The 130,475-nt window shown below is 38.2% G+C and overlaps 2 protein-coding genes across 5 annotated transcripts; one reads left to right on the forward strand and one right to left on the reverse strand.

Annotated features, from left to right (window-relative positions):
- Positions 1-16,807: 16,807 nt before the first annotated feature.
- On the reverse strand, positions 16,808-49,181 carry LOC141522601 (lipase member K-like). The gene is made up of 11 exons (XM_074236157.1): positions 48,927-49,181; positions 38,904-39,019; positions 35,758-35,875; positions 34,660-34,858; positions 33,257-33,366; positions 29,860-29,996; positions 25,403-25,549; positions 23,370-23,441; positions 22,442-22,513; positions 20,509-20,883; positions 16,808-16,954 (listed from the first exon to the last, which is right to left on the reverse strand). Exons 1-11 carry the CDS (start codon positions 48,943-48,945, stop codon positions 16,808-16,810), a joined length of 1,512 nt encoding a protein of 503 aa, XP_074092258.1. The 5' UTR covers positions 48,946-49,181.
- Positions 49,182-65,536: 16,355 nt separating this feature from the next.
- Positions 65,537-116,877, forward strand: LOC141520601 (lipase member K-like). 4 transcript variants are annotated; one of them, XM_074232241.1, is made up of 10 exons: positions 65,537-65,698; positions 85,150-85,268; positions 86,116-86,230; positions 87,862-88,063; positions 91,161-91,270; positions 94,816-94,952; positions 102,794-102,940; positions 104,947-105,018; positions 110,816-110,887; positions 112,907-116,877. In XM_074232241.1, the coding sequence occupies exons 1-10, from the start codon at positions 65,668-65,670 to the stop codon at positions 113,144-113,146; spliced, it is 1,245 nt and encodes a 414-aa protein (XP_074088342.1). In that variant the 5' UTR covers positions 65,537-65,667; the 3' UTR covers positions 113,147-116,877. The 4 variants fall into 4 exon arrangements, with proteins under 4 accessions (XP_074088342.1, XP_074088346.1, XP_074088344.1 ...); XM_074232245.1 differs by having other exon boundaries at positions 85,154-85,268; XM_074232243.1 differs by lacking the exon at positions 65,537-65,698 and adding an exon at positions 75,286-77,871.
- Positions 116,878-130,475: the final 13,598 nt, after the last annotated feature.

Here is a 130,475-nt window from a genome sequence, read left to right on the forward strand (position 1 = left end):
ACCAGGAGAATAAAATATAGGAACTACAACAATGGGAATAAAAAATTTGAGAATAACATATTTTCAACAGATATTGCTCAACCAAATATTCAAAAAAATGTGAAATAAGGTTTTTTTTGGATGTAGAGGAGTCAAAAGATTTTTGAACAAGATAAGGTGTATGTCATCCTTATTCTGCATGCCTCTGCAGAGTTGTGGAGTATACTTTCAGTAAGCCTAGATAGAAACAACTTATACCTCAAGATTTTTGTTCAATAACAAAAAAAAGTGATTCTATCCATCTATATAAGAGTTACAGAAAATTGACTATAAAAGAATAATAGTAGAATAATGACTTATTCTGAGACCATTTCTATCTTTTTTTTCTGTCACCAAATTCATTCCAATCTCTCCTAGTCTCATAATGTGACTTCTCTTATAATATGTTCTGTCTCTTGCCATGAGAAGGCATGTCCAGTTTGCTATCAGGGATGGAGGATCTTCTTCATTCATTCCCACAGAGTGCTAAGCAGTTACCTGACATATGGTCTGAAAAACATCCAGATTGCAAAATCAACTTGCAGTTGCTAAACTGGCAAGCCCTCCCATAGGAGCCATGCTATCTGAAGTGATCATAGAAATGGATAATGTGTGTGTGTGTTTGTGTGTGTGTGTGTGTGTGTGTGTGTAACAATGACTTTAATGTCCATTTTGCTGTCCCTCAAGCTATGAGACATGTGGAAAATTCTCTCTCCAAGAGGTATAGTGTTTCAAAATACTCCTCCTCCCCCCTCTCTTATTTTAAAATTCAATATATATTATTTTTTTAAAAATTTAAATGTTTATTTCCCTCACCTAATAGTATTTTATTTTTTCCAGTTGGATAAAAAAGATAGTTTTCAACATTCACTTTTGTAAGATTTTGAGTTCCAAAGTTTTCTTCCTCCCTCTCTTCTCTCACACCTCCCAAAACAGCAAGCAATCTGATTTAGATTATATATGCACAATCATGTTAAACATATTTCCACATTAATCATGTTTTGAGAGAAGAATCAAAACAAAAGGGAAAAACCATAAGAAAAAAACATTTTAAAAAGTGAAAACAGCATGCTTTGTTCTGCATTCAGAATCCATAGTTCCTTCTCTGGATGTAAATGACATATTCCCACACAAATCATTTGGAATTATCTTGAATCACTGTATCGTTGAGAAAAGCTAAGCCCATGGTAACTGATCATCATACAACGTTACTATTAATGTGTAAAATGTTTTCCTATTTCTGCTCACTTCACTCAGCATTAGTTCATGTAAGTCTTTCCAGATTTTTCTGAAATTCATCTGCTCATCCTTGCTTATTAGCACCATAATATTCCATTACATTCAGATATTTGAATTTGTTGAGCCATTCTGACTTATTGGGTATCCCTCAAATTTCCAGTTCTTTGCTACTGTAGAAGGAATTTCTATAAATATTTTTGTGCCCATGGGTCCTTTCCCTCTTTTTATGATCTTTTTTGGATACTGGCCCAGTAGTGGTATTGCTATATCAAAGATTATGTATAATTTTATAGCCTCTTGGGCATAGTTCCAAAATGCTCTCCAAAATTGTTGAATCAATTCACACCTCTACCAGCAATGCATTAAAGAACATTCCCATTTGTTAAGAAAGATTTTATTTATTTTGAGTTTTACAATGTTTCCCCCATTCTTGCTTCCCTCTCCCCACCTCCCACAGAAGGCATTCTGTTAGTCTTTACATTGGTTCCAGGTTATACATTGATCTCAGTTGAATGTGATGACAGAGAAATCATATTCTTAAGGAAGAAAAATAAACTATGAGATAGTAAAATTACCTAATAATATAACATTTTCCCCCCTAATTTGACAGAATAGTCTTTGGTCTTTGTTCAAAGTCTATAATTCTTTCTCTGGATACAGATGGTATTCTCCATTGCAGACAGCGCAAAATTGTCCTTGGTTGTTGCACTGAAGGGATGGATGAGCAAGTCCATCAAGGTTGATCATCGCCCCCATGTTGCTGTTAGGGTGTGCAGTGTTTTTCTGGTTCCGCTTATCGTGGTCAGCATCAGTTCATTCAAATCCTTCCAGGCTTCCCTGAATTCCCGTCCCTCCTGGTTTCTAATAGAACAATAGTTTTCCATGACTTACATATCCCACAATTTATTAAGCCATTCCCCAATTGAAAGACATTCACTTAATTTGCTATAAATATTTTTGTGCAAGTGGTGTTTTTACCCCTTTTCAAAATCTCTTCAGCCATCAAAATGATTTTCCTAAAACAGAGCCTTAATCACATCACTCCACCACTCAGTAAACTTCAATGACATTCAAACATTCAAACAATCGCTCCAAGGAACCAGAAAAAAGCAATTCACATACCAAGGAGCCAGTTAGGATTATACAAGACTTAATGGCTTCAACAATGAAGGATCAGAGGGCCTAGAATATGATATTCAGACAGATAAAGAAGCTTGTGTTATTGTTTTTTAGGTTTTTTTCAAGGCAATGGGGTTAAGTGACTTGCCCAAGGCCACACTGCTAGGTAATTATTAAGTGTCTGAGGGCAGATTTGAACTCAGGTACTCCTGACTCCAGGGCCAGTGCTCTAACCACTGTACACCTAGCCGCCCCTCAGAGCTTGTATTATATACCAAGAATCAGCTACCCAGAAAAACTGAGTATAAACTTTCAGGGGGAAAAGATGAACATTCATTGAAATAGGGGACTTCAAACTTTCCTGATGAAAAGATCAGAGTTGTACATAACTTTTAATCTTCAAGTACAAAAAATCCAAGAGATGCATAAAAAAGGTAAACAGGAAGGAAAAAATGTTATTCAATAAGGTTAAACACTTTACATGGCTACCCAGGAAGATGATACTTTAACTCTTGAGAACTGTATTTCTATTAAGATAGTAGGAAGGAGTATACTTAGAAAGAAGATGTGGGTATAAGTTGATTTTGATATGATGATATAAATGATAAATGATATAAATAAGATGATATAAAAATGAATTGTGCTTGAAGAAGAAGAAAGGGGAGGCAGAATGGGGTAAATTACAACACATGAAGAGGCACAAAGGACCAACTCAATAGAGAGAAAGAAGGGAGAATGGGGACATTGCTTGAATATCACTCTCATCAGATCTTACACAAAGAGGGAACAAATGCAGTTGAGTTTAGAAATTTATCTTATCATATAGGAAATAGGAAAGGAAAAGAGGGAAATGGAAGGGGGAAATCTAACCGAAGGAAAAAGTAGAAGTAGGAGGAGAAAGGGAAAAAGGGAAAGTGGATTGATAGAAAGAGGGGGCATATTGAGAAAGGCAGTGAGAGAAGCAAACCATTGGTGAGGAGGGATAGAGTGAAAGAAGAAAAAAAGTATAAACAAGGGGACAATAGGATGGAGGGAAAACAAACTGTGAATGTGAATGGGAAGAACTCCCCCATAAAACAGATATGCAGAGCAGAGAGGATTAAAAAACAGAATTCTACAATGTAGGGCTAGCAAGAAACATGTCTGAAGCACAGAGATACACACAGAGCAAAAGTAAAAAAAAAAAACCTGGATTGGAATATATTTTTCTTTAACTGAGGTTTAGAATGATTGTGCATTTATGGCCTGTATCAAATTGTCTACTGTCTTGAGGAGAAAAGAGCAAAGGAATGAAGGGAGAAATATTAGGAACTCAAAATTTAAAAACATGAAAGTTGCAAACTATCTTTGCATGAAATTGTTAAAAAAAAAAACTAAGATAAAAAGAAAAAGAATGAAAGTTCCTTGAGAACAGTTATATTTTGTATCACACAGTACTAATACTATGCTTGGTATCTAATAAGTGCTTAATAAATGTAATTATTCACACACAAAGGAAGAAATGACATTTTCATTTCCATGTTACATCTCAAGGATTATTTCAGAAACACAAACTGAGAGCATTATATACCTGGGTTCCAGATTCAGAGCTGGTATACCAGGCAGACCCTCATTACTACTGGCTTCATCCTGGTAGGATGCAGATAGGAGATGGGGAAGGTAATACATCCAGACAAAAGTTCATTTTTACATCAGTCATTCATTGTTTGTCCTTCATTCATGAAGAAGACCATGACCTCAGGGTGATGATGCCATGACAAGCACATGAATTAGCTTTGAGTAAGAGGGTGCCATGCTAAGTCACCAGTCTCAAGTTCTCCTCAAGAGCTATCCAGTGACCAGCTATCAGAGTTAAGTGACTTTCTCAAGGTCACATAGCTCAAAATTGTCAAGGGTCTGAGGTTGGATTTGAACTCAGGTCTTCCTGACTTCAGGGTCAGTGCTTTATCCACTGTACTACTCAGCTGCCTTCTGGAAGCACGCAGAACTTCCTACCTCTCTATTGCCCTCCTAGGGTGTCCTCTCCAAATCCTGCCCTCATTCCTCACTCACCTTTCTCCCACCAATAGGTACACTTTGAACACCCATTCCCCACGGTCACTGCCTCTCCTTCCAAGTTCTGGCACTTATTGCGGCAGGACTGGCTACCTTTCACCCTTGACCACAGACAAGTTTTTGCCTCCTTCCTCAGAGCCCCTAAGTAACCAAAGAAATTACAATTAGAATCAATGTCCAGTTTTCCCATTGTCTTCACTAGAATGAGAGAAGGGATGGAAATATCACCTTCTATTCCTGCAATATTTCCTGCCACCTGACTTAGAGGAAAGAAAAGGATAAGGTCTTTACATTTATATAGTTCACTTTATTATGCTAATTATTTCGTAAAAAAAATTGCTGATGTGCATGGATTCCCAGGAAAAAGTCCAAATGATTGTAGTATGGGATCTTCTTGTAATAAATAGAGATTTTTCTTTTTTAGGGTTTTGCAAGGCAAACGGGGTTAAGTGGCTTGCCCAAGGCCACACAGCTAGGTAATTATTAAGTGTCTGAGACTGGATTTGAACCCAGGTACTCCTGACTCCAGGGCCGGTGCTTTATCCACTACGCCACCTAGCCGCCCCTTAAATAGAGATTTTTGAAGAACACAATATTCACTTCTTAGGGATGACCACATGTTCATATCCTCTACTCTGTACAACTGTTACGCTGTTTCCACATTGATTTTTTGTTTGTTTTTCAAGGCAAATGGGGTTAAGTGGCTTGCCCAAGGCCACATAGCTAGGTAATTATTAAGTGTCTGAGGCTGGATTTGAACTCAGGTGCTCCTGACTCCAGGGCCGGTGCTCTATCCATTGCGCCACCTAGCTGCCCCACTGTTTCCACATTGTACAAAGGAGAGGTGGGTTGAATCTAATTAAGGAAGGAAATTTTTCCAACATGAAACATGTTATAGAAGGTTTACTTCTATTGAAGTAAATCATGTCTACAAACACTCAAAGTATGCTATCTCTGGGAGAAGAACTGATTCATGAGAGTGGATGGTAGCACATCTTGGGTTACAACAGAGATTATAATGCTTATGAAGAGGTAGGCCATTAAATGGCTTTGGCATGAGTTGAGTGGAAGGCATTGGCCAGTGGGCATTACTCAAATGATACCAGGAAACTGGCTTTAGTTTATATTAACTTCAAAAATTTTAGTTATAAAATGACTTTGTTCTAAGGACCAGTGGAATCATTTGGAGATCAGGCTCCCATCAAGAATTCTGAAACCCAGGGCCCCCTCTCCTGGTTCCAGATAATATTGCAGCCTAAATACTGCATCAGAATTGCCAATAAAGGCTCCTTAAGTGACCAAAGACATAAAGGTTTCCAATTTCTTGAGGATCTCATGCTAGTATCCTAACTGGACAAGGAGATAATCTTTTTCCTAACTGGGCTGGCCTCAGAATTTCTTTCCTAATTGTAGCTAAGGATCACCAAATCACAGATTGGCAAAGAAGTGGAGATGGCATCTAGTTCAACCTGAAGCTGGACAACGTTTCCCTACAACTTACCTGGTATATGGTCATCTAGCTTCTACTTGAAGACGTCCAGTAAGGAAGATTCAGATACTTTCTCAGGCAGACTAAAGGGATGAAAGGTCTTTTTGATATCAAAGTCTAATCAGTTTTACCATAATGACTCCCCATTAATTCTTGTTTCTACCACTGAGGATAAGCAGAATAATTCTAATCTTTCTTCCTGAGCCAGTTCTTCAAATATCTTGGAAACAACTATCATGTTCTTCTATGATTCTGTTCCATTTCCAGTTAAGGCAACTGATTTTCATATACCATAAACTGGGAACTCTCTGCCATCCTCATTGTCAAATTTGGAGATATTCCATATTGTTGGTATCCATCCAAAATGGGATGTCTGGGAGTAAAAGCAATTCTTCAGAGAAATTTATTCTTCTCAGTAATAATAAGTAAAATTGACATTTATATAATTTCTTTTACTGACATCTCATCATCTTGTGACCTGACTTCCATCACCTTTATCCCTAGATGGAAGCTGTTTCCTTGTATATCATCAGACACACATGATACCTAATTCTCTCATATTTTCTCCATCCTGGTCCTTTAACTGTTCTACAGCATCTGACAGATGGTTATGGGCAAACCTGCCCCTTTAGAAACCTCCTCTTTAGGCTTCTGTGTATTTCTGCGGCTTATCCTCAATCTCTAACCTCTATTACCTTACCTCCTCTGTCTCCTCCATTAGCTCCTCTTCCTCCTTCAGCTCCCTTAATAGGAGAAAAGGGGAAGGTTCCTAAAGTTCCTTCCTGGGTTTATATCTCATCTCTATATTCTCTTCTTGGCCATTACTTCCACTGTAAGAATTGCATCCCTTTCTAGCACCAGATCCTTTATCTAGGATTCCAGAAATATAGGGAAAATATTTCACAGATTACAGATTGAGGGCTGGAAGGAAACTTAAAGACTGCCACATCTAACTCATCTTTCCAAAGAATAAACAGGATACAGAAGAGAAGTAAATGAACCACTTGGGTCACATGACCACTAAGTGTCCGAGGTAGGATTTGAACTCAGTCCAATTCTAACATTGTCCACTATGCTTCCAAACTACCTGAAATTTTGCTTTCCTTTATCTGCTAATGCCCCACCTGTCAGTTGATTAGGGTATAACATTACTTTGCTAGGGCAGAATCAAAATAGTGGAGAGAAATCAGGAACTTCCCTAAGTTGTCCCAGGCTTCACTCAGAAACAATATTAATGAATCCCTCTAAACAGATTCTGCCATGACAGAAGTCACAAAAGAACAGAGTGGAACATTTCTAGCTTATCATATCTAGGAAAGACTTCAGGAAAGGTCTGTCTTGCTAGGGTGGAGGAGGTGCTAGAGACCAGCACAGGTAGGCTTGAAGGAGACCAGTCAGAAACTCTCAGTCACAGCAGAGATCTGAGGTCCCTGAGTCCCAGCTCAGCAGGCCAGTGGTACATCAGGTCATCTGTAAGGTTTCCAACACAAGTATAGATGGAGGATTAGGAATCCCAGACCCCCTATGCAACTGTTGTGACTGGGCTGTGTGGCTTAAGCTCAATGAGCAAGCTTCTAACAAACCCAAAGCAGAAGGTCTGGGAGCAGGACCCACTCCAATCTCAAAATGTTTGGGATAGCACCCCTGTGGCCTAGGATCCAAGTTCAAAATGAATAAGAAAAAACAGAGAAAAGGTATGATAATAAAATGCTTTAATGGAGAGAAGGAAAATCACACCACCATCACCAAAAAGGATGGCAGGAAAAAGTACTACATGAGAAGTCCTGGAGAGGAAAATGAATTGATGTCTAGCTCAAAAAGACCTCTTAGAAAAGTTCAAAAAAGCTTTTTTAAATCAAGTAGAAAAACTCAGGGAAAATGCAAAAGAAATTCAATATTTTGCAAAAAGAAACATAAAAACTGACTAAGAAACCAAGTCCCTTAAAAATACAGTTGACCAAATAGAATAGGAGATGTAAAAGTTAACTGAAGAAAATAATCCTTGAAAATTGGAAGTGGAAGTTAATGACTATAGATATCAAGAATCAATTGAACAAAAGAAAAAATGAAAAAATACAAGAAAATATAAAATGCCTAATTGGGAAAACAACTGACCTGAAAAATAGATCCAGGAGAGATAATTTAAGGATAATTGAACTACCTGAAAGCCAAGATTAAAAAAAAAAAAAGAACTTGGCTGCATCTTTCAAGAAATCATCAAAGAAAACTGTTTTGATACCTAGAAATAAAGGGTAAAATGTCATTGAAAGAATCCACCCATCTCCTCCTGAAAGGGATCCTCAGATGAAAACATCAAGCAACCTTGTACACAAATTCTAGAATTATCAGGTCAAGAAGGAACTATTCAGGCAATAAAAAAGAAATAATTCAAATACCAATGAGTCAGAGTCAGGATTATGCAGGTCTTGGCAGCATCAACATTAAAGGATCAAAAGATCTAGAATGCAACATTTTGTGGGACAAAGGAACCAGATTAAAACCAAGAGTTAAATTAAATATACTCTTTCAGGGAAAAAGATGGACATTTAATGAAATAAGTTACTTTCCAATTTTCCATATGAAAAGACCAGAACTGAACAGAAAATTCAATCTTCAAACATAAGACTGAAGAAATATATAAGATTAAATTGGTTATATCTTTATATGGGAGGATGATACTTAAAACTCTTGAGAACTGTATCACTATTAGAGTATACTTAGAAAGCATGAACATAAATCGATTTTGACAGGATAATATAAAAATTAAGACATTAAAAAAAGGTTTTTACTGTGAAGGGAGGAAGGAGGAGCAGAATGGGGTAAAAGACATCATGGGGGGCACCTGGGTGGCACAATGGATAGAGCACTAGCCCTGGAGTCAGGAGGACCTGAGTTCAAATCCAGCCTCAAACACTTAATTTCTTACCTGTGTGATCTTGGACAAATTACTTAACTCCTTTGCCTTGCAAAAAATTTAGAATAAAAAAATTAATTGGAAACTAAATAATCTAATTTTAAAGAATGAGTGGATCAAACAACAAATCATAAAAATAATCAATAATTTCATTTAAGACAATGACAATTTTGACACAATATATCAAAACTTGTGAGATCCACCCAAGCAATTATTAGGGAGAATTTTATATCTCTAAATGCTTACATGAATAAAATAGAGAAAGAAGAAAACAATGAATTGGACATGCAACTAAAACAGCTAGAAAAAGTACAAATTAAAAATCCTCAACTGAATTCCAAATTAGAAATTCTGAAAATCAAAGAGAGATTAATAAAAAGATGGACTTGACCTGGGACCTACTGTTGATCAATCAATGGGAACCAGAGTGAATTGAATTTAAGGTGTGATCCTTAAGGGAAAAAAAATCTAGTTAAAACTTGAGATATCTTGTGAAGTTCCAGAGATAAAAATGTACATTTCTTTGTTTGTTTACAAGGCAGTGGGGTTAAGTGGCTTGCCCAGGGCCACACAGCTAGGTAATTATTAAGTGTCTGAGGTCAGATTTGAACTCAGGTCCTCCTGACTCCAGAGCTAGTGCTCTATCTATCCTCTGTGCCACCTAGCCACCCCATAAAAATGCACATTACTTTGAACAAAGCACCCACAAGAGAGGATATGATATCCTAAGTGAACAGAACAAAAAGTTAAGACAAGGGTGGGGAACAAGAGCCTTTTGGGTATTTGTAACATCATTCATGGTCCATATTTGGTCAAACATTTAATCAATTCACTCCCAAAAAGCTACTAAATTTATGGATTTTTTTTGGTTGCCATGGTAATTCCAGACCAATACAGCCTGTGGGTGGATTGGATTAAGGGATTGGAGGTCACTGTGTGGATGAAGAGTAGATTTATGTAAAGAAAGACAAAAGGAGAGGTGAAAAACCTTTGGTCAGATAAGGAGATTTCCAGATTCTTTAACTTGAAGATAGTATAACTGTGGGCAGTGGCAAGATCAAGGGTGTGATGTGTTTGTGAATGACAGAGTTGAGGAATGAGCCTATCAGGAAAAGTGAGTCATTGAATAACTGAAAGGTTAGGGTGTTTGAGAGTGTCAATAAATACTTCATATTCCCCTACCTAAGCAGAATAGGCCTTCTAGCAGGTCTACTCAACCTCTGTAGATAGATATAAGGATATTCCTAACAAGTAAAGCTATGAAAAAATGGTAGGGGTCACTTGAGAAATGGTGAAATTCCCATCTCTGATGTCATTCAGCAAGAACGAGATGGCCACCTCTCTGGAATGCTACCAAAGAAACTTACTCAAACAGAGATGGGATCCTTCTATCTCTGAGAATCTTTTATTGCTTGATACCAGGTCAGAAAGTTTCAGAGTCTGGGCTAGTGACAGATGACTGGTGGGTCAAACATTGACCCTGCTTTGAAGCAGAAACTTCATTGAGCTCCCAAGAAGTATTTTTTAGACACAACAACTCAATGAGACTTTCAGGAGAGACTGAAGGAAGTCTGCCCTATACTGATGCAAACATGTATTTTCAGATTTATTAAAACATGGAAAAGAAATCAATGTCCTGAACAGTATTTCCAGGAAATTCAAGTATGGCTTCAAGGTCACTTCTCCCACCACACAGCTGGACGATTTCAATAGATTCCTGATTGGCCTCCCTGCTTCCAATTTCTCCCTTCTCTAGTCTATGTTTCATTCATCTGCCAAAGTGACTTTTCCACAGTGAGGATCTGACCATGTCATCACTCTCTCCTCTTCAATAAACTTCAATGACTTCCTATTTTCTCCAGGATAAAATAAAAAAAAAATCATTGGTTGAGTGACTTGGCCCCTTCATACCTTTCCAGTCTTTTTACCCTTTACTTCCCTCCCTATAATTCTGCAACCCAATAGTAATGAACTTGCTGTTCATCACATGAGACTCCCCATCACTTAATTCTGGACTTTTTGTAATTATTGTTGACTGACCCTTGTATTTAGAATATGTTCCTTTCTCATCTGGATCTCTAAGGTACTTTGGATTCCTTACTTCTGTAGGTGGCCTCTCCTATTTGCAAGTCATTCCATTACTAGTCTTCCCTTTGAGATTAGCTCCCATCCTATGAAAATGGCAGGGAAGTGAGGGCAGAGAGCAGGGATATGTGTGTGTGTGTGTGTGTGTGTGTGTGTGTGTGTGTGTGTGTGTGCGCACGCACATGTCCTGGTCACTACTAGAGCAATGTTTTCAGTTCTCAAGACCTGATCACTTTGGGACAAGAAAGCAAACTAGAGAGTAGCCCAGAGCAGAACAGAATTAGGGAGCCCTAATGTCTTCAAAAACAAAACAAAAAGAAAACCCTGGTTCCGTTCACTGTTCATTCCCTCCTCATCCATGCTGAACATCATGCTGGGATATAAATCTTACTTTAATCAGGTCACAGAAATCCTGGAATTCCATTCAATACCTCACCTTTGCCAATTATGTCAAACCTGAATTTCTCTGCTTGACTTCCAAACCCCTCCAAGGGCTACCTAGCCTCCTTTTTCTATTACTCCCCATTAAATATAGATGTCATTTATGGCATACCCTGAGGCTTCTAAAATACTTGACAACTTATCTCATTCAACATTTACAGCTATTGTGTGGGGCAGGGATCATTCTCTCCATTTTACTGCTAGCTTGGTCGACTGGTTTATTTGGGTCATATCCTAGGTTAAAGATAACAATTACCCAAGAAGAAATGGGAGGTTCTCTCTTTAACTGCAGCTGTGTAGACAGTAAAATCAGATAGTCTACACCAAAAACTCTTACCTGGAGGCTCAAATCAATCAAACATTGATTGCTTTCTCATCATGATTAAATTAATAGAAGAGTTGTTTGCTTTCCTTTTCCTGGACACCAGTATACTGGGATGGCCTCACTTCTTTACCCTAAATTTGCCTTGAAAATTTCTTATTAACAATTCAGAAATTTCATTTCACACCTAGTAAATTGTTAAAGTTGCTCATATTGAAGGAGTTCATATTGGAGGAGGTGTGAAAACACAGGCAGGCTAATATGTTGTTGTTGGATCTGTGAATTCTTCCCTCTCATTAACAAATTCAGGGGTTTAAATTTTCACCTGTTGATCAAATATGTTGGTGATCATGATGGAGGAGTGGTGAAAACACAGGCATATTAGTACATTCTTGTTGGATCTGTGAATTTTTCCCACCACCCTGGAAAGCAATTTCTTAAGAGAATAACTAAAACATCCTTATTCTGGGAGCAGCTAGGTGATGCAGTGGACAGAGCACCGGTCGTGGAGTACCTGAGTTCAAAAATGACCTCAGACACTTAATAATTACCTAACCGTGTAGCCTTGAACAAGCCACTTAACACCATTGCCTTGCAAAAGCCTAAAAGAAAAAATCCTTATTCTTTGATCCAGAGATCCAATTTAAAACAGGTCTATATGCAATGAAATATTTATAGCAGCATTTTTATAGTAATAGACTGGAAACAATGTCGATTCTATTCATTGGAGAATGGTTAAACAAGCTGCAGCACATGAAGGTCAAGGAATATTACTATCCTATAAAACATGATAAATATGAGGAACATATTTATCATGGAAGAGAAGCATGGAAGGGCTTTTATGACCAGAAGAATGTTTGTGTAGGATGAAAAAAATTCTGAAGAACTAGAAGAGGGGAGGAGTTCTCATACCTCCCCCCCACCCCAAACCCCACCTTTAGAATGTGGCCATCACCAGACTCCTCCAGCCACTCCTCTTGTTTTCCATCAAGTGTGACCTAATTTCTAGAGCAATTTCTCTGTGCATGTGCTAGGAAAAATGGAGGAAGTGGCCACATTATCATCATCAAGTCAGCCCCCATCATATAGCCATTCTCTTATTTTAAAGTTATGTTTGTAGCCTAGGACGAAAACAGTATTTGATCAATGTGTTCCTTATTCTGCTCTAGGAAATTTATGATATATAACAATCTATAGAAGCCTCTACAATATAACTCAGAATTCACCAAGAAAATTTAAACAGAGTTTTATATTATTTGTACCATTCTTTTTTGTTGTTGTTTTGTTTTGTTGGGCACTTTTTTGGATTTTTTTCAAAGTAATAGGGTTAAGTGACTTGTCCAAGGTCACACACTAGGTAATTATTAAGTGTTGGAGTTCACATTGAACTGAAGTCCTCCTGACTGCAGGGCTGGTGCTCTATCCAATGCACGACTTAGCTGCCCTCATTTTTCTTTCTGCAAAACATTCTAGCTACTGTTCCTCCTTCTTTTGCTGCCCCTCAATAACAATAAAGAAGAATGCAAACCAGATCAGTTTTGGTAGATCAAACCTTTGTTTAAGTAAGTTAACTTTAAAATTCTAATTAAAACTGAAAGTACAAATGATTTCTAAGGAACAGGAAAATTTTGATATAACACAATGTAAGAAAATGAAAGATGGGGAAACAGATTATGGATCACTTCACTACCCCTTAATTGAATCTATTTTTTTCTTTTTTTAAGGGTTTTTTTTTTTTTTTGCAAGGCAATGGGGTTAAGTGGCTTGCCCAAGACCACACAGCTAGACTCCAGGGCCGGTACTCTATCCACTCCACCACTTAGCCTCCCCAAATCTATTTTTTCTTGGGAAAAATTCAGTAACAGATCTTTTGCCTTTTGCTCCACTTGAGGTTGTGCCATATGACCTCAATGGGCGGAGATGACTGGGGATTTCCTAGCAGTGAGTCAAGTCTGGTCTCTGCCTCTACAGATCATTCCCATTGCCCCTTGACTCTCTACCACCAGATGTAGGACCACACACCCATCCTGCACTCACACTCCAGATATTCTCCCTCCGGGATTAGGAAGAAAAGACAATGCTGTCTTCTTAGGATTGAGTTCCTCCAGGTCCCAGGGGCTCAGATGCAGAACCTCAAAGATTTTTCTTGACCATGCACAAAAAATGGTCTCCCTGCAACACTTTAGATAAGCTGATGCAAAATGTAGAAAGTAGATCCAAGGATAAAAAATAAAACCTTACCCTAAGGATGTAAACAGGAGGAAACAACAATAGCAAAACAGTGGATGTTAAATTCTCTGAAATTACAATGACTGAGCTTGGCCCCAAGCAGAGATCTAAAAATAAAAATCTTTCTCTTCTTTACTTAAATGGAAACCTTAGTCAGGATTGGTTGGGCTTTTGATGAAGGTTGATATGTTTATTTAGTTTTTTTAATTTCCTTTTTTGATATAAAATTGGCTCTTTGAGAGGCTAGGGGAAGTGTATATTGGGAAATGAAGGTGATGTAGAGACAATATAGCAACTAAAAAACACTCTGAAGAAAGCTTTTAACATAATACCTAGACACCTCCATACATATCACCACCCAACATGTCCATACAAGTCACCACAAGCTTTAACACTTGTTTCAAGCCCATTTTAATGTCCACTTAAAAAAGGGGCTGCCAGGAATTATGGATAACTTGAACTCTGAGTTGTAGGTGAGGAAACTGAAGCATTGAAAAGTTACAGTGATTTGTCATAGTCACATTTCCATGCTTATCAGTATCAGAGACCCCAAGGTTTAGACTCAGGTCTCTCTGACTCTTAAGCTGAGTATCCAGACTATGTCCAAAGGGCAACAAAAATGTGCATGCCCTTTGATCCAGCAATACCACTACTGGGTCTATACCCTGAAGAGATGAGGAAAAAGGGTAAAAACATCACTTGTACAAAAATATCCATAGCAGCCCTGTTTGTGGTGGCAAAGAATTGGAAATCAATAAATGTCCTTCAATTGGGGAATGGCTGAAAAAACTGTGGTATATGTATGTCATGGAACACTATTGTTCTATTAGAAACCAGGAGGGAGAGGAAGCCTGGAGAGATCTGCATGAACTGATGCTGAATGAGATGAGTAGAACCAGAAAAACACTGTCCACCCTAACAGCTACATGGGGGTGATGATCCAGTTTGATGGACTTACTCATTCCATCAGTGCAACAACCAGGGACAATTTGGGACTGTCTGCAATGGAGAATGCCATCTGTATCCAGATAAAGAGCCACGGAGTTTGAACAAAGTTCAAGGACAATTACCTTTAATTCAGAAAAAAAAACCAGAGATCTTATTGTCAGATCTTGTTATCTCTTGTACTTTTTGTTTCTTCCTTAAGGATGTGATTTCTCTCTCATCACACTCAATTTGGATCAAGGTACAACATGGAAACAGAATAAAGACTGACAGATTGCTTTCCATGGGTGGGGGGGGAAGTAAGATTGGGAGAAAAAATGTAAAACTCAAATAAAATCTTTAAAAATAAAAAAAAAATTTAAAAAGCTGAGTATCCAGGACACTACATAAAGTTGCATTGGGAGTCAATCATGTTTTTCTTTAATGATCTCTCTACTGATTCCCCACTTTCTAAACTCCACTTTCCCACTCCTGCTTTTTACCTGACTTTTTTTTCTCTTTTGTCCTCTAAAGACATTTTTCGCCCCCTTGTCAATCAGTGCAGTAGTGTTTGGGTTTTTTTTTTTTAAGTTTAATAGCTATTATGTTGTCAGGAAATCACAACTTAGAATCTCAAAAAATAGAAATATCCACAGACCTTGACCCCGATGCTTCAGGAAGAATTCCTAACTTTAAAAATGCATCCTAGGGAGCTAAGATGATGGAAAATAAGGCAGGAACACACCTGAACTTTCCTCCAAACTCTTCCAAATATCTTTTAATAATACTTCAAAACAAATTCTAGAGTGGCAGAACCCACAAAAGGAGGGGTGAAAGAATTCGGTAGTCCAAGATCATAAGGAAAGATCTTTCACCCCAGGGTAAGAGTATATAGCATGGAACACAAGCTAAGCTAGAGCAAACAAGGTCCCAGTAAACAAGGAGGATGGTTTTGGGGTGACTGAATCAGTGGTAGCAGAGGTGGTTTCCAAGTCTTTCAGCCCACCAGTGGTAAGGAGTAAGGCAAAGTCAGAAAGAGTTCCCTGGCACTGGGGGGGCAGTAACCCATTGCAATGCCCATATTTGCCTCTGGAACATGGTCCTGGGAGGAGTACTAGCCCACCAGACATTATAGCCTGGGGGTAGCAGGATACTGCTCACAGTTCCAGGTCAGAAAAGAGTACTTTGTGCTCACTCTCAGATCAGTGTAGAGGATGGGGAGGAGAAAACATGCCTCTCCTTAGATCATACCATCTTGGAAGGACTAAAAACTAATAGATCCCCAGAATGACCTCTGAAAAGAGCAACACAAAAAACAAGCTTGAGATGATGTTCCCTTCACTCCAGAAGCAGATTGCACTTTATTATTATTATTTTTTTCAGAATCCCACTTTAACATAGAGTTAAAAGTCAAGAAATAGCCTAGAAAATGAGCAAAGTAAAGAAAAGTGACAGGGAAGATTGAAACTCAAACTCAGAAACAACAAAGTCAAAATTCCTACATCCAAAGCTTCAAAAAAAATATGGCAGGGAAATATGTCACAGGGAATTGAAGAGCTCAAAAAAATCAAGTAAGAGGCGGCGGCTAGGTGGTGCAGTGGATAGAGCACCGGCCCTGGAGTCAGGAGGACCTGAGTTCAAATCCAGCCTCAGACACTTAATAATTACTTAGCTGTGTGGCCTTGGGCAAGCCACTTAACCCCATTGCCTTGCAAAAAATACCTAAAAAAAAAATGAGGTAGGAGAGGATTCTGGGAAGTTGGCAAAGGTCAGAAAATTCCAAGCTCTCCAGATTTCCTCTACAAATATGTCAAAAAAGCAACTCAGGGTGAACATAGAGTAGCAAAAATAAACAAGAGTTGCAACAGAACAGTGGTCATCTTGGGATAACAGCAGATCAGAAGAAAGATCCTAGACCAAGGTTTGGGAGTGAACACCTCAGATTGGCTTCCTGAAACAACAAAAAGCATCTCTAGAGGTAAGCATCCCTAGAGGTAACCAGTTCAGAGGTGACCTCCTCTTCACAGGAATTCTCACCTCCGGGACAGTGTGGGGAGTCAGGCTTCTGAGTAGAAGATAGGCTTCTCTGCTGATAAGGGATATAGGCCCAACTGCAGTCCTAGGCAAGAAGGAACCAACACATACCTGGTGAAGGAAGGGTGCAAGGATACTGCTTGCTGTGACACAAGAGAACTGAGTTGTCCACCCTGGTCCCAGGCCAGAGGAGAGAACTAAAGGGTTGGGGGAGTAAGATCACTTCTAGCATACTGTGCAGAGGGACCCCCAGCTATGGCTTGGAGGGGAAAAGGAATGCAGAGGTTGAGCCCAAGACAAAGATCCCGAGGCCAGTAGCACCGTCCCCCATAACACAGAACTATAGGTAAATTTATTTTAAGCCACTAAGTTTTCTTTTTTTATGAACAAAGGAGAAAGAACTCAACAATAGAAAGTTACTATGGGAATAGTGAAGACTAGGATTCATCTTCATAGAAAGATGCTGAAAAATCACCTCTCCTACCCCAAGAGCAATGTTAAATGATTACCTACTCAAAAAGAATTCATAGGGAAACCCAAAAAGAATTTAAACATCAAATAAGAGAAATTGAGGAAAAATTAAAAAAAGAAAATAAGAACAATCTTAGAATAAAATGAAAAGAAAACAAAACAACTAGAAAAAGAGCTGCAGAATTTTAAGGAAGAAAATGACTCTGAAAATTCAAATTGACTAAGGGGAAATCAAAGGGAAATTAGAGAACAAGAAATAATAAAACAAAATATAAAGAATGAAAAAATAGAAGAGAATGTGAAAGATCTCATAAGAAAAACAAATGATCTGGAGGACAGATCAAGAAGACAAATCATAAGAATAATTGAACTACTTGAAAACTACTATAAAAAAAAGAATCTTGATACAATAATACAAGAAATAATTAAAGAAAATTGTCCTGAAGTATTTGACCAAGAGAGGAAAGTATAAATAGAAAAAAAAAACTCACTGATTACCACATGAAAGGGTCTTGAAGAGGAATATCAGTTAAATTCCCAAACCCCCAGGTTAAGGCGAAACTATAAAGAGCAACAAGAATAAAACAATTCAAATATAATTCAATTCAAAATAATTCAAAAAATTATATAAGACCTAGCAGCGGCTACTTTAAAAGACTACAAGTCTTGGAACATTGCATAGAGAAGAGCAAAAGAATTGCAGTTGTAGCTGAAAATGTCATGCCCAGAAAAGTTAAGCATAATCCTGAATGAAAAAAACGACATGCAATCAATTGCCAGATTTTCAGGATTTTGCTGCAAAAAGACCAGATGTAATAGAAAATCTGACATGCAAGAACTAAGAGAAATAGAATCAAAGATTAATAAAAGCGACTCAATAAGGACAAATTGTTTACTATCTATAGTTGGAAATGTAAACAATATATCTAGGATTGTTATTAGTAATTGTGTAATTCAAAGGAAAGATTGGGGTAGATCTGAGTAGGATGGAATTCTTTGTTTTTTAGGTTTGTTTTTTTTTTTTGCAAGGCAAATGGGGTCAAGTGGCTTGCCCAAGGCCACACAGCTGGGTAATTATTAAGTGTCTGAGGCCGGATTTGAACCCAGGTACTCCTGACTCCAGGGCCGGTGCTTTATCCACTGCACCACCTAGCCGCCCTGGATGAAATTCTTAAAAGTAAAATGGTCTAGGAAAAGATTTCTTAAAAGTTGTCATCTTAACAAATGAAATGTGAGAGGAAGAAGTGATACAGAGACATTAGATGGGGAGAGAGACCTGGTAGTTCTGGAAGCCTCTCATCAGGAATGGGCTATAGAGAAAACAATACAACATACATGCACACATGCATACATGCATCTCTACATATCTATAAATGTATAAAAACCTATTAAATTCAGACAGGAATAAGAGGAGGGAATATAAAGGATACTGAGTTAGAAGGTAAAGAAATAGGTTAAGAGGGTCTATGGAAGGATGTGTACATCAAAGTAAGGGAGGGATTCCTGGAAGGCAGTGGGTTAAAACAGGGCAAGGTAGAAAGAAGTAAAAAAGGGGGCTTGTTGCTGTCAGAAAATGTTAGAAAAATAAAGAGACATGCAAACCAAATCTATAGATATTTATGAATATATGTGTTTATGTATTTCTATATCTTATGTGTGTGTGGATATGCATTTCTATGAATAAATATAAAAGGTCTCTATATATGTGTATATGTTGGTTCTTATGAATATATGAATATGTATAGAATTAAAGTATGTATATATATGTATATATATATATATATATATATATATACATCTGTATGTTTATATCCATGCTTAATTGTAGTCATTTGGGGGAGGGGTGTGGGGGGAGGGGGAAAAAGCAAAGAGTGCACAGCAGAGAACAGAATAAAAACCCACAAGAACAAGGACAAATTTTGAACATAATGTGTAGTCTTTATTATATAGGCTTTCTTGAAATGAAAATCTGTTATTTCAGATTATGGATCCTCTCTTATGTTTTACTGTGTACATGGCAATATTTTTTCTTACTTTGCATTTGTTTAAAATTTTTAAATTACATAAAAAGGGAGGCAGAGGAAAAATCAGGAAGAGAAATGAAAGTATTTCAAGAAAGTCATGAAAAGAGAGTCAACAATTTGGTAAAGGTGAAACAAGGAATACTGAAGGAAAAAGTCCCTTAAAAAACAGAATAGGTCAAATGGTAAAAGAGGCACAAAAATACAATTATTGATTAGAGAAATGCAAATTAAAACAACTCCAAGCTGCCACCTTACACCTATCAAATTGGCTAATGTGACAAAAAAAGGAAGATGGTCAACATTGGAGAGGATGTGGGGAAACTAGGACACTAAGGCACTGTTGGTGGAGTTCTGAACTGATCCAACCATTCTGGAGAACAATTTGGAACTATGCCCAAAGGGCAAACTGTGCATACTCTTTGACCCAGTAATATCACTACAAGCTTGTTTTGTATCCCAAAGACATCATAAAAATAGAAAAAGATCCATGGGTACAAAAATATTTATAGCAGCTCTTTTTGTTGTGGCAAAGAATTGGAAATGGAGGGAATGCCCATCCATTGGGGAATGGCTGAACAAACTATTTATATGAATGTGATGGAATACTGCTGTTCTGTAAGAAGTCATGAGTCATTGGACTTCAAAAATATCTGGAAAGACTTGTGTGAACTGATGCTGAGGGAAGTGAACAGAGCCAGAATATTGTACACAGGAACAGCCATCTTGTATGAAGCTCAACTATGAAAGATTTAACCCTTTCAGCAATTCAGTGATTAAAAAAAATTCTAAAGGACTTGTGATGGAAAATCCCATCCACACCCAGAATAAAAACCATATTTTGCAGAGCAAAACACACTCTTTGAAATTTGTTTTAATTTTTTTTCCTTTTTCTCATGATCTTCTCCCCTTTTGTTCTTATTCTTCTTCCACAACATAACTAATATGGAAATACATTGAACATGATTATATGTGTATAAATTATATCAGATTACTCACTATCATGGGGAGGGGGGGAAGGAAGAGAATATGGTAGAAAAATGTGGAACTCAAAAGCTTAGAATAAGATAAAAGTTGAAAACTATCTTTGCAAGTAAATGAAAAATTAAAATAAACTAACATTTAAAAAACCCAAATGCTTGTTCACCTTCCCATGGCCCCCTAAAAGAATAAGAGGTGAAATCAAAATATCCCTATTCAGGAGGAGATCCCATATCTCTCCCCTCTTCCAATCCTGAAGCCCCCCAGCTTCCCAACCAGATTCAAGAAAGTGACAAGGTCTGTAACGTTTCAGGTTTGGATTTATTAAGTAAAGTATTTCATAGAAGAATTCCTGAGGTGTATCCAGGCCCAGGAGAAAGTCAATGTGGTTGTAGTATGGTATCTTCTTGTGATATATTAGCTTGGGGAGTTTTGAGGTAAGATTTTCGATATCTCTGGGGGAAGCAAACCGGTCTTGTTCCCCGCTCCATATGGCTGTTATTACCTTCATGGTTTCCAAGTTGTACAAAGGAGGAGTCACCTGAATACAATTACAAGGAAAAAAAAAATTACCCCTTTGGAGAACCACTACTAAACAATGCAGTGTATGGCTCTTTAAAGGATACAAAGAACATTATTGAAGACAACCCTGAAAGGTAAATAGTGAAAACACTGTTATCCTCATGTTATAGATGAGGTGCTAGATGTAATTTGGTGGCACAGTGGATAGAGCTCTGGTATGGAATCAGAAAGACCTGAATTCAAATCTACCCTCAGACACTCACTAGCTTTGTGACCCATGACAAGTCACTAAACCTCTTCCTACCTCATTTTTTGTCAATGATAAAAATGAGGAAAAGAATAGAACCTAGAGGACAGGGTTGTGGTGAGGATCAAATGAGATAAGATTTGTAAAGTGCCTAGAAGATAGCCTGGTACATAGTGGACCTACCCTACCCAAGGCCCCCAAACTGAGAGATGTGATCTGTGCACTCTTCTACATGAGAACCCATCAGGTACTGGGCCTGGATGAACTTGGGCCATGAACTTGGAATCGTGAACTTGGGTCTTTTGACTTGAAGTCAAGTTTTCTTTCTATTCTCTGGAGGCCTTGCCTTTCCCTGTAATTTGACTATAACTTCTGTTAATTGGTTGGTGAATGTACATCAACACTAGAAGGCTGATGGTGTTGCTAAGGTCTTTTGACCAGCTGATATGCCCTGCTTGACCCACCAGGTGGCACAATGAGACAGAAAGACATGTTCAAATCATGCCTCAGGCTCTTACTCAACCTGCCTTAGTTTTCCTATCTGTAAATGAGGAATGATTTATAGCATCTATCTGGCAAGAGAGGCGTGAAGATCAAAGGAAATATAAAACGTTTAGCAAACCTCAAAGGACTCTATAAATGTAGGTTATAACTGTCATTATTATCAAAAGGTGCCATGTCATAAGGAAAATAATGGAGTCTAAAGTCCTGGGTTTAAAAATCAAGTCACCATTTACTACCCATGATGGACAAGTCATTTTTTCTCCCTAGGCCTCAGTTTCCTTATCTGTCAAATAGGGGGCTGAGATTTTCTGAGTTCCTAGGTCTCTTCCAATTCTAAATCTCTTATTTTATGACTGAATTCATTGCCTGTGTGACCTAGGAAGTCAGTTTCCTTGTATATCAAAATGAGTTTTAGATAAGATGATCTGTCACATATTTAGAGTATTAATTGCTATGATATAGTAAACAACTAAAGAGTATTGCAAATTACTAAATTCTGCTTCCTGGCATGGGGGCAATTGAGATTTGTTTGAAATGGGTCAGAGGAGGGGTATTAACTATCAAGTTTGACTGCAGGGTGTGCAGTGAGGGGGCACAGAAGATAGAGCACCAGCCTAGAGTCAGGAGGACCTGAGTTCAAGTCTAGCCTCAGACCTTTGATATTTACTGGCTGTGTGACCTTGAGCAAGTCATTTAACCCCATCACCTTGCAACCAGGCTCCCTCCTCAAAAGAAGAAAAAACAGGTTGCATTTGGTTTGGTTATCAATGACCTTCTCAGAGATTGGCTCTTTTGCAAATTGTAAACCACATTTAAATGAATGTACCTGGTTAAAATGTGCCATATTTGCTGCTGGATTCCCCCAGTCATAAGCTTGGAACTTTGCAGAATGAAGAATCTAGAATGAAAAGTAAAGGAATCAATTTATTCATGGATGTGGAAATTCTTTCAGTCAACACCATTAAGAAATACAGATCAGGGGTGGCTAGGTGCTGCAGTGGAGGGGCAGCTAGATGATGCAGTAGATAGAGCACTGGCCTTGGAATCAGGAGTACCTGAGTTCACATCTTGCCTCACTTAATCTTTACCTAGCTGTGTGGCCTTGGGCAAATGACTTAACCCCATTGTCTTACAAAAACTAAAAAAAAAGAAAAAGAAAAAAAAAAAGAAGTACCAATCGGGGGCAATTAGGTGGTGCAGCTGATAGAGCCAGCCTTGGAGTCAGAAGGACTTGAGTTCAAATCCTACCTCAGCCACTTAATAATTACCCATATGTATGGTCTTAGACAAGTCACTTAACCCCATTGCCTTGGAAACAAACAAACAAACAAGAAACCAAACAAGAAATATAGACCAACTATAAAATCCTGACTCTGGATCCTCAAAGACTATTTAGCCCAACCATCTCATTTTAGACATGAAGAAACTGAGACCCAGGGGAGTCCAAGTGATTTGTTGCCAGCTAATCCATCAGTAAGCACCAGATGAAATATGAATTCAAGTCCTCTGAATTTAAGTTAGGGCTCTTTCTACTCTACCTTTGCAATCTGGAGAATCTAATAGTCAGAAAAAAAATACTAAAGTGAGACATTAACCTTCTCCTCATCCATAGAGAGGGTACCAGACACTTCAGGCCGCTGTCAGTGATATGGACCTATCAAATATGCAGGTAATGAACCTTCCCTCAGTAATGCTGCCCTTGCTTTCATGGAATCTTTAAGTACCACTGCTAACAAAGAATTTTAGATTTTTACCTGATTCCAATGCAGTATGTTCTGAACAGAAGTTCCAAACAGGCTCTGAGATAGATAGATATCTAATCGACTCTGGCAAAGAAAGAAAATTGTGTCTCAGTTTTTTAATTTCAAAAGAGATGATTTGGAAGAAAGGAGAATTGGAAGGGACAAATTACTCTGGGGTAAATATTTCCACTCTGGTTGGAGAGTATTCTCTTTCTTCTCTTTTCTCTTGGTTCTAGGCTTAGCATTTAGAGCTTGGAGGAACTTTGACCACTTCGCAACACCCATTCCCTCATTTGACAGAAAAGGATCCTAAAGCGTAAGAGTGAAAAGGTCTCGCCCCAAATCATGAAACTTTAAAATCTTCCCCTCACTTTCTCTGATACTAGACTGAATAAAACAGAACAGTGAAATAGGAATAAAATTTCTGTAAACCCATTATGCAGAAGTGATTGTGATTCCTTCACATATGAAGCCGTTTCCAGTAGGTTTGGTTGGTTACTTGCCGGTCAATCAGCGCCTCTGAGATACTGATCTCTCCTCTGGGATGCACATTCAACCTTTCATCTCCTATCTCCAGGCTTTTATATAGGCAGTCCTTAAAACCTGAAATGTACTACTCTCTTTCCACCTTTGCCTCATATATGCATTGAATCCTGCCAGAGGTCCAAGAGAAGCCTATTGGAATAGCCCAAATTCAGGAATGGTCTTGGTACTGAGAGGAAGCAAGGAGGGAATTTAAAATTTGATTATTTCACAAAAGGAAGGAATGACTGAACAATCACAGGTTTAGAACTGGAAGGGCCCTTAAAACAAGGACAACCCCGACATTTTATAGCTGAAGACAAGGGGAAGAGACAATATCATATAGGTATTAAATACGACATCTGGGATTCAACTCAAGGCTTCTAATTCCAAAGCCAGCTTTCTTTCCACCCATATCATAATGTCAATGTCTCATTTTATAGATGGAGGTCCTAGAAACTACTTCACTTTGGAAATTGATTCTATCCCTGGACTTCTTGCCCTGGAAATACCCTCTGTCCCTGATTAGTTGGTTTATCTCAACTTCCATATTGAGGAGAATGCCCATGCTAGTCATGTCTTGGTTCCTATCCAGATTGCACTGCTCATTCCCAATTTTTTTTTCCTTTTCCTCCCCCCTTTTTCCATCTTCCTTTTCTATGTTGCTTTCCTTCATCAGGATGTAAGCTGCCTGAGGCCAGAGACTGTCCTTTTTTCTGTTTGTATTTATATTCTCAGAAGTCAAGACATTTCCTAACCCTGGGCTATTTTTAGTAATTTTTCCATTCTTTATCTTTTGACATCTCTGTTGATACAACTGATACAATTAGTCAACAAGCAAGCACCTTCTATATGCCAGGCTAGCGAAGATACAAAGGAAGGTGAAAACCATCTCTGCTCTCAAGGACGTCCTGGTCTTTGTCCTTCATTGTGAACTTGTGAACTTGAACTTGTCTAAGTTGACTCAGCTAGTCAAAGACAGAGTTAGATTTGTATCCATCTCTTCAAGTACTTCAGATATGGTGGCTTTTTTAATGGTATTCTAGCTGGTTCTGTGCCTCAGTCTCCTGGTTCCATAGAATAAGGGAATTACATAAACTGATCTCTAAGATCCCTGGTAACTCTCAAAGCCTATACTATGAATTTTGAAGTCTTGTAAATGGTTTTTCCTCTCTGTGTTACTTTGATCCCTTGGATATTTTTCCCTAAGTCTGAATAGTAACTCTGGAAAAGTTCTCTCATTATTTCAGGTATAGCACTTCCAGTGTGGGAACTTTCTCCCCAAATGTAGATGTACATTAAAAAGCTCTAAATGGTATCTGGAGGCCCCTAATGATTAAATGATTTTCTCATGGTCACATAACTTGCAAATGTCCGAAATGAGATTAGAACTCAGGATCTCCTGATTCTGAATCTAGTTCCCTGTTCATTATGCCACACCTTAGTAGAGTCCTATAAATAAAACAAAACAAAGCTAATAATTATATTAAGCAAGGTGAGATAGAGAGCAGGGGAGCTGTTACCATGTTAATGTTTTCCCGATCGTATCCATATACATGGAAGAGGAAGTCTGTACAGAGATGATCGAACCCTCTCCGGCTGCACACTTGGTTGCTAAGGAACTGACTGAAGGCAGTCTTTGGGAACAGCTCCCTTCCACCAAAGATAATCTGGGAAAGTGAAATGAGACACAACAAAACCACAAACAATGGGGCTAGGTATCCCTCAAGTGGAGCTGGCCCAAACTGCCCCCTGCTGAGTTGGGAAAGATGCAAAACGTTAAGTAAGACATGTTTAGGCCACCTCTCCCTCCAGCCTTTCATTTTGCCTTTTTTTCCTTGTTGGTAGCTATTTCCCAGGACCCTCTCTCCTCTGGTAGTTAGTTTGGCAAGTAATCACAGCAGCTCAGGACTAGAGATATTGAGTTGGAAGAGATTTGGGGACCAAACTCCATTTCTTACTCAAAAGGAAACTGAGGACCAGAGAAGACAAGAAACTTGTCCAACATTTCATAGTAATGGTAATGGACCTGGGAGAGTTTATAGAACGTGTAATCACAGTTCTAAAGTTGGAATGGACCTTAATGATCCTTTAGTCCAATCTCTTCAATTGGTTGAGGAGGAAATTGAGGCCCAGAAAGAATGTGCAGGTCATGTAGAGTACATAGCAATGTCTTTTGGAGCTTTGTGCCATGCCACACAGACTAATCCTAGTGTTTCTGGTACCTAGAGAACTGCAGGTGACCTTAAAGATAATACCTTAAGAATGAAGTCAAGACCCAGAATGAGGCTAAAAGCACAAGCTACATCAGAATGAAGAAACTGAATCCCAGAAAATTAAAAGGCCTTTCCTGATCTGGAAGTGCTCTAGAGACCATCCGGTACCACTCTATCTTTTTATATACATGGAAGCTGAGGTTGTTCATGTTACCATGCCAGCCATATCTGGTACTTTATTCACTGAAGGTCCTCAATGAACAACGATTATGGATATGAATGTACTGGGTTGAGGGGGAGAGAACTGGACCAGTGTCCTTCAGAAAGCCAAGCATTCCCAACAGACAGTGAGTGAGGAAGTCGCCTCATTCTACCCCACCTCACCCCACTCCATCCCCATTGCAGAGGAAGGACTACCTTTGACCCAGGGTTATTCCAGAATGTTAGGCAAAGATACAAGGCAGTTAGAATAATGAATAGATCAGGTTGAGCTAGGCAAGCTTAAATCCTATCATATACCAGGGCCCAGGGTAAGCAAATGAGAAGCCAAGAGAGCTGAACAAGAACCACAGACAAAAGATTCAAGAATCTCAGAGTTGGAAGGAAACTCAAAGGTTTTTCTCTCTGAGCAAGAATCATCCCTTTCTCCTCTCTTTATTCTCCCATCCTTCTTCTGTCCAATTCCAGTCTATCTAATCCACTTCTCTACCACCTTTGGGGAATATTTCTGAAGGGTTTGTATCCTGTATTGGGGAGCTAAGTTGACATTATAGCCATCAGTCCAGCTCTGTATTGGGTCAGAGCTCCCCAGATGTTTGACAGTAGGATTTGATTCCTTGAGTGACTGGGGCTTCCAGCCTGTTTGAGAGAGGGAGATCTAGTCTTAAAACAAACAAAAAACATGGAAGAGTAGAGAAAAAAGTTCAGACAGAAGCACCATCAGAACAGTTTTGAAAGATATTCTCTCTCTCTCCCTCTCTCTCTCTCTCTCTCTCTCTCTCTCTCTCTCTCTCTCTCTCTCTCTCTCTCTCTCTCTCTCTCTCCCATGATTCCTCCTTCCTTCCCTCCCTATCTACTTATTTTTAAAAGCAAAATGTATGTAATGAAGAATCATAGTTTTAGTTAGAATTCTCCATATTCTATATAGAAATGTTCCTTTTTTGTGTTTAAGTTCATATATACATATATATATATATATATATATGCAAAGAATCATCCCTAACACACCTAGTCTAGCCTTGGAAATTTTCACTGCAGGGGAATTCAGAACCTCCTCAAGCCAGTTCCATTTATCTTTTGGATAGCTCAATTTATGATAGTCAGAAAGCATCTAGAATGTTCTATTCAGTTTGATGTACCACCTTTTCAAAAGGAAATCAATAAGCTGGAGATGTCAGAGACTTTGCAGTTATTCTGAAGGTCAACAAAATTTGACCTTACATCAATCCTTAGTTGAAAGAACTGGTGATATTCAACCTGGAGAAGTCATAAATGGGACATGAAAAGTGCCTCCTAATGTCTGAAGAAGATTTATACCTGCTCCGCATGGTCTCAAAGGGGAAATGTATAGAAATCACAAAGAGGAAAAATATAAGAAAAATGAAAAACATCAAAAACATCACTGATCAAAGCTTTCCAAAGTTGGTTGTCTTTCCATTCATTCCAAAGATGTTTCCCTGCTGATGGTAACTCAAATAACATAGTCCTGTATGCCTTATGGCCTTTACAAGTTCCTGGGAAGAAGAAAAGATTTAACTAGATTTTAGAATCCAAAATTTTACTTCCTTCTAGGAGTAAATCTACTAAGTCTAACACCATGAGGCTAGAGACCCTTTATATGGGTTGGGGGGAGGACAGGGTGTGAATGTACAACTCTCCAGACTATCTCAGATTCTCTTTAGTATCAGAAAATTCAGTTTCCTTGCAAGGGAAGTACAAGACCATAAGAGGGAGTCAAAGGTCTAGGTGATTGCATTAGTTCCTGTTCAGAAGCGGTAGTCACTCAGGTGGAAGGTGGCTCCATATTGCTCTTTTCCTGCCTATTGTCAATCTACATGGTTTATTTTTTTCCATGCTATTTGGATATGGGAAAGAAAGAAGAAATAAAGGTTATGCTGTTCTCAATAAGCATTGATATCTTGGGTGTTGTCATAGGACCTAAGATACTGTTTATTTCACATCAGGGAAAGTCAAGATACAGTCCATAATCCTAACTTCATTGAGGAAGTTCTGAGTGTGTGCAACGTAAATCATGGGAAGAGATCAAGGGGAAACGATTCAGGAAAGTCACCTCCAAAACTGCCCTAAGTTTGTGAAAGCCCATTTAGCAGCTGAAAACAATGAGACCCACAGAAAGCTAATGAATTAGCAGTCAGATTTCTGAAGCCCAAGGGAATTGTGAAAGGTCATGAGTTTTGCCATCAGAGAAGCTCCTGGATTGGAATCAGATCAGTGACTCACTTATCAGTTGGGTCACCCTAGTCAAGTGGCTTTGCCTGTTTCAATCTTTGTGTCTTTATTCTTAACATGAGAATAAATGCACTTGTACCAGCTGCCTTCTAGGGTGGTGGTGATGAGGAAAGTGCTTTGCAAGCTGTAAGGATGTGATAGAAATGGAAACTGAGACTGGAGAGCTGAGGAAAAAAAAATCTGCTGCTTGTCTCTGTAGACATTTAACTTCAGACCTTCCCTGACTGGGGTAGGAATGGGTGTCTATCCTGAGTGTGTAGGGTGATAGGGAATGAAGGAAGGCAGGAAGACCTTGCTGCTTCTGTCAAGTATTTGGACAGGTGCTCTAAGTTGCCTCACTAACTCCTACGAGACTTGTGGCAGGAATCTTCCAGGATTCTTGGAAGCCACATAGCACATATTAGATAAGAGTAATTTTGTTTTTTAATTGGAGGAGATTATGACAACCAATAATTGAAAAAATTAATAATACAAAAAAGAAGCAGGGCATTGAAATGAAATCATTTCTAGAATTCTAATCTTGGGTAAATTACATCACATTTGTGGAAATGGGAAGAGTTCTAACTCTGCTTATTAGAGGTAAACCTGATGTCCTGGAAAGAACTAGAAGATCTGGGCTCCAATGCGAGCAGTGGTCCTTCCTAATTCTGGGATTCTAGGCTAATCTTTAGCCCTTAGTTTTTTCATTTGGAAAATGAGGTAAGACCAACATATTTAAAATAGCTAAACAAACTGGGGCATAAGAGTATAATAGAATATGTCTAGACCATAAGAAATGATAAATGTGGAGAATTAGGAGAAGCATGGGAAGATCAGCAAGGACTGATACAGAGTAAAGCAAGCAGAACCAAGAAAACAAAACAATATGTACAATGACTCTAATCATGTATGTGGAAAGAATGTCAAAATACTCAATGTTGTGTGACTATAATAACCAAGCTCAGACCTGGAGAAAAGATTAAAAAATATATGTGTGTTTATGAGAGAGACAGAGAGGGAGCCAAAAAGAGGGAAACAGGGAGAGAGGGAACAAGGAAAAGAGAGAGACAGAAATACAGAGAGAGAGAGAGAGAGAGAGAGAGAGAGAGAGAGAGAGAGAGAGAGAAATTGGTTGGACTAATTTAATTCCAAAATTCTAAATCCATTTTCAAATGAGTGTTCTTGTGGTGTTGTGTTCCTGTGGAATGTTCCTTTGGAACAAAGGACCCGTGGTACTTGTGAATGTGAAATCTGCCACTGATGGAAGGTGAGCTCCTATTGAGACCCTTCCCCTGGGTTCTGCAGGATTCACTCACCTTAAATAAGAATGGAGGAGTGGATATCAAAGTCTTTAGGGGGCCCTTACTGTGTCGGACTGAAACCACTGGAGCCAAGGCAAAAAACATCTTGATTTTCTGAGCCAGCTTTGGATTGGTGGAGAATGCTGCAAAAGCTGAATGAAAGCAAGTGATTCATTAATGGTAGCTCTTTTCCAGTCATCTCATAACTATGGAGGATGAGATCAAGGGTAGTAGGGATGAGAACCCCAGAGTAAGGGTTGTTGTTTGTTCCATCTGACTCTTTTTGACAAGGAGATTGGAGTGATTTACCATGTCCTTCTCCAGCTCATTGTACTGATGAGGAAACTTGAGACAAACAAGATTAAGTGACTTGCCTAAGGTCACACAGCAAGTGTCTAAGGCTAGATTACAACTGATGAAAAGAAGCCTTCCTGACTCCAAAGCACTCTATCCAATTGTACTACAAGATTGAAAATTGGAAGTGGCCTTGGAGCTCACATAAGGTAACCTAAAGAAAAATATCTAGTCTAGGGTCACCATTGCTAAATGGCAAAGTCAAAGCAATTGATGTCAATGAGTAGATACCAGGATCAACTATTTTACTCTCAGGTGATCTCCATGGGGAGAAGAAAAATGGAACAAGTATCTATCTAGTGACCTCTGGGCTTACCCAATTTTTTTACCACATATTAATAGTCTATAGTTAGAGCTCCTCCTGACAACAGAGTCACCAAGAATGGTACACTTTTGCCTGGTCTGATTTGACACAGTTATTGGACCTTGGTGAGTTGGACCAAGTGTTGATGGTGCAGGTCCATCTTGCTGTGTGAATATAAGGGTAAAATGTAGTTCTGAGAGGGATATTTAGGAGTCCCTTCTTTCTAGTTAAGGGTACTATTTTGTTTTGTAATTAGTCAAATCCATTAGAACCAAGAATCAAATAACATAGGAAAAATGAGCCAAATATGGTTATATTGAGGTATCCTCAGAGCCCCATAACCAGACAAAATTAGTAGGCACCTTTAATGAAAAGGAATGATTGGTTCAGCATAGCACAAAGGACAGGTTAGAAGGGACCTCAAAAACCCCCTCATCTGACCTGTATTTGAATAAGAATCTCATCTATAATATACTTGAAGAATAACGTAAGTCTACCATTAGCCAAGCCCTTTAAATATGCTTTATCTCATTTGTACATTTGTACAACTCTTTGTAGTAGATGCTAAGTGGGAGATTCCCTTTTCCAGATGAGGAAATTGAGGCCGAGGTAAAATGCCTCATCCATGGTCACACAGCTAGAAAATTTCTGAAGCAGGATTTGGACCCAGAGTGATCTTACTGCAGGTCTAGTATTCTATGTGCTTGGTCATCTTCCCTACCAAATGGTCATCCAACCTGGGGCGAGAGATTCCTTTCCCCATAAGATAGCTCTCATTGTTTAGAAATTTTTAATTATATCCATCTAAAGTATGTCTTCTTTCAGCTTCCCTACATTGTTCCTATTTCTACCGAATCATTGTTGTTCACTTTTTTCAGTTGTGCCTGACTCTTCATGATACCATTTGGGGTTTTCTTGGCAAAGATATTGGAATGGATTGCCGTTTTCTTCTCCAGCTCATTTTAAAAATGAGGAAACTGAGGTCAACAGGATTAAGTGAATTGATCAGGGTTACACAACTAGTAAGAATCTGAGGACAGATCTGAACTCAGTATAGTGAGTCAGGCTGATCCAAGGCCTGGAGCTCTAGCCACCGTGGTGGCAACTAGCTGTCCATGAGCCAAATAGAACAAGTCTAATCTCACCTTGCACATGATAGCTCTTCAAATACTTGAAAACAGTTATGATTCTTCCTCCCTTCCCCCTCCTGTCCCTTTTTCTCCAGGCTGAACCATTTCAGCTCCTTCTATTCATTTGGTCTGTTCTGGAAACCCTTCCCAAATCCCACTTCCTCCTCTGAACCTTCCCAGCTATTTGAAAGTCTTGCAATGTAGTTGGTTCCCAGAACAGAATTCTAGGTTTCACTCTTTTATTTTGATTGAGCAAATTCAGGTAATTGCAGAAACTAGTTCAACCAGAAATCCTCACATTTACTCTTTTTTTGGGGGGGGAGGTTGCAAGGCAATAGGTTAAGTGACTTGCCCAAGGTCATACAGCTAAGTAATTATTAAATGTCTGAGTTTAGATTTGAACTCAGGTCTTCCTTGACTTCAGGACTGGTGCTCTATCCACTGCATCACCTAGTTGCCCCCCCACATTTAATCTTTTTGTGAGACCAAGAATCTGGCCTAGGGTTCCTCAATCCTTCAAAAACAAACAACCTTCAGTAAACCTAAAGCTACCTTCCTCTTTGTCTCCTTCCCTTCTCAAGCTTCCAGAAAACCTCTTTGCCTCTTCCTCCCTTTGCAATCTGACTAATCACCTGCCAAATCAATCCAAATTGTACTCTCCAGAGGGCTAATGTCCTCTTATTGGTGAATATGAATCTTTTCTGCAATGTCATCTTTCTTTTTTCCCCTCATTTATTTATTTACTTATTTATTTCTTCTACCCCAATTACATGAAAAGATAGTTTTCAGCATTCCTCCTTCTGCAAGTTTTTGTGTTCCCCATTTTTCTGCCTCCCTCCTTTTCTTCCTCCCTCCCCATGGTGGCAAAAAATATGATATGGGTTGTACATATACAACCTGTTTAATATATTTCCATATGAGTCATGTTATAAAAGAAATATTAAAACTAAGGGGAAAAAACTCTTGAGAAAGAAAGAAAAGTATAAAAGAGATTTTTACAAATGAATGTTCTTCATTTAGAATCTCTGTTTTTTTCTCTGGATTTAGATGGAGCCTCATCCTTCCTGACCTCTGTTGCATTTCACCCTGCTGGCTACACTTTATTGCTGCTTCTCCTGCTACCTGTCTGACCAATTGTCCTCCATGTTTTTTCCAAGTCATCTTCTTAACTTAGGCTACAATTGTGGGTATCCCACAAGACTTCTTCCTGGACCCCTTTCTATTCTCTAAATCTTCTCTCTGTGGGGTTTCATCAGATTTAATTATCTCAAGCCAGATGATTCCTAAGTCTCTGCAACTTGCAACAAAACCCCAGTGACTCCACACTACGCTTAAGCCCCCCCATCCCCATCTTCGACTGCTTGTCTTTTTAATTGACTCTTCTGTCAACATGTCCAAAATAGATTCATTATCTTCCCACTTAAATCCTTTCCCAAACTTACCCATTTCTATCCAAGGTATTGCCATCTTTCTAGGCAGTCTCCTAGGTTTATAACTATGGCATCATTCAAGACTCCTCACTCTTTCACCCACATCTTTGGAATCTATTTCCCCAGCATAAAACACAGTTCCTGGCTTCATTTATACATCTTGACTTGGTTGATGCCCATCAATCTACACGTACCAATGGTGGCGCCCTGGTCATGTCCCACAAAATACAGATTCTCCTGACTGGTTTTGTTCAAAATGAAATTCAAAGTGGCGACCAGGTCGTATTTAGCCATTTCATCAAAACTGCAAACAAGAGAGAGAGAGAGAAAAGAAACAAGACATTGAGGGTAGCCTGTAGTTTTAAAGAAATTAGTACTTCTAGATAGACACACTTCCCTTCAATATCCCAAGGACTCCTAAGTCCAGCAGGTTGGAAATTTGCTGAACTGAGGCAGATCCTCTTCTATTCCCATCATGCCAGGCCTTAACTGAAGGATTTTCATGTCCAAAAAAATTTAAATATAAGACCATTGTCTCATGGCCATCTCCTGAGGATAAGCCTTGTTGAACTTGGCTGTGCTTATGCTCAGACAACAGATTTCTCTTTGAGTTCTTGAGGTTTGGAGGGGCCATAGAACTTTAGGGATATTTTCCCAGGGCTTCTAAGAGTCTAAGGTGACCTCCATTCCAGGATGAGTCATTAAAGACAGATATCAGTGAAGGAGTCACTTTAATTTTCTGAATGTCCATGTTCTTAAACCACTTCACAGACCTCAGGCATCCTGGACTCAAACTTCATGATGGTAGGATCTACTGTTTTATCTTGCTTACCTATCTAGTTCTCTCTAGTACCTAGACAAGGTCTATCCAAGCAGGAAAGTAATAAATGATGAGAATTGTCGGTAACATTAATAAAAGCAAGTAAGAGCTAGAGTTTCTGAGAAACAGTAATGTAGACCAAATCCAGACTTAATCACCAGGCTTTCAGATGTCACATCACCAACATGTCAGAGAAATGTTGGTCCTAATTTGGACTATTGTTTCACCAAGGATTACCAGTCAATAAAATCTCCCCCTTGGTATTCAAGACCTAGGCTACTGGTGGGGAATTTTTTTTCTTCCAAGGGCCATTTGGATATTGATATGCGTTTGGAAATTCAAGTCCCATCTGTGGTTGGCTTGGCAAAGTCAGACCAATACAGTCTATGGGTCAGAGTTTCCCTGCCCCTATCTCATGGGGAGAGGTAAAGAAGGAGGGGGTTGTCTACTAGACGCATATATCCTTTTGTTCACCTCCAGGCTACATGTATTAGTTCCTCTATATGTGGTTCATGGTCTGCCTATTGAGTAAACCAGACCAGGCTTGAGATGCTCCAGTATTGTTACTGTGCTATTTCCACCATCACCATTCTCCCTTTCTGTTCCTGCTGAATTCCTATCCATCTTTTAAGCTCTCCTCACAAAGGTCTCCCTTAAAGATCTGTACCCACTCATTATAATAATTTTCCCCCTTAGGGAAGGAAGAAAAATTATTGGATTTCCATATAGCTAGAAACACCAGTTGAACCATATTTTCAAACAGAATCCCTTTTCTACCTGAAAGCCCAGAATTCTAGTGAATCTGGAGAGTAGTGTATATGCTTCTGGGACCAAATGGTCCCTCGGCTGTTCCCCATCCACACATCATAACCTGAATCTGCCAAAGTGAAGGCGAGGCTGGTGTAGGGTGGATTTGCAACCCAGATACCAGCAGATGTAAACAATCCATGTTGTAAATAGAAAACGGGTCTCTGAGCTGTAAAATGAAGGAGAGACATGTCTCATAATTAAGTTCAAAAGCATTCTTCCTAAAAAAGTCTTAATGTTTAAATAGCCTCTTACTCATTTCCCAGATTTAGTTCTGGAGGGACTCTAATGGTCAAATGGTCTCATCCCACATTTTCTAGAAGGGGAGTCACATACACAGCTAGTTAGGTGTCTTAGGTAGGATCTGAACCTAGAACTTTATGACTCTAAATCCAATGCTTTATCTGTTGGGCCAGGCTGTTTCTGTCAAGGTCACTGTAATGATCAAAGTAACCTCCCCCAGCTCACCCAGTGAAGAAGCCCTACCTTGAGTTACCCTGTCAGAATAAAACCACAAATAAGGATCAAAAGTCCCTTTCTTGCCTATAGGTAGCTTGAATGATATCAGAGAGCTACGAATTCTCCAAGAGTCTTCTCCCACCACAACCCCAACTATTACCAGTCTTAAGGCCCAGATTCCTTACTCTTTCTCCCCAATACCCAGACCCTCTTAACCCAGATAAGAACCCGTTAAAAACCCAGAAGACTTTGCTGATTATGTGTACCTAATTCCACCCAGGGTCAAGTGAGTCTGCCTTATTGTTACCTTTCTTCCTGTTGCTCTCCATATATTTAATGTCTCCTCAATAAAACTGACTAGCTCTATGATCTTGAAAGTGTTATTTCCTTTTACTGAATTATTGATATTCTGAATCTTCCTAAAACCTATATGGAGATGGTTTCACAGTAGAAAATATCTGAGCTGGAATTTGAACATCTCTTCCTGTCCAAGCCCAGAACTCTTCCTACCCATCACATCCAAGCTACCTCCAAGGTGAATTCTAGTTATTCACTCACCTGAGTTTTAGGTCTTATTGTGATGAATTTTCATAACATGATGTCTCTTACCTGTTTTCTTGGGGTGTTCTCTCCCATAAGGAATCCTGTAAACCCCAAGAATGAAACCGTCTTCCGTTACAACATCATACACTTCACTAGGGTAGCCCCAGTAGGAAATAATCTGACTCTGTATGGAAGGAAGAAAAAAGTCTTCACCTCTCTGCCATTGACTTATTCTTTTTTTTCTTTCTTTTTAAAAATTTATTTAAGACAATGGGTAAAGAGACTTGCACAAGGTCATGTAGTCAGGCAATTATTAAGTGTCTGACATCAGATTTGAACTCAGGTCCTCCTGACTTCAGGGTGGGTGCTCTATCCACTGTACCACCCAGCTGCCCCGATTTTTCTTTTTCTTTTTTTATGATTTCTTTTTTTTGAATTATAAAGATTTTATTTATTTTGTTTTACAATTTTTCCCCTAATCTTACTTCCTTCCCCCCACCCCCCCAACAGAAGGCAATTTGCCAATGACTTATTCTTCTTAAAGCAAAGAACCCCAGATCTTTCTGGGGCATAAAAAAGGAAGAAGCAGAGATAAGAGAAGAAGAAGAAGACAAAAGCATTATTGAACAAGGTGTATGTGGAATCATGTAAGGACTGAGGGAGGAATGTAAGATATTAAGGACAACATTCTGGGAGACTTGACATGGCTTCCAAAGTACTTTCATCATAGTAATGCCATGAACAAGAAAAGAGAATATTACTTCCACTTTAACCATAAATGAGGTTCAGAAATGAGGCAACAAACCCCAGGTCTAGTGGCACTGAGTAGTAGAATAGGGGTGAACCCATATATCAAGAATAATTCACATCCCCAACTCTCTAGAGGTTTTGGTTGTCCACGATCATAATGGCATTGGATTCCTGACCAATTCATAGAAAACTGTAGAATAGGTTTGTGATTATCAGTTTGAACTTGGAAAAAAACTTCAGAGAGTCTGAAATTTTTGCAGAGGAAACTGAGACTTCAATGGGGTTAAATGTTTTACTCAGGAGCCTCAGAAAATCATCAACAGTCCAATGAAGTCAAATAAAATCAACACACATTCTGCTAAGTGTATGAGTCACCAAGAGAGGCAAAAAAAGCATCAAAAAGAGCCCATATTTTAATGAGGGAGGTAGAGAGGGAATTAGGTAACTGAAGAAGATGGTATATGGATTGGGATTTGAAGGACACTGGGGAGGCCTGGAGCAAGAGACAAGGGGAGACATGGGGCACAATCAATGAAATAGCCAGAGACAGGAGGTGCAGGTTCTTGTGGGAGGTGTCACTGAACCAGAGTTTTTGAATGGGGAGGCCAAGCTATGAACAGTTTCAGAAACTTAATAGAGGATTTTCTTTTGGCTCCTGAAGTTGACAGGGAGCCATGGGAGCTTACTGAGGTAAGGCTAGAAATTTGGGAAGATCAATTTGATGACAAAGTGGAGGGTGAACTGGAGGAGGGAGGGATTTAAAGCAGACAGACCCACTGGCAGTTCTTCTAATATGCCAGGCATGACAATGAGAGTCTGCACCAGAATGACGGTTGGGTTAGAAGAACAAGGGGGCATATTCAAGAGATGGTGCCAAGGTGAAATACAGTGGCTGTAGCATTTGGATGGCTACTGAGAGGAGGCTGGGGAAAAGGAATGAGAAATGGAGGATAACCATTAGAGCCTTAGTCACTGGGAGATGGGAGAGTTTAGGAGAAGTTTGTATATAATGAGTCCAGGATGTTTGAGAGACATCCAATTTGAGATGACCAATAGGCAATTGAAAATATGAGATTTCAGAATCATCTGCATAGAGATAATAATTGAATCCATGGGAGTTGATGAGATCATCATATAAAAGAGTAGAGAGAATGAAGACAATCAGGTCCAGAATAGGCCTGGGTTAACAGGCATTGCTCAGATGAAGATCCAGGAAAGGAAACAGAGAAAGAATGGTCAAACAGACAGGAGCTCATTAGAAAAGAGTAATTGCAAGTCCCTGGAGCTAAGAGAGTATTAAATAGTGTGACCAGCGATGTCATAAGTATCTGGGAGGTGGAGAATGGGGATTGAGGCTATTTACATTTGGCAATTAAGAAATCATTGAATGATAAGATCAGAACCAGGAAGAAAGGGAGAGAAAAGGAAGTAGAAGTAATCATTGTAGAAAGCCTTCTCAAAGAGTTTACCCACAAAAGAAAGGAAAGATATAGGCACTTTGGAGAGAGAAATTTCAGTTACAGGTAAAGTTGGAAACCAAACTAAAGAGGTTTTACAGCAGAGATGAGAAGGGAGTGGAGACACTGATTGTAATTGGATTTCTCAAGGTTAGAGGAGAATGGGATGAGAGATACTCTGTGAAGGAAAGGAAGAATCACATGTCAGAGAACCAGTCAGTAGACCAAGAGCAATTGAAGATTAGTAAGAGAGATGCAAAGTGAAGTGAGCAGAATCAAGATAATTTCTACAATAACAAAAATCTTTTGAAGATAATAGACTGAACTTAGGAACTTTAATCAACACAATGATTAACCACAACTCTAAAAGACCTATGATGAAATATGGGATCCCAGATGAATGATAAACTCAGATGGAAACTCAAAACATATCCCCCTCTTCTCCCCCTCTCCTCTCCATCTACCTCCTCTCCTCATTTCTCTAAAATATTAGAGGTCAGTAGACAACAGCTACCAGGACTTTGTTTGGGTGGAAAATATTGATGTGTGAACCTCAAAGGAGGCGAGATTGCTCATTAACACCGGTAGAGAGAGAACCTCAAGATGGCAGGGGGGAACAAGGAGTATTCTAACTCTTCCACCTTGACCTCTGAGTTGAAGGGAATGAGTGAAAATAAAACCAATGCTGGAAATGGTAACCAGAGGGGCTGTGTCATCAGGAAGGAACCAAGTGAGAAACTGAAAGCTAGCTAGTTATCTATGGAACAGGTATTCCAGAAGGCACAGTAGAAGCATTGGGGGAAATGCCAAATAGGATGTTGGGAGGATCTGATTGAGGCATATGAATGTAATAGAGTGGGCAGTTGGGGCTTGAATGAGGATAGCCAGTGTTTCAGAACCACCTTGTCCCATTCCTCTTTCACCACACCCCATCATGGATGTGGCTTTGAAGTACTCCACACCCCTCATGGTACATCCCTTCATATTTTCATTAGCGTGACTTACAACATTCATGTGAGCTTCTGGATTCTGCAGGGGGTTACTTTTAGGGCCATAATTAGCAGTTCCAAAAACAAACATCCAACAGGCAGCTACAAAAATGCACCAGATTTCACATCTACCTGAAATGGAAACAGAGGTTAGTTACTGATTAATAATACTAGGGGGGGAAGGGGAAGGAAGAGAATTCATGTTTATATAATGTCTACTCTATTCTAGGCACTATTTCAGGAGCTTTGGTCCTCACAAAGTCCCTGTTATAGGGACTATTTATGATATTAGATGCTGTCATTTTCATTTTGCATTTGAGGAGATCAAGTCATACAGAGGCTGAGTAACTTACTCTGAGTCATAAAGTGTCTATGGTTAGATTTGAACTCAGATCTTCCAGACTTCAGACAGCATTCTATTCATAACACCATCTAGGTGAATTAATTTGAAATATTTTTCCAACAGAAATAATAGTTAACATTTATAAAGTCTTTCATCTCCTGAGTTTTAGTCCTCAAATATCTGGAAAAAATGCATTATAAAAAATCCCCACAAATAAATAGGTACTTGCCATTTCTTGAATATTTATTTCCATAGCTACAGGAGAAGAACCAGACCACAGCAGCCCTAATATATGTAATAGGTTCATTCTCCTCAGGAGATTTTAATAACCTTTTACATTCATTTGAAAATATAGTGCGAGACATGAGGATGACTCGTGGTTGATTAAGCAGGCACAGCGACTGATATGATAGAAACAAATCTGGGAACAAATAGCAAAGTAACAGGATATGGTTACAAAAAAACCTATTGTTTTGTTCAGAGAAGGCAAAATTTCCAATGGGAAGGACAATTTCAGGATGTTAATGGCCCTTTGAAACAATATCATCCTTTTGTATTGCCTGTGTGAGTGCATAGTCATATTTTTTTGTGATCTCTCAAGAGAGTAGGGGTCCTGATCTCAGTTCCAAGGCAGAAAAGAGGACTAACTCCTACGCCCACAGGAGAGGATGGACCCTAGTCACAGTTCCAGGGACAAGGGGACCATTAGATCTTTTCCTGGTCCTTTCCTGGATAAAGACCAGGGAATAGACCAAGAGAGTAATGATCATACCGCTCCTTGCATATACCAACCTACAAGCACCAAAAGTTGAGACCTCAAAACAGCAGCATAGAAAACCTGCAGCTTAGAGTCAAGTCCCCTCCCTGGAAACAGTGCAAATTTAACAGTTTAAAAGGAAAAAAACTAGAAAAATAAGCAAACAACAAAAGTAGAACCTGATCATAAAAATCTACTGTGTTGATATGAAAGCTATCAATACACAAACTCAGAAGACATTGATGTCAAAAAAAAATACCAGCAAAGCCTCGGAAAAAAAGATAAATTAAATGCAATTCCAAATAGAATGCCTCAAAGGGCTGAAGAAAGATTTGAAAAATCAAATAAGAGAGATAGAAGCAAAACTAGGATTAAAAAAACCGAACCTCAACTGCATGGTAAAAGTAGCAAAATACTGAATAAAAAATCCTAAAAAAAAAAAAATTGGTCAAATGATTACAAAATGGCACAAAAATTCACTAAACAGAGTAATAACTCATTAAAATACTGAATTAGACAAATGGGAAAATTGATACAAAAGTTCAGAGGAAAAAATTACTTGAAAATTAGAAATGGATAAGTGGACACTAATCACTTTATGAGACTTTATGAGAAATCTAGAGACAATAAAACAAAGTCTGAAGAATGAAAAAATAGGAGAAAATGTCTTTAATCTCATAGGAAAAAACACTGACCTTCAAATTATCTTGAGGAGAAATAATTTAAGGATAATTGGATTACTCAAAAGTCATGATTTAAAAAAGAGCTTTCACAAAATTATCAAGGATAACTCCCCTGATATCCTAGAACCAGAGGGTAAAATACAAATGCAAATAATCCTCTGATCACTGCCTGAAAGAAACCCCAAAATGAAAGCTTGCAGGAATAATATAGTCAAATTCCAGAGCTCTGAGACAGGGAGAAAATATTGCAAACAGTCAGAAGAAAACCATTCAAATATCATGAAACTATAGTCAGGACAACACAAAACTTAGCAGCTTTCACACTGCAGTAGCAGAGGCTTGAAAAATGATGTTTTGAAAGGCCAAGAAGCTAGTATTACAAGAATAACTACAAAAGCAAAACTAGAGGCAGCTAGATGGCACAGTGGATAGAGCACCGGCCCTGGAGTCAGGAGGGCCTGAGTTCAAATCCGACCTCAGACACTTAATAATTACCTAGCTATGTGACCTTGGGCAACTCCATTGCCTTGCAAAAAAAAAACCTAAAAAAAAGCAAAACTAGTATAATCCTTCAGGGGGAAATGATTATTTAATGAATACACTTCACTGGATATAAAAATCTATCTTACCTAACAGGGAAGTAGGAGGGGGGGTACATAAGAGAAGAGGGGAGGCAGATAGAAGGCAGGCAGATTAAGAGAGGAAGTAGAGGCAAAAAAAGACTTTTGAAAAGATAAAAAGAGAGAAAGAGTAGAATAAATAGGAAAAAAGAGGATGGATGGAAATACACAGTAAGTAATCATAATTAAGAATGAAAATGAGATGAACTCACATAAAAAGGAAGTATATAGTCAAATGAATTAGAAACCAGGACTCAACGATATGTCATTTACACAAAACATACTTGAAACAAAGAAATTAACACAGTAAAAATAAAAGGTTGGAGCACAATCTTTTGTATTTCTGCTCAGGTAAATTATTAAAAAAAAAGCAGAATTAGCAATCATGATCTCAGACAAAGCAAAAGCAATCTAGATGCAATTTAAAGAGGTTAACCAGGACACTACATTTCACTAAAAGTTACCAGAGACAATGAAGCAATATCAATAATATACATATGTGTATCTTATGATAATGCATCCAAATTCTTAAAGAAAAAGTTAAATGAATTATGGGAGGAAATAGATAGTAAAACTATACTGGTGGAAAACCTCAATTCTCTCCTCTCAGAACTAGACAAATCTAACCATAAAATAAATGAGAAAGAAGATAAGGAATTGAATAGATTTTTTGAATATTTAAATATTATGAACCCCTAGAAAGAAAGGAATAGAAAAAAGTGTACCTTTTTTAAACTTTAAACTATATATATATATATATGGAGAGAGAGAGAGAGAGAGAGAGAGAGAGAGAGAGAGAGAGAGAGAGAGCACATTCACAAAAATTAACCATGCATTAGGGAGTAAATACCTTATCAAATACAGAAAATCAGAAATATTAAGTACATCTTTTTCAGATCGTGATAAATAAAAATTATATTCAATAAATAATTCAATCAATAATTAATTCAAAACTAAATAAACTAATCCTAAAAAATGAGTGAGTCAATGAACAAATAAATGAAGCAATAAATAATTCTATTAAAGAGAATGACAAGAATGAGACAACATACCAAAATTTATGGGATGAAGATAAAGCAGCTCTTAGGAAAAATTAATGCTTTCAACAGTAAAATAAAGAGTAGATGAATGAATTGGGCATGCAATTAAAAAATCTAATAAAAAAAGTAAAAGTTCAATTAAACACTCAGTTGACTATCTTGTTTTTGCTTTTGTTTTTTTAGGTTTTTGCAAGGCAAATGGCCTTAAGTGGCTTGCCCAAGGCCACACAGCTAGGTAATTATTAAGTGTCTGAGACTGGATCTGAACCCAGGTACTCCTGACTCCAGGGCTGGTGCTTTATACTGTGCCACCTAGCCGACCTGGGTGACTATCTTGAAAATCGAAGGAGATAGTAATAAAAATTGACATTAAAAATATGAACTAACAAATAAAACTAAGAGCTATTTCATAAAAATATCACTGATTAATTAAATTTTTATGAAAGAAGGAAGAAAAACAAATGACCAATATCAAAATGAAAAGAATGAATGAGGCACCAAAAAATTAAATTTAACCAATTATTAGAATATATTTTACACAACTACATATCAATAAATCTGATAATCAGAATTAAATAGGCAAGTATTTACAAAAAATATAAAAATTGTCTAAATTAACATAAGAAGAAACAGAATACTTAAATCACCCTAACAGGAAAAGAAATTGAATGAACCATTAATAAGGTCTCTAAGCAAAAAAAATTCTCAGTACCAGTGATTTCTACCAAACAATTTAAGAATAATGAATTCCAATACTTTTTAAATGATTTGAAAAATAGGCCAAGAAAATAAGGCACCTGCCAAATCCCTTTTATTGCATAAATATGGTGCTGATACATAAACCAGGAATAGCAAAAACAGGAAAAGAAAATTACAGACCAATTTTTCTAGTAAATATTGTAAAAAATTTTAAATAAATTGCTCTATATCTATTCTATTTATATATTGCGATATAGTATGTACATAGTACAGATCATGTACTATGATGAGTATTAGTATTATTTGTGCCACATATATGAGTTTAGTTCAACAGTTAAGAAAACTATCAGCATAGTTGATCATATCAATTTAAAAAAGCAACAAAAATAATTGATTATAACAATAGATGTAGAAAAAGTTTTCAATAATAAATAAAACTCATTCCTATTAAAAACAAGAGAAAGTATAGGGATAGAGTCTTTCTTAAAATGATAAGTAGTATCCAGACACAACCATCAGCAAGAATTATTTTTTTAATTTAATTGTTAATTTCTAGACTAAAACAAGCATTTTCATAACAACACAATAAAAATGTAATTATCTTATCCACAATTGTGATTACTTTCTAATATAAAACTAAATTTTCATGTATATTTTTGGTTGTCAATAGATACAAGTAGGTTTGTGTACACATTCATAACATCTATAGACATATTTAAAATTATTCTATACATACATTATTTATAATGGAGATAAACTAAAATTCTTTCCAGTGAGATCAAAGGTGCAACAAGGATGCCTATTACCACCACTGTTATTTTATTTATTATTGTTATTTTAAAATTTATTCATATTTATTTTATTAATTTTGTGTATTATCGTTATTGTTATTTTATTTATTTTATAAAATAAAATGATAGCTAGAGTAATAAAACAAGAAAAAGAAATTGAAGGAATTAGAATAGGTGACAAGGTAACAAAGCTACCATTCTTTGCAGATGATGTGATGGTATACTTAGAAATTCTAGCAAATCAACTAAATATTCAAAAAACTTAATAACTTCAGCAAAGAAGCAGGATAGAAAATAAATCCACAAAAATCATCAGAATTTCCAAATGTTACCAATAAAGTCTACCAGGAAGAGATAGAAAGAGAAATAACATTTAAAAGAACTGTAGCAAGCATAAACTACTTGGGAATTTTCCTGCCAAGACAAATCCAGGAGCTAAAAACCAACATTATATATTTCATACAAATAAAGACAGATCTACAAAATGGGAGAACTATCCATTGCTCATAGATGGACCAATATAATATGATAAAATAACAATTTTATCTAACTTAATTCCATTTAAATTAAGTGCCATCCATATCAATCAAGTTACCAAAAAATTTTTATGGGGCTAGAAAAAATAATAAAATTCATTGGGAGGAACAAGTCAAAAATATCAAGGGAATCAATGAAAAAATGTGAAGGATCATGGTCTTAAATTTTCAGATTCGATTGCACAGCAACAATCATGAAAATATTCTGTTATTGGTTAAGAAATAGAATGGTGGATCAATGCAACAGATTAGTTACACAATATCCAGTAGAAAATGACCATAGCAATCTATTGTTTGATAAATGTAAAGATCTAAGCTTTTGGAACAAGAACTCACTAGTGGACAAATCTTGCTGGGAAACCTGGAAGGAAGATTGGCAAAAAATAAATTAGACCATTTCCTCACATTATATTTCAAGAGAAGATCAAAATGGACAAATGCAGAAAGGAGTGATAACATAAACAACTTAGAGAGGAATGGATTGTATCTATGGATAGTAGAAGACTTTGGGATCAATTTTTGGTTACTTTAAATTGTTTTTAGATGAAGAAATCAAAGCTATCTATAATCATATGAAAACAATACTTGAAATCACTACTGATTAAAAGAAAAACAAATTAAAACAATTTTGAGGTAGCACCTCACACCTCTCTGGTTGTCAAATAAGACGAAAAAATTCATATAGGTAGGGAATGGTTTTTGCCAAAGTTGTTGCCTATGGTTGTGAGGGAATACTATTGTGCTACAAGAAATGATGAGTAGAATGATGATTTAAAAAAAGAATTTGGAAGTCTTATATGAAACAAAGTGGAGTGAGTAGAAGAAGGAGAATATTGTAGAAAGCAAGATCAATATTAATAATGATGATCAATTTTGAAAGACTTAACTGTTCTAATCAATATAATGATTTGAGATTTTTCTGAAAGACATTATGAAAATTGCTATCTAACTTCAGATGATGGAGTCCAAATGCAGATTGAATCATAATTTCCCCCCTTTATTTTTTATATTTTTACAACATGGCTAATATGAAAATATGTTTTGAAGGATTTCCCATGTTTAACTGATACCACAATTCTTACCTTTGCAATGGGTGGATATGGGTGGGAGGAAGGGAGAGAATTCAAAGATCAAAATTAAAAAAAAAAAATTTTTTAAATAAAACACACATTTATGCAGAGTGGATGGATGGCCAGCTCATAAGTGAGGTAGGGCAGAAAAGACTCAGATGGGCTTATACCAATTCAAATACCAGTGACCAGTGTCTTTATGGAGTTAAGACTTCATCCGATGAAGTAGGAACAGGCAACATTTTTACTTTCTGTCCAGGGTCACTGAAGTTTAGAAAAAAGGTCACATGCAAATAATATCATGAAATGACTCACTGCTTCCCCCACCCCCAAACTTCATTTCTTTGAACAAGCACATTTGGAACATTCTTGTAAACAGGCATATTTCTGTTGAAGCTATCACCATTCTTTTGGTCTTACAGCTTGGCAATCTTAATATCATCCTCAACTCTTCATTCACCCTCACCCCCATATCCATTCAGGTCTTATCATTCCTGACTTCATATCATCTTTTCAATATGTCTCCTCTACTCACACACAGCCAGGTCTTTTCCAATGACTCTTTCTTAATTGGTCTCCCTTCCTCAAGCCTCTTCTTTCTCCCACCTGTATTTTCTTGGGTGTTAATAGGATAAAATTAGCATTCCTAACAACTAACAAGAAAATACAGGCATTCCTTTACCCAGCAACATGTCATCCAATCAGTACACTAATTTTTTTTTTTGCAAGGCAATGGGGTTAAGTGGCTTGCCCAAGGCCACACAGCTAAGTAATTATTAAATGTCTGAGGCCAGCTTTGAACTCAGGTCCTCCTGACTCCAGGGCCAGTGCTCTAGCCACCCCTCATTTCATCCAATTGGGAACCATCAGTTATAGCAAATGGAGGACTCTTGAATGCTTTGGATTACTTCAGTTATCTTGGTAATATGCTTTCTGGGGATGCACACATTGTTAATGAATTTGATGCATGCATCGCCGGAGCTAACTAAAATCTGGGAGAGAAAAGGTATTAGACTAACTTCCAAGCTGAAAGTCCATAGAGCCTTTGTATTGACCTCATTGTTATATGCCTGTGAAACTTGGACAGTATAGCAGCAACATGACAGGAAACTGAATTGCTTTCATTTGAACTATCTTAGGAAGATTCTGAAGATCACCTGGCAGAATAAGATATCAGAAGTCTTTTCTTTAACTGTCAAACATCCAAACGCTCTGCAGAGAGTACCATTCTGATGTTGCCATGTTGCTCAAATGCCAAATGTACATTTGCAAAAAGACTATTTTATGGAGAACTTACATAGGGCAAAGACACTGTCAAAATGAACTTTGGATTTGATTGAGAGGCATAGGAGATACCATCCCAGGTCCACCCAATGTGGCATGCCCTCCTCAAAGAAGGTGCTGAGCTCTATGACTAAAGGAAAATTGAGATGTGCAAATTTAGAGAATTCACCCCAAATGTTCATATAGACTATTTGTGCCCGATCTGTGGCAGAGCTTGTCTTGGTCCCATCAGCTACCATCAGACACATTGTACCAGGACTCTAGACAAGGGTTGCTATTTTTGTCCTCTTTGAGAACAAAGGACAAACGCCAGTCAATTCTTCTCCAAACTATTTTTGGTAAAGCTACCCAGGGGATTCTCCCAAATCTCAGGGCTGACACGTCATGCCCCTTCTTCCCTCCCCGGGAAACTTTCGTTTCCTCTAGGATCAATAGGAACTTCTCTATTTTTGTATTTAAACCTTTTTACTATTGGATCCATTCTACTTTACCAGACCCACTAGTCTAAAAAAAAAAATGGCATTTTCAGATATTAGCAACTGTGGATACAACAGACATATTACCACCAACCAAGACTGATTGTCAGGGCTCTGGCTTTAGTTCTCTTTCATTCTATCTTGGGAAGGTTTAAATGACAAAATTTAGACTCCAGTGTTTGAGAAATTTTCCTCATGGCATCAATGTAAATCCCTATTCTTAAAACATTGGGTCTCAAGTGCATTTGCAAAAGCCTAATTGAATCTCTCAAAGTTACCTCATGTTGGCCACTGCTAAGGAATAACATCATTTGTGACAAAATCTCACCCTTCCTAAACCAGCAATCATTTACTTCCAAATATTTACATATAAATGAACATGCATCCATATATATATAAATACACACATACATAAAGGCATATACAATCATTATTATCCTTTACAATGTATAACAGGCTTAACAAGTCAAGAAAAATGGAGTCGTGTCTCTTGAGGTAATCTAAGAAAGGATGTCACAGGATCTAACACTGAAAAGGAAAGTCCAAAAAGAGATTCTTTTCACCTTCAACTCTGAAACACTAGTCCTAGACTTCCAGCGTGGAACCTAATGAATGAGAATGCAAAGTCTTCTCTACTCCTCAGATTCTAAGGTTCCATTTGTCTCCCAGATCACAAATAGATGGGGTGAGGTACACCTAGTATTGACAGGTGACTTAGATAGGATTGATAGAACTATTGTTTTACTGAAGGGAAGTATATCCCCTTCATGAATTTCAGAGATGACACATTCATTCCCTTATACAAAGAGCAAATCATTCACAATTCTATAACATATGATCTCAAACGATACACAGAAAGCACGAATCCCACTAGTAGTGGTCAACATCAGAAACTCCCATTTCTGAACTCAAAAATATCTTTAACCCAAGACTGAGACAATTAGATTGGGATGCAGCAAGTATTGTATCTTGAGTCAATAAGATCCAGGTTCAAATCCAACCCTAGACACAGCCTAACTGTGTGACCCTGAGTAAGTCATTTAATCTCTCTACTTCTGTTTTCTAATCTGTAAAAGGGAGCCCTTATTACAGAATTTCTGCAAGGCAAAATGGAATCATTTTTTTTAAACTGTTTAGTGCAATACCCAGTATATAATCGTTCAGTCATTTTGCAGTTGTATTTCACTCTTTATGAGCTCAACTGAGGTTTTCTTGGCAAAGATACTGTAGTGGTCTGTCATTTATTTCTCCAGTTCATTTTACAGATGAGAAACCAAGTCAAACAGGGTTAAGTGACTTGCCCAGGGTTACAGAACTAGAATCCAGTTTGAGGTTGGATTTGAACTCATGCAAATGTGTTTCCCTTTTTCTAAGTCCAGTACTCTATCCAATATACCAGAGAGTTGCTACTAGTACAAAATAATCACTTAATAAATGCTTATTCCATTCCATTCTTCCCAGTTAAAGAAAACTCAAATCCTTGGGGAAAAGTCTGCCCACTCCACTATATTAAAGCCAGGTTAATCTCAACATTCTCCTATAATGAAAATTTCTTGTTGGACTATGAGCATTTACCTTGATATTTGTTCAATCAAAATGAAAAATAACCCCTTCTCTTTTGTTTAAATATTTTACCCTGTAGATGTAGTACACACATAGAACATGGTTCTGGAAAAGATCTGAATGCAGTCTGGCAGATACAGACAAGTTTCAGTGATAATTCAAATAAAGTTCTCTTACCTTTGATAACTGGATCCATGAGGGTCAAAGGAGAAAAGGCTGTTGGGCCAATGCTAACTTCTACCAGAAACTTAAGGGAGTCTAAGATACCACAGTGTCAAAGCAAGGAAAGAGGTCCACTCAGAATTAAGTTGAGTGATCAGATCTATTGCTATTCAGGTTTTATTAGAAGATCAGTTTTTAAAATTCTAATTTCCATTAGAAGGATAGTCAGTTAACAGAAATCCTTCTCTTTCCACCAATGTGGTTGTTGGACACAAGACATCTGGGTCTTAAATACTCTTATGTAAACCCTCGTGGTAATTATCTCACACTCAGTGTTCTACATTATTACAACTTTGGAACAAAGAGATTATCAAGGCGAAAGGAAAAACAAATCAAAGCTACATTCGGCAATGTTTAATCAGAATAGTCCAGAGTCTATAGTTTCAAGGACTTTCATGGGGAAGAAAGAACATAGAAAGTTGCAAGATTCAAACAAGAATAGTTTAATCAGAAAGAATGAGCTAACTTCTATTTTTATCATGTATAGAGAATGCTAGCATAATCTGCTATCTTAGTGTGTATGCTCCAGTTTGCACGTAGGTCATTTGGTTTTAATTATCAACTGGTAGCTTGTAAATATTGAGACCCAGTACACTTTTGTTAGGCTTAGTACATTGCTTAACTTCAACTACCTAAAATTTTGTGACCCTGATATCATGCTTTCATATATTATCACTCTCCTTCACATGTCTAACCATGTTGACCTTCCTACTAATGAATCTTAGACTTCCATTTTGACCTTAAAAGGAAAGCATTGGCACCTGATTTTCCAACTCTAAGCTGAACCTTTGCTGACTGTTGTCCATTCCTCCTATGACTTCTCTCCTCATCTCCATTTTGTAGAAACCCTGACTTCCAATAAGACTCAGGCCAAGAGTTGCTGTTTGCATAAGAGCCAGCCTGCTTTCCTTCTCACCCAGTTGCTGGTACCTTCTGCCTTTTGCTGTGAAATTACCTTGGGCTTGTTTATATATATATATGGATACCCACATATAAATATACATACAAACATATACATCCATACTCACATATATGCATATACAGAGACATATATGATATGATATATCTATATATGTCATATTCTTTATTAGAATGTAAGCTTCTAGAGGGCAGGAAGTAGTTCTCTTTTTTTCATTGTGTGCTCCATGGCAAACTGGGAATGTAACTACCTGACAAATGCATCATGATTGATCATAGATGAAGACCCTGATGTCCAGAGGAGGTTAGGTACTTGGTGATATTCAAGTAAATCAGATTGTTTTTAAATAATCTCTGTTTGGGGGCAATTAGGTGGCACAGTGGATAGAGCACCCACCCTGGAGTCAGGAGTACCTGAGTTCAAATTGAGCTTCAGACATTTAATAATTACCTAGCTGTGTGGCCTTGGGCAGGCCACTTAATCCCATTGCCTTGCAAAAACCTAAAAATAAATCAATAAATCAATAAATGAATGAATAAATGAATGAATGAACAAATGAATGAATAAATAATCTCTGTTTTTAAAAAAAACTCTGTTCTTTTGGATCATTCTTTCTTCCCCACTCCCCAATACATACAACCCCTCACATTGGTCCCTAGCAGCTCAGAGTTCTTGCCTTTATGAATGCTTTGTGGTAATACCACAAGCTAAAAACCCCTCAATTTTCTCAGTTTTCTTCCTTTTCCCTCAAAATGTGTCCACTCTTTGTCTGATTCCTTTAGTCCCTGCAAAATGAATTCATGTAAGGCTTCAGGGTTTTTCCCCCCACTTCCAGTTAATATATAATTTTTTTAAAAAGAATTTAACAGAGGCTTGTAATGACTTAAGTCAAAAGAAGAGACTCGGTAGGGATTTCAGGAGAAGGAAGGAAAGATGGAAGATCTATTTAATGCTTCTTAATCCACTTCATCAAATATTTCTTAATTATAGACAATTTTTCAGGCTATCAGTATCTAAGATGTGTCATTTGATTTTGCTTAAAAATATTCAGGGGCAGCTAGATGGCACAGTGGATAGAGCACTGGCCCTGGAGTCAGGAGGACCTGAGTTCAAATCCAGCCTCAGACACTTAATAGTTACCTAGCTGTGTGGTCTTGGGCAAGCCACTTAGCCCCATTTGCCTCACAAAAAAAAAAAAAACCCTAAAAAAATAAAGATTCATTTTCACATGCATTTATAATGTCCTTCCCACTCCTTCCCCACTCCCCAAATGAAATATTGCTCACAAATATCCAGGAAAGAAAATCTTACATTGCTCACAATTGGTCACAAAAATGGATGCCTTTCTCTGCATTGTAAGTTTATCACTTCTCTAGCAGGAAGTGAATGGCATGTTTCATCTTCATATTCCTGGACTCATAGTTTATTATTGCATTGATTAGGTTTTTCTAATATTTCAACATTAATTATAGTACTTTTATAGTATAAATCATTCTGTTTCTGTTCACTTCTTTCTATATTGGGTCAGAGAGGTCATCTCTGTTTCTTATGAGAGTATTCATTTCATCCAATTTTCTGCTATAATAATACTTAATCATATACCATAATTTATTCCATTCTATAATTGGAGGACAAGCTTAGTTTATAATTTTTGAATACCACAAAAAGAGTTTCTCTAAATATGTGTCCTTTCTCTTTTCTTTCATCTCTTTGGGTTAAAAGACTACTAATGTTCTAGATAAGTTAAAAAGTAATCACAGTTTAGTAACTTTAGGGCCATAGTTCTAAATCTTTTCCAGAACGGATGGACCAACCATCAACCATATATTATTTTGACTATTTATCCACATCCCTTCCAATATTTTCAGTTTTCTCTTTTGTCATCTCTGTCCATCTGTGCAGTGGAAATTCAAGGTTCTTCTAATTTAAATTTCTTTAATTTCTAAAATCAAATTACAGGATTGCAAAGGAAATGAATTATTTTGAGATTCAGTTACCAATATTAAATAATTGCAACTATGTTCACAGAGTCAAGAATATCTTCTTTAGAGATCATGTCTGTACATTGAAGTCACTTGTGAGCAAAACATCTGGTTCACTTCACCTTATTCAAACCACATAATAATTTCATCAACATTTCAAGGACAGTCCCTAAACTGATGCAATCATGACTTTGTGTAACTTATTCCTGAAATGGTCTTTATGATTTTCTGTGGTTAAAAAACCTTTCAATGCTCTTGGTCATGAATTTTTCCAAACTCTTCTAGGCTTGTCCTTGGCCCAGTCACCAGACTTGTTCTTGACACCTTCCTAACTTAATAGAATTTGTCAGAGCATGTGCTTCCCCTGAAGCATGCCATGTCATTGAGGCAAGTACACACGTCCCACTGGTCTTTTGCCATCATTTGGTAGCTAATGGTACTAGTCCAGAGATACTGGCCTAGACTGACCTGTATTGACCATACTATCAAGCCATGGAGAGAATATTCCAGAGGGTAAATCTAATGGATCTTGTGATCAGTGAGAAAGATTAGGAATTCTGCCCCTTTCAGAAACAAATGTATTCAAGTCTTTGCCTGGACTTGGATTTGGGTTTGCAAGACAAGTCTTCCAGAGACTGTTTGATTTCTCCAAAGGTCCAATACTACAGGTCATAATTTGGACAAGATAATGTTAATATTAATATTAATAATAATAATAGTTAATAATAATGATGATGATAATGGTACAGCATTTTTAGAGTATTATCTCTTTTGGTTCTCATAAAACCTTGGGAGGAAGATGTTTTGTTGTCTCCAATTTACCGATAGGACAATGAGGCGAACTGAAATTAAGTGATTTGTTTAGGATCACCTAGCTTTTAAGTGTCAGAGGCAAGATTTGAACTCGGGTCTTCCTAACTGTAAATCCAAAGTTTTTATCTACTAAGTACCTAACTTCCAGGTGAAAAGCCAGCAGTCCTGTTGTCTCCCAATCACAATCAGACCAAACATAGTACATTTGCCTATTTATTTGCAATTAGACATCTAGGCTCTCAAATCTTAATTTAGCTTAAACTCTAGACTTCCAGAATTAGAGAATTTGAAGGTTTCAGCAAGCCTCAGTAACCACAATGTAGAACAATGAAAACTCTGCCTCTGAATGTCAAGTTCAGGGATTCTTGAGTGGTGAAAAACTTTGTTTATGATGGTGAAAGAACAAAGAGCTTCTTTCTGCCTTTTTTTTTTGGAGAAATATAGAAGGTTTCCCTATTTACTTTGCTGAATTTTATCATTGTTGACCTTGCTAAATCAACTAGAAAACCATGCTCTCAATCTTACCAGAGGGTGCATAGAATGTTTCTTTCTTCTTTCTCATAACTAAAATTTAATTTCCCTTTCTTTAGGCATGGCTCATGTTCAATTTTCCCTCCACTCTTGGTTTATTCCATCCAATTACTGATCCAGCCCTTTGGATTCAGGGTCCCAGTAAATAAACTGTTTTTCATTTTGTTTTGGTTTTGTGGGTTTTTCTAGGTCCTTCTAGACGGTGCTCAGTGAATCAATTGAATGCCCAAGTTGAACGCTGTGGTTTTGTCAAGGTCATCTAAGACTTCTGGGCTATATCACCATTTTGCCAGTTGATTATGGGATTTCAAGAAACAGCAGTATGACTATATGTTCCTCTAAGCTAACTCTAGGGTCTGGTACTAACAATGCAGACATCTGATGTATGCTCTATTGGCCACATGTAGCACATGATAACCCTTGATGACATTCTAGGTGCCAATATTACTCCAGATCTGGGGAACAAAATCGAATGTTCACTGAGACTGAGGCGGTTTCTCATACCCAGATCAAAGATCAATTGCACATGGTCTAAGAACAATAGGGTTTATGGAATTTTATATAGTGTTGGAAAAGTGGAGTCTTAAACAAATACACCAACTGAGGATAAACAGAACCTTTGAATACCCTTAATCATTAAAAAAGCCATCACTAGTGTCACTCATTCATTCATCAAAAATTATGACTAGGTTTTTTGGGAGAAGGGATCTAGTTAGCTTAACATTTATCAACATAAATTTATTGTGTGGAAAAAAAATTCTATTAATATATGAACAGTGACACTGGTGTCCTGGCTGTTCCTAGAATGTTCCATCTCCCAACTCTGATCATTTGTACTGGTTGTACCCCCTCCCTGGGATGACCTCCTTCCTCATCTCCACTTTGTGGCTTCCTTCAAGTCCAAGCTAAAATTCTACCTTCTGTAGGAAGTCTTTCCCAATTCCTCTTAATTCCAGTATTTTCATCCTCCAATCCATGTGTACACTCCTCCAATGCATTTGCCACCACAAAGAGCTACTGCCAACATTTTTACTTATACCTTCTTCTTCTTTCTTTGTTCTCTTTGGGGGTAAAGAACTAGGAGTGGGTGAAAGGATTCCATGAATTAATAGATTTGGGGCCTAATTCCAAAATGGTTTCCAGAATGGCTGATCCAGTTCACAGTTCCACCAGCAGCAAACTAGTGTGCCTGCCTTCTCACGGCCTCTTCACGTGTTACTTTTCTGTTTTGGTCAACTTTTCCAATAGGATGGGTATGAGGTGGAACCTCAGGTTGTTTTAATATGCATTTTGCTGATTCTTATTGACTAGATCATTTTTCATCCACAATAACTACTTATGATATCCTTTGGCCATCTATTGTTTAGTGAATGACTCTTATTATGAATTTGTATCATCCCTACATGTTTTAAAATTGAGACGTTTATCTGAGAAACTTGCTATAAAGTTCTTTTCCCCAAATTTCCTTCCAATTTTAACTGGATTGTTTTTGGATGTGCAAAAACATTGTAATTTTATATAATTAAAGTTGTCTGCTTAACCTCTTTATCAGGCTACCTTTTTATCTCCTGCTTGATCATGGACTCTCCCCTGTCCAAAAATCTGACAAGTGCTTCCTTCTGTGTCCTTCTAATTTGCTTATAATATCACCCTAGGGCAGCTAGGTGGTGCAGTAGAAAGACTTGGCCTTGGATTCAGGAGGACTGGAATTCCAATCTAGCCTCAGACACTTGATATGTACTAGCTGTGTGTCCTTGGGCAAGTCACTTAACCCTAATTGCCTTCTATCCATGACCATCTCCAGTCATCCTGATTCACATCTGGCCACTGACCCAGATGGCTCTGGTGGAGAAAGTGAGGCTGGTGACTTAGCACAGCTCCCACTCATTCAATTCCAATTCATGTGCTTGTCATGGAAACATTTCCTTGATGTCATGATCATTCTTTGAAAATAAAGAACAAACATTATTACGTCTAAGTCATATGTCCAGTTGGAACTTGCCTTGGTATAGAGTGGGGGATGATAATCTAAACTTAGCTTCTATCAGATGACTTCCAAGTTTTTATTGAATAGTGAAGTCTTATCCCAATGGCTGAGATCTCTGAGTTTATTGAAATTTGGACAATTGTAGTCATTTGTTTCTACAGATTATGAAAATAATATATTCTTTTGATCAGCTTCTCAGGCTCAGTATTCTTTTCTCTGTTCTGCCCAATTGTCGCTGATGAAAACCTTCTGAAAGTAAAATGGACTGCCTGAGGAGGTGGTGGATTCATTCCATTAAAGAATATAAGGAGAAACTGGAAATCCATATGCTGGTAAAATTGTATTGGAGAGTTCCTTGAGGACATGTTTTATGATATGGAATTCCTGAGATTCTTTTTTATTCTGTGTGTGAGCAATATAGGGTTATTTGGGTTCCACAAAAATGTGAAGGGAGAATTGTTAGTTTATATTTGGGGTTCTTGGTTCCTCTCTCCCATCTTTAGATAGGTGTGTCATAGGGGTGTGTGTATTTAGAATAGACTATCCCGGAACCAAGGGAGGAGTCCTATTATATATTTTTTGCAGGGCAATGGGGATAAGTGACTTATTAAGTGTCTGAGGTCAAATTTGAACTCGGGTCCTCCTGACTTCAGGGCTGGTGCTCTATTTACTGTGCCACCTAGTTGCCCCATAGTCCTATCTATATTTTAACATTCTTTCTGGTAAAATCTTACACATGATGAATGAAAACCTCAGAAAGACAGAGGATCTGGATAATTAATAATCAATTTATTAATCAGGCTGACTAGTAAACAATAACAATTGTTTGTTTGAAAAATGAAACTCAACCCTGATTGGTGGACACTTGATGAGCATGGCAGCTCAATGTCTTCAGTTCCTTCTGCTGAGAAATTCCTTGATCATGAAACTTAACCTCAGAAAAATGACTTGATCATGAGTCTCAAGGCATCTGGGCAGGGAAAGCCATTTCCCTCTAAATCTCTCTGGATAGTTTTCTCCTACCTAAATTGGGTTGCCCGAAACTCTAATGGAGAGGATCAGGAACTGAGGGTTCTTCCCCCAGGCAAATGTTCCACCAAATTAGATTCCATTTATACTCTAAACAGAAATTAGATTTCCCAGTTGGGTGTGGTTCCACCCAAGCCAAAACTTGTTAATGAGTTTGTGCCTTGGGGGTTAGGAGTAATTTCATCATTTAGCCATGCCCTTTAGTGATAGAATTGCCCTTTCAGGAGCTGAGTTTTAGATTTTATTTATTTTGAGTTTTACAATTTTTCTCCCTAATCTTAACTCCCCCCCCCCACTCCCCACAGAAGGCAATTTGCAGGTCTTTACATTGTTTCCATGGTATACATGGATCCAAATTGCATGTGATGAGAAGAAATCATATCCTTAAAGAAGAAACATAAAGTATAAGAGATAGCAAGATCAGACAATAAGATATCAGGGGTTTTTTTTTCTAAATTTAAGGTGATAGTCCTTGGTCTTTGTTCAAACTCCACAGTTCTTTCTCTGGATACAGATGGTATCCTCCACTGCAGACAGCCCCAAATTGTCCCTGATTGTTGCACTGATGGAATGAATGAGTCCATCAAGGTTGATCATCACCCCCATGTGGCCGTTAGGGTGGACAGTGTTTTTCTGGTTCTGCTCATCTCACTCAGCATCAGTTCATGCAAATCCCAGGATTCCCTGAATTCTTATCCCTCCTGGTTTCTAATAGAACAATAGTGTTCCATGACATACACAATTTGCTAAGCCATTCCCCATTTGAAGGACATTTACTTGATTTCCAATTCTTTGCTACCACAAACAGGGCTGCTATGAATATTTTTGTACAAGTGATGTTTTTACCTTTTTTCATCATCTCTTCAAGGTATAGACCCAGTAGTGGTATTGCTGGATCAAAGGGGAATGCATATTTTTGTTGCCCTTTGGGCATAGTTCCAAATTTCTCTCCAGAAAGGTTGGATGAGTTCACAGAGGAGCTGGGTTTTAAAAGAAATAAGAGAAAAGGGGGGTAGATCTCAAATTAATCATTAGTCATTAATTTAATAGAATAATATGCTTTTCAAGATAATATATGTGAAGTGCTTAGCAAACTTTGAAGTGATTTTTTTCAAATGACCTAATTTTTGGTGATATTGCAATTGGGAAAATGGGCTCAGGGGAGGGAACTGCAAGCATCAATGGGGGTTCTTTTTATCAGTGAAGAAATCTCAAGACTCTCTGACTCAGGAGAGTAAAAAAAGGCAAGCTTTAATTCACAGGTTATTATAAAATTTCATGGGTTACTGCAAAAAATTCACAGGTTAAGATCTTTAGAAAAGCAGTTTCAGTAGAAGTAAAGTTAAGCAAAGAAGAAATAACTAGAAGTTGGACTGGTGACAGCATCAGAGACATTTAAGAAAGGGAAAAGGGAAGGGGAACAACTATGAGACAGGTAGCTGGTCTGTGATCCACAAGGATCCAGTATCATGGAGAAGAGGTTGAGTAGAACTTTGAGAGCTGTGGCCACCTCCAGTGCAGAGAGAAGTTGGGGGAGGGGGTCAAAGAGTGATTCACCTGGATGTGACTGAACTCAGGAATGTACCTTGGAAGACTACAAGCTTGATAGATCAAGGACAGGTAGAAAGAAGGGACTCAGATTACTTTCTATTATCTTAGTGAATTTGCATTTGAGAAACAGGTTAGACTTCTTGCGGATTTGGGAGGAAGTCAAAGATAATGCCAGACACACATAAATAATAGGTCCTTAACATTACAAGAAATGCTACATAGATATTCCTCTAATATTTCTCTCTCTCTCTCTCTTTTTCTTTCCTTTTTTTTAGTTTTTTTTTTTTGCAAGGCACATGGGGTTAAGTGGCTTGCCCAAGGCCACACAGCTAAGTAATTATTAAGTGTCTGAGGCCAGATTTGAACTCAGGTACCCCTGACTCCAGGGCTGGTGCTCTATCCACTGTGACACCTAGCCACCCCTCTAATATTTCTCTTTCCATCAGGATGATACCAGAGGACGTTGGGTCATAAAGTTGATATACTGTAGTTTCTGAGGTTCCATCAAATAAATCTTTTGAGGCTCAAAGGGGGTGAAACCTGAAAAATCAAGGTCTGAGTATCTACCCAATTTGATGAAATCACAATGAGGGTATCATATTGCCATGATGGGTATGAGATGCAGGAAGTGGCGATAAGCATGATAAATGTGGTTCTGTGAACAGATGATACTATTATAGGTTAATAACAAATATTGATATAATACTTACTAATATTTATGTAGCCAGGTACTTTGCTGAGCATTTGGAAATTCTTATCTCATTGGTTCTTCACAATAACTTTGGGAAGTAGGTGCCTTTTCTAAATCCTGATGAGGAAGTTTAGGTTTGAGCAGAGTGAAAAATTTACAGAGGCAGTGACTCCAGAGATATGAGGACTTAGCTGCTTATTTATGCTTGAGGAAAGGTGTAGCTTTGAAACAGAGGAAATATTTGACAGAAAAATAGGTTTTTTTAATTAATCTGTTCCCTCTGCACAGACTGTAGGCAATATGTTCCCTTATCCCCCATCTCATTTTCAAATTACACAGAAAAAGTCAATGAACTTTTACTTCAAGTATCTTGCCCCTCCCTGGCAAGGTCAAGTCCCATCAACAAAACAATGGATCCTTGTGCTAGCATGAAAAGATTAAATCTTTGAGCGACTGTGACTAATCAACATATCCATTATTACTTCATCCCTGCTTTCCATCTTCATACCTATATCTATATTTCCCTATGTTTTCCTAAATACTCCTTAAAAGCTCACCCTCTGGGGCAGAGCCAAAATGGAGGCATGAGAACAGTCCTTCCTAGAAGCTCTCTCCAAAATATTCCAAAAACCTTAAAATTACGGCTCTAACTAAATTTTCAAGAGACAGAACCCACAGAAAGATCCAGTGAGACAATTCTCCAGTCCAAGGTAATCTGGAAGATCTTGGGAAAACTCTGTTCCTCAGGGGTGGAGGGGGCAGCAGCACAGCCAGGAATATAGCCTGGAGAGAAGGAGTTCCATGGCGATGGGAGAAAGGGGATGAGGGAAGGGAGGGGGAATGTGGGTGATAGAGGAGAGTGTAGATCCTGGGAGAGGATAGTCAGATATATACCACATTTTATTTTTTATTTTTTGCAAAGTGGTGGAATTTTGGATGGCCTATCTAGGACCTTGGGGCTAGGTAGTTGCTGGGTCTTTAGAGGGGATGCAGCCTTGGAGCCTCTTGGCCCAGGGCCGGTGCTCTGTCCACTGTGCCACTTGGCTGTCCCTTGGCACACTATTGAAGAGAGAGACAGAGTGAAAGGAGAGAGAAAATATAATAATTGGTAGTGGGGAGAAATTGATGGAGGGAATTACAAGCAGCAACAGCAAAAATATGTGAAAATGACAAGCAGCAACAACAAAAATATGTGGGAAAATATGGGAGTAACTTCTCTAATGGTTGGTGGTATCAGAACACAGACTGAAGCACAATATTTTTCTTTCTTTCACTTTATTTCTCTTGAGGTTTCTTATTTTTGTGGAGGGAGGGCAGGATTATGTTTACTCTTACAACAACACTATTTTGGTAATGTGTAAATAAATAAAAAAAAAAGAAGTGGAAAAAAAAATCACACCCTCTACTCAGTTGAGTTGCTTGTCTTCTGGTAAAGCCAGTGCACTCCTGAGGAGCATGACCCCCTAGGTAACTCTCAGGATTTTATTCCTTTCCTTAGTATACATCCTCTCACAGGGTCTTAAGGTGATGCTGATGTGACTCTTGCTGCTCCTAGTTCCCTTTAGGGAATCAGTGGCTTCCTACTGCCTTTATTCTTTCTTTCCCTTAGCTTCTGCTAACCATAGCAATACTTAAATAAATCTTTTTGTCCCTAGAATTTTTTCTGGGTCAGAGTCAGTCTTTTAAATGAATTCTTTCAGTTTCACCTAAACCTTTAGCAGGGTATATTTCCATGAGCATCAACTTTTCCAAGCACGTTGAATTCTAAGAACTTGCAACATGTGGATGGATAAAGAGAGCTTTTTTAAGGGAAAGACAAGAAAGGTCATAAACAGTGAAGGACTGAGGAAGGTTTCCAGGGGATGTTTTCTACGCAAGTGTGATCCAGGGAATCATATTAGAAATAGTCAAGGATAGTTTGCTCATTATTTGGACAATGTTGTTATCTCAATATTCTCTGTATATTATACCTTCAAGTTCAACTCTCTCCTGACCTCATCTATAAAATTGGCCACCTCTCTTTTCTCTTACTCCCATTACCTTTCCCTTTTAGCCACTGACTCCATTTTTTGCAATGTATTATATCTTCAAATTCAGCTCTTTCCTGTGCCTCATTTATAAAAGCTCTTTCTACCTGCTCTATTAAGTGAGAAGGTTCATATGAGTATTATCAGTATCATCTTCCCATGCAGGAATACATGCAGTTTATCCTCATTAAGTCCCTCATGGTTCTTGTCCATGTCTAAGGCATAACCACTTTTTTTTTTGACATAATGTAGAGGATATATACATGAGATGAGGAAATCTCTAACCAGATACAGAGTAGTGAGAAAGGCTCCATCAGTCCAAGGGCGGTACAGAAAGGCAATGTTAGAAAAGCATCATTTTACAAGATGGGCTTTGCATGGAGAAAGTCAGAATGGAAAAGTTAACCATCTGTTTTCTGTCTAATATTTCCACTTCTTCAACAGTTGTACATATAAGAAAATTGAGGCAAATAGAGACTGAGTGACTTGCTCAGTGTCAAAGAACTAGGAAGTGTCTAAGGTCAGATTTTAACTGAGGGGGTCAGTGAGGTGGTGCAGTGGATAGAGCACCAGCCCTAGAATCAGGAGGACCTGGGTTCAAATTGGCCTCAGACACTTAATAATCACCTAGCTGTGTGACCTTGGGCAAGTCACTTAACCCCATTGCTTTAAATATATACAAAATAATTTCTTTTAATTTGTTAGATTTTAACTGAGGTCTTCCTGACTCCAAGTTCAGAATTTAGAGTCTGGTCAGAAATTAATATAATTAATTGGATGGTTAGCTGGATTAGCTGGATAGTTCAGGTTTAGAGGAAGTTTTATTCAATTATGTCTAGGCTCATAGAGCTAGTTTCAAACTCAGGTCTTTCTGATCCTAGGTTTGGCACTGTCCACTTCTCTGTGCTCCACTTAGTTCAAATCCTCCCTAAGGAACTTGGGACACTGGTAAGTCACTTAACTTATTAAATATCTACTATATGGCAGGCAGGGATACAAAAGAGTAGGCATACAAAAAGAAGCAAAAGGAACTTTTTTTTTTAGGTTTTTGCAAGGCAAATGGGATTAAGTGGCTTGCCCAAGGCCACACAGCTAGGTGATTATTAAGTGTCTGAGACCGGATTTGAACCCAGGTACTCCTGACTCTAGGTCAGTGCTCTATCCACTGCGCCACCTAGCCACCCCCCAAAAGGAACTTTCAAGGAGCTCACCATCACATAGGGGTGGAAACGTGTAACAATGATGAAGAAGCATGAAGGGAGAAACTGAAGCAATCTTAGAGGGAAGACACTAACATGATGGTAAATAAAACAACTTCTTTCAGAAAATAGGTCATTAGCGGGGTGGCTAGGTGGCACAGTGAATAGAGCACTGGCCTTGGAGTCAGGAGTACCTGGGTTCAAATCCGGTCTCAGACACTTAATAATCACCTAGCTGTGTGGCCTTGGGCAAGCCACTTAACCCCATTTGCCTTGCAAAAACCTAAAAAAAATAAAATAGGTCATTAGCAAGCACAGACCTGAAGAAAGCCCAGGATGTAGAGAGGTGTGGAAGAGGAAGTACAATGGTCTGGGTATGGGACATAGCTGGGGAACATGACCCAAGTTGGGGAAGAATGTGGAAGTAGTCACCACTGGGTAGGTGGGGGGAGGTATAAAGGAGGTATAAAGAGGTATAAAGAGAAAAAACTCCAGAAAGCTAGCAAAGCATCATGTTATGGAAGGAGTATATGCCAAAAAAACTTTACAAGTCAAATAGAGGGGTCTGTTATTTGATCCTGGAGACTGTGGGAAGATAGTGGTGGTGATTGAAGAGCAAGATTATGTCCAACTTGCATTTTAGGAAGACCAATTTGAAAGTTGATTCAGTATGATGAAGTGGAAAGCCTAGGCAGAAAGCAAATAGTTAAAATTGCACTTTTCCAGGCTTACTTTCTCCCTTCAAAGCTCATCTTGTGTAATGTTATGTTTTTGCCACATTTCTGGGAAAACTTGTTGTTCTGTGCCTCCCTTTAAACTGATAGAGATTATTTCACATACTCTAAAACTGATCAGAAATTTCCCGATATAATGTACTCTATACCCTGTAAATCATGTCTCAGATAGAGATCAGAATCATCTGGCCCCTAGAAGGGAGACTGAGGTATATAAACAATGTTAAAATAATAAAATATCCAAATAATGAGAAAACTATCCTTGACTATATCTGATCTGATTCCCTAAACTACACTTCTACAAAATGAATCCTTCCCTAAGCCCTCCCCAATCTCTCCTAGTTCATCTTCCTTGATTCTTTCCCTTTAAAAATCTTTACTTATGGGGCTGCTAGGTGGGGTAGTGGATAAAGCATCCGCCCTGGAGTCAGGAGTACCTGGGTTCAAATGCGGTCTCAGACACTTAATAATGACCTAGCTGTGTGGCCTTGGGCAAGCCACTTAACCCCGTTTGCCTTGCAAAAACCTAAAAAAAAAAAAAGATCTTTACTTGTCCCCTCCCAGGATGTTGGTTCTTTTCTGGAACTCAGTTAACATGGAAAAGCATAAATAAACTAATCTGTCCCCCATAGCACTGAATCACTGAGTCTGGGAATTCTTTATCTCTGTTTAAATCCTAAACTACACTCCTACAGAGGACAGTTAAAAGTCAAGAGATCTGTGGCATGAAGACCGACCAACATGTTGTTACTCTAGTGCAGGAGAAACATGATGAAGGCTTAGATCAGGGTGGTGGTGATGTGCTCAAAGAGGAGGAGACATGTATGGGAGATGCCATGAAGGTAGATATCAGACGGGAGATCAGGAGAGTGGCTCAGACTGTGCAAATAAATCTGAGAACCATCTGCCTAGAGATCATTTAACTAAATAGTGTAAAGGGAGAGGACAGAGAGAACTTTGGGAGAAATCCATGATTAATGGGTGAGACCCGGATGAAGATCTAGCCAGCAACTGAGAAGGAATTGTCAGACAGAAGAAAGTAAAAAAGCATTTATTAATCACCTTCTTTGGACCAAGAATTGAACTAAACACTTTTACAAATATTATCTCATTTGAGTCTCACAACCAATCTAGAAGCAAAGTACAATTATACCCATTTCACAATCAAAGAAACCGAGGTCCACAAAGATTAAACCCAGTGACTTGCCTTAGCCACTTCTTCATGTGAAAAAGTGGTAAAGGAGAAGATGGTGGAGGAAGGCACCTCAGTGATGGGAGATGAGGAGCAAGGAAGAAGAAGTTTAGCATAGTCAGTGAAGTTTGAAAGAGTGTATGAAGTATGAAAAGTTAACATATTTAGCTGAAAGAGTGAGGTTGGGGAGTCAGGGGAAGAGAAGAAAAAAAAGGTTTACAGAAAAGGTTTACTGTACCAAATGTTATAGGGAGTCAAATAGGAAGTATAAAAGACTTGGCCTTGCCACATTGAGGAACTGGTTGTACCCCAACATAAAAAGGGGGCTTAGTCAACATGATCTACTGGTTTTCTCCAGATTCCTTCAGTGACAAGCAAGTGGATGGTGGGGATCATTAAGGGCTGTGGCTTGGGAAGACAAGACCAGTAATAGAAGGGGGAAGGGAGAAGAGCATAGCCATTGCAAGGGTGGCAGACTGGTTTTAAAAAAAAAAATTGAAGTGTAGAGAGATATGAAATCATGTGATGATAAAGATTAAGCCTAAGCTTTACAAGGCAGAGAGAAAGGAAGAAACAGTATAGATTGAGATTGAATAAAGGAACATATTCATGAATATGGAAATGGTACCTTTGTGAATGATGGCAAAAACAAGGCTATAACCATCTCTGTGTATAGCCAAGGTCAAGTGGAGTGGAAGAACAGGTCACAAGGATAGGAGTAAGTTAAGGAATAGAGAAATAAGGGTGTTTGAGGAAGTTTCACTATGTAGGTCAAGTCTCTTAATAAAAGAGCAGGTGTTGGGGAGGAATAAAAGCCTGTGACCTCATTGATGAGGGAAAAAGGAAGGAGGGAGGAAGGGGGGGATGGCAGGATAGAAAGATGGAAGAAAGGAGAGACAAGAGGAGGGAGGGAAAGAGGAAGGAAGGAAGAAAGGAAAGAAGGAAGGAGGAATGGAAGGAAAGAAAAAAGGAGGAAGGGAGGGAGGAATAAAGAAAAGAAAGAACAAAGAAAAGAAGGAAAGAAAGAGTATCCTAGATATCTGGACTGCTTGATTGATAAGAATTATATGAACCTCAAAAGAAGAGAAGTTACGGGAATGGTGGTGGTAGAGGGAGAGTCTGGAAGGGGTCATGGGTTGTATGGAGTATTCATGAATGATGGCAAAATCAGTGTTGGAGAGAATGTCAAGGAAGGATCCGTTAGTAGAAGAGAGTCAACTATGAGAGAGTGCAAGAAGCTGAAGGTGGTGGGAAAATCTTTTGCATTGCATTGTCCCCAAGCCCAGAGTGCACTCCTTCCTTACATCTCTAGAATGAGTGTTTACTTTCTTTCAAAACAAAGCATTAGAAGCACTGTACAGATTTTTATATAACAGGAATGATGGATCTGAAATCAAGAGGACAAATGGATTCAAATCCTGCCTCTGATTTTACTAACTGTGTGATCTTGAATAAATCATCTGTGCCTTATTTTCCTCAGCTGTAAAATGAGAGGATTCTACCAAGTGACCTTTGATGTCTCTCCCACCTCCAGACCTAGAATCTGAGGTTTTTCTGCACTTATTGCCTCTCCTAATAGAATATAGACTCCTTTTCGTCTTTGCATCATTTATGGGTGCCTAATACAGAGTAGATTTTTAATAAATTATTATTGGTTGAGGGGGTGATTGGGTTTCCAGTTGCCTCTATCTCCCACCCAAAGCCCAATAATGAAGGCTCCATACAAAGCTGATTCCCTGCTACATAAGTTAACAAGTATTATAGAAACATAAATTAGACTTTCATGTCTTAATGCATGCCATGAAACACTTATTAGTCATAGTGTGTAAACAACAGCCTCCAAAAACAAACCATGTTTTGGAGATTCCAAAAGGCTTCTTTCCAACAGGTTTCTTCTCCACCCAGCTACTACTGTACATTTCCAGCCAAGGTGATTGGCATATTTCCAAAAATTCCATCAACCAATTAGTACGGTCTTCCAGTCCTCATGAACTTGATTACGTCTAAAGTGTGAGAAATGTAAGAGGCAGCCTTTATCAGAATGAAGGAAGAGGCTGATGGCTGGCACTCAGGTAAGTTTTTATCCAATTATCTAAAGTTGTTTATCATGTAATTTGATTTGTATTTCATTTGAAAATATCAGACAAAAATTTTTATATTCTTTTTCATTGGAGGTTTGCCTTATAGGAGGCTCCAGATAATGCTTTTCAGTTGTATAAAAATATCTAAATGGTGCTAAATATATTGTATCCCAAACAGGCCTATTGCATTATTGAGAAACAAATTATAAAAAAAGACTTTTTCATAAGAATTACAAAATGGAGTCTTAAAACAAAATGGAATTAATTATGTTGATATGACAAAATATTTTATTAGCATAACAGTTATTCTCACCAAAATGTCAGTTATACTGAACCAATGAACTTATTGCAATTATCTTATTAAGGTTTAAAATCACTTCTCTCCCTTCAACCCTTATGTCTGCAAAAAATCCGTAGTCCCTCATGGGGAAACCATGGTCCAATGAATTTCTGGCCAAGTTTCATTTGCCAAGAGTTTCGAGATAGCAGCTTTTCAAAATGACTTTGACTTGACAAAATCGTACAAGATTTCTTCTGCAAATTATTTGTTTTCTCAGAGCTGTTGGAAATCCTTGCTTCTCTGGCCCAGATTGGTCTGAAATACATTGGTATTTGCTACAAGTGAACCACTTGACCTTGGGTCACTTCTTGGTCAGTTTATGAAACCATTTTGTTCTAGCCACAAAGGCAAAAGATAAAACGAGTAAAGTGAGTCATCTGGAGGAAAACTGGGGGATAATTTTGTTTTGATATGCTTAATTGATATTTTGATTTTAAGTTACATTTTCAGAATGCCCTTATTCCATTAGAGTTTACTTTTATAAAACAGAAAAATGAAGCAAAACAATTGAGATCTCATCCCAAAGTACTTGCAACATTCTCCACTTGCTTTGCTCCCCACTCTAAGCTCAGTATTTTTGTTTTTTAGTTAATAGAAATGTATTTTCTCTCCCTCCAATACCATAATTGCCTAAATGGAGATAAAAGAAAAATAAATTCCTTTCTACAAATCTGACAAGTCAAGAAAAACAACGGTCCTGATTGGCTATACACAAAGGTATTTGCTTCATTCAATCCCATATCCATCACCTTTGTCAGGAGGTGGAGGGCAAGGTTCATCATGGAGTTTCTGGAATCAGATGGTCACTAAATGGTCATGTTTGTTTGTACAGTTATACATTGGTTTGTACAGCTTTCAGTGTGAATTGCCTTTACAATGTTTACTACTGGAAAAATTGGGGGGATGATTTTTTTTTAATGTGAGATTAGCTCTGGTGCTGGGGAATCAAGAAATGTCTCGTTGTTTGGTGGATGCCCTGGAGAAATGCAGCTGTGTCTGGACAAGCTCCCTGCCTTATCCAGTTTCTTCTTTCTCATCACATGTGCCAAATCATACAATCCAGGAGATGGTCTCAATTTACCCAGACCAAATCTCTCTCTGCACCTCTGGTCTCACATTTTTGGCTGGTCTCACATAATTGGGCAAGGAGAACCAAATGTACTGTAGACATTCCAAAGTCAATATTCTGGTGCCCACTGATTGTTTTTCCCTCTCCCCACCAATCTTCCCTATTACTGGGAAGGGTACCACCATCCTTCCAGTCCCTCAGGCTCACACCCTAACAATCATCCTGGGTGCCTCACTCTCTCACCCTGCTACCCACCCCATTCCAATCTGTTGCCAAGGCCTGCCAATGTCACCTCTGCAATATGTCTAGAATTCGCTTCCTTTTCTATCCTGACGTGGGCCACCCCAATGTATCACCTCAGATTAGACTATTACTTGGGGTGAGGCCATGGGTGTGATGAATCTAATCTCTCCTCACCTATTCAACTTCTGAAGTGATTTTAGGAATGAAGAGGTCAAATCATGTCCCACTATAACTCTCATTGTTCCCTATCATTGGCATTCAAAGCTCTTCCTAACCTGGCCTCCTCACTGTATTTTCAGTCTTCATATACCTTAATCTCTCCCACTCCCCACATTATATACAGGGTGATCCACCAACTGTGGCTTCAATTGTTCCTCACATGCTTCTGGTCACTTACACTGACCATATTACCCATTCCCAGAATTCCCTCCATGCTCATCTCTGCTTCCTGACTTCCCTAGTTCTTGTTAAAGCCCACTAAAATCCTACCTTCCACAAGAAGACTTTTCCATTCCTTCTTTTTTAATATTTTTTTCTAACTACATGTAAAAAAAATTAACATTTAAAAATTTTTTGAGGTCCAGATTCTCACCTTCTCTTCCCTTCCTCATCATGAATTCTAATGACTTTTTCATGCTGACTCCCCATTGGACTAAGAGATCCTTGAGATCAGGGACTTCTTTGGTGACTCTTTTTGTATCCCCAGATCTTAGAACCTTGCCTAGCATATGGTAGGTGCTTAATAAGTGCTTTCTCACGGACTGACTGTGAGATGAAATATTGACTCTGTAATAAGTCCTTCAACCTTCTCTACATAGAGACAGCATAACTCATCTGTAAATATGATACTTACTTTTCCTGGGCAGATCATTGCTGTTGTGGTGAATTCAATATAAATTCATGCCACATGGATTGTGGTGGAGAATGAGGGAAGATGGCTTCAGATCTTTTTTTTAATAGAACAATTTATTTATTTTTTTCATATTACTACAATAATCTTGTAAAGGTAAACATAATCCCACTACCACCACCACAGATAGAGAATCCTCAAGAAAAATAAAGTGAAAGAAAAAAAGTGCTTTAGTCTGTATTCAGATACATTCAGCTCTGTCTTTGGGATGAATAGTATTTTTAATCATAAGTCCAAGAGAGAAATTACTTCAATATTTTCCCCATATTTGCTATTGATAGCTGTATTTCCCTCCATCCTATTCTTCCCTATCCCCACTTATTCTATTCTCTCTCCTTTTACCCTGTCCTTCCTCATAAGTGTGTTATATCTGACTACCCTCTCCCATGATCTTCTCTCTCTTCTATCACCTACACCCTCCCTCCCCTTCCCTTGTTCCCTGTCTTCCATTCCTTTCCTCTCCTTTTTTCCTCTAGGGTAAGATAAATTTCTATACCCTGTTGACTGTGTGTATTATTAACTCTCTGAGCCACTTCTGAGGAGAATGAAGGCTCAATCATCCCCCCCCCCTTACCTTCCTCCCTTCTACTCCACTGCAAAACCTTTTTCTTTCCTCTTTTATGTGAAATAACTTAGCCCATTGTATCTCTCCTTTCCCTTTTCCCCATATATTCCTTTCTCACCGATTAACCGATTAACTCCATCTTTACAATATATTATACCGTTGTATTCAGCTTCTTCCTGTTCCTTGTCTATATATGCTCCTTCTAATTGCCTAATAAATGAAAACATTCGTATAAGTTATCAACATCATCTTTCTATGCAGGAATACAAGCAGTTCAGCATCACTAAATTCCTCATAATTTCCTTTTTCCATGCACCCTTTCTAAGCTTCACCCAAGTCCTGTACTTAAGGATCAAACTTTCTGTTCTGCTCTGGTTGTTTGAACAGGAAAGTTTGGAAGTCCTCTATTTCATTGAATGCCCATCTTTTCCCCAGAAAGAGTATGTTCAGTTTTGCTCTGTGGTTGATTCTCAGTTATAATCCAATTTTTTTTTTCCCTTCTGGAAAATCTTATTCCAAGCTTCAGGAGTCCTTAATGTAGGCACTTCTAAATTCTATGTAATCCTAACTGTAGCTTCATGATATTTGAATTGTTTCTTTCTGACTGCTATGCAATATTTTTTCCTTAACTTAGGAATTCTGGCTTTTGACTATAACATTCCTGAGAGTTTTTATTTTGGGATCTCTTTTAGGAGGTGATTGGTAGATTCCCTCAATTTCTATTTTACCCTGTGCTTCTAGGATATCAGGGCAATTTTCCTGGAGAATTTCTTGAAAAATGAAGTCTGGGCTCTTTTTCTGATCATGTCTTTCAATTATCCCAATAATTTTTTAAGTTAACTCTTTTGGATCTATTTTCCAGGTCAGCAGTTTTTACAATGAAACATTTCATATTTTCTTCTAGTTTTTCATTCTTTTGGTTTTGATATCTCACAAAGTCACCAGCTTCCCTTAACTCCATTCCACATTAGAAAGAATTATTTTCCTCAGAGAGCTTTTTAATCTCCTTTTCCATCTGGCCAATTCTGCTTTTTTAAAGCATTTTTCTCCTCATTTTCCTTTTGGATCACTTTTTTTTTCATTGGAGCTAAACTGGTTTTTAAGATGTTATTTTCTTCAGTGATTTGTGTATCTCCTTCACCAAGCTGCTGACTTGGTTTTCATAATTTTCCTGCATTGCTCTCATTTCTCTTCCCAATTTTTCCTTTACCTCCCTGTCTAGATTTTCAAAATTTTTCTTGAGGTCTTACATAATCTGAGACCAATTCATGTTTTTTAAGAGTCTTTAGGGGTGTCTAGGTGGCGCAGTGGATAAAGCACCGGCCCTGGAGTCAGGAGTACCTGGGTTCAAATCCGGTCTCAGACACTTAATAATTACCTAGCTGTGTGGCCTTGGGCAAGTGCCTTGAAAAAAACTAAAAAAAAAGTCTTTGGATACAGAAGCTTTGATTTTGTCATCTTCTGAGTGAATATTTTGATCTTCCATGGGACCAAAGTAAGATGGCCAGATTCTTTTCCTTCTGTTTTTTGCTCATTTACCCAATCTTTGACTTGATCTTACCTCTTTGTTGAGGTAGAACTCTGCTTCCAGGGTCAAAGGTGCATTGTCCCATGTCTTTGATGGTTTTTGCAACTGTTTTCACTGACATCCACCCTGGGACCTTATGAGAGATTTTGACCACTCTCTTGGCTTGTGTTCTGGTCTATGGGATGACAAGCCCTTTCCTCTGCCCTGAAACTGTGAGGAGGGTACCTCTTCAGCTATGGCAGTAAAGCTCTCCTTTCTGAGACTGGGATCTGAGTATAGGCAAAGCAAGTGACCTCTCACAAGATTAGATAGCAGAGGGATCTCTGCTGTCTCCCCCAATTCCCTTACCATCCATGAGCTGAGCACTCTGGAAGCAGTTGCTGGTTGACTCCACAGGCCTGTTTCTGGTTTCCAGGGCTAGCTATGCCGAGGCTTGTGCTGGATCAGGCCCCACACTCATTCTGCTGCAGCAGAGTTTTCCTGCTGACCTTCCAAGCTGTCCTTGGCAATCCTTGAGCTGAGAGGTCTGGAAACCACCACTGCTGCCATGGACCCAGGTGCCCCCAGGGACCCAGGCACCCCTTGGGCTGCTCCTGGATAACTGGAACTGGTTAACCCCAGTGCAACCAGACCATGTTGTGGCCCTTTCCAACCCTGGTGTAACAGACTCTTCCCATGGATCTTGCAAGTTGTCTTGGGTTAGAAAATTGTTTCATTTGATCTTTCTGTGAGTTCTGCCATTCTAGAATTTGGTTAGAGACATTATTTAAAGGTATTTGAAGGCATTTGGAGTGGTCTGGGGGAGAGTTTTGGTATTTCCTGCCTCTCTTGGCTCTGTCCCTTCGAGATCTTTTTATTTTATTATTATTATTATTGAAGCTGACATTCCTAGGGCACTGTAAACAGAAGTATATCATTGGATCTTCCCAAGCCTGGAAGAGCCAAGTCTACCCTTGCCCTTTCTCCACATCCCCAATGCTTAACTGTAGCAATTGCTTAAGATGTGTTTATTGACTGACTGACTGATTTTGGTATAATGTGTATAGTAGAGATTGATGATTGAGGGCATCATTCAATCAATCCATAACAATTTAAAAGGAGAAGCAGCCTGGTTTATGCTACAGAAGGAACATCTGGATTCAGGGTTCAATTTCAGTTTTTTTGTTTGTTTTTGTAAGACAATTGGGTTAAGTGACTCACCCAAGGTCACATAGCTAGGTAATTAAGTGACTCAGACCAAAATTGAACTCAGGTCCTCCTGACTACAGGGCCAGTGTCCTATCCACTGCATCACCCTTCAACCTAAACATACATTGGGTGACCCTGGGCAAGTCCCTTCTCTACTTAGTACTCTAGGCAACTCACCAAAATTGTTATTTACAGAGACGTTGTCACCATACATTAGTCTTGACAGCTTATTCACTTGAGAGTACCCCATGCAATGGGGCAAACTTCATGATGCATTGATGAGATATCTGGAATCCTGTCTAGCCCTTTCCATAGCAGACTGCAATCCTTGCCTTGAGGGGAGAAGAGTAAGGGCCTGAAGTCTGAGTGTCCTTTCCTCCAACTTCTTAGTGTGATCCTGAACTAAAATTTTACCAATCTGACTCATTTCCCCAAATTTTTTCTGGATTGTGTCCTGGTGTTGATTTGGAACAAAAGCTGCTTATCTGTTTGCTAGTTTACTCCCTGAATAGTTTTACTTCTTTCCATCAGACATTGGTTACACGAAAGTCCAATACAAATAAAAAATAGAGTAAATCTTTCTATCCCAGCAAACAGAAATAGATGTTCTATGTAATGGAAACTTCTAAAAACATGGAAGAGTGAATGAACTGTAGAGGAGAGCAGGTTGAGATCTCAGCTTCACCGAGAGAGAGACCTGGATCTTACCCAAGGAGATGCTCTCTGAAGTCTCCCAGGAGGTCAGTTAGGTAGGAGTGCTGACCTGAAGTCAGAAAAACTGGAATTCAAGTTCAGCCTCAGCCTCTGAAATCCAATAGTTTTGTGAACCAAGGTCTGAAAATTCAGGAAGTCAGAGCTCTTCCTGCCTCAGTTTCCTCATATGTAAAATAAAGATAGCAATAGCAACCAATGTGAGAGTTTCTTTGAGAATAAAGTGAGATATTTTTAAAGCATTCAAATACCTTAATATATTCTCTCTCTCTCTCTCTCTCTCTCTCTCTCTCTCTCTCTCTCCACACACACACACACACACACACACACACACACACACACATACACATACACATAAATGCTAGTCATCATTATTGTTGCTAAATATGACTAAAAACATTAGATGGGGTCAAGATGACAGCATAAAGACCAAAATTCACCAGAACTCTCCTCAAACCACTCCAAATGCCTTCAAATAATGACTTTCATAAAATTCTAGAGTGTCCAAACTCATAAAAAGCCTGAGCAAAGCAATCTTCCAACACAAAACAACTTGGAAGAAAGGACCCACAGGGCATCCTGGGCCACTCTGTGGAGAACCAGTCCAGTCATCCAGGAATAGACTGTGAAGTAACAGGGCAATTTTTAGACCTCCACCCAGAGACTATCCAGGACAACTTTAAAGGTCAGCAGGAAGACTCTGCCACACCAGGATGAGATTGAGGATAGTCCAGTGCAGACCTCAGACCTGGAGCAGGCCTTGGAAGCCACGGAATCAGCATCAGCAGATGCTTCTTGAACTTTCAGCCCATAGACAGTGAGGGGGTTGGAAGGAGATTACAGGGGACTCTTTGCTATCCTTGAAGCACAACTTTGCTGCTTTGCCCAGTATTCAGATCTGGGTCATAGTCTAGGACCCCTGTCCCAGGAAAAGTAGCTGAAGCACAACAGAACTTGTCTGCAGCATAGCAGGGGCACTCCTCAAAGCTCTAAGGCAGAAAGGAGTGCTTGTGGTCATCCTCAGACCAAAGCATAGGCAGGATAAGCTCTCAAAAGACCTCGGAGGATTTGAAAATTTACAGGTTCCTGCTGAAAACAGCATCAAAAGCTTTTCCACTTTGAAAGGTTAGCCCCACCATAACAAAACATTAAAATCAAGTCATAGGCTGAGGAAATGAGCAAACAATAGAAGCAAAAAATCCAATCATAGACAGTTCCTTTGGTCATATAGAAGATCAAAATACATATACAGAAGAAGATGACAAAGTCAAAGCTTCTAAATCGAAAATCTCCAAGAAAAAAATATGAATTGGTCTCAGGTCATAGAAGAGCTCAAAAAAGATTTTGAAAATCAAATAAAAGAGGTAGAGAAAAAATTGGGAAGGAATGAGAGTGATATGGGAACATCATGATAACCAAGTCAGTAGCTTGGTAAAGGAGATAAAAAAAATACTGAAGAAAATATTATCTTACAGAGAATGCCTTAAAAAGCACAATTTTCCAAATGGAAACAGAGATACAAAAGCTTCCAGAAGAAAATAATTCCTTAAAGGGAAGCTGACAACTGTGTGAGAAATCAAGAAATAATAAAACAAAACCAAAAGAATGAAAAACTAGAAGAAAATGTTGAATATATTATTGGAAAAACCACTAACCTGGAAAACAAATCCAAGAGAGATAATTTAAAAATTATTGGACTACCTAAAAGCCATAAGAAAAAAGAAGCCAAGATGTCATTTTTTGAAGTGCAGTGGATAGAGCACCAGCCTTGGAGTCAGGAGTACCTGAGTTCAAATCTGACCTCAGACACTTAATAATTACCTAGCCGTGTGGCCTTGGGCAAGTCACTTAACCCCATTTGCCTTGTAAAAACCTTAAAAAAAAAGGAAAATAGAAATTTTTTTGAGAAATTATCAAGGAAAACTGCCCTAATAATCTAGAAGCAGAGGATAAAATAGAAATTGAAAGAATCCACTGATTACCTCCTGAAAGAGCTTCCAAAATGAAAACTGCCAGGAATATTGTAGTCAAATTTCAAAGCTCCCAAGTCAAGGAGATAATAATGCAAGCAGTCAGAAAGAATTCAATCAAATATTGTGAAGCTACAGTCAGGATACCATAAGATTCAGCAGCTTCTACATTAAGGGATCAAAAGGTTGCAATATGGTATTTCAGAAGACAAAAAAGCTTGGATTACAACCAAGAATCAACTACCCAGCAAAACTGAACATATTCTTTCAGGAGAAAATAGAGGACTTTCAAACTTTCCTGAAGAAACAACCAGAACCGAACAAAAAATTTGATCTTCAAATACAAGATTCGTGAAGCATTAAAAAGGTAAACAGGAAAGGCAAATCATACAGGACTTAATAATGTGGAGCTGCTTATATTTCTGTGGAAGATGATACTGATAACTCATATGGAAGTTTTCATTTATTAGGGCAGTTAGAAGGAGTATGTGTATTTATATACATACAAACAAGACAGGTGGGAGTTGAGTTTGAAGGGATAATATAATAAAAAGATGGAATTAATGGATGAGATAAGAATGTACTGGGAGAAAGGAAAAGGGAGAGGTAGAATGAGGTGTTATTTCATTTAAAAGATAATAGAGAAATCTTTTGCAGTGGAGGGAAAGAGAGGGAAGGTGAGGGAGAGTGAGTGAGTCAGTCTCATCACAATTGACTCAGAGAGGAAGTAACATACACACTCAGATATAGAAATCTCTCTTACCCTAGTGGAAAGTAGGAGAGGGAAGGGATAGAGAATAGGTGATAGAAGGGAGGAAAGATTGTGGGAAGGGATATTCACATGCAAACACTTTTGAGGAGGGTCAGGGTGGAAGGAGAGAGAATAGAATAAATGGGGTGGGGGATGGGATGGAGGGAAATACAGTTACTAATAAGAAATGTGGGGAATAAATATTGAAACACATTTCTCTAATAAAGACCTCATTCTCAAACATAGAGAACTGAGTCAAATTTATAAAAAATTAGAGTCATTCCCCAATTGATAAATGATCAAGAAATATGAACAGTTTTCAGATGAGGTCATCAATGAAATCTATTTAAAACATTTTTTTAAAAAAATGTCTTAACTCAGTATTGATGGGAGAAATATGGGTTACAGCAATCCTGAGGTACTACCTTATAACCATTGAATTGGCTAATAGGACAGAAGGAGAAAATGACAAATATGTTGAAAGGGATGTAAGGAAATTGAGAAATCGTTGCCCTGTTGGAAGAATTGTAAAATGATTCAACAATTCTATAAAGCAATTTGGACCCATGCCCAAAGGGCTATAAAACCATGACTACCATTTAGTCTAGCGGTTCCATTTCTAGCTCTCTATTCCAGTAGAGATGAAATATGGGAAGAAAAGAATCTTTATATATAGGGATTTTTATATCAACTCTTCCCAACTCTGGTGGTGGGAAATTGGAGATTGAGGGGATTCTCAGTGGTTGGGGAATGGCTGAACATAATGGGGTATGTGATTGAGATGGAATGCTGTTCTGTTATGGGAAATGATGAACAGGATGCTCTCATTAAAAAATTTACATGAACAGATACAATGGGAAATGGACTTTATACAAAGTAATAGCAGTGTTCTAGGATGATAAGTTATGAATGACCTATGCTGTTTCAGCAATGCTGTAACCCAAGATAACTCTGAAGGAATTATGGTAAAGCATACATTCAATCCCAAAGACAGAGAGGATGCTATCTGAATACAGCATGAAGCATCCTTTTTTCCTTATTTTTCTTGAGATTTCTCTTTTGGGGGGGCAGATGAGAATTATGTTTACTTTTACATGATATGTGGTGATGTTTTTCATTACTATGCATTTTAACCATACCAAGTATCTCAATAATGGGGAGTGGGGTGAGAGGAAGGGAGAGAATTTGGAACCTGAGGTTTGGGTGAAACTTGTTTTTGCATGTAACTGGAGGAAAAATAAAATGAAAGAAAATAACATCGCAACCAAAAAAAGTTTAGATGGAGTCAGGTTGTGTCAAAATCTAAATGTCAAAAGTGTGTTTAAACTTGATATCAAGGGGGCATCAGAGCAGGAGATAGGAGACAAGTGATGAAGACAAATTGGAAAATGGCTCCCACCTGGTGCATGGGGCAGGTGATCTCTTCTATCTTGTGTCACACATATGGAAGCAGGAAGAAGGATCAGATATGGGGAGAGATGGGCACTTCTCTTATTGTGGACATAGAACCAACTGATTTGGCAAGTGACGTGGTCAGGGTTACACAGCTAGAACATGTATAAGAACTGCTGTAAATCCAAGTCTTGCCTCCCTGATCTCACTCAGTGCTCACTCACCATTTGCCCCTATCTATTGCTTCCTGATGCTTCATCAGATTAAATTAAACTCTGTAAGATTAAGCTTGTGATGAGCTTTGGAAAAATCACTTTCTCTGCAACCAACATGTGAAGTAGCTAATACAAGGATTTTGTTGGACAATCATTTCAGTTGTATCCGACTTTCCATGACCCAATTTGTTTTGTTTTGCTTTGTTTTGTTTGCAAAGATACAGGAATGATTTGACATTTTCTTCTTCAGCTTAAATGATGGACCTAGGGTCACACAGCTGGTAAGGTTCTGAGGCCAGATTTGAACTCAGGAAGATGAGTCTTCACAAATGGTAAAACTGAGGCACCAAGAGAGATGACTTGATAGTCCCATGTTCACCAAAGTAGTAAGTTCCAGAGCTGAGACTAAAACCTAGGTCCCCTGATTCCAAATTCATCTTTTTCCTTACGTACCAAACATTGTAAAGGAAGTTTGGAAGTGGCTCACAGGGATTGGTATTTCCTTGTGACTTGATGGCTCTCATTTCTTGTATCTGGTGATACTGAGGATTTGTCATGGAATAGGGAAATGAAGGGTCTCTTCAAAGCAATGCAAGACACTGAGATCCCCAAACCATTTGGTAGACTGTAGTCTCCTCACTAGGAAAATTTCCTGGTATCCTAGGAGGTCCCTGATTGCCCTATCTCCTTAGTGAAACCACTAAAAGTAGAGAAAGATGGATCATGTCTGCTGCTCCCTTGTCATTTGTGTATAAGAAAGATGAAGTTGACAATGAAGTACCCTTAGGACTGTTGAAACCATGAGTCAGGAAAAGCTAGTTAGGAAATATTTGAGTCTACACCACCTTCTATGGGATAAGCAGAAAATCCTCCAAGTCACTCATCTCCATGCAGCTTATTCCTTTCAAAATTCCACAGGGCCCTATCCACAGAGTCTGTTGGTAATCTCTTGTAATACTCAGTAATTGGTGGTTCTCACTTCAGGGTATTTTTTGATCCAAGGGATCCTGCATGCTTCAGAGGCCTCAAAATGTGGTTGCCTAATAGATAACATATCTGAATTCCAACAGCTAGGCAAAATAGGCTGAGAGTCATCATCCAATTAGCCACTCCCAATACAAGGAAATGGAGTGTGGGTTTGCCCTGATTACCTTTATTGTCCAGTCCCTCTCTTCTAGCAGAAAGCTGCCACTGCATCAGCATAGTGAACCCTGGTATCTGAACCTCAGCAAGACTGGTTGGTGAACACCTACCCTGGGCAAAATTGGTTTCAGCTATTCTTGTAAGAAAACATTTTTTCACCTAGAAGTTTATAAGGTTATTTGGGAGTGGGTTGTTAATGGAGATGTTGAGAGTAGGGTTTTAATTGATATTTTCCAAAAGGGCTTTTTTTTTTTAGGTTTTTTCCAAGGCACATGGGGTTAAGTGGCTTGCCCAAGGCCACACAGCTAGGCAATTATTAAGTGTCTGAGACTGGATTTGAACTCAGGTACTCCTGACTCCAGGGCCAGTGCTCTATCCACTGTGCCACCTAACTGCCCCAAAAGGACTTTTAATGGCTTAAAAAAGGTCCATAAATATTCCTTCCATGATTGCCTATAGGCAAAGTCAAAATTTTATTAGAGTTCAGATGATGAGCCCAAAGTCTCATCTGTCCATAGCCTGTGACTAGCTAGTCCTGTGAAGTGGGAAACCAGTGAGGTGTCTTTTCAGGGACCCCTCCGTGCTCTTCTCTTCTGGTTTTTTGCAATGTGATAACAAAGTGGAGAGGGATGAGTAAAGTAGACAGACTTAAAGAATACCCTATTTCCACTAGAAACTCAACACCTTGGTGAGAAACAATGATATGTGACATGAGCAAGAGTGTGACAGAATGGATCATATGGGAAGAATTATATTTGAGAGAGAGAATAACTTTTTTTAAAGGAGAAAAGCCTTTTTTCCCCCAGGGCACGTTAGGTTCTCTGGGTTGAGATGAATAGAATCTAATTTGTCAATATTATTTTTCTCTTATTTATATATGTGTATAAATGAGATAGAATGTATGTGTAAGTAATGTGTAAGATACTGTGTAAGTAATGTGTGTGTGTGTGTGTATGTGTGTGTATGTGTGTGTGTATGCATGTTTAGGTCAGTACGGTACAGTGGAATGGAAACTTGATCCCACGACAGAGAACCTGGGTTCATATTCCAAATCTGAGGCTTACTTTAAGTCACTAACCATTTCTGAGGTTCCTATAAAATGATGCTGTTGGAGTAAATGGCCCCTGAGGATCATTTTTTTGTTCCATGATTCTAGAACCTTCCAGATTTTTTCAAAAGAAATGTAAAATATGAAGTGCAGAAGGGGAAGAATGAAGGGGTATTTTGGGAAGAGGGAAGATACTTGCCTCATATACTAACTCTTTAAAGGGAAAAGTTTTTTGAGGCAATTAAGTCTTCCAATGGAAGGGAAAATTTCAGAAATATAATAGAATTCAATATGTCAGATATTATATTTCCCTTTTCTTTCTTGAATAGACGGAACTTTTAAAAATGCACTGTTAGTACTCAACCTTTTTATGTGTGTTGAAAGTACATTTAATTGGAAACAGAACATTTGAATTTGAATTCCTGTTCTCCTACTTAGTAACAGTGTGACCTTGCACAAGTCACTTCTTTATAGCCCTCGGTTTACAACTCTATAAAATAAGGGGACTGAACTAGAGAAGGAGGTCAATAGACCTCCAGTGGTGTGTGAATAGATATGGATGGGAGTTGTCTGTGAACTTACATGGGGGAAGTTCAATTATATTTTACAAACTAATTCTTGGTTTCCTTTGTAATCATTTGTATTTCATTTTAGGCATTTAAAATATTACTAATATGACATAATTAATATTATAGATTGCACTAGATTTCCAGATGAGGTTCATGACAACAAAGAGTTGATGAACCCTTGGCTCAGGTATTTTTAATTGCCCTTGCAGGTCTAAATTCTTGGAATACTTATTCTTTCCACCATACTTTGGAAAAGACAACAAATGAAAAATAATCATTACCCGATATTTCCTCTTTCATTAAATTCTTTATTTAAGAGTTGGGACTTGCACCCAAGTTCTTGGAGCCTAGATCCACAGCTTTGTGTCTCTGCTGTGTTGCCACCCATCCAAAGCCCTCTTTTTTACAGTTAGGAAAATGGAGACCAAGAGAAATTTGAAATCTTACTCAAGGATCTACAGGGAAAACACAATAGAACATAAAACATTGTTTCATAAACAAACCTGATTTGGGCCATCTCTTTTTAAGGATTTTAATTAATGATTTCTTGCTATGATAGCAGTTATGCCTAAAATGATCTGGAGAAAGAAATGGCAAACCACTCCAGGATCTTTGCCAAGAAAACCTCAAATGGGGTCATGGAGGGATGAACATGTCTGAAAATGATTCAGTAATCAATCACCTCACAAAGTTGCTGTGGAAATCAAATGGAATAACACATTAAAAAAATTTTTGCAGATCTAAGCTATATAAATGTTGGTTAATATTGTAGCTGTTGTTACATATTACATCTCTCACCACTTGTTATCTCCTTTACCCTGCTCCTATCTTGGTCTAACCCATGGCCCACACACAGGACTAATCTCTGTTCTTCAAGTCAAATCTTGCTCACAGATTCCTGACATAAATGGAAACTCAGCTGCTCAACCAGTTATTTGTTTAGCATCTCAACTTGTTTCTGTTTACTATTCCACGGTTTCTATGTTGATATGATTAGGCTGCAGGTTGGAGTTAGACACAGAACCCAAGAACATAGAAGAAGATGGGTAACATACTGCTTTTGTATCATGGAATCAGAAATTTAGAACTAAATTTAGAAATTTAGACTTCAGAGACTATTTAGTCCAAACCCCTCATTTTTACAGATGATGAAACTGAGAATCAGGGAACCTATGTGACTTATCCAAGGTCATATAGATCAAAAGTCATAAATTTAGAACTGGAAAAGAGCTTAAGGGTCGAAAGATGATGAGTTTAGAGCCAGACAGAACTTCAGAGGTCAACTACCTCAACCCCATCCTTTCCCAGATGAGGTACTGAGACCTTGAGAAGTCAAACACCCTCCTCAAGGTCACAGACATAAATGGGTCATAGATTTTGGATTTTGCAACCAGGTTCTTTGAGCCCAGATCCAGGGCTCTATGTCTTTGCTATATTGCCATCTAGTCAAACTCTCTTTTTACAGTTAAGAAAATGGAGACAGAGAACTTTGCAATCTTCCCCAAGGTTCCAATGGGAAAACACAATAGAAGCAAGACCTCAATGCAGGTCTTCTGAGACCAGATTCAATCTTATCTCCATTATAATATTCTGTAGCTTTAGGGTTTGAATGATTCTTCAACTACGTCCAGGCATAGTGCCATTCAACTCTGGTCATGGAAGAGGGAGGTCAATTTTCAGAGCATGCTTTCTATGGAACAGAAATGGGGTTTCTCTGCTTTCCATCAACCTTACCCCTGATCCATTCACTATATTGACAGTGAGGACAGTAGGGACTGTGGAATCCTGATTTATCTAGAGGACCAGCATCCAAGAGAAGAAAAACAGGAACAGAAACCACTCCGTAAAAACCTTTGCTTCTGTTCAAGGACCCCAAAAAGGGGAGCTACCAAAAATGGAGGTAGTCATTTGACTTCTGTCTTCTTTATAAAATTAGGTAGGAACCTTTTCCTAAGATGAAGTGCACGTGTTTTAATGCTTAATAAGGAGTTCTTTAATAAGGAAATAGGGTCATTAAATCTGAATCATTACAGCATTGAGTAGTCTCTAATCAAGAGAGCTAGGTCAATGAGCAGTTCCTTCCTAATCAAATTCTATTATTGTAAGTAGATTTACTGTCTCATTCATACAGTCAAAACACATTTATTATTTATGATATATCAGATACTGTACTAGGCATGGGGAATACAAAGAAATGTAAAAAAAAAACCAGTCTGTTTTCAAGGAACACATAGTCTAATGAAATGACAGCATGGAAATAACTAAACAAACAAGATAGACAAGATATATTGAAGACAATCTCAGAGGGAAGGAACAAGAGAAAAGGAGGTCAGGTAAGGCTTTCTGTAGAAGGTAAAATTGCACTGAGACTTGAAGGAAGTAAGGGACCTGAAGGCAGAAATGATGAAAGAGAGCCCCTTCCCCCAGGTCTGGGGGATGATCAGGTGAAATGCCTGGAGTCAGAAGATGGAAGGTCTTATGTGAGGAACAGCATTGTAACTGGACTGGAGATTACATGAGAACAAGGTATATGAAGACTGGAAAGCCAGGATGGGGCCAGATTATTCTTTTTTAAAAAAATGTTTTATTTTTTAACAATTACATGTAAAAGCAATGTTTAAATTTTTTTCAAACTTTGAGTTCCAAAAAATCCTTTCTCCCCATTATTGAGAAGGAAAGCAATTTGACACAGATTATAAATGTAGTCATGCAAGACATTTCCATATTAGTATGAAAAGAAAACAGATAAGATTCTATCAGTTCTTTCTCAAGAGATGGATAGCATTTTTCATTATGAATCTTCTGGAATTGTCTTGGGACACTTATGGATGATAATAGAAAAGTTATTCATCATTGGTCATTGTACAAAATATTGCGAATTCTGTGTATAGCGTTCTCCTGGTTCTGCTATTTTACTTTGCATTAGTTCAAGTAAGAATTTTCAAGTTTTTTTTCTGAAAACATCTTTTTTGTCATTTCTTACAACACAATAGTATTTTAACATTTTTTCATATGACTATAAATAGCATTCATTTCTTGCCTGTTTATATTCTTTGACCATTTATTAGTTGAGAAATGACTTATGTTCTTACAAATTTGACCCAGTTCCCTATATGTTTAAGAAATATAGCCTTTATCAGAGAAATTTGAGGAAAAAATATTTCTACAGTTCCACCATAATTGCATATTTCCCTCCATCCTTTTATTCCTGTTTATCTTTTTTTGTCTCTCCTTTGACCCTGTCTCTCCTCAAAAGCATTTTATTTCTGACCAATATCTACCCCAATCAGCCTTCCCATCAGACCTGTCTTGTTCTCCTTCTTATTCCCTTCCTCTCCTATTTTCCTAGAGAATAAGATATATTTTATATACATAATAATAATATTGATATTCCCTCTCTGTGTTAATCCCAATGAAAGGAAGGTCCAAGCTTGTCTTCCAACACTATTCCCCACTCCCTTCATTAGGAAAGTTCTTTTGAGCCTTTTTTAAGATGAGATAATTTGCCCCCATTCTACTTCTCCTTTAGCTCTTCTCCAAGTGCATCCCTCTTTCTAATCCCTTAATTTTATTGTTTTTAAGTATCACCCATCGTAATCATCCCTCTTTCGCCTCCTAAATTTTATCTATTTTTAGATGCCATCCTATCAGTCAACTAATACCTATGCCCTCTGTCTATATAGATTCCTCCTAATAATGATAAAAGTCTTAAGTTACAAATATTATCTTCCCATGTGCAAATGTAAACAGTTTAACCTTATTGAATCACTTATGGTTTCTCTTTGCTGTTTACCTTTTTATGATTTTATTGAGTTTTGCATTTGAAAATCAAAATTTTGTTCAGTTCTGACTTTATTCATCAAAGATACTTAGAAGTCCTCCATTTCACTACATGTCTATTTTCCCCCTGAAGGATTTTATTAAGTTTTGTTGATGAACCTTGGTTGTAATTCTCCTTCCTTGATCCTCTAGAATATAATATTCCAAGCCTCCCCTGACACTTTAAGGCAGAACTGTAACTTCATGATAATTGAATTGTTTCTTTCTGCCTGTTTACAATATCTTCTCCCCGACCTAGGAATTTGGCTATAGTATTCCTGAGAGTTTTCATTGTGGGATTTTATTTAGGAGGTGAATGATGAATTCTTTCATTTTCTATTTTACTCTCTGATTCTATGATATCAAGGCTATTTTCCTTGATAATTTCTTGGAACATAATTTCTAGGCTTTTTTTTCATGGCTTTCAGGTAGTTCAATAATTCTTAAATTATTTCTCCTGGAACTATTTTCTAGGTCAGTTGCTTTTCCTATGAGATAATTCACATTTTCTTCTATTTCTTTATTCTTTAGATTTTATTTTATTGGTTCCTGATGTCTCATGAATTTATTAGTTTTCACTTGTCTAGTTCTAATTTTTAAAGAATTCTTTTCTTCAATACTTCCTTTTTCATTTGACCAATTTTTCTTTTTTAAGGCATTTTTCTCTTCAGTTAAATTTTGTACAGATGTTTGCATTTGACTAATTCTGTTTTTAAGGAGTTGTTCTTTTCAGTGAATTTTTGTCCTCTTTTACCATTTGGCCTATTCTGTCTTTTTTAAGATCTCTTAAGTATTTTTGTGCTCCTTTTGCCTAATTGTTGACTCTTTTTTCATAATTCTCTTTCATTCCTCATTTCTTTTCTCAATTTTTCCTCTGACTCTTTTTGGTTTTTATTTTTATTTTTATTTTTTTTAGGTTTTTGCAAGGCAAATGGAGTTAAGTGGTTTGCCCAAGGCCACACAGCTAGGCAATTACTAAGTGTCTGAGATCGGATCTGAACCCAGGCACTCCTGACTCCAAGGCCTGTGCTTTATCCATTACGCCACCTAGCCGCCCTCTTTTTGGTTTTTAAAATCATTCTGAGCCCTAACTCACATTTTGGGGGGGGGTTTGCTCAGACCTTGCTTCAGAAAGATGACTTTTGTATCTGAGTGGAGGTTGTATTGTATTGAAGAGAAACATTAGCCAGGGTTATCAACTTAAATAGACAATAGTCCAGTAAAGTGAAGCCATGGGCTTTAGTTAGTTGGATGATATGTGAGTGGAGAAAAGATGCCTTATAAGGTAATTGAAATAGAAAAGAGGGAGGAAATAGACATTCATTAAATGCCTATTGTATGCCAGGTTATTTTCAAATATTATTTAATCTGGTCTTCTGTGATCATCCCTATTTTACAGTTGAGGAAACTAAAACAGATAAAGGTTAATCTACTTACCCATTCTAAAAGTGTTTGAAGCAGATTTTAACTCAGGACTTTCTTACTCCAAAACTTGGAGTAAGTGGACTGCCCCAGACTCACTGAACAAGCAACTCTCTGGGGCAGAATTTGAACTCATGTCTTCATGACTCTCAGTCCAGGGCTCTTTCCATAATTACCTACTATCTTTCATCTAATGATTGTATTACAGGATGGATATTCTGAGGTGTGTGTGTGTGTGTGTATGTGTGTGTGTTTGTATTTGACATGTATGTTACATAGATTTAATGATGAAGACTGACCTTTTTTCACCATTTTCAATCCTGTATTTTTTAAAAAACACAACTTTGTAACATCTTGATTCCAATCTTGCTCATGTTCACACCATCTTAGCTCATACACAAACTGTTCAACTGCATGTCCATGATTCTGAGCCCCATCGGCAACTATGACTCACTAAGAGTCACATTTATAGGGTTGATGTTGTTATAACGGAAACTTCCATTTTGGAAGAGGGCCTGTTGGTTTCCACAAGATCACTCATCCTCTTTTGTTGTTTCAGGCAGATTCCAAATGAGGAGCCTTCCAGTTATTGCCTGTTGGATGCTCATTATTGGAACGCAAAATGGTTACAGCTCAAAATACCGAAGTCCAAAGAACCCAGAAGCTAGTATGACTCTTGTAAGCCTGTTATCGGGGAATTCACCTACACAGCATTAGGGCTTCTGGGAAGACAATATCTTTTCCCAGGGTTATACCCGCAAATTGTTACTCAATAAGTAAAGCCCTAACTACCAGCACAACTGTGACTAGTTATGGCCTCCTAGAGGGTAGGAAATTACCTTGTCTTTATAACATTATGTTATTCCAGGTCTAACACATTTATTCACTACTTTGAATCCTCAGATTCTTTATCTATTTTGTTGATGTTGAGTAGTTCAGTTGCTTCTAATTCTTAGTGATCCCATTTGGATTTTCTTATCAAATATATTACGTTGGCATTTTTTTTTCTCCAGCTCATTTTACAGAGGAGGAAATTGAGGTAAAAAAGGGTTAAGTGACTTGCTCAGGATGTCACAGCTAGTAAGTGAGACCAGATTTGAATACAGGAAGATGAATCTTCCTAACCCCAGATCCTATATTTCACCTCATCTATAAAGAGAGTATATTATTCAGTTGACTTAAGCACCATAAAAATGGGTGGTCTTCTCAATATCTTAGGTATGTCTTATTATCTTAGATACCTAAGATAATTACATTATGTATCACTTGTCATTTCTATCCCAGGTTTTTCAAGTCTGCAAAAATGCCCTCGTGGACTGTGCCTCTTTCCTCACTCTCCCAATGCTACCCTCCCCTTGCCCTTGCTTTCCTAAACCTCCACTGAACAAAGAAAACTTGATAGTTACACACTCATGTTTCATATAGATGGACAGAGAATGAATATAGCAATATTGACAGACATCCATAGGTTGAAATAGTCTTACACACCCACAAATCAATAAAAAGTTGTCTTCTTTCCACACAGAGTCAAATGATATCTTATTGGGGCTACCCCAATGAACACTATAATGTTGTGACTGAAGATGGATATATTCTGGACCTTTACAGGATTCCTCATGGGAAAGAATGTTTAGGAACAGGTAAGAGTAGAAGGAGGTATTTAGAAGGCAGCCTCTAGTGGTGATCTTTAGGAATCTATTTTAGGCCCCATGCTAGTGTAGCAATGACTTGAATGAAGACAAATACAGATTTGTCAGTGAGAGCACCAAAAGGTGAATAAGAAGGTTAAGATCCAATAAGGTCTTGAAAAGCTAGAACATAGTGCTAATTCTAACCAAATAAAATTAGTAGAAATAAATATAAAGTCCCCAACCAAAAAATCCATTTCAAAGGCAAAGATGAGAAGAATTGGGTTGTAATTAAAGTCTAGTTAGAAAAGGATCAGCTCAAACCCTAACCTGATATGGACCTAGGATCTGACAGTCCAAAACCTTCTGGTTGTTGGGCTGCATCCAAGAGAGAAGCAGAATGACTAGGTCTGGGGTCGGAGTGATAGATCTGATGTACATAATCCTGGTAAAATCACATCTAGAACGTGGTACAGTTCTGGGTACTATCTCATTTTTAGGAAAGATATTGAGGAGCTAGAGAAAAGGGGAAAGCAGGGATGGAATAAATCTCAAATTCGCCTGAGGTATAATTGGAAGGATTTGGAAAACTTGCTTTGAGTAAGAGAAGGCTCATAAGAGACATGACAACTGTGCTCACATCTCTAAGGGGAAATCATGTGAAGAAGAGATGTGATTTGTGTGTTTGGTTCTCCAGGACACAATGGGGGAACAATGGATAGAGACAAATTTGGGTTCTTGGTCAGAGAAATTTTCAAGATAAGGAGCTGTCCAAAAGTGGATTGAGTTTGGAAGGGAAGGAATTTCTTTCCCATCTGAGGTCTTTAAACAAAAGCTAACAGACCATTTTGAATAAATGAATGTATGCATGCAAAAGTATTACTAAGGATCTAATCTGTGAGGTGGCAATGTTTTCAGAGATACTAAAAATAAGGTGAGCTGTATTCCCAAAGGGCTTACATTTCAGTTTGAGAAGATAAAAGCATTGTGGAAGTGGTGGCAAGTAAGGCATTTGGGGTTGAAGTCACAAGGATAGGGAAAGGAACTAAAAGGTAGTTGATTGTAAAACTCTTCCCAGAAGCAATGGCAAAGTTGGTCATCTGATTGTTTCTAGAGAAAGATGAGGTAGAAGATGAGGCAGTGGCAGGAGGGAAGGAAAAGTGAGCAGATGTGAGAAGATGGTAAGTTATCAAGGACAGTAAGACACCTAGGGTAGACGGATGGATATATAGGTTGGTGAGTGAGTGTGCAGGTGGTTGGCACGGGAAGCAAAGCATCTATAGTCATTTCTTCACTAATTAGGCTATAATTTCCAAAGCTGAGGGGATTGATTTCCTCTCTCTCTCTCTCCTTTCTCCCTCCCTCTTTCTCTCCCTCCTTCCCTCTGCTCACTTCTACATGTTTAGGAGTCAGTTTTTTTTTTTAAATTTTTCAAGGCAATGGGGCTAAGTGACTTGCCCAAGGCCACACAGCTAGGTCATTATTAAGTGTCTGAGGCTGGATTTGAACTCAGGTCTTCCTGACTCCAGGGCCGGTGCTCTATCTATTGTTCCACCTAGCTGCCCCAGGAATCAGTTTTGAGGGGGTCCATGAAGGTGGTCTAGATCTTGGTCATTTGACTTTGCTTCTCTTCTTTTGTACAGCTTCCTCTCGTCCTGTTGTGTATTTGCAACATGGCTTGACTGCAACTGCTATTAACTGGATTGCCAACCTGCCCTCAAACAGCCTGGCTTATGTTCTGGCCGATGCTGGCTGCGACGTGTGGCTGGGGAACAGCCGAGGAAACACCTGGTCTCGAAGACACATGACCTTATCTCCAGACTCAGAAGAGTTCTGGACTTTCAGGTAGCAAGGCAATGACTCACAATGTGATTTTTCCTTAGTTTTCCCCAACTAAGATCATTTTCTTTTTGCATTCCTTCTCCATGAAAGAATGTCCCCCAATACCCAGGGTCCTGGGGGATAAATCTAGATTGGAGGCTGAATCCGAACCTAGATTCCAATACTCATGTGTGATCTTGGATTAGTCACTTACCTTTTCTGACCCTCAGTTTCCTTCATTGCAAAAATATGAAATTGAGTATTATGGTCTTCAAGACCATTTCCAGTTCTTATTTATATAATCTCTACTCCCTTACTAAAACCAGAAAAATGAGATTGTCAGCCTCCCTCTTCCTTTTAGGTTCTTATTAGTGTCTTAGAGGCACAGACTGTACAACAAAAAGGTTTTGAAGTATCAGGAGTGAGCAAAAACTAGCCCTAGAGAAAGACTTTTGACGGAGTGATGAGGTCACTGCTATAAACACACACACACACACACAGACTTACGGTTCTCCAAGATAAATTCAAGATTCATGAAGTGAGAAGTAAGTAGTGGCATATAGAAATGGAGGAGATGATAACCTATCTTTTCTGGTAGTTTGACTGGGAAAGAGAGAAAAAACATGGGACAGCAAGTTGAAGAAATGCTGAATACATTTTTAGGGAGGAGAGACCAGAGGCAGAGCATGTGTTTAAGTGAAAAAGGAGTAACCACTTGATAAGGAGAGAATGAAGATGAGCAAGAAGGGATATGGAGAGAGGACAAGCCACACAGTAGGCGCCTTAGCAAAGAAAATGGTCAGCTCTTCATGTACAAATGGATCAAAGGGGGAGAGAATGGGGGATCCCCAGCTAGGGGAACTGGAATGGAATTGGGGAGAAGAGGGAGTTTGCAAAGGATGGCCTCTATTTTCACAATCAAGATGGAGGTGAGGGAACCTAAGGGACTTTCAAAATTCTCTTTTCCAAATCTAAATTCCCCAGAATCCAGGACAATTGAGTTAGGAAGTGTAACCTGTCTAGGAGTGGTTCAGCATCAGGGCATGGGATAGCCACCTTATTATACCTTTATTGACTTACAGCCATGAATGTACCTTCTTATGAGGTCTTTCTGACCTCTAATCAGACAACAGATTCCATTAAGGACAAATGACTAGTCTGAAATGGAATGTTAGCAGACTTTCTGGGATCCAGGATATCACTCCTGGGGAAGTACAATGTAATGAGTTCTGTCTTAGTCACGTTGACTTTGTGATGTCCGTGGGGCACCCAGGTGAAGATGTGTAGGAAGTTGGCAAGGTATAAAAGAGAAGTAGGGGCTGAACGAGGAGGCTCCGTAGGAGCTTAAAGATCATCTGATCTAAACTTTATCTTATAAATGAGGAAGCTGAAGCCCAATAAGGGACGACTCATCCAAGGCCACACAGCTGCTATAGTAGAGGCCAGATTTCAGTTCAAGTCATCTTCCTTCAAATGCTACATTCTTTCCATTGTTTTCCTCAGGAGCTCTTTGCAAAGACAAGTAGTGGGGACCCCCTGTGCCAGCCACAGATTCTTGAAAGATCTATCAGGACCTAACATATATTTGGGCTTCCCTGACTTATTAGGGCGCACAACCAAATACCCTGACACATGTAAGGACATAATAAATGTGGGCAGGAGGAGAGTTCAAGGCCACTCTCCCTGGACTCCTTCTGCCCAGAAGGTTATGTTCCATTGTGAGCTTAGCTTCAAAGAGAGATAAAGCTTTTGCTCCAGGTCCCTGGACCTGGGCTTCAGGTAGGAACAATTCACATGCATAATATTTCCAAAGGGAAAGCACCAAACATCATGTTTGGGTCAACTTTGCCAGAAAATTTCACAAATAAAGACAAGGGAAATTATGCCTCTTAAAAATGACATGATTTGACCAAAATTGTGATCTGGAGGATTCTTCTGTCCAAAAATAGTTTCTTGCTTTTCCTATAGTCTGATCCCCTCAATGTTAAGAGCCTACTGAAGGCAGGGTGCCTTTCCAGGCTAGGGAGGTAGACAGAGAAACGAGATCAATGAGAAACTCCTGATCTCTCTCATGGAGCTTACAATCCAGTTGAGCTTCTTACGGTATATAATTTTAGTGTCTGAATCTCTAGGAGGTCACCAAGCACAGATATCTAGAAAGGTCGGCCCAAAGTTTTGAGCAGGGACTCTTAATCTTAAGTCTACTTGTGGTGTGGGCATCTTATATACCATTTTAGATTGTTAAAACCTTTGAAACTCTTGTGAGAATTATGTTTTTAAATACATAAAATATGCAGGATTATATAGGCAACTAAATATAATGAAATCTAGGCACAGGGACTGGGGCACCAGCCCTGCAGTCAGGAGCACCTGAGTTCAATTTGACTATAGACAATTAACACTTACTAACTGTATGATCCTGATATCTTTGCAAACAACATAAAATGAAATCCCAGTTTACAAAATACTGAAAATCTGAGTCCCCAGCCCAGCCCCCAGCCTCGCCAAATGAAGAACATCTTAGTAGTCATGAGAGGAAGCCTAGCATAGTAGCCGAGACTCACAAAGTCCTGCCTGAACACATACTGATTGTGTGACCCTGGGTGAGTCACTTCTCTCATTTGAGGAGATATCAACTTTGACCTTGCAAAATTTTACTCTTAAAAGACTTGACTGCACTCTACCTATCAATAATAAGGCTGTTATTGATCTGACTTGAGAGGAGGTATTAACTCACTGAGAGCCTCTGACCCTAGGGCAGTTTCAGGTCAAATTTTTAAAAATCATAATATTTCACAAAAACTAAAGGTTGTCATCTCTACTTCTCTGATGCCTCCTCACAGAGGAGTGACCTTGGACTCTCAAAGGCAGGGGCAAGAGAGAATGAGGACAGAGCATTTGCTCTTTGGGGGAGCAGTAAACTGGGCTAAGAAGGACTCTCCACTAGACAGTTGGATCCTAAAAGATGTTTAAGGTTAATCCTGACAACAGTCTCCAAAGGAGACTAAGGAAGCAGGGATCTACTCCAGTGCCCATAGAAATGTGTGCGTCTATCTGTAAATGTTCATTTAAGAGCAGACATGTAATGTAATCCAGCTTCATTTCTTTCTTTCTTTGGCAGTTTTGATGAAATGGCTAACTATGATCTCCCTGCCACAATCAATTTTATTTTGAAGAAAACCAGACAGAATCAATTGTATTATGTGGGCCATTCCCAGGGTACTACCATTGGTATGTGCAGGTTAAGAGGGATATGAGGGCATTGGGTGACAACTGGTCTTTGCCCTCTCTGGGCAATCCTCTGGATGAGGTTTGGGTTGGACACAAGGGACTACCATTCCTGGATTGAATCCCAAAAGTAAGCTTGAGGAGGTTCAACTAGAACCTGCTTTAGCATCTGATATGGAAATTTTAGGATAAGCATAAGACAGTTGCATTCAGTTCACCTCTGAGCTCTACATTCTAAATTTCTTCAGCACAATGAGTGGGGCCATTACTCCTTCATTCACCCTGTTGGTGTCGCCTTTGAATATGTTGCTTTCAATAGACACAAATCATGGTGACTGGTTTGAGTGCTGGTGTTCTTTTTTAGGGTAGCTGCTCTTCTCAGGAGTTCTCTTTTTAGGAGCAGTAGTTCTGTTGGATGAAGTTTCTTTTTTTTTTTAGGTTTTTTATTTTTTTGCAAGGCAATGGGGTTAAGTGGCTTGCCCAAGGCCACACAGCTAGGTCATTATTAAGTGTCTGACTCCAATTATTAAGCCCTGACTCCAAGGCTGGTACTTTATCCACATGCCACCTAGCTGCCCCATGAAGTTTCTTTTTTTGTTTCTTTGGGGTTTTTTTGTTTTTATTAGGTAATGGGGTTAAGGGACTTGCCCAAGGTCACACAGCTGAGTAATCATTAAGTGTGAGATCAGATTTGAACTGGGTTCCTTCTGATTCCAGGGCTGGTATTCTATCCTCTTACTACCTAGCTGCCCTGTGAATGAAGTTTCTTACTCTCAAGTTGTGGAACAGGGGGCCAAGATTTTCATAAAGCAAAGTATTACACTCATTCAGTGAAACAGTAGCCCTGAGTCTGGACATTGAAGCAGGAATTTCATTGCCAAGAAGTTCCCTTATGCCTGAGACCTTCAAAGCTTTTCAGATCTCTTTTCTGATCTCTGAAAACATTCATCTATGTCATCCAACAAGCATTGACTGAGAGCCTACTATGTATTAGGCATTGTGCTAGGTCCTGGGTGGTGGGGGGTTATAAAGAAAGTCCTGGTTCTCAAGGAGTTCACAAGGAGTTCAGTTATGAGTATACAAACTGGACAGGATAAATTGGAAATAATAAATAGAGGGAAGGTACTATCATTAAGTGAAGAAGGTGAGACTTTAGTTGGAACTTGAAAGAAACTAGGAGGTCTAAATAAGGAGAGATCTTGGGGACAGCTAGCAAAAATATTTTTCATTACAGGCTATAGATGACACTAAATAGAAATAAAGACATGCAAGTGAATGCAGCAAGAAAATTCTGCTTCTCCAGTAAGCTCCCAACCACTCTCACCTCCAATCTGGGAACTGGCCTGATTGGTCAGGTCCATTGTGGCATTTGTTGATCCTTAGAGGATTCTTAAATTGTAAACGATGCTAAAAAAAATATTAAAGCAGCTCAGGCAATGAAATCAGCTCTTCATATAGAAGGAGCGTTCTGCTTCCTCTAGTTAGCTTCTTCAGTAGCTGTCTAGTTTTATAGTCAGATCTCCACCAGAAATTTCTCTAATCTTCTGATTCTCCTTTTCCATGCTTCTTTCAAGCAGCAGAGACAAGTCTCTAATCTGCATAGGTCTCATTTTTCTGATTCTAACTCAATTGGTTTTTAATACCTTGAATTGGAGCTTCCTCAAGAGTTATGACTCATCTCCAACTTAGGTTGAGTCCATAATCCTACCTGTTTTCCTACAAACCAACAATGGACAAGTTCTCACATTCCCCAAATAGTTTTCTGATTAATAGTTTTTAAATTATATCTTTCAAACCCATAAACACTGAGATATGTAAATCAGTGACAGAAAACAATGCATTATTGTCTATTTGGACCCCAGTCAGTATGTTTTCCTTTGAACTGTTGTCAAAAAGCAGTGTCTTCTCATTATTTATCTGAGCAGCTCTTTTCTCTCTGGTCCTCCCATCTGTATCTTCATGATTTTTTTCACCCTTTGTCTTCCTTTTATTCAACAAAATCTTCCCTTAGGAAAGAGCATTGAAGGCATTTAGAGTGCTGAGTTTGTTTTTGTTTTGGGGTTGTTTTTTTTTTTGCTAAGTGACTTGCCCAAGGTCACACAGCTAAGTAATTATTAAGTGTCTGAGGTCAGATTTGACCTCAGGTCCTCCTGTCTCCAGGGCTGGTGCTCTATCCAGAGCACCAGCTAGCTGCCCCTTGAGTGTTGAGTTTGAAGAAGAGACTTAGGAAATACAAGATGGCTTTCAGTCAGCCAGTCCACAGTCAACCAATCCACAAGCACTAATTGAATGCTTCTTATGTCCTGGACACCATGCTAAGTGATGGGGAGTCAAAGAAAGGAATATTTAAAGCATTATCATATGAAAGGGGGTTAGATTTGATCTCCTTTTTCATGGAGGACAGACCTAGGAGCCAGGGAAAGAATTCTCAGAAAGACAGATTCTGGCATGATATATGTCAAGAATTTCTATAAACTTGAACTTTCCAATGGGCTACATCAAGCTATTCAAACTCCTCATTGGAGGCCTTCAAACAAAAGTCAGATGATCATTTGTTAGGCCTATAGTAGAAGAAATTCTTATTCATATCCCTCTTGGATAAAGGGGACTCTGAAACCCCTTCTATCTCTGACATATCCTCCAAGTCATATTGGGCTAACTCTTCTTTCCCATGAAGACTCCCCACCAATCTCTCCAGGACCCAGGACATCTGGAATTATCTCAGTGTAACTGATGGTTTTGTGAGTTGATCCCTTTCCCTAAGCTGAACTTGGCCCATTTCCTTTACATTAAAATCCTTTATTGCAAGAGATGGAAATAAATGAAAACTGAAAATTGCTTTTGAAATGTTGAGAGTAGATTCCTAAAATGTTGGTTGACCTCAAAACCACAAATAACAGTGATGGGCCTGAAGTCTCAGGGAAAATTGAGAAGCAATCCTTGTTCATTCATCATTTACAGGAGTTCCAGCAACAGTTCATTAAACCTTTTTATTTCCTTAGAATTATAAAAATAAAAGTTCAGATTACTCCATAGACCCTTGGACAAATTTTTCATTTCTTCTTGAATCTTCCTTCCCTGTGGAGATTACTTAGAAATTTAAAAAAATTAAATAAAATGAGGTCAACCTTCCTTTCCACTTTTCTATCATCTGTGATTTAAACACACCTAATCAATAGCTGTGTGCCTTTGGGCAAATTGCTGCCCTCTCTGAACCTCATTTTACTCTAGGCTAGGGATTCTTAACTTAGAGTCCACTATAGATAGATTACAAATTTGCAAACTTAATTGGGGAAAATTACATCTTTATTTTAACAAAACTGGTTTCCTTTTCCATCCTATGTATCTGTTTTGTATATTTTAAAACATGATAAACATGATTCTGAAAAAAGGTCCCTAGACTTTACAAGGCAGCCAAAGAAAATGCTATGCTTTCCTCCTTTCTCTGGAATTCTTTTCCTGCTACTTTCGATTTGCCCTTTATTGTGCAGCATGTATTTAACCTTAACCAAGAACAGTTCAGCAATGAGTCTCTTGTTCTCTTCCAGCTTTTGTATCATTCTCTACCAATCCAAACCTGGCTCAAAGAATCAAGATGTTTTTTGGCTTGGCTCCTGTTGGTTTAATAAATCATGTTAAAACTCCTCCGACAAAACTGTTCCCCTTCCTGGAGTCACTATTGAAGGTATGTGATTCCCAGATGTGAAATCAGTAATGACCCAAGGAACAAAAACCCTAGATGACACCATGTAGGCAGGAAGGAGGGTCCAGGAGGTATTCATCAGTCCTTAGTCACAATACTATCTCCAAACCAGATACAAAGTTTTGAGAGATGTAGGATTCTTGTCTCAATAAGAAGACAGATGAAATCAACTTTAAACTGATAATAACAATCCAAAGCATTTTTGTGATTACCTGAAGACTATTTATGAATCAAAGACCTAAGGTATACTTTATCTACTCAGTGCTGATGGAATCACACTGATTAGTGATAGGAAATGATCTTGAGAGGTGGACTAAACAATTCCATAGCATTCTCAGAAGGCTGTCATCAACCAATATGGAAGTCATTGACTATATACCTTAGGTTGAAGCAAATTCCTCTTTAACCAAACTTCCAACTGAAGAAAAGTTTTTGAATGCTATTAAGGTTTCTCTAGTGTGGTAAGGTACCTGGTGACGATTCTCTTCTAGCTGACATTTATAAAGTAGGGAACCCAGTGTTTGTACAATACTAACTGAACTCCTCTAGGACATATTGAAAGAGGAGGTTATTCCTCAGTTCATGGATAGCTCCATTTTCCATCTCTATAAAAGAAAAAGAAATAGGTCGATCTCTGACAATCACAAATGGGGTTTCTCTCTTAGTCACTGCTGGTAAGATTCTTGTCAGAATCCTCCTTAATAAACTGATCATCTACCCAAGAGTTGATGTGACTTCAGAAAGGGTCAAGGAATAGTCGACATGGTCTTTGTTGCTTGACAATTCCAGATGGAATGACAGGAGCAGAACAGAAATTCATATCTCTCCTGGACATCATAGACTCTTCTCAATGAGGGAAGGAACCCAGTTGACCTTCCAAGACTCTTGCTGTTCTGAAATCCTGACCTTATTTGTAGTAACCCTCCTTTTCCTTCTTTCAATCTTCACCTCTTCCATTTGCTCCCCATTCCTGACCCTGGTACATTAGTGTCCCATCCAGATCAAGTCACTTAACTTCTGCCTATTCACCCCAATCTCTTTTCCTCCTGTGCATGTCTTATCATTCAAAAGTATCTAATCTGTGGGGTGGCTACGTGGTGTAGTGGGTAAAGCACCGGCCCTGGAGTCAGGAGTGCCTGAGTTCAAATCTGGTCTCAGAGATTTAATAATTACCTAGCTGTGTGGCCTTGGGCAAGTCATTTAACCCCATTTGCCTTGAAAAAAAAACCCTAAAAAATAAAAGTATCTAATTTGAGAATTAGAAAGCTGTCAGATAAAACTCAGATTAAAGAGTGTTCCTGGGTTAAGTTATGGTGGATTTCAGTATCACATTTGCATTTTCACATTTGCATTTTAATAGGGAATTTCAAAGTCTTAAAGGTATATCAGTTGATAGATAAATTTATGGGTCTTTCTGTTTCTTTAGAACAATGTAATGCAGGCAGCTTCCTACTCTATACATTATATCAATTCTACATATATATGTGTATATATTATACACACACACACACACACACACACACACACAAACACACACTGCTGTATACTTTGCTACCTCTGTCCAGGATTTTGAGAGATTCAGGAGACACCTTCATTATCCATTAGACTGCAAATTCACACTTATGAGAAGGTGGGTATTATGTCTTATAGAAACTTTATATTGATATTATAACCCACCACAGGGTTCTGTATTTAGTACTTCATTATATTTGCTTGGAATGAATAAATGAATTCCTGGTGACTCTGCCAGCTACAATTTCTTTTTTACTAATGATTGGAAACCTTAATTATGTCCAGCTCAAACACTCCATCAAAAAAGCCTTTTTTGAATGCCTTCTCTGTTCCATGCACTGTGAGAGGGACAAAGGCAAAAAGAGACACCAATCTTACCTTCAAGAATGGGATCTTGCCTCAAAAATAGTGGGATACTTTTCCTCCTCTGATTCTAGACTTCCTGGAATCATAGACTTAGCCCGATTCCATATTGTTACAGTGAAAGAAACTAAGATCCAGAGAAAGGAGCGACTGGCTAAGAATGCACAAATGTAGTAAATTGCAAAGCTGAGATTCATTGCTCCTACCGAGTAGGAAGTTAATGATTACTCATTTAGCTGAATGGAGTAGAGCCCATGTCTTTTGGCTTACATCTGGAGTGCATTCCCTTGTGCTATGGGGTCTCAGAGACATAAGCCTAGATGCATTCCTGTTTCCTGTTTGAGTTTGAATTTGATCACATTTCTCATTGGAATCCTCCACTTCCAGAAGCCATCATGGTTCTGATTGTCTGGACTTTACCAAATGAGAATCAGTGGAAAGACCTGGAGATATTGAGTTTGAAGGGGAAAAAAAAAGACATAGGAAAGATGTGAAATATTTGAAAAGAAATGAAGAAAGGGAATTCTATGTGTTTCCCTTGGTCCCAGAGGGCAAGGCTAGGAAGAATGGGCAGAACTTCAAAGGAGGCAAATTTCAGCTCCCTAATAATTGAGTCTATGCCCCACAGTGAAAAGAGCTGCTTTAGGAGCTCCTAAAACCTGCCAGCAAAGACCAGATGCCCACTTCATAGAAATGCTATAGAGGACTATCAGGACTTCTGGCCAAGAGAGAAGACAGGCACTGTCCTAAGGTCTCCTAATCTTCCCTCATATATAATATGAAACAAACCTTTTAACAGAAATGTGACCTACATAACCCAGAACAAGGAGCTAGGAGAACATCTACCTCAAGGTTTATCTTTGGGGATCATGGGTGACCCAGGGGCAGAGAGTAGAGAGCCTGCTAACCTAGGATCAGTCTCGGAGGCATTGACTGTGGTCTAAGAGCCAACTGGGGCACAGAGACTTTGGCTGTGGGACTGATGGTCTGGGGTGCTCCAGCAGGGCTGGAGGGCAATGTCTAGTGCAGAGAGTTGCAGAAATGCTATAGAGGAAATTCTTGGTGAAGTATAGGTTGGGTTAGATACCTCTATGGTCCCTCCCAGCTCTGAAGACTGGGGTTCCATGACGACTTAATGCACTGAGCTTTTTTGTGTGTGTCTCCCTAGCTCTGAATCCATTTATCCTAACCTTTGTGGACCATAACTTGCCTCCTAAATCCTGAACTCCTCCCACTGCTTTGACTTTTTGTACCTCCCTAGTCGGAACATCATCAGAGCAACAAATGTTGTTATTGCTTTACCCAAGTCTTCTGATCTAATCATTTTTGCCTTTGGCCTAATTAGATAAGCTTGCCTCCCTCTACCCACACCAGAAACTCCATGAACAAAGTATTCAACAGATCACCCAATGCATAGATTCTGAGTTCCAGGAAACGTTGCATCTCTAAAGGAGAAAGAAACATTATCAGTCCTTGGATCAAGTTACACCACTTGGCTCAGTCAGCTAGTGAGTGGTTCCAAGCACACAAAGGGAAAATAAGATGAAGGCTTCACCTTTTTTATTCACTCTCTATTAAGGTTAAGAGGCTCTCTCAGGTTCCATCTCAAATGCCCTCCTCCCTTACCCAATATATTCCTCCTTCATGGTCAATAGACACCAGTCGATTCTGTTCTTGAGAAGTCCATAAAATTTGGAGATCCTGGGGCAGGAGAGTCAGGAGAGTTCCCATAGTTAAAACCAACATCGATGCTTAAACAAATTCCAGAAAAAACTGTATTGGTAGGAGGGAGGGAGGGCAAGAGTTTTGCAAAGGCAGATGATGTTTTATGTTATGATGTGACATTATAATGAATTGTTTTTCTTTATGCTCAGAAAATCAAAAAGACATAACTAAGTCAAGTTCAAGGTACAGTGTCTCCTACCATGCCTGATCAAATCAATTCAAGCTTGAAAAATTCTACTCCAGTTTGGGCACATGTGAACTTTTCAAATGGAGATGTTTCTACATTTGTGAATTTTTTCTTGTTGTTGTGTTTTTGAGCTACAATTCTGCTTTGCTCATAGGGTACCATCCTTTCTTAGATGCAGGCACACTATGCTAAGCGGTCCTATGCCTGTGCTTTCCATATGTCACAATCAATTCCAAAATTCTTTAGAGAGATGTTTGAGAGTATTCTTATATTGCTTCTTCTGACCTCCATATGAGCACTTGTCTTGTGGGAACCTTCTGTAAACTAGTTTTTTAAGCAAACATGCTGAGCATTCGAACAATGTGTCTAGTCCATCAGAATTGCATTTGTGTAGACTTTGAGTGTTCAACAACTCAACTCAAGGGAAAAAACCTCAGTATCCAGTCAGGTAATATCCAGAATCTTCCTAAGACAATTCAATTAGAAGAGTTTCAATTTCCTGCCATTGCCAGGATATACTATACAAGAGTTAGGTATGTAACAATGGGGTCAGCACAAAGGCTTTGGAGACATTCAGTGTGGTAGGCAGCCTAATATCTCGCTTCTCCCACACTCTTCTTTGGAGCCTAACAATCACTGAGCTAGCTCTGGAAATGTATGCATCAACCTCATCATCTTTGTAGACATCACTGTAAAGTATAACCAAGGTAAGTGAACTTGTCCACAACATTTAAAATTTCTCCATTTGCTATCATTGATGATTCCAGATTTAGAGGGTGTGGTACTGGGGGTGAAGAACTTCTGTTTTATTGGTGTTAAATTATAAGACCAAAAGTGACAGAGAATAGATACGTTGCATCTCAGCCTCAGAGGCTGCACTGAATCCAAGATCATCTGCAAACAAACGTCATGTTCTAACTCTCCCTCTGCTTTAACCTTGGCTTGTAGCCTTTTCAAGTTAAATAATTTACTATCAATGCAGTAGCGGATCTGATTCCATTTTCATCCTTGTTAAATATGTCTGACATCACTGAAAGAAATCATACTTAAAAAGCATGGGAGCAAGTTCACAACCTAATTTAGCTCATCCATGACTGGAAAAGAGCATATAGTCTGTTATCCAGAACGTGGGCAAGCATGCCATCCTAGCATTGGTGTACAGTACAGATTAACTCCTCCAGGCAACAAAATTTTGCCCTGATCTTCCACAAGTCTTTATGACTGATAGTATCAAAGGCCTCAGTCAGATTGGTGAATGTTGTGTATGGATTTCTGTTCTGCATTACACAATGTAGAGCATTATATAATATAGAAGAATACAATATGATTAACATTATTGTTAAGAGCCTGAATATCATCCCTCTTGAGTAAGGAAAGTCTCCCTCAGGAGAAATATTCCCATGATTGTTGAGCTCAGAGGCCAGGTTAGTCAGGACCATAGAAAATTGAGCAGCAGTTCCACTGGTGAGAGGGAAGTCAAAGTTAAAATCCAAAGACATCTTCCTCTGAGGGTTTTAAAATAGAGGAGGGCTCAACCAATACCTCTCCCCCAATCTCTAAGACTTAAATACTCCTTCTCTACCCTGAGAGTGTATACTTTTCATCCTTGTACACTTTTAAAGACAACAAGAATTTACTGAACTTTGGCTTTGTACCAACCACTGGAAGACAGAAACAGAAAACCAATTCAGTTACTGGAGTAAAGACATTATGACATTGGTTTCCAAAATTCATCCATTTGCAAGTTTATGGATTCCACATTTTTCTATCATCTTACCTTCTTCCCCCCTCCCCATAGTTTCAAACTGGTAAAAGTTGTACATGTATATATCATGTCATAAAGAGCTAAGGGGAAAAATAACAAAGAAAGAAAAAACATAAAAGAAATTCTAAACAGTGGACATAGTATGCTTTGCTCTGCATTCTTACTCCATAAGTATGGATATTTTTCTTGCTTTTCTGGATATAGATGTCATTTTCCTTAACAGGTCCGTCAGGATTGATTTTGATTGCTGAGATGTTGATAGGAGCTACATCCATCATAGTTGATCAATCTCAAAATGTTGCTATTAATGTGCACCATGTTCTCCTGGTTCTGTTCATTTCACTCTGTATCATTTCATTCAAATCTGTCCAGGTTTTTCTAAAGTCCAAACACTTATGATTTTTTAGAGAGCAATAGTACTCCATAACATTCATATGCCATAAAGTGCTCAGGCATTCCCTCTATTTCCAATCCTTTACCACTACAAAAAGAGCTGCTATAAATATTTTTGTACATGTGGGTCTTTCCCCCTTTTTTATGATCTCTTTGGGACACAGAGCTAGTAGTGTATTGCTAGATCAAAGAGCATACACAATTTTATCACCCTTAGGCATAATTCCAAATTGCATTATAGAAAAGTTGGATCAGTTCACATCTCCACCAAGAGGATATTAGTGAGCCAGTTTTCCCACGCTCTATCCAACATTGGTTATTTCTCTTTTTTGTCATCTTAGTTATTCTGATAGAGTAATTTTGTTGTTTTAGTATGCAATTCTCTAATCAATAATAATTTGGAGTATTTGTTCATATGACTATGGATCCCCTTTAATTTCTTCATCTAAAAGCTGCCTGTTTGTGTCCTTTGACCATTCATCAATTAGAGAATGACTTGTATTCTTTTAAATTTGACTCAGTTCTTTATATATTTTAGAAATGAATCCTTTATCCAAAACATTATTTGTGAAAATTATTTTTCAGTTTTCTGCATTCCTTTTAATATTGGCAACATTGGTTTTGTTTGTGCAAAAGCTTTATAATTTAATGTAGTCAAAATCATTCGTTTTGCAATTTATAATGTTCTCTATCTCTTGTTTGGCCATAAACTTTTCCCCTTTCCAAAAATCTTATAGATAAATTATTTCTTCATTTCTTAATTGACCCTTTATGTCTAAATCCTTATTTTGGCAAAGGGTGTGATGCTGCTTATTTCTTGTGTGAATTAAGGCAAGGCAGTTCTCCTTTATCCTCATTCTGTAAAATGCAGTAATTATACCAGATACTCTCAAAAACCCACTTTAATCTCTAGAAACAATGAATATCTTTTATTAAGGTGTACATAATCACACAGAGTTAAACTCATAAATCGCTTCCAGCCACTTAAAAATTTAAGAAGGAGTGGCAGAAAATGAAAGGATGAATGAGACTGCCAAAGCAATCTACTTCGTCATTTTATTTAACTCAAGACTCCCATTCACACTTAAAGCTGTTAGTGTCAAGCCACAATAGAAGTGAATCAAAAAGATGAAACTGTAAAGATCTCCCCTCAACTAATTTCATCTGTATCTACTAAGCTGCTAAATTGAGATTCCTAGAAGAGAGGGATGAACATGTTCCATCTCTGCTCGAGAAGCTATTGACTCTCTCTTGCCTCTATGATCAAACACAAACATCTCTGTTTACTGCTTGAAACCTTCACAATATCTCCAATCTCTATTTCCAGATTTATTCCCTGGCACCTAGAGGATGAAGTGGATAGAGCTCTGTGCCTGGAATCAGGAAGATCTGAGTTCAAATTCAGTTTTAGACACTTGTGACTCTCAGAAAGTCATTTAATATGTATCCACCTCAGTTTCCTCTATTGTAAATAGCAAGAAGAATAATGATAAAGCACTTAGCATGTGTTTAGGACACAGTAGGCACTCAATAAATGCTTATTTCCTCCCTCTTCTCCATTACTCTTTCAGATATTTTTCAGAGAAGTTGGGCTAACTTGATTTTCCTCATTTACAATATTCCATCTCCTACCAGTGTGACTTTGCCCAGACTACCCCCTACTTGGAAAGCACGCCCTCCCCATTTTCTCCCAGAGGTGTCCTAGAAATGTTTAGCTTCCCAGCAGGGGAGGTGATGTGCCTATGATACACTGTCAAATTTAATCTGAATTATTAAAATGATGTCCATTTCCAGGCACAGTGTCTAACAGGCAGAAAATACATAATTAATGTCTTTTTAAAAATCAAAGTTTTAATCTGCTTGTCATTCCTTTGGCAGACTCTGTTTCACAAAAGAGATATTTTTTCACATACCAAGTTGAATGAATTCCTGGCAACCAAAGTTTGCCACGTCCCAATTTTTCACCAGCTGTGTGAAAGCATATTCTTTATCAGATATGGGCCGGGCCACAAGAACTTAAATGAGGTATGTGGAGTCGTCTTCTTCTGGGAGAGGGGGGAGGGACAAGCTCTCTTCTTTACCTGTGCTGGAATTATCTGGAAATGATAGTTGGAACTAATTTTCTCCTTTCATTCAATACATCCAAAAATATCATCATCATCATCATCATCATCATCATCATCATCATCATCAACAAAAGCTGTTTTCATAGAGGAGAGGGCAACTCTAAACCGATTAGACAGGTTTTACTAGATGGAATGAAAGATTTACTGTTTGAAGGGACCTTGGAAGTCATCAAGTCCAACCTCTTCATTTGATAATAATAAAGGAAACTGAGGTCCAGGGAAATGAATTAACTTGTCTGACATCAGCTGTGGGCTCATAGATGTAGAGATGGAAGGATTCATGGAGCTCTACCCTGTTCATGTTTGAGATAAGGAAGCTGAGATCTAGAAAGCGTAGCTTGATCAAGATAATTCAGGCAGCTATCTTTATGTCACCTAGAACTTCAAAACTTAGTGGCCCAACTTTTGGTGATAAGACCCCACCCACTGAATGGGGAAGCCCTTGGATGACATTCTATCTCTCCCCAGACTTCGCCTTTGTACCTTCCCCTCTTATGATAATGAAATCACAGGCCCTTAAGTTTATTAGAGACCTCTAAGCTTTCTGGGTCAGTTCACAGCTAAACAAGTTCCCCACTTAACAAATGGCCTTCCAGCCTCTGCTTTGGGACCTCCAAAAGGGGAAATCCATTCTAAATTAAGGTAGTCCTTCTACTTGAAAACAGCTGTTCTTCCAGACTGTTTGCTCTTTATCAGCCTGCAGTTTCCATCAGGAGTCGCCAGTTGCCCACCGCCCAAGTGCCTAAGAAAATTGGGAGAGTGATTTCAGGGAAATTTTGCTACTGTAAAGTTGGATAAATAACAGGGAGATGATCTTAGGGAGAGGTCAACCACTACTGTATTAGGAAAGTTCCAACCCAAACCCCAATCCTGCTCAACGGAGTTGTCAGAAATCACTTTCAGGGGTGGCTGGAGGTGCAGTGGATAGGGCACTGGTTCTAGAATCAGGAGGTCCTGAGGTCAAATCTAACCTCAGACACTTAATAATGACCTAGCTGTGTGACCTTGGACAAGCCACTTAACCCCATTGCCTTGCAGAAGTCAAAAACAAACAGAAGTCTCACCTTTTGCCTGAATTTCTTTGAAATAAGTAGAAGTTTCCACATTGAAATCGTTAACACTGGTTGAACTCACAACCACAAGCATATAAATGGGCATAACGAGACTTCTCCAAGGTGCAGCAGGCTGAACTTTGTTGAAAGGTTGAAAAGCAAGACCCAGAATAATGAGAACCTATGGAGGGTGTGATGATTTAGCATCATTTCAATTCAAATTAGTTTAATTCAATTTCTCCCCACATTTTCTCCTTTTTTGTCTCCTCAAAGTTCAGCTTTCTGTTGATATCACATTTCATTTTCCCATCTCTAAATCCATGATTCTACAATTCCCTACCCTATTATTTATTATCTCTGCAATTTGTAGCAGGTTATTTTGTCTCAATGAGCCTCAATTTCCTCATCTGCAAACTGTGAAGACATTGGATTAGATCAGAAGTGTTTGACAAGCTTAATTTTTTTTTGATAATTGTTTTTCCAATATAATTTCCCTTTTTAATACCACATATTTTATTTTGTATATTTAAATACATTACTGTGAGAAATCGATAGATTGCACCAGTTTGCTCAAGAAGTCTATAAGGTAAGGAGGCTCAGAGAACCCCTGAATTTGATCATCTCCAAAGCCCTAGTTGCTTCTAAATCAGGATCCTATTGATCACATCTCTATTACTTAGTATTTATGTGGTCTCGGACAAATAATTTCTCATCTCTATTCCTCTCTTTACTTCTCTGTAAAATGAAGGACTGGGGTAGTTAATTAAACCCTTAAATTAGAGCTTCTTCCAATAAATCAAACAGGTTGGCAACTTGTAATCAAATGAGATAAAGATACATCTTTCTTTTCCAGAGTCGCTTGGATGTCTATATAGCCAATTATCCTGGTGGAATGTCTATCCAGAATCTGGTCCACTGGTCACAGGTACCCATCCCAGAGTACTTATTCCTCAGACCCCTCCTCCTGCCCTAGATTCCTCAAGAAGCCTTCATGAAGAAGGGATAATATCAATCTTTGAAACTCAGCTTATTCATCCACAAAACTGGGGTTTCAGATAATGCTACTAACTCAAAATTGTCTTTTTTTTGCAAGGCAATGGGGTTAAGTGACTTGCCCAAGGCCAGCGAGGTCATTGTGAAGTGTCTGAGGCTGAATTTGAACTCAGGTACTCCTGACTTCAGAGCCGGTGCTCTATCCACTGTGTCACCTAGCCACCCTCAAAGTTGTCTTAATAAGTATTTATATGCAGGTCGGCTAGGTGGCACAGTGGATAGAGCACTGGCCCTGGAGTCAGGAGGATCTGAATTCAAATCCTCAGACAATATTTACTTAGATTTGTGACCTTGGGCAAATCACTTAACCCCATTGCCTTGCAAAAAACCAAAACCAAAAACAGGAATGTGGTAGGAACACCTTAGAAACCCTCTCTCAATCTTTCTTCAACTATAAAATGGGAGTAATAATAATAATAATTACATTACCCACATTACAAGACTAAAAAAGGAAAAACTTATCTGTAACATTATTATTATCCAATCTTAGTTATCTACTTTAATAGCTCAGTGATGTTTCTCTCTCTCTCTCTCTCTAAGCTCCAGTTGTCTCCTCTATACTATGAGGAGAGGAGGTGGAAGCTTCAGAAAACAGCTGAAACCTTCCCTCTTCTCAGTTAAAGGGTCAGAGTCCATGATGGCAGAATACTATGTACAGTGTCAAAGAGGGGAGCATTTGACTTAATGAGATCAAAGAAATTTTACGGAGACTTGGAGACCCTCATCATCGTCATTGTGCCAAAGGAAGAAAAGCTTAGAAGGCTGGGTGATTTTCATGCTAGAGTGGACTCAGACTATGACAAGTTAGAGAATCCTTGGGAGGAACAGAGTTGGAGCAGCAAGTATCACTAGAAGGATATCTCATGATATTCTCATGGTCAACACTGTCTTTTGTTTATCTAAACCCAGCTAGGAAGTGTTAGAGGTTGTTCTGCTGATCTATTTTTCTATTTGCAAAATGGGATTGAATGTCAGAGACTACCTCAAGAAATATGGTGTTTAAAAGACATTGGAATATTTTTTTTATGTGAGAGGGTTTTACTAGATTTAATTCAATTCTATATGAAATTTCTTAAGGATCCTAGGCACTGTGCAAAGTATTAAGGATACAAAGTATTTATATTAGCCATAAAAAGTCTGACAAAGGCCTGCCCTCAAGAAGTTTGCTTTCTACTGGGAGATAGAATATCTACATAAGTCTGCAAATAGAAAGTTTATAAAAACAATGTAATTTCAAGAGGAAAACAGGCTGAAGAACTGGGGGAATCAATAAAAGCCTCATGCTAGAGGTGACCCTGGAGTTGTATTCCTTAAAGGCAGAGGTGGGGGAAGAGAGCAAGGATATAGAACATTCCAGAAAAAGTGGTCAGCCAGGTGAGACATTTATTAAACACTTTCTGTGTGCTTCTATGCTGAAGCAGACTCTGTGGAGTGCTTAGAGCTTGGTTATTTGCCCAAGATGCCAATGTCATCCTCTTCATCTGAGCCATCATTAGTCTTCTCGATTTTTGTCCTGCCACTAACCTGTGCCGACTCTGGAAGAGAGAGTGAGACACAACTTTGTGCAGCTCTGCCTCCCTTAAATCCAATTTATGCATGAATTAAAAGACATCACCCATACTGTTTTGTTCTTTTTACCTATCTTATGATAATGACGATGTTGATGTTTGTCCTTCCTTCTCAAAGAAGACCATGACAACAGGAAAGTGATGCCATGACAGGCAAATGAACTGGATTTGAATGAGGGGATGCTGGACTAAGTCATCAGTCTCACTTCATCCTCCAGAACTATCTGGGTCCAGTGGTCAGATCTGAATCAGGATGACTACAGATGGCCCTGGATATGAAGCAATCAAGGTTAAGTGACTTGTCCAAGGTCACACAGCTAATAATTGGGTTGGATTTGAACTTCCATTCTCCTGATTCCAAGATAAGTGTTCTATCAACTGTGCCACCTAGCAGAGTGAATGACAGACATAATGAGATTGACATTTGCAAGAAAATGCTATGCCACCATCATTAGTGCCTATGTTCTGACCATAATGAGCCCTGATGAGATCAAAAAAATTTTATGGAGACTTGGAGACCTTCATCATCAATATGCCAAAACAAGATAAGCTTACAATTCTGGGACAGCATGCTAGAGTTGACACAAACACCAGACAAGACAGGGAGTCCTTGGGAGAAAAGGAGTAAGAAACAGCAATAGTTTCACTTACTACTGAAAACTTGGGCCTCTCATGATATTCTCATAGTCAACAATGTCTTTCATTTACCTAAATGCAATAAAACTTCATGGATACACCCTGGTAGTAAACATTAGAATATAGATTACGTGATGGTAAGGAGAAGAGACAGAAAATATGTGCAGGTGATGAAGGCTATGTGTGATGCATTGTGCAGGACTGAGCCTAGACTTATCCTCTCCAAGCTAAAAAATTAATATCTAAGCAAAGAGGCAGCCTTAAGGCAGAATGACTACTGGAAGACCTTATGTCAACAGATTAGTGGCTTCTCTGAATGGTATCAGTTTCCTGATAGCTTGGAGAGAAAGTTCAACCAGCACATAGTTGAAAACAGTGGCGCAGTAAAGGAACAGACAGCTTTAAGAGATTTTGTGGGGGGCGGCTAGGTGGCACAGTGGATAAAGCACCGGCCTTGGAGTCAGGAGTACCTGGGTTCAAATCCGGTCTCAGACACTTATAATTACTTAGCTGTGTGGCCTTGGGCAAGCCACTTAACCCCATTTGCCTTGCAAAAACCTTAAAAAAAAGAGATTTTGTAGACCAGAAGATATTTACACTTTTGGGTCAGAACACTCACAGATATCAAGACTGGTTTGATAATGGGAAATGATATTTTAAGATAATGGAGAAATATAGAAATTGCTCAATGAAAAAGGAGAACTCCATAGTTTACCAACAGGATAGTTCATTCATTTCTAACAGGGCAGCATTTAACTCCATCAAAAGTAAATTACAAGGTGAAGCTTAGAGGAGTGCAGGATTGCTTTCATTTGAACAGTCTTAGGAAGGTTCTAAATGTCATCTGGCAGGAAAACAAACACTGAGGACCTTTTTTGAATGAAGCTGCCATTACTTTACTTCAGAGAGGACTTCAGTGGTTTGGCTATGTTGTTGGAATGTTGAATGCTCTCTTGTGTAAGAGATAATTTATGGAGAATCCCCATAGAGCAAATGTTCTTATGGTGGTCAGGAAAACTGATTCAAGGACACTTTCAAGGTTTCAAGAACTTTGGAAGTGATTGCATGACATGAGAGACACTGGTGCAGGACTGCCCAGCATGGCATACCCTCACCAGAGAAAGGCTGTGCTCTATAAGCACCTTAAAAGAATCACTATATATGCAAATTTAGAGAATCTCCTCCCAAAGTTCATAGAGACTATTTGTGCCCCACCTGAGGTAGAGCATTTTGAGTTTGTGTTGTATTGTAGATGTCTAAGCAGCCTACACACTGCAACTTGATTCGAGCTTAGTGATGTCAACAACCAGTTGAAGGTTGTTGCACAACAACCAATGTGCTAAGTATAGGGCTAAGTACTAGGGTATTCCAGAAAAATGCCCAATAGTTCCTTTCCCCCAAGGAACTGAGAGCCTGAAAAGGGAGACAATATACCAATATCTAAATCTCTACAAAAAATTTAACACTGTTGATGTAGCTTAGCTGAAAGAAGTCACCTCCTGTTGCAGGTCACCATCAGAAGATAATTTGGGGGCCAAGCCCCAAAGAAGACCAGGAAGGAGGTGAATGTGAAGAGGGAGAGTATCCAGTGAAGCAAGATAGCCTTCATGTAGGGCATGAAAGGCATGTTGTGTCAAGGATGAGGAAGAGTCCTGGTCCAGTGTCACTGGATCAGTGTGGTGTGTGTGGAAGTAGGTATAAGAATGCTAGAAAGATGAGAGAGGACTAGGTTATGAAAACATTTTAATGTTAAACAAAGCAATTTATATTTGATCCAAGAAATAGGAAGCTACTACAGTTGATTGGGCAGGGAGAATAATAAGTCAGAGCTACCGTTTTTAGAAAACTCATATTGGCAGCTTAAAGACGGATACAGTAGAAATGGGGTCAGAGGAGACGAGGTATAGGAACAAGTTAGAAAGCTATTTTAGTGTGATAAGCAAGAAAATGAGCAAAGACTGAACTAGGGTGGTGGTTGTATCAGTGGAGAGAAGGGGACTTATAGGAGAGATATTTTGGAGGTGGGTCAAAGAAGATCAAGCTTGAGAAAATGCCACTAGTTGGCAACTGGTCATTGGTGACTTTGGCGAGGGAAAGTTGAACACTTATTCAAAGGCACAGAGGCAGAGAATGGAATGAAGTTTACTAATGGTCATGATATGTGGGATTAGAATGAGGATTCAAGCATGATACCAAGGTGGTGAGCCTAATCAACTGGGAAGATGGTGGCACCCTCAAAAGGAAGAGGGAAGTCAAGAAGAGGGGAAGAACTGGAGGGAAAAGGTATTGAGTTGTTTTGGATTTATTGAGCTTAAGATCTCTCCATGACATCAAATTCTAGAAGAATCTGGAAGTTGAATTTGTATAACTGTAGATTAGTAGGGAGAGCAGATGCTAAGATATTAAGACCTGGACACCATTTGTGTAGAGATATTAATTGAACCAACTGAGGCTAATGAGATCACTTTGTATAGACTGAAGAGAAGAGAAGAGAGCCCAAGAAGCAGTCTTAAGGAGTGCCCATGGTAGGTGGGATTGAAATGGATGAAGATTCAACAAAAGAACCGCCCCCCCAACACACACACACACACACACACACACACACACACACACACACACCTATCTATCTATCGATCGATCGATCAATCTAAATAAATAAATAAATATACTAGCAGTAGAGTATGATTCTGGTAGGAACAATTTTACTGATGAAGAATATAACCTGGGGTGGGTAGGTGGTGCAGTGGATAGAACACCAGCCCTGGAGTCAGGAATCTCTGAGTTCAAATCTGGCCTCAGACACTTAATAATGACCTAGCTGCGTGGCCATGAGCAGGCCACTTAACTCCATTGCCTTGCAAAAACTAAAAAAAAAAAAAACCAACCCTAAAAAAAAAAAAGAATATAACCTACATTTGTTCTCCTTGGCCCAGTGGTCTCTCAGGTATGAACACTACTGTCTTGCCTCAAATAATTTTTCTTTACTTGATGATATTCTAAGATTGGATCCTTTGGTCTGTGTTTCTTTATGGTTTGTGGAGATGGAATTTCCATGCCTATTTAATAGTAGAGGAATGAGGTCTAGGCTGTGATTTTACTAGTATAAGAAATTCAGTGAAGAAAGGCCTTCTCCCATTGCAGGTTGACACATGACTATTAGGAGTTTGGACTCATGGAACAGTTAATGCCAGTCATGGGACATTAACTCATGTTTTCTTTCTTTTTCTTTTTTTTCTTTTTAGCAAGACAGTGGGGTAAAGTGACTTGCCCAAGGTCACACAGCTAGAATATCTGAGGCTGGATTTGAGTTCAAGTCCTCCTGACTCCAGGAAGGCTGGTACTCTATTCACTATGACACCTAGCTACCCCTCATCCATGTTTTCTTGATTTGGAAGTCAACTCTCCATCTTGCACTAACTCTTCTATGTTTGTGAACTGGAGAATTCTTTTTCTCTTTTATTCTAGATCTTCACTTCTAGAAGGTTGCAAGCATTTGATTGGAAGGATCCAGTTCTGAACATGATGCATTACAATCAGGTATGCACCACCAGACACGGTCAGGGTTGGTCAAAGATTATCTCCAACTAAACAGCATATTTTCCTGAAGCACAAACCCTGCCTCTGATCCATTTCAGATCAATACCATTGGAGAGAAAGAAGCCATTTGCAATATTCTTGTGCTGCCTATGTATTCATAGGATTTAGAATTGAAAGGGACTATAGGGGAGGCAGCTAGGTGGTACAGTGGATAGAGCACTGGCCCTGGAGTCAGGAGTACCTGAGTTCAAATCTGATCTCAGACACTTAATAATTACCTGTGTAACCTTGGGCAAGGCACTCAACTCCATTGCCTTAAATAAATAAAATTTTAAAAAAAGAAAAAAAGGGACCGTAGGGATTATTTAGACTAATTCTTCCCCTACATAAGAGATACAGAAAATGAAGATGATTTGTGCATGATCTCACAATTAGTAAACAAAGTAAACAAAATCTCATCTTGAGATTTCAAATCTATCTCTTCATCTAAGAGATCTCTCTATGATACAGTGGTTTGAATCAATCACACCTGGTTAGACTAAATCTCCCTTTAAAACACTTCAAGCTGCCTTTGGTCTTCTGATATTTTTAAAAAATGAATAATTAGAAGATGAGGAGAAAATGAAAAAAGTCACACTTGAAATCAAAAGATCCAAGGTCAAATGCCACTTCCTAACTAACAAATTGTGTAGAAAAATGACTCCACAGCTCTCAGGATTTGTTTTTTCATCTTTAAAAGTGATTCAGATGGGGCAGTTAGGGGGCACAGTGGATAGAGTGCCAGCCCTGGAATCAGGTAGACCTGAGTTCAAATGTGACCTCAGCCCCCTAGCTGTGTGACCTTGGACAAATCACTTAATCTCATTGCTTTGAAAAAAAGCGATACAGATTCTGGCACTCCCTACCTCTCATGGTTGTCCTAATGGATCTGAATTGGCAATCATTAGCAATCTAAGGAGAACTTGCCCTGTGGGGATCACATTTGATTTTGTGTCCAAAATCAGACCTAAAAAGCACATCTTAGGGGAAGACCTCGATGAGCAGAAGCCATGGAACAAGTAGGCAAATGAAATATCTTGGAACTATACCATAGGATGGAGCAGTTGAAGGGAGATGATTAACTTGGAGAAAAGAAGGTATGGGGATGTGGAGACATGAAAGCAATATGCATTTCTAAAGTTGTTGAATGAAAGAGAGATGCAATTCTCAGTTTAATATCAGAAAACAACCAGGAAGAGTTGGGAGGAAGAGCTGGGAAGAAGGGCTAGGGTTGGGTGGAAGATATCTGTTTCATGCAAGAACAACTTCATAAGAATGAAGAGGATGCAAAACACAGTGACCTACTTCAGGAGGTGGTGTGCTTGCTCTGAAGGGCTTCAAGCTGAGGCTTGATGATTATCTATTCAGAATATGGCATTGGTGATTTATGTTCTAGTGTGGGTTGTATTCAGAGGTTTGTGAGGGTGCTTCCTTCTCTGTGAACCTATGATTCTTAACTCTAGGAAAATAACGATAATGGGGGGGGGGGGGAATCTTTGAAAGGAAGATTGTTTTCCTGCCCAGATTAGGATATAGTCATAAAATCTCCAAGGGATTGGACACCCAATGTTCATCCTTCATTTGAGGGACATATGATAGAAATTCTGAACTATATTTTCTGACCACAAGGAAGGTTACAGTTCAATATCACTGATGATAAACTGGTCTCCATGTCAGCATTTGGGTATTTAAAAAAACTTGAAAAAATAATAATTTCTGATGCCCCTTTGGTGATAACAAAGAGATAATGCTTACTTTTCAGTTCTTGCCAGAATGACACTTCTCACATTAATCTATAGATGTGTAATCTATGTTTTCAACATGACTATTCAGGCATTCATTCTCACCAAGGTCATTGTCTTTCTCAAAAAGATTATGTAGCTCTTGGAGTATTGAAGAAATTGATTTATCATTGTAGGAAAGGTTTCTCCTAGTATGTGGTTCACTGAGGAAACATTTTCCCCTTTGATTTGCCTCCAGGTCACTCCTCCTTTGTACAATGTGACATTGATGACAGTACCAACTATGTTATGGAGTGGAGGAGAAGATGCGTTTGCTGGCCCCTTAGATGTGGACAATTTGCTCCCTAATATCTCTAATCTCATTTACCACAAGAGAATTTCCTACTACCATCACATGGACTTTTTCCTGGCAATGGATGCACCTCAACAAGTTTTTTGTGAAATAGTTAATATGATAAAGAAAAATATGGAAACTTAAATACCTTTTTTAATGTTTTCTCCTCTCTCTCTCTCTCTCTCTCTCTCTCTCTCTCTCTCTCTCTCTCTCTCTCTCTTTCATCACAACTGAGCTGGAAAAAGTAGATTCAGAAATGCTTTTACGTGTGTGTAAGAAGACTTGCTCTCCATACCTGTACTTCAGAAAACCCTGGGAAAGAGCAGTGAAGTCATTGCTTTCAATGTGTTATGTAGCACAGTGGGTAGAACAGTGGCCCAGACACTTGCCACTTCCTAGCTGTGTTACCTTGGGCAAGTATTTAATCCTGATTGCCTCGCATCCAGGGTCAGCTCCAGTCATCCTGATTCCTATCTGGTCATTGGATCCAGATGACTCCAGAGGAGAAAGTGAGGCTGGGGATTCGGTCAAATACAATTCTTGTCCTTGTCCTGCCACTATTTTTCTGATGTCGTGGTTTCTTCGAAAACAAGAGACAAATAATAACAAGAACCCCTATCACAAGAACTCCTATCACACTTTTTTATGATGAAACTCCCTGAGAATGTCATTTGTAATGATACCCTCCACTTCCCTTCTTCTCACTTTTTTTTCTTAAAGTTCTACTATCTGGCTTTTTACCTAATCATTCAATTGATTTTAGCATGACCCAGCTGTCCTTTATCCATATCTGATCATCAAACCTTGATGGCTGCAGAGGAGAAAGTGAGGCTGCCAACTTTGCAGAGCCCTCCCTCATTTAAGTCCAATTCACCTGCATGTCCTGACAACATGTTCCTGATGTTTTGGTCCCTTCAAGCACAAAGGACAAACAATAAGAGTTACCAATAATCTCTTAATAAAATTAATGTCATTTTCTCCACCCTCATCCTGCTTACCTCTACAGCCTTTAACACTACTAATCACGCTCTTCTCCTTGATGCTCTCTTCTCATTATGTTTTTAGGAACTGCATTATCCTGGTTTTCTTCCTACTTTTTTCCTTTTCATTCTCCTTTGTTCCATCTTCATTCAGCTTCCTCTGATAATGGGCAGTTGGGTGGTGCAGTGGATAGAGCACTGGTCTTGAAGTCAGGAAGATGGAAGTTTGAATTCAGTCTCAGATACTTGCCACTTACTAGCTCTGTGACCTTGGACAAGTCACTGCATCTTGATTGCCTCTCATCTAGGACTATCTCCAGTCGTCCTGATCAATATCTGGCCAACAGACCCAAATGGTCCTGAGAAGAATGTGAGGCTGGTGACTTGGCACAACTTCCCCTCCCTCAAATTCAAATCATGGCATCACCTCCCTGATGTCATGGTCTTTTTTGAGAATGAAGGACAAACAACAACCTCTAATAATGATAGTTGTGTCCCTGGTCTTTGGCCTACAGTTCTCTTCTCTTCTTTTTCATGTAGTGAACATAGTAGCTCCAATAAATTCTATTAGCTTCTTTGTGCTAATCATCCCCAGATCTACTTCTTCAGTCTTACCTTCTCTCCTGTCTTCCAGATTCACATTGACCTTTTAGATATCTCACACTGGATGTCCTATCTTAAATTCAATTATCTTTTCCTTAAAACTGTCCCCTCCTTTGAAGCATACCAGTTACTATTGAGGGTACTGCCATCTTCCGTGTCCCAGACTCAAATCTCATTCTTAACTCCTCATTCTTTCTCACCACACATCGAATCTTTTACAAATCTCACCCATGGAGAGGACCCCTCTGCCTGGGACCCTTCTGATCCAGACTATGGAAGGGGCTATTGAAAACTGGGGTTCCCCAGCCTGCTGTATTGATACTTCCATGAGTCAGAGCTTCCTGGATCACCCTGTTTGATCAATTGGTAACTTGATTATCTTTAATAAACCTTTCTGTCTCTTTTGATTATCTTTGTTAATGTTTTCTATTTCTTTCATTATCTTCATTGTAACTGTCATTCTCACAACCCTCTCAGGAATCATTAGTTAGTGTTGTTGCAAGCTTTCTTTGACTTGACTTTTCTTATAATAATAATAATAATAAACAACTACTAAGTGTTTTTCCCCTTCTGGAATACGTCTTCTTGTAGGTGTGAGTCCAAACTAAAATCATTAATTACACGTGGCTGTCACCAAAAATAGAGTGGTGAATAAATGGAAGAGATTTTGTCCAAAGAAAGAGGTAGAAAATAATTATAGTAACCTGCTATTCGATAAACCCAAAGATTCCAGTTTCTGGGATAAGAACTATTGGATAAAAACTACTGAGAAAACTAGAAAATAGTATGGTGCAAATTAGGCACAGACTGACATCTTCCACTTTATATTAGGTCCAAATGAGTACAAGATTTACACATAAAAGGTAATACTGTAAGTCAGTTGGGAGAACTTGGAATAGTTTATCTGTCAAATTTATAAAGAGGAGAAGAATTTATGTCTGAATAAGAGACAGAGCACTTATAAAATGCAAAATGGATGTGTGACAATTAAATTGAAAAGGTTTTACACAAACAAAACCAAATTAAGCAAGAATAGAAAGCATGTAGAATGATGGAAAACAATTTTTACAGCTAATGCTTCTGATAAAGAACTCATTTCTTTTTTTTTTTAGGTTTTTTTTGCAAGGCAGATGGAGTTAAATGGCTTGCCCAAGGCCACACAGCTAAGTCATTATTAAGTGTATGAGATCAGATTTGAATTCAGGTCCTCCTGACTCCAGGGCCGCTGTTCTATCCACTGCACCACCTAGCCACCCCCAAAGGACTCATTGCTAAAACAAATATAGAATTGTGTCAAGTTTACAAGAATGCAAGTCATTTGTGTTTTGGTAAATAGTCAAAGTATATGAGCAGGAAGTTTTCAGATGAAGAAATTAAAGTTATCTATAGTCACAGCAAAATGTCCTACATTACTATTAATTAGAGAAATATAAAGTAAAACAACTCGGATACCACCACACGCCTATTGGACTGACCACTATGAAAGGAAAGACAATAATAAACATTGCAGAGAATGTGGGAAAACTAGGAAACTAATGCATTGCTGGTGAAATTATGAACTGACGCAACCATTACGGAAAGCAATGTGGAGCTATGCCCAAAGGACAATAAAACTGAGCCTACCCTTTGTTCTAGCAAGACCACCACTAAGTCTACATCCCAAAGAAAACATAAAAAAGGGGAAATAACCCACATAAGCAAATAATATTTATAGCATCTCTTTTCATAGTGGCAAAGAATTGGAAATTGAGAAGATGTCTGTCAGTTGGGAAATGTTTAAACAAGCTGTGGTATCTGAATGTGATGGAATATTATTGTTCTGTAGGAAATCATGAGCAGGAGGATTTGAGAAAAACCTGGAAAGACTTATAGGAATCGATTCTGAGTGAAGTGAGCAGCACGAGGAGAACACTGTGCACAGTAGCAGCAGTTTGGGGTGAAGATAGCTCTTCTAAACAATAATGATCAAAGACAATTTCAAAAGATGTGCTGGAAAATGGCTTCCATTCAAAGAAAGAAATATGAAGTCTAAATACAGACTTAAAGCATTCTATTTTCACTTTTTTAAATTTTTGTTTTTTTCTCATAGTTTTTACCCTTTTCTGATTTTTTAACAACTTGACTAATATGGTGATATGTTTACATGATTGTACATGTAGAATCTTTATCAGATTCCTTGCTGTCTTGGAGAGGAGAGAAGTAAAGGAAGGTGGGAGAGAAATTTGAAACTCAACATTTTATAAAAAATGAATGTTAAAAAAATCTTTAAATGAAGTTGGAAAATTGTTTCTGTTTAGGCCTTACATTGTAATCTCTATAAAATAAGAACTTAATAAATAAATGAGGGGACAGCTAGGTAATGCAGTGGATAAAGCACTGGCCCTGGAGTCAGGAGGACCTGAGTTCAAATCCAGCCTCAGACACTTAATAATTACCTAGCTGTGTGACCTTGAGCAAATCACTTAGCCCCACTTCCTTGCAGAAAGCAAAAAAGTTAAATAAATAAATAAATGACTACTGATTCAGGCATAACTTGGAGTTATTACAGGTTCAGTTCTAGAAAACCACAATAAAGCAAATATCACAAGAAATTAAATCACAACATCTAATCTCAATGGCACCTTCTCTGATTCATGATAATCTTGTCTTTTCCCAACTAACTCTATTGTACTTTGCACAGAATCTATTCCAAATCTACACCCCCCTCCCCTCTCTATCCATTGAAATCCCTGTCTCATTTCACATTGACACTCCAGCAAGAAAAGAGAAATTCTCCCTAATACTACAACTTAGACCTTATCAACATCATTCCCCAACTCTCTTCTTCCATTCAGTTTTGTAAAATAGGGTTCTCCCACTTTTAGCCTTGATGCAAATGCTTTTCATTTTCTCAGGGAGCTTGTTTCCCTTATCAAATCACAGAATCTGAGAATCAGAAAGGACCCCAGAAGTCATCTAGCCCAATCCTAGGTTATTTTAAGTGATCTTTCATAACTTTTTAATCCTTTGACTTCTCCATTTATCAAAATGACACCCAAGTCCCTCTCATACTAAAAAAAAAACAAACCCACTTTCATTTGACTGTATCATCCTTTTATTTCCTTTGTATTCACATACAGGGTTCTAAAGGAAGCCATCTACTTTCATTGAATCTACATTCTCCCCTCCATCTTACTTCTCAACTTTTTGTGAACCAACTTCTGACACCAGTATTCAACTGAGACTTCTCTCTCCAAGTTGAATAGAAGTCTCTTACTACTAAGTCCAAAGGCTTTTTATGGTTCTCATCCTCCTTGTTCTCTCTGTCATGCTTGACTCCGATGGCCAGGTGACCATCCTCTCCTGGAGACTCTCTCCACTTTATCACAGCTTATTCCTGGTTCTCAGTCTTGTTTCCAGTTTCATCCATATTTTTCCTCCTTAGGCATGGGTGTCTGCCAGAATATGTTTCTGGGCAAATACACAAGGCAGTTAGAACATGAATAAGTCAGATTGAGTTTAAGCCATGTCATATAACAGGTCTTAGGATAAGCAAATGAGAAGCCAAGAGAAAGGAACAAGAAACACAGATAAAAGATTCATGAAATCTCAGAGTGGAAGTAATCTCAAGGCCCCTCTTTCTCTCTGAGCAAGAATCATTTAGAATGTTCTATTCAGGTGGGGACTCCTCTTTTGCAAAGGAAATCAATAAACCAGACTGAGGGACAGCAAAATCAGGTCATACATCAATCCTGGGTTTAAAGAAATGGTGATTTTTAACCTGGAGAAAGTCTGAATGGGACAAGAGAAATGCCTCCTAGTGCCTGAAGGAAGAATTACACTTGTTCTGCTTGTGTTCAGAGGGGAAATGCATAGGAGTTGGAAAGAGAAAAAAATTATAAGAAAAAATACAAAGTCATAAAAATCACTATGATGATAAGAACTTTCCAAAAAAGAGGTTGTCTTTCTAGCCATCCCAGATGTGTTTCTGTTCTGAGGGTAACTCTTATAAAAGACTAGAAGCCTTTATGAGTCCCTGGGAAAAAGAAAGGATTAAATTGAATTTTAGAGACCAAAAGTCTAGGAGAGAATTCATACCTTAAATGTAGTACCATGAGACTAAAGATCCTTTATTTGGGTTTGGAGGATGAAGGTGTACCTCTCAGGTTATCTCTAGTATCACCAGGTTTCTTTTCCTTGCAAGGACAGTACAAGAGGGAGGCAAGGGTCTAGGCAGCTGCATTGGTTCCGGCTCAAAGGTGGTGGTCACTCAAGTGGAAGGTGGCTCCATATTGATCTTTTGCTGTCTATTGCCAATCTTCGTGGTTTTTTATTTATTTCTCATTTTTATTTGGATATGGGGAGAAAGGAGAAGCAAAGGCCAAAAATACTCAATAAGCATTGAGATCTTAGGTATTTGCATAGGAACTAGGATACTGTTTACTCCCATCAGTGAAAGTCAAGATACAGTCCATATTCTGAGATTCACTGAGGAAATTCTGAGAGCATGTGTAAAGTAAAGCAAGGGAGAGATCAAGGGGAAATAATCCAGGGAAGTCATCTCCCAACTCCCTAGGTTTGTGTAAGCCCAGAGCTTGGGATGCTGGGTCACAGATCACCAAAATGCCAGATGCTATTACAGCAACTGAAAACAGTGAGACCCACAGAAGGCTGGTGAGTTACCACAGCCAGATTTCTGAAGCCCAAGGCTATTTGAAAAGATCATGAGCTTTGCTATCAGAGGAGCACCTGGGTTGGAATCAGATCAGCAACTCTTTTATCAATTAGGTCACCTTGGTCAAGTGTCTCTGCTTATCTCTTTCTTCATGTCCTCATTCAAGATGGGAATAAATGCATTGTATTAGCTACCTTCTTGGGTGGTGGTGGTAGGGAAATTGTTTTACAGGTCATAATGATGCAATAGAAATGGAAACTGGGCCTGGAGAGCTAAACCAAAAGGACCTGCCACTTTTCTCTGCAGACATTTGGCTTCAGAGCTTCCCTGTGATTGGGGTAGGCACTCAGGTCTGTCCTGAGATTGTTTTTTTTTTTTGGTGGGGAGTGAAGGAAGGGTTGAACATCTTACTCTTTCTGCCAAATATCTGGGCAGGCGCTCTCAGCTGCTTCATTAACTCCTACAGGACCTGTGGCAGGAACCTTCAAGGACCAAAAGCCATATGGTACATATTAGATAGGAGTAGTTTTCTTTTTTTTTCCATTGAGGGAAGTAAGTGGGAGAGTATTGCAACAAATGATTAATTAAAAAAATCAATTAAAGAATACCAAAAAGGAGCATTTCTAGAATTCTAATCTTGGATAAATTATATCTCAGTACTGTCTTCCTTTGTGGAAATGGGAAGAGTTCTGACTCTGCTCATAAGAAGTAGGCCTGGTTTACTGGAAAGAACTGGAATGAAACTAAAAGACTTGGGCTGTAATCTTAGCAGTGCTCCTTCCTAGCTCTACATCCTATGCTAGTCTCCTCATCTCTTTTTATTTTTTCAATTATATGTATAAATAATTTTCATCATTCATTTTTTTTCCATTACATGCAAATATAGTTTCCAACATTCATCCTTTTGCAAGCTTTTGCATTCTATGATTTTCTACTATCCTGTCTTCTCTCCCCCCACCCTATGGCATCATCAATCTGATAAAGACTATAGATATTCATTTTGGTAAAACTTTCTCCCTCCCTCCTTGTACAATGTTGTCTTGATTCTGTTCACTTCACTCAGCATCAGTTCAGGTTAGTCTTTCTAGGTTTTTCTGAAATCTACCTGCTCATTGTTTCTTTCCTTCTTTCCTTCCTTCTTTCCTTCCTTCTTTCTTTCTTTCTTTCTTTCTTTCTTTCTTTCTTTCTTTCTTTCTTTCTTTCTTTCTTTCTTTCTTTCTTTCTTTCTCTTTTTGGCAAGGCAATGGGGTTAAGTGACTTGCACATAGTTACACAGTTAGGTAATTATTAAGTGTCTGAGGTCAAATTTAAACTCAGTTCCTCCTGACTCCAGGGCTGGAGCTCTATCCATTGTACGACCTAGCTGCCCTTCATTGTTTTTTATAGAGCAATAATATTCCATTATATTCATATCCAACAGCTTGTTCAACCATTTCCCCAATTGGTGGGCCTCCCCTAAATTTCCAGTTCTTCACCACCACCACAAAAAAAGCTATTATCAATATTCTTGTATAGGTAGATCTTTTCTCCTTAATTGTGATCTCTTTGGAACACAGAGGAAGTAGTAGTAGTACTACTGCATCAGAGTATTCACAGTTTTATTGCCCTTTGAACATAGTTGACAATTGTTCTCCAGAATGGTTGGATCAGTTCACAATTCTACCAAGAGGGCATTAATGTCCCAGTTTTCCCATATTCCCTCCAATGTTCTTTATATCCCTTTTCTGTCATATTTGTCAATCTGATAGGTGTGAGGTGATACCTCAATATTGTTTTAATCTGTATTGCTCTAATTACTAGTGATTTAAAGCATTTTTTCATATGACTACAAATAGCTTTTATTTCTTCATCTAAAAACTGTCTGTTCATATCCTTTGACCATTTACCAATTGGGGAATGCTTTGCATTCTTATTAATTTGATGCAGTTCTTTCTATATTTTAGAAATGAGGCCTTTATTAGAAACACTAGCTATAAAAGTTGTTTTTTTCAGCTTTTTTCTTTTCCTTTTTTCATTTTGTTTGTGTAAAAACTTTTCAATTGAATGTAATTGAAATTATCCATTTTATATTTCATGATTTTTTTCTATCTCTTCTTTGGTCATAAATTCTTCTCTCCATAAATCTGACAGGCAAATGATTCCTTACTCTTCTAATCAGCTTTTGGTATCATCCTTGATGTCCAAATCATGTACTCATTTTGACTTTATCTAGACTTTGAGATATTGGACTGTGTCTAGTTTCAGCCATAGTATTTTCCACTTTGCCCAGCAGTTTTTGTCATATAGTGAGTTCTTATCTCAGCTGTTAGAATTTTTGAGTTTTTCAAACAGTAGATTATTATGATTATTTACAACTACGTCTTGTGGCTGATCTATGGCTCTATTTCTTAGTCAATACTAAATATTTCCTAGTCAATACTAAATTGTCTTTATAATACTATTTGAGATCTGGTACAGTTAGGTCACATTCCTTGGCATTTTTTTCATCGATTCCCTTGATATTCTGTATCTTTTGTTCTTCCATTTAAATTTTTCTATTACTTTTTCTGTCAATAATATATATTTTTAGGTAATTTGATTGGTGCTACTCTAAATAAGTAGACTAATTTAGGTAAAATTATCATCTTTATTATATTAGCTCGGTCTTCTCATGAGTAGCTGTTAATTTTCCAGTTGTTTAGATCCGACTTTATTTGTGTGAAAAATGTTTTGTAATTATATTCATATAATTTTTGGATTTGTCTTGGCAAGTAGACTTCCAAATATTTTATGTTGTTTACAAGATTCACCAGAATTTCCTTAAACTAAAAATGAGTTAATTAAATTTATGTAATAAATGAAGTTTAATTCTCTAGAATCTTGCCCAACCCATGGGTGAATGGCATCCTTGTGAATACCAACAGTGCTACAAAATTTGGGGGTGATTTATAGAGACTGAACAAAGAGTCATAAACCTTTTGGTGGCCAACCAATCAGGTTACACATTTGTACTTTATGATTATCTAACCCATCCATAAGGTCTGCTCCATGTCAAAAACTAACAAGACCCAATTTGCCCCAGTATTCCTGTTTTCCCACGATGTTCTTTCCTCTGATTCTTAAAGTCAATTTGAAAGCCACCATCGCAAATGCAAATTAGAGAAGGGCTATATTTCACAGATAGAGGCTGCCTTTTAGGTTTTATCTAGAAGCACATTCCAGACTTACAGAATGGCTGATAGAACAACTTTTAATCAGAAATATAAAGATCAAGAAATGTTAATAAAATTTTAAAGAATATTAGATTAGACAATAATTGTTTTGAATGGAATTTCTCTTTCTAACTCTTGCTGTTGGACTTTGTTGTAATGTATAGAAATGCTGATGATTTATGTGGATTTATTTTAAAACCTGCCACTTTGCTACTGTTGTTAATTGTTTCAAGTATTTTTTTTTACTGAATTCTCTAGGATTTCTCTAAGCATACCATCATATCATCTGCAAAGAGTGATAATACTATTTCCTCATTTCCTATTCTAACTCCTTTAATTTCATTTTCTTCTCTTATCACTAAAGCTAATAATTAGTACAGTGTTGAATAATAGTAATAATAGCAGGAATCATTGATTTACCCCTGATCTTATTGGGAATATTTCTATTGCTCATTTCTATTACATATAAACTTGTTGGTTGTTTTATATAGATACTACTACTTCTCATTTTAAGGAAAAATTCATTTATTCCAAAAAACACTATTCTCTTGTGTTTTTAATAGGAATGAATACTATATTTTGTCAAATGCTTTTTCAGTATCTATTGAGATAATTGTATGATTTCTGAGATGATTGATAATGTTGGCAAATTTCTAATATTAAACCTGTCCTGCATTACTGGTATAAGTTCCATGTGGTCATAAGGCATTGTCCCAGTGATAGTTTTACTAATATTTCATTTAAAATTTTTGTATCAATATTCATCAGGGAAATTAATCTATAATTCTTTTTCTCAGTTTTGGCTCTATTTGGTTTAGATATCAGCACCATGTTGTGTCATAAAAGGAATTTGGTAGAACTCTTTTTTTCACCTATTTTTTCCAAATAGTTTATACTGAATTATATTTAATTATTCTTAAAATGTCTGGTAAAATTCACTTGTAAATCCATCTGGCCTAGAGATTTTTTCTTGGGGATTTCATTGATGGCTTGCTCAATTTCTTTTTCTAAAACATTATTCATTTACTCTTCTGTTAATCTCAGCATTTTGTATTTTTGTAAATATTCATCCATTTCACTTAGACTGTTAGATTTGTTGGCATTCAGTTGGGCAAAATCACTTTAATTTCTTCTTCATTAGTGGGGAATTCGTATTTTCAATTTTTATATAGCTAATTTGATGATATCCTTCTTTTATCAAATAAAATTAACCAAAGATTTATCTACTTTATTTTTTCATAAAACCAACTCTTATTTTCTATATATTAATTTGATAATTTTCTTACTTTCAATTTGATCAATCTCTCCTTTGATTCTCAGGATTTCTAATCTGCTATTTAATTATAAAAAAAAATTCCCCTAAGAACTGCTTTGGTTGCATCCCATAAGCTTTGATATGCTGTCTCATTATTGTTATTGTCTTGTATGAAATTATTAAGATTTGTGGTTTGACCCACTCAGTTCTTTAAAATTATATTATTTAGGTGCCAATCAATTATTTCAAGACCTTCTTTTCACGATCTGAAAAGGATGCATTTAATATTTCTGTCTTTCTGCATTTGATTGCACATTCCTCAAATCATGAGTACCTTGCTCATTGTTTGCTATGACAATGGGCTGCTATCAACATTTTTGTTCACACAGTTCTTTTCTTCTTTCTTTGTTCTCCTTTGGGGGTAGAGTAGTACCACTGAGTGAAAGGGTCTAGATATAGTTTAAGGGTCAATTTGAGGCATTGGTCCAAGCAGGTTTCCAGAATGGCTTATTCAGTTCCCAATTTCATTAATAGTGCATTAGTATATCTGTTTTCCCACAGTCCTCCAACATTTGCCCACTTTTTTTAAAATTTTGGTCAACTTTTCCAATCTGGTGGTTGTGAGGTGGAACTTCAGAGTTGCTTTAAGTTGCATTTTTCTGATTATTTGTGATTTATAGAATTTTTCATATTGAGAGCTTGTTTCTATAATTGTCTATTTATGTCTTTTGATCACTTATTTCAAAAATGGTTCTTACTGATGCAGGGGAAAGATGAAGAGAATTGTGAATGTAGAAATTGGGTGGAGATGTACTTCTAACATGCTCTTGAGATGTAAATTGACTAGAAGTAGAGAATTATGATTGTAACAGAAATAAAATTTGTTATCTTAAAGGCTGCTCAAATTGGGGGAAGATCCCTATTGCCATTGATTCACTGTTTAATGAAAAATTTGTGTCCTGATCTCCTTAGGCTTTACCCTCTGCCTAATTCCTGGTCCAGTAGGAGAAAGGGAGTTTACCTTTTGCCCTCTGGATAAGAGACAAGACATAGAAACCTGGGTTGGACTCCAGTTCCCAGTTTTCTCTGACCTGTGGTCCAGCCAACACTGTTTGGCTGTTCTTTTATCTCTCTCTCTCTCTCTCTCTCTCTCTCTCTCTCTCTCTCTCTCTCTCTCCCCCCCCATCCTTTCCTGTGTTGTAAATGCTTTTAATACATTTTTTGTTTTATTTCTACTTTTGCTTTTCCAAATCTGAATAATGATTCCTCATAGGCAGAACTGAACTCAAGTAGCCAGCAGAAACATTATTATGAATTTGAAGCAATTCCCCATATATTTTAGAAATGACCTTTTTCTGAAAAATTTGTTGAAAAAGTATTTTTCTGCAATTTACTGATCCTTTTCTAAAATTAGTTTGATTGTTTCTGGATGTGCAAAAAAATGATATTTTATGTAAACAAAGTTGACTGATTAAAATCTTTATCAGTGAACTTCTTTATCACTTGTTTGGTTATGGACTCTTTCCCATTGAAAAAAATCTGAAAAATGATTCCTTATATTCCTAATTTATTTATAATATCATTTTGAAGTAGGGGAAATATTGGGTGGAAAAATTTGTTTTATAATTAATCTATCCCCTCTGCATTTATCATGTACCTTACATAAACACTGAACCTTCTCCCCATCCATCCAATCCCATTGTTCAACCTAAGAGAACAGGTCAATGAACTTTTAGGAAAGTATCCCACTCCTCCCTGGCAAGGACTTCTAAATCCCTATCCCCAGGTTCAAAACAACCCTCTAGCAACAAAATAAAGGATCCCTGACCTAGTCTGAAAGGATTAAGTCTTTGAGCTATTGCACCTTTTCTAATCCCAACTCTACCTTAAAGATATATATCACTTGAAAACACTAAATTGCCCCTCAGGACATACATAGTCTATGTGACCTGCTTAGTCTGTGTTACCCAGTCATTAAACTAACAGCACCCTAACTCCTCCCTTATCCCTTTCCCAGCATGTATACTATTTAACCTCAGTCTTATCCCATGCTGCCTATTGATTTGGCCAGTCACCCTGCTGGTAGCTGCTATTATCAGCCCAGTTGCAATGTCCTTCAACTGTCCTTAATCTCTCTCTCTTAGTTTTGCTGCTTTCTTTGGGAACTCAAATGATTTTCTGAACTGTCCAATTTCCTTGTTACTTTAATATTAACAGTAATGCATAGATCCTTTATCTCTAAATTGTTCTGGGTCAGAGTTGATCTTTTAATTGAATTCTTTCACATTTGCTCAAACCCAAACTCAGACACATTTCCTGACAAAATGTGTAAAAGGAGATATCTATCTATCTATCTATCTATCTATCTATGCATATAAGTATTTATATATATATAGATATTTATTTTATATATTAGCATGTATATTGAAAATAGATTATATAATGGAGGAATACTATGAATTTTTTAGCATTCTTTCTGGTAAACTTTTAGAAATGACAAATGAAATCCCCAGAAAGACAGAGTTCCTGGGTAATTAATCTCAATTTATTCATTGGACTAGTTTATAAACACTTTTAAATCACCAGGCAGAGAACTCCCTTGAAAAATAAAACTCAACCCTGATTGATGGACATTTAATGAGCAGATAGGATAAATGTTTTCAGCTCCTTCTGTCAGGAAGTGACTGAAAGTATTTGGGCTGGGGAACCCTTTGCCAGGTGAACTCCCTGCTTTGTTTTTTTTCCTTCATGAACTGAGTTTCCCATAATAGTGTATGCTACCAATGACTCATAATTATACTTAGTCCAGAGTGATTAAAATAGCTTTAATTAATTAGTTTATTTTCCAAGAAGGACCATCTCTCCTAGCTAGAGAAAGGCTGTAAATTATGACAATATACAATCTCATATGTAGCTTGAAAAGCTTGTTCCTCTCCTTTGTGCCAGTCATTGGTGGGGGTTGCAATCTAATTAATCCATTCACCCCTATATGTTTTCCTCACCCTGGTCATTATACTAAGGAGGGGAGTGTATAGTAATATGTATGAACCTCATTGAGCAGGAGCAAAGGACAAGAACACAGACCCTAGGTCAACCCCTGACTAGTTGAAGTTGGTTTTAATCTCCCCCTGGGTAAGGAGGTTTCATGTCGGGTGAGGAGGCCTCACTCTGCTCAATAGTTGGTCATTTCTTTTTTCTTTCACTCACATACCTGTACATAGGTTCCAACAGCCAGGGGCAGGTCTCAGTCTTTGTAATATAAGCTAACAATTCCTCCTTTACATTTCATGGGAGCTAAAACACCCACATTCCTGATAGTGTAATATTAATTTCTTTCAAGATAACATATGTGAAGTGCTTAGCAAACCTTAAAAAATGAATTCCTTTTTAGTGAGATGGTACTAGAGAAGTTTGGGTCATATAGCTGATACATTCCCCCCCCCCCCCAAACTTTGTAAATCTAAAAGTCTAGGGTTAAAATAAAATAACAGAAAATATAGGTTAGACATGAAGTTTTATTCTTTATGATTTAACTTAAACCCATAAGTGGAGGCCATTATGATAATGACCACACCAAGGGGGGGGGGGATTGATCCAAAAACAAAGGGTAGGGGAAATTGTTAAACTCCTTAGAAGAACTGTCTATGAAGCTGTATCATATTAGATGGCACAGCACTTGTCAAAAACTATCACATTATGCAATACTATCTGCGGAATCGTTATTCTTTCTGGATAGGAAGTATAAAGAGGACAGAACAAATTTTCTGACTTTTCTAATCATTTGTCTTTGTAATTGATAATTTGTAATTAACAATAAGGGAATATAACTTTCCATTTCTTACAAAAGAAAGAAATCAGACTTTTTACCAGAAATATAGTTTTGAAAAACTTATACTTTGACAATTTCCTTCAAATAAATCAAGGTCCCCAAAGGGTCAGAAAAAAAGTGTGTCTGGCTAAAGGTTTCAGGGGGTTGAGCAAATGTGAAAAAAAATCACTTAAAAGATTTACTCCTTGGTGGACAAATGGAATAGACTAGGTGCAATAGCAGGAAATGATTATAGTAATTTGCTGTTTGATAAACCCAAAGAGTCTAGCCTTTGAGATAAAAACTCCCTCTTTGATTAAAAACTGCTGGGAAAATTGGAACTTAGTATGGAAGAAACTTAGATTAGACCAACACCTCACACCCTTTACCAAGATAAGCTCCAAATGGTTACAGGACTTAGACATAAAAAAGAATATCATAAGCAAATTAGAACATCAAGTACTAGTTTACCTGTCAGATCTAAAGGGGAGCAGTTTATGACCAAGGAAGAGATGGAGAACATCACTAAAAACAAACTAGATGGTTTACATTACATTAAATTAAAAATCTTTTGCACAGACAAAACCACTGTAACCAAGATCCAAAGAACTGTAGTAAATTGGGAAACAATCTTTACAACTAATGATTCTGACAAAGGACTAATTTCTAAAATATACAGAGAACTGAGTCATATTTTTAAAACAAAAAGCCATTCCCCAATTGACAAATGGCCAAAGGATATGCAAAGGCCATTTACAGATGAGGAGATCAAAGCAATCGATATGAAAAATTGCTCTAAATCATTAATTATTAGAGAAATGTAAATTAAAGCTTCTCTGAGGTACCACCTCATACCTCTCTGACTGGCCAATATGACCAGAAAGGATAATGATCATTGTTGGAAAGGTTGTGGGAAATCTGGGACACTATTACACTGTTGGTGGAGCTCTGAACTCATCCAACCTTTCTGGAAAAATGATTATCCCCTTTGATCAAGCAATACCACTACTGGGTCTATACCCTGAAGAGATGATGAAAAAAGGATAAAAACATCACTTGTACAAAAATATTCATAGCAGCTATGTTTGTGGTGACAAAGAATTGGAAATCAATAAATGTCCTTCAATCAGGGAATGACTTAGCAAACTGTGGTCTATGTATGTCATGGAACACTATTGTTCTATTAGAAACCAGGAGGGATGGGAATTCAGGGAAGCCTGGAGGGATTTGCATGAACTGATGCTGAGCAAGATGAGCAGAACCAGAAAAACACTGTACACCCTAACAGCTACATGGGGGCAATGATCAACCTTGATGGACTCATTCATTCCCATCAGTGCAACAATCAGGGACAATTTGGGGCTGTCTGCAATGGAGAATCCCATCTGTACACAGAGAAAGAACTGAGGAGTTTGAACAAAGTTCAAGGACTATTCCCTTTAATTTAGAAAACAAAACCAGATATGTTATTGTCAGATCTTGTTATCTCTTACACTTTATGTTTCTTCCTTAAGGATGTGATTTCTCTCTCATCACACTCAATTTGGATCAATGTACAACCTGGAAACAAAGTAAAGACTAACAGAATGCCTTCTGTGGGGGGGGGGGGGGGGGAGGGAAGCAAGGTTGGAGAAAAAAATTATAAAATTCAAAATAAATCTTTAATAAAAAAAGATTTACTCTTGACTCAAAAGAATTGAGGGACAAAAAAAATTCATTTACACATTACTTTGGATATTAAAGTAATAAGGAAATTGAGGAGTAAAATGGGCAATGTTTCATAGGGAAGTGGTTAGAGTTCCCTAACAAAATAGCAAAGCTAAGAGAGAATTTTTTTTGAAGCAATGGGGTTAAATGACTTGCCCAAGATCATACAGATAGTATCAAGTGTCTGAGGTTGGATTTGAAGTCAGTCTTCCTGACTCCAGGACTTACGCTGCATTTACTGCATTCCTTTGCTGCCCCAGCTATGAGAGAAATTAAGGACAGTTGTGGGGGCATTGCAACTGGACTGATAAGCAGCCAGCAGGGGATCAGGTCAGGGTTATTTAGGGTAGTGATGGGCAAGGGATAAAGGAGGAGTTAGAATGGTGCTAGGGAGGGATTAAGGAATGGGTAACACAGACTGCACAGGTTTTATAGACTTCGCGTATCCTTAGGAGTCAACTTAATGCCTTTAACTGCTGTCTGTAAGGCAAAAACTTATTGCCTTCAGGTTAGGTCAAAGATTTGCCTAGTCCTTGAAAGGAGACTAGAGACCAGAGCTCTACCCACTGCCCCATCCAGCAATGAAAAAAGCTTTCAAGAGAAGAGTACAGAGTAGGGTCTTAAATTCTTCACCAAGGAAAGGGAGAAGAGCACAGCCAGTGTAAAGGTAATGAGCTGCTTTAAGAATACTGAGGGCTAGAGAGATTTGAAGTCATGGTGATATTAAGGAACATGCCTTAGGCTTAAAAGTCAGAGGGAGGGGGCAGCTAGGCGGCACAGTGGATAGAGCACTGGCTCTGGCTCAGGAGGTCCTGAGTTCAAATCCAACCTCAGACACTTAATAATGACCTAGCTGTGTGACCTTGGGAGAGTCACTTAACCCTGTTGCCTTGCAAACCCTCCCCCCCAAAAAAAATTATCCTTAGCATGTAACTATAAGTGAAAAAAGTCAGAGGGAAAAGTAAAAACAATAGAGATTGCGATCAGGCAAAGGAAACTGTCAACGAACATGGAAGTGGTATCTTTGTGTGGGATGGTGAGAACAATGCTATAACCATCTCCGTATATAGCTATAGTCAGCTGGGGTAGAGGAATGGGATGGGATGGACGTTGAGGAAGTGAAAATTAGGATGTTGGGAAAGAGGGAAAGAAGCATAGGAAGGAGGGAAGGAGGGAGGGAGGGAGGAAGGGAGGAAGGGAGGAAGGAAGGAAGGAAGGAAGGGAGGGAGGGAGGAAGGAAGGAAGGAAGGGAGGGAGAGAAAAAGGACAGAGTGC

Source organism: Macrotis lagotis, chromosome 4 (genome assembly GCF_037893015.1).
Source record: "Macrotis lagotis isolate mMagLag1 chromosome 4, bilby.v1.9.chrom.fasta, whole genome shotgun sequence".
Classification (NCBI taxonomy): Eukaryota; Metazoa; Chordata; class Mammalia; order Peramelemorphia; family Peramelidae; genus Macrotis; species Macrotis lagotis.

Excerpts from the sequence above, each read along its gene's own strand:
- LOC141522601 (XM_074236157.1), bottom strand. Across the intron at positions 22,514-23,369 it reads ACATACTGCATTGGAATCAG|ATTCTTCATTCTGCAAAGTT; the intron begins GTAAAAATCTAA and ends TTTTCATTCTAG. Across the intron at positions 20,884-22,441 it reads ATATGGCACATTTTAACCAG|GTGACTCCTCCTTTGTACAA; the intron begins GTACATTCATTT and ends AATTGTATTCAG.
- LOC141520601 (XM_074232241.1), top strand. The coding sequence starts at position 65,668 with ATGAAGGAAGAGGCTGATGGCTGGCACTCAG. Across the intron at positions 91,271-94,815 it reads TTCCCAGGGTACTACCATTG|CTTTTGTATCATTCTCTACC; the intron begins GTATGTGCAGGT and ends GTTCTCTTCCAG. Across the intron at positions 94,953-102,793 it reads TCCTGGAGTCACTATTGAAG|ACTCTGTTTCACAAAAGAGA; the intron begins GTATGTGATTCC and ends TTCCTTTGGCAG.